Raw genomic sequence first — 144,179 nt, 5'->3', positions numbered from 1 at the left:
TTTTTCCTGGCTTGTCCAATCAGAATCCAGCTCTCAGTCATGTGACCAAGTTTATAAACCGTTAAACCAGCATTGCACTCTCTCTCTCTCTTTCTTCCTAGATCGTGGACTGAGAACAACTCCAGTGGAATGGACCTGTCACTCTTGGGACTCAATTGAACTCATCCAGCCTGGTGTTTGACTAAGCCATCTCTCTACACACAAACTCATCCTACAGTACTGTCTCTAATCTATCGTGACGCACACTTCTCCTGTTATATAGCTGGTTCATTGAGAGAGTCTTATTATAAGTGATTTTTATCTTAGTGAGAGAGATGCTGTTGTAAGAGAGATTGTTCGTTTTATGAAGATTCATATATATTAAAAATGTTCTTTACTTCTTGGCCTTCGGGACAAGATCAAAGTGTAGTATTTGTTCCAACAGATACTGCAAGCAAAGACCATATGTGGGGGTAACCCCACATATCAGACCTTGGTCAATGTAGGGGCAACCCTTCATACCAATTGTCACTATCCAGCTCCCCTACTCCCCGGGGAACTGGTCCCCATTTCCCCTTCACTCCTCACATTAAAAATCGGCCTTGTGCCTAATTTGCTCGGTGGGGGAGCAAATAAATACCATCTGTTCTTCAGATGCTGCACTTCTATTTCTTGTTCTCTTTCGGTGGAGGAGAAATCCTTCACGACTGAGACAATTTTTATTTTTGTACCTTTTCTCCACGTTAAAAAACGACCCTGGTGTCTAACTCTGTCCCGTGGGGAGGCATAGTAAATAGGTACTTAGACGTGTAGCAGAAGAAACTCTTAGGTCAATAGATGTGTTGCTATGTGAAGCTCTTAGAGTGAGGAGATAGTGTTCAGACAGTCTTAGTGTAGATATGAGATGTAGATTCACATTGTGGATATGAGATGTGTATGTCACGACATGTTATAACACAGACATATAATAACAATTCACTTTACCTTTTTGTAAGAATCACAAACACAAGGACAAGCTTTATCAAAACACATAATGGGTTTATTTCTTCACGACCGGCCGTGGTTTTCATCATCAAGAATTCAAAGCTTCACATTTTAGTTTCAAAGTGATCGTCTCGCTTCCTAGACGTTCGAATTCCCAGACCCTTTCTAAGTTTCTCACTGACTGTCTCTCTAACTAACTCTCACTTCCTATATTGAGAAATCCATGCATGTCCGGCCACGTGAGCAAAATTCACGTGTTTCAACATGCGTGACTTTGCACGTTTGCGACATTATGATTTCCCAATAACCTATTTTTTCTTTGATGTTTTTTACAAAGGAATTCAACCTACATATCTAATTTATTTAACCTATATTTTATTATCCACATTCTTTCTAACAATTGAATAGTTTATTTATTATTTATTTCATCCGAATTAACAATTTACTGGACATTCCATTTAAACCTATTGTTCTTTAAAACTTATATCTAAGATTCGATTTCTGCTTTCTCTCATTTTATTTTCATTTTAACTAAATCTCTCTATTTTTATACTTACATGAAAAGGGGACAGCCCTTATCATGTAACACTCCTACAAACTTCTAGAAGACAAATGGCTATGCACCATATCAGCAGACGTACACGAGTGAGACCCCTCTAGCGAAATAGGCATTGGCTCCAATGTTGTATGCAGTGTGTTTCAGGGAGCGTAGATTATTTTGTTATATGTTTGTTTTGTTTTTGTTTTTTGTTATTTTGCTGGATATTTGGGGGGGGTGCAGAGATTATAGTTATAGGTAATTATTATCAGGAAAATTGGTGAAAGTCCAGATTAGCACTTGTGGCGATAGGCGCAAAAATATCGGTAGGAGAAATGGTGTTCAACAAAGACAGAATACAAACACGCCAACATGGCCGTCTCTACTCTATCATGACACTTTTAATATTAACTTCTAGGAGACAATACATCATTGTTATGAACACATGAATGTTCTCTCTTTCAACAGGCCTGTATCATCATCAATATCTCTATACATGACTAACCCTTTCTCTCTATACACACTATTAACGAAAATAACCAATAAAGTTGTTTTTTAATGTTAGAATGAGACTTATTTTCTTGTTTTCATTTAACTTTTCATGAATAACATATTTTTGTGAATAATTTATTGCCTTTAATTTTAATAGAAAATTTTATAAATATGGAAATTTATAAATATGGAAATTTATAAATATGGAAATTCATAAATATGGAAATTCATAAATAGAAAAATTTATAAATAGAAAAATTTATAAATAGAAAAATTTATAAATAGAAAAATTTATAAATAGAAAAATTTATAAATAGAAAAAGTTATAAATAGAAAAATTTATAAATATGAAAATTCATAAATATGGAAATTTATAAATATGAAAATTCATAAATATGGAAATTCATAAATAGAAAAATTTATAAATAGAAAAATTTATAAATAGAAAAATTTATAAATATGGAAATTTATAAATATGAAAATTCATAAATATGGAAATTCATAAATAGAAAAATTTATAAATAGAAAAATTTATAAATAGAAAAATTTATAAATAGAAAAATTTATAAATATGAAAATTTATAAATATGGAAATTTATAAATATGGAAATTTATAAATATGAAAATTTATAAATATGGAAATTTATAAATATGAAAATTTATAAATATGGAAATTTATAAATATGGAAATTTATAAATATGAAAATTTATAAATATGAAAATTTATAAATATGGAAATTTATAAATATGAAAATTTATAAATATGGAAATTTATAAATATGAAAATTCATAAATATGGAAATTTATAAATATGGAAATTCATAAATATGAAAATTCATAAATATGGAAATTTATAAATATGAAAATTTATAAATATGGAAATTTATAAATATGGAAATTTATAAATATGGAAATTTATAAATATGAAAATTTATAAATATGAAAATTCATAAATATGGAAATTTATAAATATGGAAATTCATAAATATGGAAATTCATAAATATGGAAATTTATAAATATGAAAATTTATAAATATGGAAATTCATAAATATGGAAATTTATAAATATGGAAATTCATAAATATGGCTGTACAGAATCAAATATGGCAATGTATAAATTATAGTCTGGCCGGAAATTTTTTTCCTCCAACTTTTAGCCTTTTTAATCCAATAAAAAAAGACGATTGTAATTTTTTCCGGGAACATAAATCTGTCTTTGATGAGTTGTTTAGTAAATTTGCACCATTCACGGAAACACATGTAAGATGCACTAGACTAACAATAAAACAATATGAATGTGAAATGAATGCATTTTTGGTTTTGAATGTTTATGTGTTTGATAGTAGTCTGATAAAATGATCCAATATTACTCAAAATAGTTTGGATCATTTTAATCATGCCAACACAAATTATATAATGCATTTTTGCATTTAATGCAATTTTTGGTTTTGAATGTAAACATTTTTGGTTTTGAAGTAAATATTCAAAACCAAAAATGCATTATATAATTTGTGTTGGCATGATTAAAATGATCCAAACTATTTTGAGTAATATTGGATCATTTTACAACACTGCTATCAAAGACATTCACTTCGGATTTTACCATGTGAATTTTTATATCCTTTTCATTAAGTTCCCTTACTTTATATTTAAATACATAAACAACTTTTAATTGTGATTTTCCATGTCTCACTGACTTTAGCAAATAAGGTGTAAACCATTATAATTATTTGCTAATATTTTCTCCTTTGAAGAGATGGAAGATATCGAAATCCTATGGGATAAGGAGTTATAATATTACAAATGTATTCTTTGTCTTACATAGAATAATAAAAATCTTTTGATATGAAATTTAAATATTTCACGTCAGAAATTTTTAAATTTTAAAATTTATTGAATATTGAATGACTAAAATTTAATATATATATATATATATATATATATATATATATATATATATATATATATAGTACTAAACTAGGTGCGGAACTCCAAAGCATAACTGAGATCCTTTTGGCTAATGGTTATCCTTTACACGTAATTCAAAACTGCAAGCACTTGTGCCCCCACGACGTGAACACCCTCGACAGACCCGACAAGCTGCAAAATCCCACCCCCACACTGTAGAGATCCCTAGATGTAAACGATCTTTTTACTCCGGTAGTTCTTCCACAGAACTGCTAGACTTTGGAATTCCATTCCAGGTCACTGCTTCCCCAACTGCACTGACATGCATAAGTTCAAGTGCAACGTGAACCAACATCTTGCTGCCCAAATCCCTACATAGTACCCCAGTAGATGTTTCCCCTGATAGTAGCCCCTTACACCAAAGTGGCAATGTGCCTTGTTTGGGGTGAAAATGTAATAAAAAAATAAAAATAAATAAAAATTCAAAAAAATAATAATCTTGACGTTTAAAAGTGGAATGGTTGTGGGCCCTCAAAAATGTCTCATATATGTGAAACTCCCATGGATTGGTATCAAAAGACAGGAGTGTTTGCATAAAATTGCTATAGCCATTTCGCATTGCTATTTTGCAATGAAGGTTCGAATGGTGTTTGGGACGAGAAATGCTTTCCCCTCCTTTCGAAAGGATGGTATCCCTACTACTCAATATAATATAGTTGTTTATTGATTTAATGGTCAATGTAAAGCTGACTACATGGGCTATACCATTCCACGTTTGGAGGTTAGAATTTCACATGTCCCCCCTTCGATATGTAGGCACCAAAAAATGGCCAACATCCGGGCGTTTACCAACTTATAGGTCGGTCATTGGTGAACATTTATTATAGTGCCAAATTTGTACTGATGGATACACGGATGAAACTTTCTCGGTTTTATACAGAGCGCGCTCGAGAATTCACTTAAAAATTCTCAAGGCTGTATCCATTAATTTGCGCCAACCATCTCTGTGTAAGCAATTAATAAGTAAATAATTTAGAACTTATGGGTATTCGCTGAGATTGTTTCTTTTTTATTTCTCCTATTCCCTATACAATTTCTTCTTTTTTTTTTACCCTCGCTATTAATTTATGGTCTTTTGACCACGTTTTTAAACAATGCTTTCTCCCCCGTTGCCAACGTTAATCTTGAAAAGGGTTGGCTGAAAGACATCTTGATAGTTTTTTTTTCTGCCCCACTCCTTATTTATCCCTTTTATCTAATTTATGCTTAGGAGAAATATACTTTAGAAGTGTATTTTGATCTTTTCAAAAGTTTCTTTTTAATGGTTTATATTTAAACTATATATAAAAAACTATATATAAAAAACACTATATATATATAAAAACTATATATAAAAAAAAACTATATATAAAAAACTATATATAAAAAACACTATATATATAAAAACTATATATAAAAAACTATATATAAAAAACTATAAAAAAAAACTATATATAAAAAAATACTATTAAAAAAACTATATATAAAAAAACTATATATAAAAAAACTATATATAAAAAACTATATATAAAAAAAACTATATATAAAAAACTATATATAAAAAACTATATATAAAAAACCATTAAAAAAAACTATATATAAAAACTATATATAAAAAAAACTATATATAAAAACTATATATAAAAAAAACTATATATAAAAAAACTATATATTAAAAAAAACTATATATAAAAAGCTATATATAAAAAACTATATATAAAAAAACTATATATAAAAAACTATATATAAAAAAACTATATATAAAAAAAACTATATATAAAAAAACCCCTAAACCCTCAGCAATTAATTATGACACTACGTTCGGTGTTCTTCAAAAGTGTTATAAAATTATGTACTCATAAAAATCTTTATATATATATAAAATAAATGACAAAAAACTATATTCCAAAATTCATGATGTTGACCATCTTATAATTTATTCCTTTAATTCAGTTGACTTTTACAATTCTTGACAGTATCTGAATTTCAAAATGGCGTAATGGAGACATATTATAAATTATTTACAGCTCCTCTTCAAATTTTCAGATTTTAATCATGTCAAAACTTTATTTCCTTTTGACGGATTGATTGTTGCTATTTCTTTTGATGAGTTAAGGGCAAAATAGATTCACTAATTGATGTAATAATTAAGTGATTGATTTTGCGCTACGAAACAGATACTATCAAGAATTGTATAAGTCAACTGAATTAAAGGAATAAATTATAAGATGGTCAACATCATGAATTTTGGAATATAGTTCCTATTTACTAGTTTTAAACTGATGAGTGTCTGCACCCATCCGATAACCCGAAGCAGGGTTTCACTGTCCGTTTGCCATGACTGTTTTTCAGAAGTGTCCTTTGTTTTTCCTTCTTCTTCCTCCCCTCTCTCTCTCTCTCTCTCTCTCCGTTTCCATCCATATTTCGCTTGTCTCTCCTTTTCCCTTCTTTGTACACTTTTTGGCACTAAGAACCTGGAACCAAAAGGGGTCAGAAAGTGTGTTGACCAGATGATCTGTCAACTCATCCTCAAGGTGGAGATGTTGGACATCTTCCTCACCTCTCTCCTCCTCTCTCTTTCTCCTACACTCTCTCTTTCTCCTACACTCTCTCTTTCTCTCATTGTAGGTTTGACCTCTCTTTCTTTCTTTTCATTTTTGCCTCAGCAACAATAATAAAAAAAAAAAAATAGAAACAATACATTCTTCGTCGGCCTAAAATTAAAATTATTCTTTCAAACACATAATCCATTTTAAGGATCATGTGACAATATATATATATAGATAGATAAGATCATCCAGTTCAGATAGTAAAGAAGCACTATACTATAAACGTCACACACAATCATACTACTATGATATAAACGCCACCCCACTACGTAACATGTCTGTTGGTGACGATTATATAAAAGAATATAAGTCTCTTTGATAAGATTATGTAACGTTTTGATTTAGTGATGACGTAACATGTGCCGATTTAGTGACTATGTAACATGTGTTGATTTAGTGATGACGTAAAATGTTGATTTAGTGACATGTGTTGATTTTGTGACAATGTAACGGGTCAATTTAGTTACAATGTAACGTGTCAATTTAGTGACAACGTAACGTGTTGATTTAGTGACAATGTAATATGTGTTGATTTAGTGACAACGTAATGTATTGATTTAGTGACAACGTAATGTATTGATTTAGTGACAACGTAATGTATTGATTTAGTGACAACGTAACATACGTCAGTTTAGTGACAACATGTGTCGATTTAGTGACAATGTAACGTGTGTCGATTTTGTGACAACGTAAAATATGTCAGTTTAGTGAAAACATAACATACATCAGTTTAGTGACAATGTAGCATGTGTCGATTTAGTGACAATGTAGCATGTGTCGATTTAGTGACAATGTAGCATGTGTCGATTTAGTGACGACGTAACATACATCAGTTTAGTAACAACGTAACATAAATAGTGACAATGTAACATATGTCGATTTAGTGACAATGTAGCATGTGTCAATTTAGTGACAATGTAACATGTGTCGATTTAGTGACAATGTAGCATGTGTCGATTTAGTGACGACATAACATACGTCAGTTTAGTGACGATGTAACATACGTCAATTTAGTGACAACGTAACATACGTCAGTTTAGTGACGACGTAACATACGTCAGTTTAGTGACGACATAACATACATCAATTTAGTGACGACGTAACATATGTCAACTTAGTGACGACGTAACATATGTCAACTTAGTGACGATGTAACATACGTCAATTTAGTGACGACGTAACATATGTCAGTTTAGTGACAACGTAACATATGTCAGTTTAGTGACAACGTAACATACGTCAGTTTAGTGACGACGTAACATACGTCAGTTTAGTGATGACGTAACATACGTCAATTTAGTGACGACGTAACATATGTTAATTTAGTGACGATGTAACATATGTCAATTTAGTGACGATGTAACATACGTCAATTTAGTGACGACGTAACATATGTCAGTTTAGTGACAACGTAACATACATCAGTTTAGTGACAACGTAACATACGTCAGTTTAGTGACGACGTAACATACGTCAGTTTAGTGATGACGTAACATACGTCAATTTAGTGACGACGTAACATATGTCAATTTAGTGACGATGTAACATATGTCAATTTAGTGACGATGTAACATACGTCAGTTTAGTGACGACGTAACATACGTCAGTTTAGTGACGACATAACATACATCAATTTAGTGACGACGTAACATATGTCAACTTAGTGACGACGTAACATATGTCAACTTAGTGACGATGTAACATACGTCAATTTAGTGACAACGTAACATATGTCAGTTTAGTGACAACGTAACATACATCAGTTTAGTGACAACGTAACATACGTCAGTTTAGTGACGACGTAACATACGTCAGTTTAGTGATGACGTAACATACGTCAATTTAGTGACAACGTAACATATGTCAATTTAGTGACGATGTAACATACGTCAATTTAGTGACGACGTAACATATGTCAGTTTAGTGACAACGTAACATACATCAGTTTAGTGACAACGTAACATACGTCAGTTTAGTGACGACGTAACATACGTCAGTTTAGTGATGACGTAACATACGTCAATTTAGTGACGACGTAACATATGTCAGTTTAGTGACGACGTAACATACGTTAGTTTAGTGACGACGTAACATACGTCAGTTTAGTTATGACGTAACATACGTCAGTTTAGTTATGACGTAACATACGTCAATTTAGTGACGACGTAACATATGTTAATTTAGTGACGATGTAACATATGTCAATTTAGTGACGATGTAACATACGTCAATTTAGTGACGACGTAACATATGTCAGTTTTGTGACAACGTAACATACATCAGTTTAGTGACAACGTAACATACGTCAGTTTAGTGACGACGTAACATACGTCAGTTTAGTGATGACGTAACATACGTCAATTTAGTGACAACGTAACATATGTCAATTTAGTGACGATGTAACATATGTCAATTTAGTGACGATGTAACATACGTCAATTTAGTGACGACGTAACATACGTCAGTTTAGTGACAACGTAACATACGTCAGTTTAGTGACAACGTAACATACATCAATTTAGTGACGACATAACATACGTCAATTTAGTGACAACGTAACATATGTCAATTTAGTGACAACGTAACATACGTCAGTTTAGTGACAACGTAACATATGTCAATTTAGTGATGACGTAACATACGTCAGTTTAGTGACGACGTAACATACGTCAGTTTAGTGACGACGTAACATACGTCAGTTTAGTGACGACGTAACATACGTCAATTTAGTGACGACGTAACATATGTCAATTTAGTGACGACGTAACATACGTCAATTTAGTGACGACGTAACATACGTCAATTTAGTGACGACGTAACATACGTCAGTTTAGTGACGACGTAACATACGTCAGTTTAGTTACGACGTAACATACGTCAGTTTAGTGACAACGTAACATACGTCAATTTAGTGACGACGTAACATACGTCAGTTTAGTGACGACGTAACATACGTCAATTTAGTGACGACGTAACATATGTCAATTTAGTGACAACATAACATACGTTAGTTTAGTGACGACGTAACATATGTCAATTTAGTGACGACGTAACATACGTTAGTTTAGTGACGACGTAACATACGTTAGTTTAGTGACGACGTAACATATGTCAATTTAGTGACGACGTAACATACGTTAGTTTAGTGACGACGTAACATACGTTAGTTTAGTGACGACGTAACATACGTCAGTTTAGTGACGACGTAACATACGTCAGTTTAGTGACAACGTAACATACGTCAGTTTAGTGACAACGTAACATACGTCAATTTAGTGACAACGTAACATACGTCAGTTTAGTGACGACGTAACATATGTCAACTTAGTGACGACGTAACATATGTTAATTTAGTGACGATGTAACATACGTCAATTTAGTGACAACGTAACATATGTCAATTTAGTGACGACGTAACATATGTCAACTTAGTGACGACGTAACATACGTTAGTTTAGTGACGACGTGACATACGTCAGTTTAGTGACGACGTAACATATGTCAACTTAGTGACGACGTAACATATGTTAATTTAGTGACGATGTAACATACGTCAATTTAGTGACAACGTAACATATGTCAATTTAGTGACGACGTAACATATGTCAACTTAGTGACGACGTAACATACGTCAGTTTAGTGACAACGTAACATACGTCAGTTTAGTGACAACGTAACATACGTCAATTTAGTGACAACGTAACATACGTCAGTTTAGTGACGACGTAACATATGTCAACTTAGTGACGACGTAACATATGTTAATTTAGTGACGATGTAACATACGTCAATTTAGTGACAACGTAACATATGTCAATTTAGTGACGACGTAACATACGTTAGTTTAGTGACGACGTGACATACGTCAGTTTAGTGACGACGTAACATACGTCAGTTTAGTGACAACGTAACATACGTCAGTTTAGTGACAACGTAACATACGTCAATTTAGTGACAACGTAACATACGTCAATTTAGTGACAACGTAACATACGTCAGTTTAGTGACGACGTAACATATGTCAACTTAGTGACGACGTAACATATGTTAATTTAGTGACGATGTAACATACGTCAATTTAGTGACAACGTAACATATGTCAATTTAGTGACGACGTAACATACGTTAGTTTAGTGACGACGTGACATACGTCAGTTTAGTGACGACGTAACATACGTTAGTTTAGTGACGACGTAACATACGTCAGTTTAGTGACAACGTAACATACGTCAATTTAGTGACGACGTAACATACGTCGATTTAGTGACGACGTAACATACGTCAATTTACTGACGACGTAACATACGTCAGTTCAGGCAACTCTCTTTTGAACCTTAAATCTTGTTAGCATTATTACGCTTGTAATATTATTACGAAAAACACGCTTGAAATGTGTACAGAGGCCGAAATAATCGCTAGAAAAAGAAACAAAAAGAGTCTTCGTACAAACGGAAGTTAATGAAGTAAAAAAAAAAAAGAGTCTTCATACAAACGGAAGTTAATGAAGTAAAAAAAAAAAAACGAACCGTAATTAACGAATAAAGAAAAGAAGGGCGCATCTGTACGAGATTGCCCCCCCCCCATATGTTTTTCACTCTTTTTTTCTCGACGATTATTACAGACTTAAGTATCATAGTAGCAGAAACAAAATTTGAAAAAAATTATTTTTGATGACTAAGTGCGTTCACTTTCTCATTATAACAGTCTAATCACGTGACACGTCGGTAAAGCATGGACAGTAAGTCAGGTAGCAAGGAAGTAGACGTTATAACGAGAAAGTGAACCCCCTTCTTAAAATTCATTCATTTTTTTTTTTTCAAAATTTTTTCTGCTTATTAATCGGTAAAAAAAAAAAAAAAAAAACTTTTTAAAAAAGGTGCAAAACACATTTTTAGGGCGTGGCACTCTCGCACAGGTTCGCCAGAAATAGTTTTAATTATCATCGCTTTTTGCCAATTTTTAATACTCCCATAATATTCTTCATTATTCGATCTCATTCGAGATCGGAAGGAAATGTTGCTGGTCCCACGTGATCGGAAAGAATCCGATCTGGTGTCGCTTCTAAGCAAGTTTACTTCTTTGATGTTTTTTTTTTTTTTTTTTTTCCTTTAATTGTTATTTTATCGAAATGGAAATTAAAGTAATTTTAATTTTATTAAATGACCTGAAAACATTTTTTTCTCTAAACTCATAGGAAACCGTCAATAATGGCGACCGGAAAATTAGCTTCCACGGTAAATTAGCATCCTTTCTCCGTTGAACAAGAAGAAAAGACGACTGGAAATCCGCAGCAGACCGTGTCAGAAAAAAAAGGGGGCGGACATACACGAGTGCTACCCCTCTAGCGAAATACGCATCGGTTCCGATGTTGTACGCAGTTCGACTTAGGGAGCGCCTAGGACACTTTTTTAGTTTACCGACACCTCGGCATTGGCAATCACCTCTAATTTGTCAACTTGTTCAGGTTTTCGGATACGTTGAGGACGAATATCGCATTTATTTTTTGCGCAAACCCACAGTTATTCATATTGGAAGACCTTCAGTATCCAACGTAATTACTATTGTTTTTGCTGGTGGTCATCTTTTTTTTATCTTTTTTTTTTTCTTTTTTTTTTTACACAGTGATCACCACTTATCAAGGCCCGGAAGCCACTCAGGGATAAGGGTTATTGCAAGTACATTACGTTAGTGTGGAGATTTGATGAAGTGTTTACTTAAGGGGGCGGTTTATTAGGAATTTGTTAACAGTGGACTTGAAGACATCCAAGTTATAGTCCGGTGGGAAGCAGGCAAACGGAACAGAGTTCCACAGGCGTGCAGTTCTAAGAAAGAAGCTTTGTTCATGGAATCTGCGTTTTGATTTAGGCACAGATATAGAGTGGGGGAAATTTTTCACAGTGGATTCAGCTAGACGGGTGTTTTTCGTGAAAGATTGGCGAGGGGGGACCAGAGATTGGAGTTTAGACGAGTACCTGCTATGGAAATAACGATAAAACAAGGATAGGCTCGCAACGTCTCTTCTGTGGGAGAGAGGTTGCAGGGTAGAGAAAAGGGCATCCCCCACTAAGCCACGAAGTCTATTTTGTACTCTGTCAAGGCAGGATAGGCTGTTTTTAGCAGCTCCTGCCCAGATATGGCAACAGTATTCCATCCTTGGACGTACTTGGCTTTTATACAGATAGAGAATTGTATCAGTAGTGAGATATCTTCTGGAGCGGTAGAAGGATCCCACCATCTTTCCAGCGACCTTGGCAACAGACTTGATGTACGTGTTCCATTTCAGATCAGGAGTAAAGGACAAACCCAGAAGCTTGTCAAAACACGGGGCCTCACCCAGACGAGAGCCATCCATCACAATTGATGCCAGATGGGGATCAGAGCGTTGATGATATAAGGATAGGAGTTTGGTTTTGGATGCATTAAAGGTAACCAGCCACATCTTCCCCCACTGAACCACGCGCTCGAGATCAGAGGAAAGAGAATCAGAGAGAACTTTGTCATTTACAGCCTTTGATGTGTTGCCGTAGATGGTCGTGTCATCAGCATAGATGTCAATGAATGATTTAAGTATGTGTTTAGGGAGGTCATTGATGTAGATCAGGAAGGGAGTTGGGCCCAGGATTGACCCCTGAGGGACTCCAGCATTTATATTGCAGGCTTCCGATTTTTGTCCATCGACCACTACTCTTATGAGCCTATTGGAGAGAAATGATTTAATGATTGAGAAAACATTTCCAGTTATACCGTAGCTGGAAATCTTGTGAAGTAGACCCTTATGCCATACCTTGTCGAAGGCCTTTGATATGTCAAGAGCAATTGCTCTAGAAAGGAAGCCTTTGTCAAGAGATTCACTAATCCTGTGGGATATAACCGTCAACACATCTGCGGTAGATCTTGCAGAGCGGAAACCATGTGTGTCACTAAGAAGGTTATTCCTGCTGAGGTGGTTGACTATTTCTGTATTTAATATGGATTCCAGCAACTTACTCATAACACACAGGAGACTTATTGGTCTGTACTGAGAGGGAGATGACTTATCACCTGAATTCTTAAATACAGGGCAAACTGATGAGGTCTTCCAGGGAGTCGGAAAGCACTTCTCCTTAAGGCAGCGCTTAAATAGTTTCGTAAGTATGGGAGCAAGTTCTGGTTGAAGCTTTTCTAACACTATAATTGGGATGCCATCAGGGCCAGTTGCTTTACTGGAATCAAGGTTCTTGATTAGCTTGGCAACCTCATGCACAGATATTTGTATGTTACCTAGCTTGTTCTGTGTTATAGGAGGAAATATGGGGAGTTGATGGCCTTCGTCGCATAGGGTAGAATTAGCTGCAAAGTTCTTTGCAAATAGTTTGGCCTTGTCTGACGCTGACGAGATGACCTCTGGCCCATTGATAATGGTTGGGATCTTGTTTCCCATTTTGGAAAAAACGCCAAAAACAGCCAAACGGAGCCAAAAGAGCCAAAACATGGCCCCCAAAACATTTTTCGGTTTCAATACAGAAATGAGACCCCCACCTACATTAACACCACCCACCCGGATATTTTTCCACTTCCCGATATAAAAACGGACAATCTTTTTTTTCACTTTCTTGATTACATTAATTTTTTTCACTGTCTCAATTATATTCAGTTTTTTCACTTTCTTACTAAAATGCGCGCAGTCGCGTAGTCACTTGACGGTCCACAAGGTGCATGAATCCATGGCGGACATTTTAAATGACAAGAATTATTTTTCATAAAATAAAGTTTTCACTTCACTTGAGAGTAAAAATATTGCTGTCAGTAAGTTTTCACGAGAGGTTTACAAAAGCATCTTTTATGTTTTTCGTTCTTTTTTTTGGGGGGGGGGATATTCAATTATAGAACTTGTGTACAGATGCTTCTGCAGTTTAACTAACCGTTTTTCCATGGAGGGGCGGGGGCAGGTGTGTTGTGGCGGCCGGCTGCCTTCAAATATGGATAACTGCGTGGTTATGCAAAAAAATAAATGCGATATTCATTCTCAGCGTATCCGAAAACCTCTAGAAGTTGACAAATTAGAAGTGAATGCGGAGGGATCGGTAAACTAAAAATTTACCGCGCCTAGTTTTTCTTACGGATGTTTTTTTTTTTTTTTTTTTTAGGTGGATATTTTTTTTATTTTGGCTTGAACTTTGTAAATTACTTTTTTATTATATGATTTTTTGAAATACACATCGGGATCAGTAGGAGAAATGGGTACTTATACAGTTTAATCAACACATTAAAAAATGAAAATATCGAAAAAAGGTTAAATTCTATGTATCCGTTTTGGAACGAAGGTCTCCCCCCCCCCCCCAAAAAAAAATGTCACTTAATTTCACTAAGTAGTTTTTTTTTATACAGCGAAAAAACAATTTGTTATGATACCGAGCAAAAGGTTCGATTTTTAGGAAATAAAAGATGGGGAGGGAGTGTCGGGGCTTCAACTGGAGTTATCTCCCCATGGCGTTCCTAACATCCAAACAAAAATATCATAAAACTTTAATTCCATGAGAGATATGTACACGATAAAGCTTTTTGTTTAATTTTGTTTTAAGTGCTAATTTTGACTTTCACCAATTTTCCTGTTAATAATTACCTTTTACAATAAACTCCGGCCAAAAAAAAAATATCCATCTAAAAAAAATATATATATAAAATAATTCGCAAAGCGCAAAGTTTAACCTAAAATAAATAAATAAAAATTAGGCTACACATGCAAAAATTCTTTCCTTGTAAAAATAATAATTGCTCCCTAAGTCAAACTGCACACAACTTCGGAGCCGATGCGTATTTCGCTGTAGGGGTAGCACTCGTATACGTTAGCCAAAAACGGTTTGTTTTACTATAACCATAGATTCGAAAATTTGTCAACAAATAAATCTAAAATAAATAAATGTTACCAAAGGCAAGATAAGTTACTTTTCTACCAAACTGTATAATTTTTTTGTGTTTTTATTTAATGAAAAATGTCTTTTCAGTTCGAAAAACAAGTAATGTTGAGCGTTGCCGACGAACAAGGAAAGATGGCCGTGATTTCTTAGATTTGATAATCACTTCAAAATAAATGTCACTGTGACATTTACTCGATGGGTTTCTAACACTATTTTGTGTTATTTCTTATTTTGGAGTGATTATCAAGTCTTCAAAGACATTGCGGCCATCTTTTCTTGTTCGCCGGCAGATTACTTGTTTCTTTTTGTTTTTTTTTTAGCTGAATAAACATGTTACATCAAATAAAAACACTAAAAACCTATTCAGTTAGGTAGAAAAGTAACTTATCTTGCCTTTGGTAACATTTATTTGTTATATATTTATTTTTTGACAACTTTTTCAAATCTATTTGTGCAGTAATAGAAACAAAGGCCAACGCTCATTTTGCACGTCTTTTGTCCCCCCCACCCCCACCCCCACATGTAAATGTTTATCAGTATTCTACTCGGTAAATGTCGGCATCACCACTTATCAAGGCCAAGAGGCCACTCGAGGATAAGGGTTAAAGAGTGTACAGTAAAAATTGGACAATATAGTAATCGTTAGTAAATGGAAATTCGGTAAATTTGTTAACAAGTGGAACGGCTAATCAAGAACTTGTTTACGTTAGACTTGAACACAACCATATTGTAATCAGCTGGAAAGCAGGAAAACAGAAGAAAATTCCACAGGCGTGCAGTTCTAAGAAAGAAGCTGTGTTCATGGAATCTATGTTTAGGTTTAGGCACAGATAAAGAGTGGGGGGAATTATTAATAGTGTTTTCAGCTAAACGAGTGTTTCTTGCGAAAGTTTGGCGAGGGGGGACCATAGATTTAAGCTCAGCCGAGCACTTGCCATGAAAATAACGATAAAGCAGAGACAAACTCGCAACATCTCTTCTGTGAGATAGAGGTTGCAGGGAAGAGAAAAGAACATCTCCTATGAGGCTACAAAGTCTATTTTGAACTCTATCAAGGCAGGACAAGTCCTTTCTAGCAGCTCCTGCCCAGATGTGGCAGCAGTACTCCATCGTTGGACGTACCTGGCTCTTATATAGATAGAGAATTGCATCAGCAGTGAGATATCTACTAGATCGATAGTAGGATCCCAGCATTTTTCCAGCAGCCTTGGCAACAGATTTGATGTACGTGTTCCATTTAAGATCAGGAGTAAAAGTCAAGCCCAGAAGCTTGTCAAAACATGAGGCCTCCTCAAGACGAGAGCCATTCATTTCAATTGATGCCAGATGTGGATCAGAACGTTTATGATGTAAAGAGAGAAGCTTGGTTTTAGATGCATTAAAAGTAACCAGCCACTCCTTTCCCCATTGTACTACGTGCTCAAGATCAGACGAGAGAGAATCGGAGAGAACTTGGTCGTTTACTGTCTTAGATGTGCTACTATAGATGGTAGTGTCATCAGCATAAATGTCTACAAATGATGTAAGGATGTGATTTGGAAGATCATTAATGTAGATCAGGAAAAGAGTTGGGTCCAGGATGGACCCCTGAGGGACTCCAGCATTAATACTGTGAGCTTCTGATTTTTGCCCATCAAGTACTGTTAAGCCACACAAGTCCTATGATTGAATCCTCCCACCAAAAAAGAATGAGAAACATAAAAATGTTTGGTGCTTATGTTTTTGTAAACCGCGCATGAAAACTTTGTTTTAGATCAATTAAAACGCATTAAAAACTACGTAAGACAAAAAAAAAAAATCCCTGCCCCCAAAAGTGCTATGATGTATTTCTTAAAAATTTTGTTTTAGACAACTTTTTCTTCGAATTTTAAATTTTCTGCCAATGAAAAAAAAAAAAAATTGAAAATTCTAGGGTCTGAAAAACCCCCCAAAAAACGTCTTTCCAACATTATCTCCCGCTCCACTTGAAGTGCTTTTCTTTTTTTTCATATAATTTTAAATTATCCGCGGAAGATTCATATGTCATGTGAGAAGGCAGTTTGCTATGCGAAGATATATTTAACAGCCGTCATTTATGCTACCGCGCACACGGTAGCTGTAAAATGGCAGAAAATATTCCCTGGGTTCAGGGGTTAATACCATGCAAACAGTAAATTTGCGGCAGGTTTAATTATCAGATTCGTTGTCAGTGACCTCGAATACCCCTAAAAAAACAAATTAGAGTGGTCGGTGTTCTGTTGTAGCGTAGCACTATATTTGCCAAATTATTTTAATAAAGTTTTATCATTTTTTCTTATTTCCGTCATAGTTTTAAATACCGATTTCTCCCTCTGATTTTAACGACAGGTGCTCGAAAAAAAATGGCGTCTCCATTTTTGACGATAAACTGTGGAAGTACCAAATTGTTCCAGAGTCGTTGCTATTTGCTGATTTTCTTTTTTGTATTTTTGTTAGGGAAAGAAGTTTCGACCCACGCTCTTGTCTTCGTCATGAATTCAGAGACTGGTTGATACCCCTTCTCTCTACAGATTGTAAAACAAACCCCAAAAAACTACTTGATGATTTTTTGTGATTTTTGGAATACGCCATCTTCATTCTGTGATAAGTTTGTACATGATAAACGCTTTTCTTTATTTTTGTTTATCGCTATAAGTGCAAATCTGAATAAGCACCCATTTTTAAAAATAAGTTTTTTTTTACTTTTGAAATCACTACAATTTATTTGGTACAATGTAATAATCAATGGAGAATTAACTCCATGATAAAAAAGACGTAATCTGCATGAATTAAGATATTGGCCTTCGTTAAGATTGGCACTTTTTTGTTTACAAAGTCATTCGGCGAAAGTGACGTCAGACAAATTTTTAAGGTACGGATAACCAACACTGTATATAATGTAGTTTTTTTTTTTTTTTTTTTTTTTAATCAAAAATAAAAATGGAAATTTTATTCAAACAGTTTTTATTTGAATTTTATTACAAAATTATAATTTTTATAATGAAAATATGTTTATACACTGTTTTTTAATCAAACATCAGGTGTTTTTTTTGGGGGGGGGCACTTCTGCAGTACAGTGACATATTGGCAACATAGACGAGTTATCGACCCCTGTTCTTCAAAAGAGAAATGTCGTCTATCTTTAAATTCATGCCCATGGAGAGATAGTGCACATTCAAGAAGGTTGTTAATTGGTTGTTTTTGTTTTACGGCATATCAACCCTTTTCAGGTTATTTAATGCCGAATCCAATGATTTTGAAGAACAATTATTTTAATAGAATTTTTTTTTTTTAAGTTGGTTTCTATTTAACACATAGTTGAGACCCTAACAGATACTACCATTCCAGATCAGAGTGGACCTGGGAGCAATGGCAATTAAAGGGCGGCTCCACACTCCCCAAAACTTGCAAGCTAGGGCCTCACTATCGGATATAGTTTAAGGTCATATCCAGGACCCATTCAAGAATGACTTTCATATACAACACGCAAAAAAAGTGATCCTTTCAAATGTTTGTAATTGTTTCCAAGTCGTTGCTGATGTGTTTTTTTTTCTTTCTCTTGTTAGGAAAAGGAGTCTTCGTCTTTATTTTTGTTTATCACCACAAGTGCTGATCTAAGAACCACATACTGTACTTACAATAATCCTTATCCCTGAGTGGCTTCCGGGCCTTGATAAGTGGTGACCACCTTGTGTTGTGGTGGCAACCACTTATTTGCATATGCGAATAACATAACACTATAAATGGCAAGCCTAGGTTGGCCTTGGTGTGTCTTACTCAAATGCCACCGGAAGTGACGCCGAAGAGCGTACATGTCCTCCCACCAAGACTCTCTGACTCGACACCGTCATTTGTACATATTGTAAATATACCTTTTCTTTAATACACTTATTATTGCGTTATCTTGTTGTTTGCGTCTTCATTGTATTTCCTTACTAATTATTGTTCAACCTTGCAACCACAACACCTTGTAAAAAAAAAACAACAAAAAAAACATATATATATATATATATATATATATATATATATATATATATATATATTTTTTTTTTTTTTTTCACACAGTGATCACCACTTATCAAGGCCCGGAAGCCACTCAGGGATAAGGGTTATTGCAAGTACATTACATAAGTGAGGAGATTTGCTGAAGTGTTTACTAAAGGGGGCGGTTCATTAGGAATTTGTTAACATTGGACTTGAAGACATCCAAGTTGTAGTCCGGAGGGAAGCAGGCAGACGGAACATTTAACATTTGATGTTTTGGTTTTGTATTACTGTACACATAGATTCGAAAAAGTTGTCAAAAAACAAATATATAACAAATAAATGTTATCAAAGGCAGAGATAAGTTACTTTTCTACCAAACTGGATATATTTTTTGTGTTTTTATTTAATGTAACATATTTATTCGTCTCGAAAAACGAGTAATGTTGAGTCCTGCCAAAGAACAAGAAAATGTCACATTCATTGAATGGGTTTTGACCATCATTTCTCGTCATCTTTTCTCTTCCTGCGGCCTCTCTCCCACAGAAGAGACGTTGCGAGCCTGTCATTGTTTTATCGTTATTTCCATGGCAAGTGTTCATCATAGTGTCAATCTCTCATCCCTCCTCGCCAATCTTTCACGAGAAACACCCGTCTGGCTGAAACTACTGTCAATAATTTTCCCCACTCTTTATCTGCGCCTAAATCCAAACGTAGATTCCATGAGCAGAACTTCTTTCTCAGAAGTGCACAACTGTGGAACTCTGTTCCGTTTGCCTGTTTCCCACCTGACTACAACTTGGATGTCTTCAAGTCCAACATAAACAAATTCCTGACAAACCGCCCTCTTAAATAAGACACTCTATCAAATCTCCAATACTAATGATTACTACAATACTATCTCATTGATTACTGTACACGCAATAACCCTTATCCCTGAGTGGCCTTCGGGCCTTGATAAGTGGTGAACCCCATGTAAAAAAAAAAAAAAAAAAAAAAAAAATCATTTTATTTCTTATTTTAAGTGATTATTGAATCTTCAAAGACATCGTGGCCAGGGTTTGTATTACTGTACACATAGATTCGAAAAAGTTGTCGAAAAACAAATATATAACAAATAAATGTTATCAAAGGCAAGATAGATTACTTTTCTACCAAACTGGATAAGTTTTTACTGTTTATATTTAATGTAAAATGTTTATTCAGTTTGAAAAACATGCAGTGTTTATCGGTACATTTGAAAAAGACAAATGGCGGTAGGTTTTTTTTTTCTTTTTTTTTTTTACACAGTGATCACCACTTATCAAGGCCCGGAAGCCACTCAGGGATAAGGGTTATTGCAAGTACATTACGTTAGTGTGGAGATTTGATGAAGTGTTTACTTAAGGGGGCGGTTCATTAGGAATTTGTTAACGTTGGACTTGAAGACATCCAAGTTGTAGTCCGGTGGGAAGCAGGCAGACGGAACAGCTCGCTGTTGAATGTGTTAAGTTTGGGAAAATTAGTCCAAACTAAAAAATTATACAATATACTGTTGGGAACCCACTTAATATATGTCGGCTTATGTCACAGTAGCATATATTAAGTGAGTTTCTAACAGTATTTTATATAGTTTTTAGTTTGAACTTATTTTCCAAAACGTAATGAATTCAATAACGAGCTAACGGCCATGTTACATTAAATAAAAACACTAAAAACATATCCAGTTAGGTAGAAAAGTAACTTATCTTGCCTTTGATAACATTTATTTGTTATATATTTGTTTTTTGACAACTTTTTTCGAATATATGTGTAAAACAATCCGATTTTATTTTTACTTTTGAAATCACTACAATATATTTGGTACAATATAATAATCAATAAAGAATTAACTCCATGATAATAAATACGTAATCTGCACAAATTAAATTATTGGCTTTCGTTAAGATTCACTTTTTTGTTTACAAAGGCATCCGGCGGAAATAATGTTCAGACATCTTTCAAGGTACGGATGACCAATACTGTATTTAGTTTTTTTTTTTTTTTTTTTTTTTTTTTTTTTAATCATGTAAGAAATTCTACAGAAAGAAGCAGGCTCTTTATTGGACAGTTTGTCCGCCAACGGATTTGTTTGAACCAATCAGATTGCATGTTATAACTAACTGTCGTGAATGTTCTTGGTGCCAAAATCATTGTTTCAGCTCACCAGAATTCAAAAAGATTCAGGCTTGAATGGATTGACAGAGGACAAAATAGACTTCGTGGCTTAGTGGGGGATGCCCTTTTCTCTACCCTGCAACCTCTCTCCCACAGAAGAGACGTTGCGAGCCTATCCTTGTCTTATCGTTATTTCCATGGCAGGTGCTCGTCTGAACTCCAATCTCTGGTCCCTCCTCGCCAATCTTTCACGAAAAACACTCGTCTAGCCGAATCCACTGTGAAAAATTTCCCCCACTTTTTATCTGTGCCTAAATCAAAACGCGGATTCCATGAACAAAGCTTCTTTCTTAGAACTGCACGCCTGTGGAACTCTGTTCCGTCTGCCTGCTTCCCTCCGGACTACAACTTGGATGTCTTCAAGTCCAACGTTAACAAATTCCTAATGAACCGCCCCCTTAAGTAAACACTTCAGCAAATCTCCACACTAACGTAATGTACTTGCAATAACCCTTATCCCTGAGTGGCTTCCGGGCCTTGATAAGTGGTGATCACTGTGTAAAAAAAAAAATTACTTTATTACTTTGAGATGTTTTAATGCTCTTGCGTTGGGCAAATTATTATATGCTTGCACGCTTCCTGCTCTGTGAATCTATTGACTTTCTTTACAAATTAATGTCTGTCAAAGATGAAATTAAGGTCTACTGTTTGACCTGCCTTGTCCGCCATTGGACTGAATTAAAGAGGGCACCTTGAGGCTACCCGACTTGCAGTATCTATCTTGGAAAATATCTCAACAATTCAACCTGCGCCGTTCTTCATTGGCGGAATTTTCTAACCAGCTGTTATCGAAGACCAACTATTATCCCTTCGGGGACATTACCAGCCCATCGTGGCAGATAGATGAAGATGACACCTTTTTTGCAACTTGGATCTTTTTTACTTTAATAAAATTTACGTTGAAGTTTAAAACATGAGCTTGTTGTAATTCTGTTTGGTTTTCTTCCGTTCTGCCGAAGGCCAAAGTCTGTGAGAATTTTCTCACAATCAAAAATAAAAATAGAAATTTTATTCAAACCGTTTTTATTTAAACTTCTATAACAAATTTATATTTTCATAATAAAAACATGTTTATGCACTTTTTTTTTTAAAATCAAACATCAGATGTTTGTATTTTTTTTACATCAAACATAAAAATAGAATTTATAAAAAAATATTTATGAATTATTTTTTCCAATTATATGTTTTTATGAACAGTTCATAAATTGGGGAGGCTTCATGTTTTGACAAGCTTGTGGGATTGACCTTTACTCCTGATCTGAAATGGAACACATACATCAAATCTGTTGCCAAGGTAGCTGGAAAAATGGTGGGATTCTTCTACCGCTTCAGTAGATATCTCACTCCTGATGCAGTTGTCTAGCCAAGCCAAGCACGTCTAACGATGGAGTACTGCTGCCATATCTGGGCAGGAGCTGCAAGAAGCAGCTCATCCTACCTTGACAGAGTACAAAATAGACTTCGTGGCTTAGTGGGGTATGCCCTTTTCTCTTCCCTGCAACTTCCTTCTCACAGAAAAGACATTACAAGCTTGTCTTTGCTTTATTGTTATTTCCATGGTAAGTGCTCGTCTGAGTTCCAATCTTTGGTCCCCCCCCCTCGCCAATCTTTCACGAAAAACACCTATCTAGCTGAAACCACTGTCAATAATTTCTCCCACTTATTTGTGCCTAAATCAAAACGTAGATTCCATGAACAAAGCTTCTTTCTTAGATCTGCACGCATGTGGAACTCTGTTCCATTTGCCTGCTTCCCAGCTGACTACAACTTGATTGTCTTCAAGTCCAACATAAACAAATTCTTGATGAACCGCCCCCTTAGGTAATCCAATTTACCAAATTTCTATAACTAATGATTACTACAATATTATCTCATTGACTACTGTACACTCTATAACCCTTATCCTCGAGTGGCCTCCGGGCCTTGATAAGTGGTGACTCCTATGTAAAACAACAAAAAAAAAAAAAAGTTATATATTAAAAAAAAAAAAAACGTTCATAATTATTTTTGGTAAATGTTACCTTACGTTACAACAGAACACCGACCACTTTAAATTTTTTTTTAGGGGTATTCGAGGTCGCTGACAACGAATCTGATAATCAAACCCGGCTCAAATTTACAGTTTGCATGGTATGAACCCCTAGACCTTGGGACTATTTCACCACCTTCGGTAGTGTTTTCTTACATGATACGTTTGCATGCGAACCGGCGTAGTGAAATGTCTTATCACATCGGCGTAGGAATCTTTCAAATAAGAAAGTTTAAAAAAAAAAATAAATGTGGTTCATTTTCTTTCTTTCTTTTTTTTTTTTTTTTTGTCTTAAGTACTTTTTAATGCTTTTTAAGCATTGATCAAAAAATAAAGTTTTTACGAGCGGTTTGCAAAAACATAAGCACCAAACACAGTTTTCTGTTTTTCGTTCTTTTTTGGGGGCGGAGGTATTCCATTAACAGGTACTTCTGCAGTTTAATTGACCGTTTTTCAATAAGTAACGCGCCGACATGTACCATTTCACAAAAAAATTAACTATTTTGCTTGAACAAATAATAAAGAGCGAGGGGTGGTGATGCTGGAGCGCCTCAGCACCGCCCCCCCCCCAATGTAAACAGAATTTTTGTGAAATGGTAAATGTCGGCGCGTTACTTACGGAAAAACGCTTAATTAAACTGCAGAGGCACCTGTTAAACTATACAAGTCCTATAATTGAATACCACCACCCGCAAAAAAAGAACTAAAAACATAAAATTATGTTTGGTGGCCTATGTTTTTGGTAACCGCTCGTGAAAACTTTTTAAAATTTTTTTTTTTTAGATAAATTAAAAAGCATTAAAACGACGTAAGAAAAAAAAAAAAAAAATAGAACCACATTTTTTTTATATAACTTTATTTGAACTGACCGCTTAAAGATTCCTACGCGATGTGATAGGACAAGGGGATAGCAGTATCAGAATTTTTGTAGGAATTTTTGACACCCCTAACACGAAACTGCGAATACAATATAAAAATCTCGTAATTTCTCTGTTAAAAGTGGGTTATTTATTTTCTTTATGGATTATACTTCCAAAATAAACTATTAAAGTTGTTTTAAAAGTAATAAAAATATTTTTATTTTTTTTTTAAAACAGTAATGAATTTTCCGAACTCAATATTTTTCAATTTTTAAACTCAATATTTTTAAATTTTAAAAATCTATCAAAATTTTTCTATTGATTCTATTTTTACGATATTTTCAGGGTCAATGTGATAGTTTATGTTCTTTCCAATAAACCGAATATAATATTTTAGACAAACGTTTTTTTTAAATTCACGCCCCCCCATTTTCACGCCCCCCCCCATTTTGAAATGTCTATTAAAAAGTAAATAATTAATTTATGTTTAATAGGTTTATATATCACAAATTGAAGAGAAAAGGTCAATAAATAATATATTCAAATTTAAAACAAAAAAAAAAATCAGTTTTTTAGAAATTTACCTGTAAAGTCCGAAGTTTAAAACCTTATTTTATAAGAACACATTTTTTCTTTTTGTCTTTTTTTTTTTTTTTTTAATGAAACCTTGGTCCTTGCTCCTTTAATTGAAAAAAAAATTAGGGCTTGAATTACATTTTTCGAGGAGTTATAAGCTTAGAAAGATAGGGGGTCGAATAATTTACGCCTCTCATTTTGAAATGTCTATTAAAAAGTAAATAATTAATTTATGTTTAATAGGTTTATATATCACAAATTGAAAAGAAAAGGTCAATAAATAATATATTCAAATTTTAAAAAAAAAAAAATCAGTTTTTTAGAAATTTACCTGTAAAGTCCGAAGTTTAAAACCTTTTAAAAAAAAAAAAACACATTGTTTTTTGGGTTTTTTTTTTTAAATGAAACCTTGGTCCTTGCTCCTTTAATTGAAAAAAAAATTAGGGCTTGAATTACATTTTTCGAGGAGTTATAAGCTTGGAAAGACGGGGTGGAATTATTCATTATTTTCACAAAATTTTTGATACTATCGGCGTAGGAATCTTTCAAATAAGAAAGTTTTAAAAAAAAAATAAATGTGGTTCATTTTCTTTCTTTTTTTTTTTTTTTTTTTTTTTGTCTTAAGTACTTTTTAATGCTTTTTGAGCATTGATCAAAAAATAAAGTTTTTACGAGCGGTTTGCAAAAACATAAGCACCAAACACAGTTTTCTGTTTTTCGTTCTTTTTTGGGGGCGGAGGTATTCCATTAACAGGTACTTCTGCAGTTTAATTGACCGTTTTTCCATAAGTAACGCGCCGACATGTACCATTTCACAAAAAAATTAACTATTTTGCTTGAACAAATAATAAAGAGCGAGGGGTGGTGATGCTGGAGCGCCTCAGCACCGCCCCCCCCCCAATGTAAACAGAATTTTTGTGAAATGGTAAATGTCGGCGCGTTACTTACGGAAAAACGCTTAATTAAACTGCAGAGGCACCTGTTAAACTATACAAGTCCTATAATTGAATACCACCACCCGCAAAAAAAGAACTAAAAACATAAAATTATGTTTGGTGGCCTATGTTTTTGGTAACCGCTCGTGAAAACTTTTTAAAATTTTTTTTTTTTAGATAAATTAAAAAGCATTAAAACGACGTAAGAAAAAAAAAAAAAAAAATAGAACCACATTTTTTTTATATAACTTTATTTGAACTGACCGCTTAAAGATTCCTACGCGATGTGATAGGACAAGGGGATAGCAGTATCAGAATTTTTGTAGGAATTTTTGACACCCCTAACACGAAACTGCGAATACAATATAAAAATCTCGTAATTTCTCTGTTAAAAGTGGGTTATTTATTTTCTTTATGGATTATACTTCCAAAATAAACTATTACAGTTGTTTTAAAAGTAATAAAAATATTTTTATTTTTTTTTTAAAACAGTAATGAATTTTCCGAACTCAATATTTTTCAATTTTTAAACTCAATCTTTTTAAATTTTTAAATTTTAAAAATCTATCAAAATTTTTCTATTGATTCTATTTTTACGATATTTTCAGGGTCAATGTGAAATTTTATGTTCTTTCCAATAAACCGAATATAATATTTTAGACAAACGTTTTTTTTAAATTCACGCCCCCCCCCATTTTCACGCCCCCCCATTTTCACGCCCCCCCCCCATTTTGAAATGTCTATTAAAAAGTAAATAATTAATTTATGTTTAATAGGTTTATATATCACAAATTGAAGAGAAAAGGTCAATAAATAATATATTCAAATTTAAAACAAAAAAAAAAAATCAGTTTTTTAGAAATTTACCTGTAAAGTCCGAAGTTTAAAACCTTATTTTATAAGAACACATTTTTTCTTTTTGTCTTTTTTTTTTTTTTTTTAATGAAACCTTGGTCCTTGCTCCTTTAATTGAAAAAAAAATTAGGGCTTGAATTACATTTTTCGAGGAGTTATAAGCTTAGAAAGATAGGGGGTCGAATAATTTACGCCTCTCATTTTGAAATGTCTATTAAAAAGTAAATAATTAATTTATGTTTAATAGGTTTATATATCACAAATTGAAGAGAAAAGGTCAATAAATAATATATTCAAATTTAAAAAAAAAAAAAATCAGTTTTTTAGAAATTTACCTGTAAAGTCCGAAGTTTAAAACCTTTTTTAAAAAAAAAAAACACATTGTTTTGTTTTGTTTTTTTTTTAAATAAAACCTTGGTCCTTACTCCTTTAATTGAAAAAAAAAAATTAGGGCTTGAATTACATTTTTCGAGGAGTTATAAGCTTGGAAAGATGGGGTGGAATTATTCACTATTTTCACGAAATTTCTGACACTGCTTGCACTCACTACGCCCGTTCGCACGCGAACGTATCCTGTAAGAAAAACACTACCGAAGGCGGTGAAATGGCACAAAATAGGGTGAAAGTGCACTGGGGGACCACCCGAAGACGATCAATGCACGGTTGCCGCACTGGCGCACTGGTTGTCCAATTTGCAAAGGGTGTTTATTCCGAAAGCCGTTCTTAACATGGGGAGGTTTGGGGTGTTTATTCCGAAAGGCATTTTCTCATTTTCAACCTCCTCGTAATCAACTTCAGGTGGTCCCTGGTCCCCCAGTGCACTTTCACCCAAAATAGTCCCAAGGTCTAGGGGTTCATACCATGCAAGCGGTAAATTTTCGACGGGTTTGATTATCAGATTCGTTGTCAGCGACCTCGAATACACATAAAAAAGCAAATAAGAGTGGTTGGTCGGTGTTCTGTTAAGGTAACATTTACCAAAAATGTTTTTATAACTGTTCTGTTTTTATGTTTGATGTAAAAAAAAAACAACACCTGACGTTTAATTAAAAAAAATGGTACTGGTCGCGGTAAGAGTTCCCTGCCGAACACCCTCCAAAAACAATGATGTCTCCCGTTTCTCGCGCAGCCGCAAAGGACATGTTTTAGTTGCCATAGTAACAACACTTTTTATCGACATTGTTTTACTGTTTAAAGACATTACTACACATTTATTAATAATATCTCACTTTTAATCACTTTTATCGACTTTTTAAAACTTTTCTTTTTACTCTTTTTAAATGACAACGTTAATGTTTATGAAAGTAAATTTCAAGAACCGCCGATAAGTTTCATAAAAAAAAAGTCGATAAAAGTGACACAAACAGTAAAACAGTAAAAAAAAAAAAAAGAAGATATTATTAATAAATGTGTAGTAATGTCTTCTATTTCAATATTCAATATAAAAAAAGAAAAAGTCGATAAAATTGACACATAAACAGTAAAGAAAAAAAAATATTAATAAATGTGTAGTAATGTTTTATTTCAATATTCATAAACATTAACGTTGTCATTTAAAAAGAGTAAAAAGAAAAGTTTTAAAAAGTCGATAAAAGTGATTAAAAGTGAGATATTATTAATAAATGTGTAGTAATGTCTTTAAACAGTAAAACAATGTCGATAAAAAGTGTTGTTACTATGGCAACTAAAACATGTCCTTTGCGGCTGCGCGGGAGAAACGGGAGACATCATTGTTTTTGGAGGGTGTTCGGCAGGGAACTCTTACCGCGACCAGTACCAAAAAAATACAGTGCATAAATATATTTTTCATTATAACAAGCATAATTTTCGGGTTTGTATTACTGTACACATAGATCGAAAAAGTTGTCAAAAAACAAATATATAACAAATAAATGTTATCAAAGGCAAAATAAGTTACTTTTCTACCAAACTGGATATATTTTTCGTGTTTTTATTCAATGTAACATGTTTATTCAGCTCGAATAGCATACAGTGTTTACCGATGTATTGGAAAATTCGAGATGGCGTCTGACTCTCTCTTTAACACGGTAAGTTGTGGAAAAGGTGTTATAAATAAAAAAAAACTAGACAAAATACTATTAAAAACCCGCCGAATATATGCCAACTTATGTCACAGTAGGGGTTGACCAGGGGGAGATAAACGCAAAAAAGATAGGGAGGGGGTAGTGGTAGGGTAGCCTCGGAAGGTTCTCTAGTGCCAAAAAACAAACAATCGGGGGACAGGATGATCTTCACCAGTCAAGAGTCTCTTTACTTTTTATTTGTCCAACCTAGCGGGATGGGCTCCGTAGGAGTAGGACCCAGTACCGCATGTGCCATGCCTAGGGTGGTAACACGAATTGAAACTTGGCGCCTCGTCGGATGCACAAGCTATCGTCATGCACCCACCTCTTGTCAAAGGCCACCCGAGGCAACCTCTTCGAATCGCATCTGATCTTTACTTTAAGCAGATGTTTAAAGTAGACGATCAGATCCCGATCCGGAACAGATATCCCTTCCTTCGCGGACTCGCTTGAGGCGTGTGATCCATATGACCATCCTCGCTACAGCTAGTATCGCTAGAAAAACCATTCTTTTCTCCCTAGGCAGCGGCGGATGGATCAATGTTCTCCACAAAATCTTGGTCAAAAGGCCAAGTAGTAGTATTTACTATGCCTCCCCACGGGACAGAGTTAGACACCAGGGTCGTTCTTTAACGTGGAGAAAAGGTACAAAAATAAAAATTGTCTCAGTCGTGAAGGATCTCTCCTCCACCGAAAGAGAACAAGAAATAGAAGTGCACTGCAGCACTGCAGCATCTGAAGAACAGATACTACACTTTGATCTTGTCCCGAAGAGTACCTATTTACTATGCCTCCCCACGGGACAGAGTTAGACACCAGGGTCGTTTTTTAACGTGGAGAAAAGGTACAAAAATAAAAATTGTCTCAGTCGTGAAGGATCTCTCCTCCACCGAAAGAGAACAAGAAATAGAAGTGCAGCATCTGAAGAACAGATACTACACTTTGATCTTGTCCCGAAGAGTACCTATTTACTATGCCTCCCCACGGGACAGAGTTAGACACCAGGGTCGTTTTTTAACGTGGAGAAAAGGTACAAAAATAAAAATTGTCTCAGTCGTGAAGGATCTCTCCTCCACCGAAAGAGAACAAGAAATAGAAGTGCACTGCAGCACTGCAGCATCTGAAGAACAGATACTACACTTTGATCTTGTCCCGAAGAGTACCTATTTACTATGCCTCCCCACGGGACAGAGTTAGACACCAGGGTCGTTCTTTAACGTGGAGAAAAGGTACAAAAATAAAAATTGTCTCAGTCGTGAAGGATCTCTCCTCCACCGAAAGAGAACAAGAAATAGAAGTGCACTGCAGCACTGCAGCATCTGAAGAACAGATACTACACTTTGATCTTGTCCCGAAGAGTACCTATTTACTATGCCTCCCCACGGGACAGAGGTAGACACCAGGGTCGTTTTTTAACGTGGAGAAAAGGTACAAAAATAAAAATTGTCTCAGTCGTGAAGGATTTCTCCTCCACCGAAAGAGAACAAGAAATAGAAGTGCAGCATCTGAAGAACAGATACTACACTTTGATCTTGTCCCGAAGAGTACCTATTTACTATGCCTCCCCACGGGACAGAGTTAGACACCAGGGTCGTTTTTTAACGTGGAGAAAAGGAACAAAAATAAAAATTGTCTCAGTCGTGAAGGATTTCTCCTCCACCGAAAGAGAACAAGAAATAGAAGTGCAGCATCTGAAGAACAGATACTACACTTTGATCTTGTCCCGAAAGTAGTAGTAACACCACCACCACCAACAACAACAACAGCAACAACAACAACAACAAATGAAAGCAAACAGCAATAAAGGGAGATAATTCGAAATCCACTTCCGCTTAAAAAAAAAAAATTTGGATCAAAACGTCTTATATATTAGAAGAAATTCGTTTTAAAATTTGCAAATCATATTTCATCGTTTTCTTTTAAAGTAGACAAATTTTGCGTCGCAAGATTTTGATGAAAAGTAAGTAATTAATTCGTTCGGTTTCTTTTTTTTTTTTTTTAATCTGTTTTCTAAGTCGATTGTGAAGAAAACGTGGGTTTGTTTTACTGTACACATAGATTCGAAAAAGTTGTCAAAAAACACATATATAACAAATAAATGTTATCAAAGGCAAGATAAGTTACTTTTCTACCAAACTGGATATATTTTTTGTGTTTTTATTCAATGTAACATATTTATTCAGCTCGAAAAACATGCATTGTTTACCGATGTATTGGAAAATTCAAGATGGCGTCTCACACCCTCTTTAACACCGTAAGTATGGAAAAAGGTGTTATAAATAAAAAACTATACAAAATACTATTAAAAACCCGTCGAATATATGTCAACCTATGTCACGGTAACATATATTGACCGAGTTTTTAACAGTATTTTATCCGGTTTTTTATTTATAACATCTTTTCCCAAACTTACCGTGTTAAAGAGAGAATAAAACGCCATCTTGAATGTTCCAATACATCGGTACTGTATGTTTTTCGAGCTGAATAAACATGTTACATTGAATAAAAACACGAAAAATATATCCAGTTACGTAGAAAAGTAACTTATCTTGCTTTTGATAACATTTATTTGTTATATATTTGTTTTTTTGACAACTATGTGGGTAAATTTACCTTTAATTTGTCGACTTAGAAAGGTTTTCGGGTACGCTGAGAACGAATATCGCATTTATTTTTTGCGCAAACACGCAGTTATCCATATTGGAAGACATTCAGTATCCAACGTTTTTCCATGGAGGGGCGGGAGCGGGTGTGTTGTGACGGCCGCCACAACACACCCGCCCACGCTCCTCCATGGAAAAACGGTTAATTAAACTGCAGAACCACCTCTTAAACGACACAAGTTCTATAATTAAATACCCCCTCCCCCCAAAAAAGAACGAAAAACATAAGATATGCTTTTGTAAACCGCTCGTGAAAACTTAATTTTTTTTTTTTTTTTTTAATAGATCAATTAACCGTAAATTTGCGACGGATTTGATCATCAGATTTGTGGCCAGCAACATCGAATATCCCTAAAAAAAAAAAAAAAAAATTAGTGGTCGGTGTTCTGTTGTAGCGAAAGGTAATATTTACCTTTTAAATTTATTTTAATGAATATTACTTTTTTTTTTTTTTTTACATCACCACATTATCAAGGCCAAGAGGCCACTCAAGGATAAGGGTTAAAGAGTGTACAGTAGAAATTGGACAATATAGTAATCATTAGTAATGAAAATTTGGTAAATTTGATAACTTATATGGAACGGCTCATCAAGAACTTATTTACGTTAGACTTGAACACAACATTATTGTAGTCAGCCAGAAAGCAGGAAAACGGAAGACAATTCCACAGGCATGCAGTTCTAAGAAAGAAGCTTTGTTCATGGAATCTACGTTTAGGTTTAGGCACAGATAAAGAGTGGGGGAATTATTGATAGAGCTAGACGAGTGTTTCTTGTGAAAGTTTGGCGAGGGGGGGACCATAGATTGAAGCTCAGTCGAACACTTTCCATGAAAATAACGATACATCAGAGACAAACTCGCAACATCTCTTCTGTGAGATAGAGGTTGCAGGGAAGAGAAAAGGACATCTCCTACGAGGCCACGAAGTCTATTTTGAACTCTATCAAGGCAGGACAAGTCCTTTCTAGCAGCTCCTGCCCAGATGTGGCAGCAGTATTCCATCCTTGGACGTACCTAGCTCTTATATAGATAGAGAATAGCATCAGCAGTGAGATATTTACCGGATCGATAGAAAGATCCCACCATTTTTCCAGCGGCGTTGGCAACAGATTTGATGTACGTGTTCCATTTAAGATCAGGAGTAAAGGTCAAGCCCAGAAGCTTGTCAAAACTTGAGGCCTCCTGAAGACAAGAGCCATTCATTTCAATCGATGCCAGATGTGGATTAGAATGTTGATGATGTAAAGAGAGAAGCTTGGTTTTAGATGCATTAAAAGTAACCAGCCACTCCTTTCCCCATTGTACTACGTGCTCAAGATCAGAGGAGAGAGAATTGGAGAGAACTTGGTCGTTTACTGTCTTAGATATGCTACCATTCTTGTCTTTACGTTCTTTCCTTTCACTCAAGATTTCTTGGAATTTACCCCTTCCCCCTCCAATAAATCTTACTTTTTTTTGCGCCAACGTCGGTGGTGGAGGGGGGGATTCCAGTTGCATGTGGCATATTTAGCTTCTTTTGCCGTTTTTTCGTTATTGAAAAACAAGATGGCCGCCATTAAAAATGATAAGGATTACGTTGGATACTGAATGTCTTCAAATATGGATAGCTACATGTTTGCGCAAAAAATAAATGCGATATTCGTTCTCAGCATACCCGAAAACTTTTAAAAGTCGACAAATTAAAGGTAAATGCTGAGGGGTCGGTAAACTAAAAAGAATACCTCTATGTGTGCAGTAATACAAACCCGCATTTAATTGTTTTTAATTTATTTATTTAGCATTCGAAGTAATGGCACACATAGCTGTACCCTCTCCCCTATTTTCGTCCTTTTTTTTTTTTTTTTTTTGTTTTTTCAGCGGATTATTAACGACTGGTCACTAATCCAATAGATTATCAAAAGCAAAAAACAAATCAATAATATTTTTAAGGGGTGTTTCGTTTCTAATACAACGTTCTAGTAAATCGATCCCCCATTTTGGAAACATCGCGTTTTTTGGGCTTACTTTTGCAAATTTAGCCTTTATGAAGGCTAAACTGTTTTAAAAAAAAAAAAAAAAAAAAAAAAGGCTAAATTTGCGAAATTTATCCGAAAAAATATGCTTCCAAAATGGAGGATCTATTTACTAGAACGTTGTATTGGAAATGGAGCAGTGGGGCAGTCAATAGTTAATATTTTTTAAGGGGTGCTCCACTGGAGCACCCCTTAAAAAATATTTTTTAAGGGGTGCTCCACTGGAGCACCCCTTAAAAAATATTAACTATTGAATTTATTTTTATTGTTATTTTTTTTTATTTTTGATAATCTGGTAGATTAGTGACCATTTTACAATAATTCCTTTAAAAATGAAAAAATTATGGGGGAAGGGGTACCGTTTCTATACGTGCACCGAAGTAATAAGATTAATTTCAACATAAGGTGGGGGGGGGATATTGGCACCATAGATTAGCAGACATACTCTGGATACAGAGCTACCAAAAACACTGTGTGCATTGCTTATCATTACTGAAAGATCATGTTTGATTTTCTCTTTGCAAGCATTTGTATTAAATTCTATTTGTAAAGTTACCCAACACGTTGTAGTCTCAGTCGCAAAGTAGACAAAAAATAGAAAAGAATTTGTGGGTTTGTATTACTGTACACATAGGTTCGAAAAAAGTTGTCAAAGTTGATAAGTGGTGACCACCCTGTAAAAAAAAAACAAAAACAAATATATAACAAATGTTATCAAAGGCAAGATAAGTTACTTTTCTACCTAACTGGATATTTTTAAATTAAAGGGTTTGTTTTACTGTACACATAGATTCGAAAAAGTTGTCAAAAAACAAATATATAACAAATAAATATTACCAAAGGCAAGATAAGTTACTTTTCTATCTAACTGGATAATATGTTAGTGTTTTTATTTAATGTAACATGCTTATTCAGCTCGAAACATACAGTGTTTACCGATGTATTCGAAAATTAAAAATGGCGCCCGACTCTCTCTTTGACACAGTAAGTTTGGGAAAAGGAGTTAAAAATAAAAAACTAGACAAAATACTGTTAGAAACTCGCTCAATATATGTTGCCGCAACATAGGCTGACATATATTCGGTGTTTTTTTAACAGTATTTTGTCTAGTTTTTTTATTTTTAACTAATTTTCCCAAACTTACCGTGTCAAAAAGAGAGTCGGGCGCCATTTTTAGTTTTCCAATACATCAGTAAACACTGTATGTTTTTCGAACTGAATAAACATATTACATTAAATAAAAACACTAAAAAAAACATATCCAGTTAGGTAGAAAAGTAACTTATCTTGCCTTTGATAACATTTGTTATATGTTTGTTTTTTGATAACTTTTTCGAACCTGTGTACAGTAAGACAAACCTGAATTTGTATATATTTCTTTTTGTTGACCTCGATCGGAATCAATTTTTTTTCCTGCTGTTGCGATCATAAACTCGCATGCACAGTACATTTTACTTACATAATTTACTTACCTTAATTTAGTTTTACTTACATGTTTTAACTACCTTGATATGTTTTACTAATGTTTTATGATAGTTCTATGAAGATGAGGATAACCGTCCACAAAAAAAAAAATGAATAAAGAAATTATGAAGCCTCATCTCGAAGAATTGCAAAAAATAAGAATAAATATTATATAACATTGTATTTTATTTAAAAACAAAAGTTTATTCTATTTTATAAAACAAAACATTAACAGCATTTTATTTATTATTTCATGCAAAATTTAAGTATTACATATTTGTAAAAAAAAAAAAAAAAATTTGTTTACAAAAGTTTCACATTTTCTTTCATGATAATCTGTTTATTTGTTTTACATTAAAATCATGTGGGATTGGCTAGTAACTTTTCTATTTTGGCTAGTTAACGAAAATATTTAGTTGTCAAAGGTCAACAAAAGAGAAATTTGTCCATAGAGCCCTGATATGCTTAACATAATCAGCCGAAACTGAACAAAATATAAAATATAAAAACACTCCATCTTTGGGACTATTTTACTATATTTGTCCAAAATTTTCTGTGTATGTCTATTTAGCAGTTTTGCATGGTGCTGATCTCAAATTTAAATATGTTTAGGCCTTGGGGACTTTGAGGCTAAATGGGGTGGGGGCAAATGATGGACTAAGTCATTTCTTTTTTGCAGAACTTAAATTACATACGTTAAAGCCTAAAACCGCACCGTTTGTTCATTTTCACCAGGATTTGACATCTCCTCGGAACTTTTGAGGTTAAATGGAGTGGGGGGGGGACAAATGCTGAACTTAGTTATTTTTTCTATGCTTAGTTCACTGTGCATGTTTCACTTGTTTTTCTTTTAAATTCAGCCAATAATAATAGTTAGAAATTACATTTACAAACTATTAAATCAACTTTAACACTGATTCACATATATAAAAATTTGGTTCTTATTCAGATTTCAACCAGATGCAGGTCTGGCCGGGTGATAAGGAGAGCTAGGTTTGCCCAGTTATCAGGGTTCCCTTCTTGGTGTTGCAGACAAAGTCCGACAATAAGGCAAACCAATACGGTCAGAGTTAGCACAGCTGCAGAAGTTTATGGAAAGGTGTTGCAGTGCTTGACCATTTCGTAGATTTTTTTTTATTTGAAATTGGTAGAAAAACTAGAATTATCATTCAAATGTTGATTATATCTGAAAACTAGTATTTCTCTAAGGAGCAACTATTGTACAAAAGAAACATAAACTGCATTAACTTTAGTTTAAAGCAAAAAAATATAAAAATGAGAAGAAGGTGAATTCTTAGAGCATATGAAACTTAATTTACATCAGAAGATGGTTTATGGCATATCAACCCTTTTATATCTTCAAATATTTATTCATTGAGTTTGGTTTGGTTGTTTTGTAGAAAGCTTTTATTCTTCCAGCTCTTTGTATCTTTAATCACGAGTTTGTAGTGTTTGGTTTGGTTGTCTTATAGTGGATTTTGTTGTTTTTGTTCCCTGCCTTACAGAACATGAATGAGTTTTGCAATGGGAGAGGGAAAAGCGTTATATTATTAATGTTTGGTAGATTTTAAGTAAGGAAACCAGTTGGAAAGTGGCGGAGGGAAAAAGGAAAAGAAAGTTTGTTTTTAATTTTTGTTTTGCAGAACATAATTAAGTTTTGTAAAAGGAATAGAAAAACAAAAACATCAATATTAGACGTGTTTCATCTAAGGAAGCCAATATTTTCAGACATTATTGTTTAAAAAAAATACATATTTTTTTTTCTTTTTTTTTTACATAGGCATCATCACTTATCAAGGCCAAGAGGCCACTCAAGGATAAGGGTTAAAGAGTGTACAGTAGAAATTGGACAACATAGTAATCATTAGTAATGAAAATTTGGTAAATTTGATAACATATAGAACGGCTCATCAAGAACTTATTTACGTTAGACTTGAACACAACCATATTGTAGTCAGCCGGAAAGCAGAAAAACGGAAGACAATTCCACAGGCATGCAGTTCTAAGAAAGAAGCTTTGTTCATGGAATCTACGTTTAGGTTTAGGCACAGATAAAGAGTGGGGGGAATTATTGATAGTGTGTACAGCTAGACGAGTGTTTCTTGTGAAAGTTTGGCGAGGGGGAACCATAGATTGAAGCTCAGTCGAACACTTTCCATGAAAATAACGATACATCAGAGACAAACTCGCAACATCTCTTCTGTGAGATAGAGGTTGCAAGGAAGAGAAAAGGACATCTCCTACAAGGCTACGAAGTCTATTTTGAACTCTATCAAGGCAGGACAAGTCCTTTCTAGCAGCTCCTGCCTAGATGTGGCAACAGTATTCCATCCTTGGACGTACCTAGCTCTTATATAGATAAAGAATAGCATCAGCAGTGAGATATTTACCGGATCGATAGAAAGATCCCACCATTTTTCCAGCGGCCTTGGCAACAGATTTGATGAACGTGTTCCATTTAAGATCAGGAGTAATGGTCAAGCCCAGAAGCTTGTCAAAACTTGAGGCCTCCTGAATACGAGAGCCATATATTTCAATTGATGCCAGATGTGGATCAGAATGTTGATGATGTAAAGAGAGAAGCTTGGTTTTAGATGCATTAAAAGTAACCAGCCACTCCTTTCCCCATTGTACTACGTGCTCAAGATCAGAGGAGAGAGAATTGGAGAGAACTTGGTCGTTTACTGTCTTAGATGTGCTACCATAAATGGTAGTGTTGTCAGCATAAATGTCTACAAATGATGTAAGGATGTGATTTGGGAGATCATTAATGTAGATCAGAAAAAGAGTTGGGCCCAGGATGGACCCCTGAGGCACACCGGCATTAATACTGTGAGCTTCTGATTTTTGCCCCTCAACTACTACTCTTATGAACCTATCAGAAAGAAATGATTTAATAATTGAGAAGACATTTCCAACTATACCATAGCTGGAGATCTTGTGAAGTAAACCTTTATGCCATACCCTATCAAAGGCCTTATATATGTCAAGAGCAATTGCCCTAGAAAGGTTGCCTCCATCGAGAGATTTGCTAATCCTATGCGATATAACTGTAAGCACATCTGCTGTAGATCTAGCAGAACGGAAACCATATTGAGTGTCACTAAGAAGGTTATTTTTGTTGAGATGGTTGATTACTTCTGTATTTAACACAGATTCCAGCAACTTACTCATGATGCACAGGAGACTTATTGGCCTGTACTGAGAGGGGGATGAGCGATCACCTGAATTCTTAAATACAGAGCATACTGATGAAATTTTCCAGGGAGATGGGAAACTATTCTCCTTAAGGCAACGTTTAAACAGTTTTGTAAGTATGGGCGCTAGTTCTGGTTGAAGTTTTTTGAGTACTATAATTGGAATACCGTCAGGGCCAGTTGCTTTACTGGAATCAAGGTTTTTGATTAGCTTGGCAACATCACGTACAGATATATGTATATCACATAGCGTGTTTTCTGATACAGGAGGAAATATTGGGGGTTGGCGGCCTTGGTCACAAAGGGTAGAATTAGTTGCAAAGTTCTTGACAAAGAGTTTGGCTTTATCTGATGCTGACGAGATTACCTCAGGTCCATTGATAATAGTTGGGATGGAGCACATGCTTCTGTTCAGGATTCTGTTTGCTATTTGCCAAAACTGGTGGGAACCAAGCCGCTGCTCAGCTACATTGGACTTAACAGATTGAGCATACAACTCTCTTGCGTTCTTTATTACTTTCTTACAATGGTTGCTGGCAGTCCTGAAAGCGGCTTTAGTTTCCATACATCTATTACATTGGAAGCAGTGGAAAAAGTGATTTCTGTGCGCAATGGCAGCAGCACATTCTGGAGAGAACCCTGGCTGGCTGTTAGGTTTTTGCTGAAACTTTTTCGAGGGTATGAAACGGTCAATACCTACAATTAACCATTCCATCAGGTCTCATACTATAGAGGACACATCCTTTTTAAACATGGAATGCAAAGGTAGATCAGATATAAATGTACGGAAGCTATCCCAGTCAACCTGAGTGTATCGATATACTGTACAATGGAGAGGTACGTCTGGGGACATATTACATTTCATTTTTATCTTAATTGATACAACATGGGTTGATAATTTTATGGAAACATTTCTAAACTGTTTTTATAATATTAATTTATTTTCTATTTATTTTTACAAATGTTTAAAAAATCCACATTTAAACATGGATTAATAATAATTTTGTAGAAACATTTCTAAACTGTTTTTATAATATTAATTTATTTTCTATTTATTTTTACAAATGTTTAAAAAATCCACATTTAAACATGGATTAATAATAATTTTGTAGAAACATTTCTAAACTGTTTTTTATAATGTTTATTTTTTATATATTTTTACAGATGTTTAAAAAAAAGGACACGTTTAAACCTGGATTATCAGTTGCAAACTGAAACAACAGTAAAATTGAAACCATCGAAGATGGAAAGAGTCAGAAACTTGTAAAAAGGATAAAAATTCACCTTTTTTTAATGATATTTGTGAAATATGTTTAAAAAAAGTTTGGTTACTAATGCACTATATCGACACAAAGTTTAAACAAGTCTTATTTTTGTACCGCTTGTCAATCATTTTCAAAAAGCATGTTATTTCAAACATTTAGATTCTATTTCTTATTTGAAATTGGTAGAAAGACTGGAATCATAATCCAAAAGTTGAAAACCAGTACTTTTTAGTTTTAAGGAAAAGAAACTATAAAAATGAGAGGGAGCTAAATTCTTGGATCTTGTGGAAAATAATTTTAGGTTTTTACTTTTTAGGGTTTTTTTTTTTAGTTTTCTTTAGTTTTTTTTTTTAGTTTTTTTAGTTTTAAGGAAAAGAAACTACAAAAATGAGAGGGAGCTAAATTCTTGTGGAAAATAATTTACAAAGAAGTCAGACTTGCAAATCTAATAAACTTAGCTTGCTATGACATGTCAGCACTAGGTGTATATGAGCCATATATCTTTGTGCAGTTTGTAGTCGATCATTTTTAAATTGATCTCATTTAGACCAACGCATGCAGGTGCACATACAAGCAAAACTATTATCAGAATCAGAACTTTTTTGGGTATTGGAATTGGAAAAATATATCCACATTTAACATGTGTTTTTATGATAATCGGGATAAAATAAACATTTTATTGCCTGTTTTACAAGTAATTTAATGGTGGATGCGCCAATGAACTACAAAGTTTTGTACTCCCTGGACGTAAATACCCCCATCAAACTTGACAAGCAGCAAAGTCCCACCCCTCCACAGATGCCAGAAAGTTTTCTACTCTAATAGCTTCTTTTCCAGAACTGCTAGACTCTGGAATTCGCTTTTGGGTTCCTTTTTCCCCAACTGTACTGACATGCAGAAGTTCAAGTATAATGTGAGCAGACATCTTGCTACACAACTCCCTACATAGTATCCCTGCAACTTATGTCCCTGATAGTATCCCCCTACATCAAAGTGGCACTGTGCCTTGTTTGGGGTGAAAATGTAATAATAAAAAAAATAAATAAATAAAAATGTTTAGAGATTTATAAAGATTCGGAATCTATAATTGTATTGGAATCGGGGAAAAATATTGGAATTCTGTCATCGCTAGTTGCTATATTGAACCACAAACGGCATGAACTTTAGATTTAAGCAAAAGAAAATATAAAAATGAGAAGAATATAAATTCTTGGATCGTGTGAAAATTAATTGACAGAAAAGTCAGACTTGGAGTTCTCAGGAAAATCCATGTTTTGCATTTTAATTTTCTAAAAACTTAGCTTGCTACACCATGGCAACAATGAGTGCAGTTTGCTGTCAATCATTTTTAAACGCATCTCATTTAGATCGACACATGCAGGAACACCTACAAACGAAACCATAATTGGGAATCAGAAATATTTGATCTTTTTGGAATATCAAAATCGGAAAAAAAATATCTCCACGTTTAACATGTTTTTATTGTTATCAGGATAAAATAACCATTTTATTGTTCAATATTTAGAGATTTATTAAGAATCGGAATTGGAATCGGTAATATACACTTATGAAGAATTGGAATCGGTAATTTTATTGGAGAAAAATATTGGAATTGTCCCATCACTAATTGCTACACTATGTCGGCACCGAGTGTACATGAGCTATATGAAGACCAGTATTTCTCAATGAGCCATTATTTTATAAAAGAACCACAAACTACATGAACTTCCGTTTTAAGCAAAAGAAAATATAAAATTGAAGCTAAATTCTGTGAAAATTAATTTACAGAGAAATTGGACTTGCAGATCAGACTTATAAATCAAACTTGCAAGTCAGACTTGTAATTCAAAGTTGCGAGTCAGACTTGTAATTCAAAGTTGCGAGTCAGACTTGTAATTCAAAGTTGCGAGCCAGACTTGTAATTCAAAGTTGCGAGCCAGACTTGTAATTCAAAGTTGCGAGCCAGACTTGTAATTCAAAGTTGCGAGCCAGACTTGTAATTCAAAGTTGCGAGCCAGACTTGTAATTCAAAGTTGCGAGCCAGACTTGTAATTCAAAGTTGCGAGCCAGACTTGTAATTCAAAGTTGCGAGCCAGACTTGTAATTCAAAGTTGCGAGCCAGACTTGTAATTCAAAGTTGCGAGCCAGACTTGTAATTCAAAGTTGCGAGCCAGACTTGTAATTCAAAGTTGCGAGCCAGACTTGTAATTCAAAGTTGCGAGCCAGACTTGTAATTCAAAGTTGCGAGCCAGACTTGTAATTCAAAGTTGCGAGCCAGACTTGTAATTCAAAGTTGCGAGCCAGACTTGTAATTCAAAGTTGCGAGCCAGACTTGTAATTCAAAGTTGCGAGCCAGACTTGTAATTCAAAGTTGCGAGCCAGACTTGTAATTCAAAGTTGCGAGCCAGACTTGTAATTCAAAGTTGCGAGCCAGACTTGTAATTCAAAGTTGCGAGCCAGACTTGTAATTCAAAGTTGCGAGCCAGACTTGTAATTCAAAGTTGCGAGCCAGACTTGTAATTCAAAGTTGCGAGCCAGACTTGTAATTCAAAGTTGCGAGTCAGACTTGTAATTCAAAGTTGCGAGCCAGACTTGTAATTCAAAGTTGCGAGCCAGACTTGTAATTCAAAGTTGCGAGCCAGACTTGTAATTCAAAGTTGCGAGCCAGACTTGTAATTCAAAGTTGCGAGCCAGACTTGTAATTCAAAGTTGCGAGCCAGACTTGTAATTCAAAGTTGCGAGCCAGACTTGTAATTCAAAGTTGCGAGCCAGACTTGTAATTCAAAGTTGCGAGCCAGACTTGTAATTCAAAGTTGCGAGCCAGACTTGTAATTCAAAGTTGCGAGCCAGACTTGTAATTCAAAGTTGCGAGCCAGACTTGTAATTCAAAGTTGCGAGCCAGACTTGTAATTCAAAGTTGCGAGCCAGACTTGTAATTCAAAGTTGCGAGCCAGACTTGTAATTCAAAGTTGCGAGCCAGACTTGTAATTCAAAGTTGCGAGCCAGACTTGTAATTCAAAGTTGCGAGCCAGACTTGTAATTCAAAGTTGCGAGCCAGACTTGTAATTCAAAGTTGCGAGCCAGACTTGTAATTCAAAGTTGCGAGCCAGACTTGTAATTCAAAGTTGCGAGCCAGACTTGTAATTCAAAGTTGCGAGCCAGACTTGTAATTCAAAGTTGCGAGCCAGACTTGTAATTCAAAGTTGCGAGCCAGACTTGTAATTCAAAGTTGCGAGCCAGACTTGTAATTCAAAGTTGCGAGCCAGACTTGTAATTCAAAGTTGCGAGCCAGACTTGTAATTCAAAGTTGCGAGCCAGACTTGTAATTCAAAGTTGCGAGCCAGACTTGTAATTCAAAGTTGCGAGCCAGACTTGTAATTCAAAGTTGCGAGCCAGACTTGTAACTCAAAGTTGCGAGCCAGACTTGTAACTCAAAGTTGCGAGCCAGACTTGTAACTCAAAGTTGCGAGCCAGACTTGTAACTCAAAGTTGCGAGCCAGACTTGTAACTCAAAGTTGCGAGCCAGACTTGTAACTCAAAGTTGCGAGCCAGACTTGTAACTCAAAGTTGCGAGCCAGACTTGTAACTCAAAGTTGCGAGCCAGACTTGTAACTCAAAGTTGCGAGCCAGACTTGTAACTCAAAGTTGCGAGCCAGACTTGTAACTCAAAGTTGCGAGCCAGACTTGTAACTCAAAGTTGCGAGTCAGACTTGCAAATCAAATTCAGTTTATTTATTATTTATAATTCATAGATCACTCCACCATAAGTGTGTTTTTACGTTTCAGAAAATATCTGCACATTTAACACGTTTTTTAGATAATCAGGATAAAATAACCATTTATTGTTAAATATTTAGAAATTTGTAAAGAATCGGAATCAGTAATTGTATCGGAATCAGAAAAAAAAATATTGGAATTGTCCCATCACTAGTTGCTACACCATGTCTGCACCGGATGAAGATGAACCATATGTTTGTGCAGTTTGTAGTCAATCATTTTCAAGTGAATCGCGTTTAGGTAAACACATGCAAGCGCACATACAAGCGAAACCACATTCTTGCGAAATCTGTCCAAAGTCGTTCTCGAAAAAAGCCAAGCTAATCATCCACATGCGGACGCACTCTGGAGAGAAGCCGTTTAGTTGTGACGTGTGTCGGACGTACTTTTCGCAGAAGTCGCAGCTAACGAGACATGCGAGAATACACACGGGTGAGAAACCTTATTCTTGTCACGTCTGCGAGAAGACATTCGCCGAGAAAGGAAATCTTGATCGGCACTATCAGACGCACACAAAAGAAAAACTGTATCCGTGCGGGATTTGTGTTGCTGCATTCTCGCATAAGGGTAACCTGAACCGACATGTACGATCGCATATGGGATTGAAACCATATAAATGTGACGTCTGTGAACGATCATTTGCCGAGAAAGCTCATCTCGATCGGCATAAAGACACGCACACCGGAGCAAAAACGTATTTCTGCAAAGATTGCGGCAAATCATATTCCGAACGTTGGAATTTAGATCAGCACAAACGGACACATACTGGAGAGAAACCATATTCGTGCGGGATTTGCCTGGCTGCGTTTACACAAAACTCGTACTTGAAGAAACATATGCGTATGCACTCTGGCGAAAAACCGTATTCGTGTGAAGTTTGCTCAAGTGCGTTTACACGCAATTCGCATTTGAAACGACATGTTCGAATTCATACGGGTGAGAAGCCATTTGCTTGTGAAATTTGTGGGAAATCCTTTTCAGGTAAATGTAATTTGAACCAACACATTTTGACGCATACGCGGGATAAAACGTTTACGTGTGGAATATGTGATATTTCGTTTTCCACCAAAAGTAAGTTAAGTAAACATGTCAGAACACACACTGATTAAAAAAAAAAATGGCTGGCCTACAAAGAAATGGCCAGTGTAGGTTTTGCCACTCAGCGATTGAAAGTGCAAGCCATCTAATGTCTGCATGCCCAATCTTATTGGCAGGTGGCCATTACACTCTTTGTCACAACAAAGTATGCAAGTATCTCCATTGGAAGATCTGTGGAGAGAAGCAACTTGACAGCTCGCTGAACATGAACCACCACCAATAACATCAAACAGAAATGTGACCGTGTTCTATGAAAAAGACATACAGGCAGGCAGATACATAAAAGACAAGGCCATCAAACCAGATATTGTAATATGGAACAAGCCCGAAAGAACTGCACTCATTGTCGATCTCACAGTTCCAAATTATTTCAGCCTTAACAGCTGAACAGAAAAAGATAACAAAATATCAGGACCTAAAAAATGATCTAAAAACATGGTCTCTGAAAGAAATAAACATTATACCGGTTGTGATAGGAGCAACTGGTTTAATAAAAAAGGATCTTTAGAAATACTTAGAAGCAATCCCTGAATGACCAAGCTGTAACGAAATAAAAATAGCAGCCATAAAGGGAACAGCATCAAGTCTTAAAAGAGGCCTCGGATATAAATTTAAATCGTAACAGAATCAAGTGTTAGCTTCAGGAGGGAGCCCCTTGATATCTTAAAACTTACTGAAGTTAAATAAATAAAAAAAGTGAGAAAAGACATCGTTTCTAAAAGAAAAGATGACAAGATCCCTTAAAGCTAGAACCAAATGGGAAAACATACTCGTTAGAAAAGAAAACATTGTGTCTGAAAACCCCTTTGATCGCTAGTAGTTAGAAAAGACATGCAGGTGGATGGATAAATGAAAGACAAAGCCATCAAGCTAAACCCGAATAGGAAAGCATAACAAAATATCAGAATCTCAGGAGTGATTTTAAGATGGTATGTAATTTAAGCCAACATTTTAACTCATCTACGAGATAAAGCGTTTTTCTGTGATATTTGTGACATTTTGTTTTTAACTAAAAATAAGTTAAGCCAACAGGTCAGAAGAGGGGTATGAGGATGAAGACACAGTTGAGGAGTATGAGGATGAAGGAGAGACCACGTTTGTCCAAGATCCTACCTGCTTGTAAAGCTAAGTTAGTCGTAGCCAATGTGAACATCGCTCTCAAAAGGCTTTAAGGTTAAAGTCTTCAAAAGCCCCTTGATCCCTTACAGCTAGAACCAAATGGGAAAACATACTGGTTAGAAAAGACAACATTATGTCTTCAAACTCCTTTGATCCCTAGAATGGGAAACAAAAATATCAGAACCTCAAAAATGATTTGAAAACGACATGTTATTCAACTAACCTAATGAAAAAAGAGTTTAAAAATGGTTGGTTGTTTTTGTTTTACGGCATATCAACCCTTTTCAGGTTATTTAATGCCGATTCCAAAGATTCGGAAGAAAAATTCTTTAATAGAATATATTTGTTTTCAAGTCGGTTTCTATTCAACCCATAGTTGGGACCCTAACAGGTACTACCACTCCAGGTCAGAGTGGACCTGGGAGCAATGGTAATTAAAGGGTGGCTCCACACTCCCCAAAGCCCGCAAGCTGGGGCCTCACCACTGGATATAGTTTAAGGTTATATCCAGGACCAAAAATACAGACAGCGATGATAAAGGGAAGAACGTCTATTCTTAAAATTATTTTTGAGCAAATGTAATTTGAACAAACACGTTTTGCCGCATACAACTTTAAAAAGTACATAGCAAGCATACTCGGTGAACCAAGTGCAAGTGAAAGGAATGGCTAGAATCATGAAAAGATCTCTTGGTTGGACTCACTAAAATAGGGGTAAGTGTTAGACATCTGGTTAGATGTCCCCCCCTCCCTAGAAGAAAAAGATGAAGAAAAATGAAAAAAAAAAGAGAAAAGACAAAGGAGAGAACTTGAATGCCTACTAACCGCTGTCCTCGAGTGTCTAAGGTCTCTCTGTAAAGAGGTTTGTCAGAACAACCTGGCATGAGGATACTTTTTCCATAGAAGTAAACCCTGACCAAATATTCAAAATCACATAGTATTTGCTGCCCAAATAAGATCTCATTATGGCTAACCCACAGTTTTTCCGAGGAATGGTGCACCTTCTACAAGTGATATTACCTCAAGTAATAGCACGAAGCTGGATACTCCACCAGACTTGAATTCTTGTCCTGGAATCCAGTAAGACCAAGAGACCAGCATGAAAGATATACTACAACGTATAAAAATGGTTAATTGGGGAGAGGAAAATTATGTTCTCAATTTCTTTACAGTGTTTGAGAGATAAAGAACTTAAATGGAACATTCAAATATCTATGTATCTCATATAGAGTTCAAGTGTTAGCCGCAGGTAGGGGGCCCTTGATCTCTGAGAACTTCGACTGAAGGAAAAATTTTTCGACCAAAAGTAAGTTAAGCCATGTCAGAATACATTGCAATCAATCAGCTTGCCAATAATAACATCTAGCTTTGGTATCACTGATTGGCCACAAAAATGCATCAACCGGCTAGATGTAAAGACATAGCAGCTACTAATACTTCATAAAATAATATATAGAAATCAGTGTCCACGAAGGCTGTATTTGCCTAGGGAAGAAGGAGGACTAGGGCTCTCAGAGATTAACCACCAACATAGGGAAACAATAGTGAGCATAGGCCAGTATCCGAGAAGCTCCCAGAACCACACCCTCTCAATGGTATATGAACATCAAGAGACAAAAGCCAGCAAAATAACATCAATCACCCAGCTGGCCAAACATTTTGGCCAGGGCTGTCTCACAGATGAGGCTGAAACACTAAACAAGCCTGCGACAAAAATAGCAAGAAAGAGCTGGCAGAAATATACCAGGACCTTCCAAACAAGGAACCTTGAAGAATGGGGCCAACATCAGTGAGCAAAGTATTTTCTGGCGGGACTCTCCTAGGAATACATGGACAAAGAAGGTTCCTTGGACTGGCTCAAGAGGGGAGCCCTTCACCATGATCAGGAAAGGGTTATAATGGCTGATCAAGACCAGGGATTGATGTCCAATGCATTCAAGAAGATGGCAGGTCTGAGTAATGACAACAAATGCAGATTCTGTCATACAGAATTGGAAAGTGTGAGTCATCTGGTATCAAGTTGCAAAGTTCTTCGAGGAGGAGGGAGCTACTACATAGCGAGACATGATGGAGTATGTAAGTACCTCCACTGGACCATCTGTAAAAAATTAAACATCCAATGTAACAGCAAGTCCTGGGAACATCAACCTGAAAAAACAGTTGGAAATGACTTATATACCATACATTACGACCATGTAATCTCTACAGCCACCTACCTTGAAAATGCTGCTGTGAAACCTGACATAGTTATATGGAAAAAGTCAGAGAGTTGCAACCTTGGTTGAAGTGAGTGTTTCTAACGATGGAAGTCTGAACAGAGCTGAAAGGGAGAAACAGACCGAATAGCAAGGTCTCATGTATGATATGAAAAGAAACTGGAATCTTAGGGAGATACTTATTATTAAAGGTGCCACATGGCTTATGAAGAAGAACCTGAAGTCCTACCTAACTAATATTCCTGGTGAACCAAGTGCAAAAGAGATCCAGACAATTGCACTTAAGGGAACAGCAAGAATACTAAAAAGAGCTCTCGGTTGGTTTCAATAAAAAGCAGAGCAATGTTGGCAGCTGGTTTGGTTGCCTCATACCCAGCATTACAATCTTCAAAGGAAGAAAATTAAAAATAAAAGTATTAAATGAATTAAAATGTTTTTATATATATGGCATAAACTTAATACCTAGCTCTACCTACATATTGAGAACTATTAAAGTAAATACTTAAAGAACTTATTTAAGCAAAACACCAAGTATATGTAAACATTTTTGCAGTTAGTGCAGCATAGTTTTAGATATTTCTGAAGAGAGTGTGGCAAATCATATTCCAAATGTAATTGAGATGAGCACAAACACGCTGGCTTAATAAAAACGCTCTTAGCTATATATATATATTTATATATATATATATATATATATATTTAGTAATTTAAAATTTAAAAATCAAATTATAATTAAATTAAAAATCCGTCTCATAAGAAGGAACAACAACAAAACCAATTATTTGTACGATCGTTTCGGAAAACAGTGTTTTTTATTGTGGTAGACATCAAGTTACGGGCAATAATTATTACATATAGTTTTTTAATAAACAAGGTTTCCTCATCAGCAAATTGTGAAGGGTTTTTATTAAATTTAAAAGACACCATGAATAAACCTAGCATTAAAAGTAAGGCAGATGTATCTGGAAAAAATTAAAATAAAGGTCTGGATTTAAAATTGATAAGAAAATTAAATATATATATATATATATATAATATAAAGCTGAATGTCTATGTGTGTGTGTCTGGTCACGAATAGGCTCCTATATGGTTGACTATTTTAAAAAAACTGATTACATATAATGATAGATGTATCGAGACACAGGAATGGGTATGTTTGATCTGGCAGAACGGTGGTTCATTAAAATTGTGGGGTCTGCATTCACACCTGGTGCACAAAGTATGGAAATAAAAAATTAAAAAAAAAACGTTTACAAGTGTTTTTGATATAGATGTACATAATAATACTTTAATAATTATGTTTTAACTTAAATAGGGATGGTATAATAAAATTGTGGGGTCTGCGTTCGACCCTTGCCTCCATAGAATGGAAATAGGCACAAACTTTAATAACGACTTTTCATATCTATCTGCGTAAGTATACTTTGATAATTATATTTCAGTTTGAAGAAATATGGTATAATAAAATTATGGGGTGTTCGTTCGCACCTGACCTCCATAGAATGGAAATATGTCACAAAGTTTAACAAGGTTTTTTAATATAGATCCACAGAATATTGTGATCAGTGTTTCAGTGTGAACAGATATGGTATAATAAATTATGGGGTTTATCTATATTATTTTTACTTTCATCATATTTTGCTTTGGTTTTGATACTCCCAAATTCAAAGCTATCTCTTTACAACCCTTCCTTTTCATAACCTATCATACTTTAATAAATCAGAGTCCATTTTGTGTAGGCTGTTTTTGAACCCAGTCAATGACGGGTACTTTTGCCAGTATATATATATATATATATATATATATATATATATATAAAAATTACAATTAAATTTACCAAAAAGATCCCAGATGGTAAAACAAAAGTATATTATAAATATTAAAGAATTAATATTTATAAAGTAATCTCAATCAGATGTAAAAGCTCGATAAAACCAAGTAGGAGATAGAGCTTATAATAATTCACATGAAATCACCTTTTTCTTCACCATATTCCTTCTGCTTCACTTTTTGTTATCAAATAAGATTTTTGACTTACTTGCAGTTTCATCAAATACTTTTGTATGCAAAATCCGATCCAGCATTATGCTAATTCTCTGATGAGAAGGAAACTAACTCCTACTCTCTGATGAGAAGGAAAGTATTTCTTCGAAATCCGCAGATTAAGAACTATCCACTTATTATTAAGTGTTTCCTTTTCAGATTAAACATGTTTTTAACTCTTTTTCAAAGGCAACATGTTTTATTAACTATTTTCTCTTTGTTTATATATATATATATATATATATGAACAAATGATTAATAAAATATGTTAAAAGACATCTTGAAAAAGAGTTAAAAACATATTTAATTTTAAAAAAGGAAGCACAAGATAAGTGGATAGTCCTTAATCCACGGAGTTTCGAAGAAATACTCTCCTTCTCATCAGAGGGCAGGAATAGCAAAATGCAGGATCGGATTTTGCATATAAAAGTATTTAATGAAACTACAAGTAAGTCAAAGATCTTACTTGGTTAAAAAAAGGGTGAGGTAAGGGGAACAGGAGGCAAAACAAAAATAATAAAAAGATTTCACATGAATGGATAGTCCGGTGAAGGGTAAAAATCCAAAAATGGTAAAATCCAAAACGGTCGAATTTAAAATTTCAATCCAATGGGTAAATTTCAAATGGTCCAAAATCATCCAAAAGGCAGAGTTCCTTGGAAAAAAGCGCAAATGGAATGAATTCCAAATCATTAAAAGAAAAGCACTAGAGATAATATTTAAAACACGTCTGTCAAGGCTTATAAGCTCTATTTCCTTTTCGGTTTTATTGAGCTTTTTACATCTGGCTGAGTTTATTTTACTTGTAAATATTAATTCTTTAATATTTATAATATATTTTAAGTTTACCATTACTTATTGTAACTTTTATTTTTTTTTAATTTTTTATATATATATATATATATACAAAGATGGAGAGAGAGGGAGATACATTTCCCTACACAATAACTTTGTAAATATTAAGTCTACAGACTCGAAATTTGATATATAGGGTACTGAGTTTTGGGAAAATTTATGTGATCGGTTTTTGGCCAGAAAAGTGTAAAAATTAAAAAAATGAAATTTGCCAGGTGAAGGTCAAATGCCGGCATTACGAATACATAATGTAGTAGCTATTGGTTCATGTTTTAATTTTAAATGACATTACACTCTATAATAAACACGAGGGAAAACAAATATATCGAATGCAATGGTAGAAACCCTAGAAAACGATCTGGAATATAAGAGCCAAATAAGAAAACATAACAGAATATTTAAAATCATTTTCCAGCAAATGTAATTTGAACCAACACGTTTGGATTCATTTGTGGGATAAAGTGATTTCATGTGGAATATGTGATATACCATTTTATAAAAATGAGTTAAGCCAACGTCAGAACACAGCAATGTGTTTTGACAAGCTTCTGGGTTTGACCTTTACTCCTGATCTGAAATGGAACACGTACATCAAGTCTGTTGCCAAGGTCGCTGAAAAGATGGTGGGATCCTTCTACCGCTCCAGAAAATATCTCACTACTGATGCAATTCTCTATCTATATAAAAGCCAAGTACGTCCAAGGATGGAATACTGCTGCCATATCTGGGCAGGAGCTGCTAAAAACAGCCTATCCTGCCTTGACAGAGTACAAAATAGAGTCTGTGGCTTAGTGAGGGATGCCCTTTTCTCTACCCTGCAACCTCTCTCCCACAGAAGAGACGTTGCAAGTCTGTCTTTGTTTTATCGTTATTTCCATGGCAGGTGCTCGTCTGAACTCCAATCTCTGGTCCCCCTCTCGCCAATCTTTCACGAAAAACACCCGTCTAGCTGAATCCACTGTGAAATATTTCCCCCACTCTTTATCTGTGCCTAATTCAAAACGCGGATTCCATGAATAAAGCTTCTTTCTTAGAACTGCACGCCTGTGGAACTCTGTTCCGTCTGCCTGCTTCCCTCCGGACTACAACTTGGATGTCTTCAAGTCCAACGTTAACAAATTCCTAATGAACCGCCTCCTTAAGTAAACACTTCATCAAATCTCCACACTAACGTAATGTACTTGCAATAACCCTTATCCCTGAGTGGCTTCCGGGCCTTGATAAGTGGTGATCACTGTATAAAAAAAAAACAAAAAAAAAACAGACACAAATAATGCATCTAAAACCAAGCTTCTATCTTTACATCATTAACGTTCTGATCCCCATTTGGCATCAATTGAAATGAATGGCTCTCGTCTTGGGGAGGCCTTAAGTTTTGACAGGCTTCTGGGCTTGACCTTTACTCCTGATCTTAAATGGAACACCTACATCAAATCTGTTGCCAAGGCCACTGGAAAAATGGTCGGATCCTTCTATTGATCCAGTAGATATCTCACTGCTGATGCAATTGTCTATCTATATAAGAGCCAGGTACGTTCAAGGATGGAATACTGTTGCCACATATTGGCAGGAGCTGCTAGAAAGGACTTGTCCTGCCTGGATAGAGTTCAAAATAGACTTTGTAGCCTCATAGGAGATGTCCTTTTCTCTTCCCTTCAACCTGTTTTTAGTAGCTCCTGCCCAGATATGGCAGCAGTATTCCATCCTTGGACGTACTTGGCTTTGATATAGATAGAGAATTGCATCAGCTGCTAGAAAGGACTTGTCTTGCCTTGATAAGGTTCAAAATAGACTTCGTGGCCTGGTGGGAGATGTCCTTTTCTCTTCGCTGCAACCTCTATCTCACAGAAGAGATGTTGCAAGTTTGTCTCTGCTTTATCGTTATTTTCATGGAAAGTGTTCGACTGAGATTCAATCTATGGTCCCCCCTCACCAAACTTTCACAAGAAACACTTATCTAGCTGAAAACATTATCAATAATTTTCCCCACTCTTTATCTGTGCCTAAACCTAAACATAGATTTCATGATCAAAGCTTTTTTCTTAGAACTGCACGCCTGTGGAATTGTCTTCCGTTTTCCTGCTTTCCAGCTGTCTATAATATGGTTGTCTTTAAGTCCAACGTGAACAAGTTTCTGATGAGCCGTTCCACTTAAGTTAACAAATTTACCGAACTTCCATTACTATCGATTACTATATTGTCCTTTTGACTACTGTACACTCTTTAACCCTTATCCTGGAGTGGCCTATCGGCCTTGATAAGTGGTGACGCCTATGTAAAAAAAAAAAAAAAAGACAGATAGGAAGTGTCTTACCATACACAAAGAGATGGGAAATAAATATGAGATCATAAAATAAAAGATATATAGGCTTACAAATTCAAAACCGCTAGTAAAATTTACGTATTATTTCATTTTTTTTATTTATTTATTATTTTTTACAAAAAAAAAAAGAGTTGGTGTTATCAGATAGAATTTAAATCAAAACATCTAATTCATCTCGTGAAAGTTTTTCTGAGAAACCTGAAAAATTCAAGATATTCTGCTAATGACATGGATTTTTATTCTTCGTGAAAGGAGGATTATTGCAGAAGATTCACTCGATTGTTGTCTGCTCAAATGAACTGGAAATGTGTTCTTTTTCGAGAATTTATTTCTCAAACACGAGATACATTTAAAAAGAAAAATGAACACGGAAACGAGTTTACAGGAAAAGCGAATTACCGTTGGGGGAGAATACGGGAAAGAAACATTCTAGGAATATATTGTCAAAAGGACTGAGAACTATTCAAACAATGGCTCTGTATATATGAAAAAAGAAATTTACATTTTTTTTATACATATATACGAACCTATGGATATTATTGTTTATGGTGCATCTGATTATAATGTTGGAGCTGTCATTTCACATGGGTTTCTCGATAGCACTCAAAAAGCAATAGATATGCATTCAGATCACTTACACCTTGCGAGAAAAACTATAGTAAAGTAAAAAAAATTAAACATTGGCGATAATTGTAGCAAAAAATATCTGCTCGATTTTAATGTACATTTTACATGTAAATTTGCCGATGTCTGTACACGTTATTCATGCATGTAAACAAAAATATTATTCGCTATAAAACATCATTGGTTAATGAATATTATTTCCTGAAAATTCCAGTGTTATGTGACCAGTAGGTTAAGAGTTTACCTGTTAGATATTTACACACGCACATACATGTACTGTTTTATTCATATAGATGAACATGGGTGCCCGGCGTTGCTCAGGTATTTTGGAGGTGTGTGTTGAGCTAAACAACAAAAAGAAAAGTGGTAGTAATGTGATACTATAAAATGGATCTGAGGTGGACCTAATTCACTAATTAATTCCCTCTTGGTCAGAAACCTTGCTCATAGAATGTGAGAACTAAAGGACAAAATCAGAGATGCTGATCTGATCCTGTGTTCTCGCTTCTACAGAGTGCGCCGCTGGAACCGCGAATGGCTGAACTTAATATTGACTGCAGCTTCAAACCGACATGCCTGGGCGGCGTCTATACGAGATGCAAAGAATTCAATTCGAAAAGTTGGTTCAACCGACCAATGGTGAACACTGACACAACGACAACAACAAACAAACCCTGATGAAACGAACTGCCTTCCCTTTTATGGTAACATCGAGAATGCACTTCTTCTTGAATCCATGTAGCACGGGTCACACAAAACATTTAATGATATTTAATTAGCCTAAAAAGTGCATCTTGAACGGAGACAGTGCACTCCTGAATTGACATGAGTTTTTTGTATACTAGCCTGGGTGCCCGGCATTGCCTGAGTATTTTGGAGGTGTGTTGAGCTAAACAAAAAAAAAGTGGTAGTTCTGTGATACTATGAAGTGGACCTGAGTCACTAAGTGCTGAGAGGGGTGCTGGCAATAGACAAAGGAATAGGAAGTGCCTTACAATAAAACAAAGAGATGGGAAGTAGCAAACAATGAAACTGTAGGTATTTTTAGATCGAGCCTTTTTGATTTGACAATGACAATAGAAGCCTACAGATTTGACAATGACAATAGAAACCTACAGATTTGATAATGACAATAGAAGCCTACAGATTTGACAATGACAATAGAAGCCTACAGATTTGACAATGACAATAGAAACCTACAGATTTGACAATGACAATAGAAGCCTACAGATTTGACAATGACAATAGAAGCCTACAGATTTGACAATGACAATAGAAGCCTACAGATTTGACAATGACAATAGAAGCCTACAGATTTGACAATGACAATAGAAACCTACAGATTTGACAATGACAATAGAAGCCTACTGAACAGATAACACAGGGGACCAACGACACTTGGGGGTATCAATGAGATGATTAGAAGGGGAAGGGCAGCTTCTAAGTAGCACAGGCTGGGACTTCAAAATAGACTTCGTAGCCTCGTAGGAGATGTCCTTTTTCTCTTCCTTGCAGCCTCTTTCTCACTGAAGAGATATTGCGAGTTTGTCTCTGCTTAATCATTATTTTCATGGCAAGTGCTTGACTGAGCTCCAATCTATGGTCCCCCCTCACCAAACTTTCACAAGAAACACTTATCTAGCTGAAAACACGATCAATAATTCCCCCTCCACTCTTTATCTGTGCCTAAACCTAAACGTACATTCCATGAAAAAAAGCTTCTTTCTTAGAACTGTACGCCTGTGGAATTGTCTTCCGTTTTCCTGCTTTCCAACTGACTACAATATGGTTGTCTTCAAGTTCAACGTAAACAAGTTTTAGATGAGCCATTCCACTTAAGTTAACAAATTTACCGAATTTCCATTACTAACGATTACTATATTGTCCAATTGACTACTGTACACTCTTAACCCTTATCCTCGAGTGGCCTCTGAGCCTTGACAAGTGGTGATTCCTATGTAAAAGAAAAAAAAAAGATAGTGATGCCGAGAACAGTAGTTAACATTGTGCTGCCGTTAGCGAAGAAGAATAGCTGACTGAAAAATCCACAACAACCGACATTGGGGGTCGGCAGTCTGTCGGTGAGTCACGCATGCTGTCACAAAGAGGAAGGAAATAAAAAGGAGAAAAAATGCAACATGTGCTCAGAGGAGCAAAGTGGGCGTCAAAGAAAATGGATGCGTAAAGCGAAGGCAAGAAATGGCCGACATACAGCCGGCGTATGGTTGGAGACGAAAAGTATACACCGGACGAGAATGTGTCGGCTGTGTCCGACAGGTGGTCAGAAGAAAACAAAATGCGGGCCTCTTTAAAATGGACATACGGTAGCAAGAGACTATTTTTTTTTCAAAAGAGAGTCACCAACCTGATAGGTTCCACACTGTCATTAAAGCTTCAACCTCTGTCCCATCGATGAAATGTTGCATCCCTCTGCCTGTTCTACAAGTACTTTAATGGTGAATGCTCCGACGAACTACAAGCACTTGTACCCCTTCGACGTATATACCTCCGACAAACCTGACAATCAGCAAAATCCCACCCCTTCACAGTAGAGATCCCTAGATGTAAGAAAGCCAATAGTTTCTTCTCCAGAACTGCTAGACTTTGGAACTCCCTTCTGGGATTCTGCTTTCCCAACTGTACTGACATGCAGAAGTTCAAGTGTAATGTGAACGGACATCTTGCTGCTCAACTCCCTACATAGTATACCTGCAACTTATCCTCCCGATAGCAGCCTCCTACATTAAAGTGGCAATGTGCCTTGTTTAGGGTGAAAATTGAATTTTAAAAAATACTGAAACAATTTTTTAAGCGGTACCAAAGTTAACGTTAATAAATGTTTTTGCTAAAAAGAGAAAAACATTGACCGGATATTTGTTGTATTTGTTTGTTTCTGTGACAAGGGAGTGCTAGGGGTGTCCGAGCATCTGCCCCTTTTACTCCTGTTTTAAAAGTGCCCTTTTCAGAGGAATATATTATAGGTCTGTGCCCGACTGAGGCCCAATTTTGTTTTTTTGTTTTTTTTACTTGAGTACCTGGCTTGAAAAAAGTTCTAACCACATTAGTCTTTATTTTGATGGGGGGATTCTAAAGTTTGATATAGCATTTTCTCTGGTTTTCTGCGCCTCAATTTTGAAATAGCATTTTGTTTAGTTTGCTACGCTCAAGTTTGAAATAGCATTTTGTTTGGTTTGCTACGCTCAAGTTTGAAATAGCATTTTGTTTGGTTTGCTATGCTCAAGTTTGAAATAGCATTTTGTTTGGTTTGCTACGCTCAAGTTTGAAATAGCATTTTGTTTGGTTTGTTACGCTCAAGTTTGAAATAGCATTTTGTTTGGTTTGCTACACTCAAGTTTGAAATAGCATTTTGTTTGGTTTGCTACGCTCAAGTTTGAAATAGCATTTTGTTTGGTTTGCTACGCTCAAGTTTGAAATAGCATTTTGTTTGGTTTGCTACGCTCAAGTTTGAAATAGCATTTTGTTTGGTTTGCTACGCTCAAGTTTGAAATAGCATTTTGTTTGGTTTGCTACGCTCAAGTTTGAAATAGCATTTTGTTTGGTTTGCTACGCTCAAGTTTGAAATAGCATTTTGATTGGTCTGTAATGCATTTGTTTGTCTGTCAGATTGAATCGAAGCATGTATCAAATAGCTGTTCTATTTTTGGTTCTCCGACAAAAAGAGAGTGGACCTGTAAATTCACCCTTGTTTGTTTGTCCGTCCGCACTTTTCTCAATAACACACAGTAAACGACCAAGTTCTCTCCAATTCTCTCTCCTCTGATCTTGAGCACGTAGTACAATGTGTTAATGTAGACATTGGTTACCTCCCTTGCTTCAGTTACATGGTTACCTCCCTTGCTTGTGGTGATATAAATAGGAGTCGGCCATCTTGGTTTAGTTAGTTCGTTCGTACAGTTTAGACAGACTACAAGTGTCTCAACAAATGGTAGCAGAGATATCCCTCTGTGTGCGACAAAACGAAAAAAAAAAAAAAAAAAAAAAAATTTTTTTTTTTTGTACAGCTTGTCTGTAGCACTAGACAGATCGGATATCGGATATGGCAACTTCGAACAAACAACCTCCATTGTTGGAGGGGGAGGATGTTTACGAGAACTGGAAACAAGACGTTGAAATGTGGTCCTTGTTCACGGATCTTTCTGAGGAAAAAAAAGGGCCAGCAGTGTTTTTGACGCTACCACCGAATATTAGAGAATGTGTCCGTGAATTGCCAACAAGTGACATCGGCGGACGAGATGGCTTGAAGATCTTAATAAAGAAACTGGATGACATATATTTAAAGGATGAACACACGCGCGCTTACATGACTTTTAAGGAATTTTACACTTATAAAAGATCGTCAGGTACCAGTATAAATGACTTTCTTGTTCGTTATGAGTTTTTGTACCAAAGATTAAAAAAATTCTACATTATTCTACCGGAAGGAGTGCAAGCTTTTCTTGTTTTGAACGCGGTTAACATATCGGAAGAGAACGAAAAATTAGCGCGGACAACGTGTTCTGTTTTGACGTATCAAAACATGAAGGAATCGATAAAGAAAGTATTTGGTGACATTTATCGTGATGAAAATGTACCGGCAGTGAAATCAGAGCCCGAAATCGTCAACTATAATTATTCTAAACCGGGTAACAACAAAAGGCGTTTTCGTCGAGGACAATCTAATCCATGTGACCGAAGTGGAAACGTCTTGTTGTGTTACAAATGTCAGTCTCCGAACCATCTAATTAGAGAGTGTCCTAGAAATACGCCCAGGTTTACGGAAGCGACAGAACAAATACACATTACGTTGTTCATTCAAGAAAATATTTATTTGAACAGTACAAATGAAAAAATCTCAAATCTTGTAAAGGAAACATTTGGAATGGCAGTCTTGGATTCTGCTTGTACTCGCACACTGGCTGGCGAAGTGTGGCTTGATGTTTATTTAGATACTTTAAATGAAAGTGACCTGCAACTAGTGAAGTATACGAACTCAGACCGGAGTTTTTGTTTTGGTGATGGAGTGGCTGTCACAGCAATTAAAGTTGCTAAATTTCCGGTTACACTCGGAGGTATAAGAGTTTATATCGAAGCAGATATTGTGAAAAACGACTTGCCTCTTCTATTAAGACACATATTGAAGACAGCAGGAATAGTGCTAGATTTCCGGAAAGATATGTGCTGGATTTTTGATAAATGTATTGAACTAAAGACCACAACTTCAGGGCACTATTGTCTCCCCTTAACAAATAAGTTGTTGGATCATAGTGGTACTAAGAACATTGTATTACATGTTCAGAATTTTGGTCAGTGTTCTTTCACAGAAAAAAAAAAAAGCAGAAAAACTTCATCGACAGTTTGCTCATGCCTCGCAGGAAAAACTTGTTTCCTTGGTTAAAAAAAGTGGCAAATTCAATGACAAGGAATTTATAAAGGCGATTAAGGAGGTTTGTGAAAACTGTCAAATTTGCCTTAGATTTAAAAAAGCTCCACTGCGACCGGTTGTGGGATTGCCTCTTGGCAATAGATTTAATCACACAGTTTGCATGGATTTGAAAGAGTTCATCCACAATGAGGTGTGGATACAACATCTCATTGATGCCGCTACCAGGTATTCAGCGGCAACATTGATCAAAACAAAGAAGAAGGAGGAGATCATCAAAAACATCTTTATGATGTGGATTACCTATTTCGGATCTCCTGTTCGTTTTCTGAGTGATAATGGGGGTGAATTCAACAACGAACACTATAGACAGATGAATGAAAAACTCAACATAGAGACCTGTACTACTGCCGCAGAAAGTCCATTCAGCAACGGTACTGTAGAACGTCATAATTTGATGGTTGCTGAGGCAATGAAAAAAACAATTGACGATGAGAAGTGTGAACCTGAAATTGCCTTGACATGGGCTATTTGTGCAAAAAATGCCCTCCTCAATTACTCTGGACACAGTCCAAATGAACTTGTATTCGGTTTCAATGTAAATACACCCTCAATTCTGACAGACCAGTTACCTGCTATGGAGTCCTCTACTACAAGTGACATGGTGAGAAAAAATTTAAATGCTCTCCATAGTGCAAGGAGAAACTTTTTGGAAGCTGAGTCCAGTGAGAGAATTAGGAGAGCTCTCAGGTCTAATGTCAGAACTTATGCTGATGAAGATTATGCTACCGGAGACCAAATCTATTATCGGAGGCAGGGTTTTAAAGGATGGCGTGGTCCAGCAAAAGTGTTAGGCAGAGAAGGCCAGTTTGTCTTAATCAGACATGGCGGAGCATTTTATAGGATGCATCCGTGCCAATTGATGAAAGTGAATAAAAACAACGAAAAAAGAACAAAAAAAGCTGAAATGCTGGGAAACACTACAGAAGGGAAGAATGAATACCTTTCAGTTGAGGAGGAGGAGTTGCAGAATCAAGTGGTAGAAAGTGAAGATATAGACAGAGAAGAAGTTGTTGATAGTTCTACCAGTTTAAGAGATAAGACTGAAAAACCTGGCCGAAATAAGACCATAACTTATAAAATAAATGGAAGTGGAGAGTGGAAGAAAGGAAAGGTTATGTCAGTACAGCCTAAATCAACTGGCAAATATAGTCATTGGATCAATATAGAACCTGAGGATGAAAACGAGGATCAAGTTTGTATCAACTGGAATCATATTGATCATTGGAGAGAAGTGCCCCAATATACTGAACAGGAAAATGTAGTCCTGCTCACCGCTGAACAAGAGCAGTCGAAAGCTGTAATGGATGCCAAGCATAAAGAAATAAAAAACATGAACACCTATGAAGTATTTGAATGTGTGCCATACACAGGTCAAAAAACAATATCCACAAGATGGGTGATTACTGAAAAATTCAAGGATAATCAGAAAACAATGAAAGCTCGCCTTGTAGCACGAGGCTATGAAGAAAATAGTAATCTGAAAACGGACTCCCCAACATGTAGCCATGAAGCTATGCGAATGGTCATGCTAACCGCATCAATAAAGAATTGGATGCTGCAGACCATAGATTTTACCTCAGCCTTTTTGCAAGGTGGTATTTTAGAGAGAGATGTGTACCTGAGGCCACCATCTGATGTTTGTCCTAAATCTCAAGTGTGGAAATTAAAAAGATGCATCTATGGATTGAATGATGCTCCACGGGCATGGTACAAGAGAGTTACTCAGGCTTTGATTGAATTAAAAGGAGTAGCAAGTGCTTATGATAATGCATTGTTTTTGTGGCATGATATTAAAGGAAATTTGACTGGAATTCTTGCTATGCACGTGGATGATTTTGTTTTCTGTGGAAACACAGAGTTTGAAAGGGATGTGATTGCAACATTGAAAGAAAAATTTAAGGTGGGATCTCATGAAAGTGGAACATTCAAATATGTTGGACTGAATGTTAATCAACAGGAAAATGGGATCACTGTAGAACAAGATCTATATGTATCTTCCATATCTCCAATAGAAATAAGCAAAGGGAGGATACTGAGGAAAAATGATGAACTGAATGAAGAAGAAAAGCATGAGTTGAAGAGACTTGCAGGTCAGATGATGTGGGTTTCAACTCAAACACGCCCTGATATAGCTTTTGATGTGTGTAAAATGAGCAACACTGGAAAGCATCCCAAAGTAAAAGCCTTATTTGAGGCGAATAAAGCCTTATCAAAATTGAAATCCAAGAAGGGTTCTATAACATTTCCAAAATTGGGAAAGCCCTCAGATTTACACATTTTGTGTTATACTGATGCCTCTTATGCCAGTCTGGAAGATGGATCTTCACAGGGTGGTTTTATTGTCTTTATTGGAGGAAGTACTGACAAAATGGCCCCCATGTGTTGGGCGTCAAAGAAATTGGACAGAGTGACAAAAAGCCCATTGGCCTCAGAGACTCTTGCTCTGAATGAGGGAGCTGATGCTGGTGTTTTGACTGCGGTTATGATACAAGAGGTATTTCAGTTATCTAAATTGCCAGACGTTCTCTGCAAGACAGATAATGCATCACTTGTGGAGACATTGAATTCCAACAATCTGGTAAGCGATCGACGATTGAGAATAGATGTAGCAAGGCTGAAGGAAATGAAGAGTAGAGAAGAGATACAGATAGAATGGATCAAGGGTTGTGATCAGGTCTCTGATTGTTTGACCAAGGCAGGAGCTTCGTCTGAGCTTCTAAGGGACTTGTTAAATCAGAAATAAATTATTCACTTGAGGACAGCAGCAATGTTAATGTAGACATTGGTTACCTCCCTTGCTTCAGTTACATGGTTACCTCCCTTGCTTGTGGTGATATAAATAGGAGTCGGCCATCTTGGTTTAGTTAGTTCGTTCGTACAGTTTAGACAGACTACAAGTGTCTCAACACAATGGGGAAAGGAGTGGCTGGTTACTTTTAATGCGTCTAAAACCAAGCTTCTCTCTTTACATCATCAACATTCTGATCCACATCTGGCATCAATTGAAATGAATGGCTCTCATCTTCAGGAGGCCTCAAGTTTTGACAAGCTTCTGGGCCTGACCATTACTCCTGATCTTAAATGGAACACGTACATCAAATCTGTTGCCAAGGCCGCTGGAAAAATGGTGGGATCTTTCTATCGATCCGGTAGATATCTCACTGCTGATGCTATTCTCTATCTATATAAGAGCCAGGTACGTCCAAGGATGGAATACTGTTGCCACATCTGGGCAGGAGCTGCTAGAAAGGACTTGTCCTGCCTTGATAGAGTTCAAAATAGACTTCGTAGCCTCGTAGGAGATGTCCTTTTCTCTTCCTTGCAACCTCTATCTCACAGAAGAGATGTTGCGAGTTTGTCTCTGATGTATCGTTATTTTCATGGAAAGTGTTCGACTGAGCTTCAATCTATGGTCCCCCCTCGCCAAACTTTCACAAGAAACACTCGTCTAGCTGTAAACACTATCAATAATTCCCCCCACTCTGTATCTCTGCCTAAACCTAAACGTAGATTCCATGAACAAAGCTTCTTTCTTAGAACTGCACACCTGTGGAATTGTCTTCCGTTTTCCTGCTTTCCGGCTGACTACAATATGGTTGTCTTCAAGTCTAACGTAAATAAGTTCTTGATGAGCCGTTCCATATAAGTTATCAAATTTGCAAAATTTTCATTACTAATGATTACTATATTGTCCAATTTCTACTGTACACTCTTTAACCCTTATCCTTGAGTGGCCTCTTGGCCTTGATAATGTGGTGACGCCTATGTAAAAAAACAAAAAACAAAAAAAAACTATGCCTTGGAATTTGTTTTTAAATTTTGCACAAACATTAAATATGATATGAGTAAAAAAGTGACAGAACTGATTTCCCAGGAAAACTCCGGTTGGTCTTTCAGGTTAAAATGGCTAAAACTGACACTTTTGTGCTTATTAAAATTATTATTATTGTTTGTCTATACTTCCCAATAATTCTTGGGTGTGCCCTGGGGGCTCTTTTAGGGCTAATAAAAATACTTCAATTTGCGACAAAATTTTCTGTGTATGGGCTTTGATAAGTGGTGATCACTGTGTAAAAAAAAAATTAAAAAATGTCTATTTAGCAGTTTTGCATGGTGCTGAACTCAAATTTAAATATGTTAAAGCCTTGGGGACTTTTGGGGCTACATGGGGTTGAGGTGCAAATGATAGACTTAGTCATTTCTTTTTTTGCATGGTGTAGAACTCAATTTTAGATATGTTAAGGCCTAAAACTGTTTAGGGAATTTCCCTGATAAAATAAAATAACACAATTCTATGAACAACAACAAACAACTTCTTCAACTTAACAAGGGAAAGGTTTATTCGCAAAGCGTACTTTAGAAAGAAAGGAAGGAAGAAAGTATAGTCGGGACACTGCCTTACGAGGTAGTTACAGCCAGTGGCTGTCGTCAATACCTTTAGTAGGGGCAGCGACACGAACAGACGTCTAGCACTGACGAAGGCTGTTAGCGTAAGAGAGAGTTTTCTTTTTGGGACCGGAAGCTGTCTGGTCCCTAGGGGTTAATTTGTATTCGTGTGCAAGTCCTCAGATTGGACAGTTTAACGCCGCATCACTCACTCAGAGGAAGCGAATGTGCGAGAAGAAAAGGGGTCTATTTGTGTCTGCTACAACTGCACCTTTTGTTCATTTTCACAAGGATTTGACGTCCCCTGGAAACTTTTGGGGCTAAAAGAGGGAGACGAACAGATGAGGGTGAATTTACAGGTCCACTCTCCTTTTTATCGGCGGACCAATAATAAAAAAATGTTATTGTAAACATTTAGTTTTGAAACAATGTTGCATTGTAACTATGGTGGATGAGAGGGGGATTGAACATATATTCATGTCATGTGTACATTTTGAAAATAAGGGGGAAAGGAGTGTTGTATATTGTACTGGGCAACGCCGGAATTATTGCTGGTTTCGCACACATATGCATGGATTATTAAAAAAACCAAAACAAGAAACAGTCTGTCAAAAATCAGAACATATGAAAAGGGAATGCGACATTCTTAAACTGACCAAGATTTTAGGCATAAACAGCCATTTTGAAATGTTGCCATGGGCGAATTTTTGATGAGGGGTTTTGTCAATGTGAACAATTGAAATCAGGTTAAAAAAAAGACAGAGAGAGAGAGAGAAAACAGTGGGGAGGAGTTGACAGAGTTGTGATTTTGTCGTCCACGAGCACCCCCACATATTTCTCTCTCTATCGCTCTCTCTCTTTCTCTCTATCTCTCTCTTTCTCTCTCTCTCTCTCTCTCTGCTATAGCAAGCACGGTTGATGCAAAATAAACGACAGGATTTGATAAACAATTTCGTCAGAAAAATCTTCTAAAGTGTGTGTGTGTGTGTGTGTGTTTGTTTGTACGTTTGTTTGTGTTTGTGTGTGTGTGTTTGCGTGTACGTTTGTGTTTGTATGTGTATGTTTGTATGTTTGTGTTTGTGTGTGTTTGTGTGTGTGTGTTTGTACGTTTGTTTTTGTGTGTGTTTGCGTGTATGTTTGTACGTGTGTGTGTGTGTGTGTGCGTGTGCGTGTGCATGCGAGACTGTAGGCATGACAACAGCAAAGACGTCACGTTTTTTTTTTCACATTCTTTTCCTCCTTCACAGTATGGGTTCGAGCCCGCCTACCTACTACCACTTTTTTTTTTTTTTTTTGGCTCAACATACACCTCCAAACACCCGGGCCGGGCAACGCAAGGCACCCAGGCTAGATCATATTATAAAAACTCACCGCGATTTTCGGCCCTTGCACTAACAGTTATACAGCTTACTGAAGAAATTACAGCATAAGGTAACAGGTGATTGAGGCTGAAGGCGGCTACATTGAATAGATATCAAATCTACTACATGATCAAGTTATCTATATTGATTTTTTTTTTCAATAAAAGTTTTTAAAATAAAAATGCATTTTTTTTAGGGCGATAATTTTAGCATTTCGCCGTGTGAAATAGTTTTTGGCTAAATATAAAGAATTACTCCACCCTCGAAAATTCCTTTAAAATTACCACTCTTATAGCTTTTCGAGGTCGCTGAAAACGAAAGTAACGTTTAAAATTACAGCAAACGATTAGTTTCCAAGATATGAAGAAATGTTAGCTTTAAAAAAGTGGGGGATCACTTTTCTACAAAAATTAAATGTAAAATGAGCACCCGTCACAACACCCCTGCCACTCCACCGCCTTCCACCAAATGTAAACAGAATTTTTGTAAAATATTAAAAAGTTCTTCTGCTCGGTTAATGTCGGCACGTTACTTACGTTAAAACGGTTAATTAAACTGCATATGCACCAGTTAAAAACTATACAAGTTCTATAATTGAATATCCCTCTTCAAAAAGGGACCGAAAAACAAACCAGCAGTTTCCCCCTCCTAAAAAAAAATAAAAAAAATTTAAAAAAAGGCAACTATAAAGTGAGTGCATTTCTTCATATCTTGGAAACTACTTGTTTCTTGGAATTTTAAACGTTAGTGGTAATTTTGGAAAGAAAGCACCTCCCACCCCACCGAAAAAAATCGTGACCACAAAGAGGGTGCTCATTTTACGTTAAATTATTATAGAAAAGTGGTCCCCCACTTTTTTAAAACTAACATTTCTTCATATCTTGGAAACTACCAGTTTGGTGTAATTTAAACTATATTTTCGTTTTCAGCGACCCCGAAAACTATTAAAAGTGGTCATTTTAAAGGAATTTTCGAGGGTGGAGTAGTAATTATTCATATTTACCTAATTTTTTTAATAAGAATATATCAGTATGTTTTTCAAAGTTTGGTTTATTAAGTTATTTTGGCTCATTCGTTTTTTTTTTTTTTTTTTTTTTCTCAAGGGAGTCGTCACTACTTATCAAGCTCGAAGGCCACTCGAGGATAAGAGTTAATGAAGCCATTCATAATTAAAATAAATTCTTGAAATAAAATATATTCATGTGGTCGTTTCTCAAAGTGTGGCTTATTGTTTCGTTTTCCGTTTCGGGTCACGGCGTTTCGTTTCGCTTTTTAGATCAACTGAAATAAAACAAACATTTCTGAACAATTCGTAATTCTTCAACTAATGTTTATCGATTTATAGTCCAGTCAAATTGTGGCTGAACCTCAAACAAATTGCTAACAAAGGTTTTTAAATTGCATTGTAGGCAAGAATATCTCCTCTTTCAGATAAAAAAAAGTTTACCAAAATTGACCTTGCGGAAAGGGGTCAACGACCGCCATTTTTTAAAGGGTCCCCCCCGATTCTAGTTTCCCTCTCTCAACTCAATTATTGTAAATATATCTTCAAAAATTACAAATGTATCAATGTGAAATTTTATAAATCAACAGTTTTCATGAAGTTGAATATAATTATAAACTCATTGGTTTGGTTTTATTTGATATTGGCTTACGGCATATCAACCCTTTTTTTTTTTTTTTTTTTTTTTATTACATTTTCACCCCAAACAAGGCAAATTGCCACTTTGGTGTAGGGGGTTACTATCAGGGGCAACAACTACTGGGGTACTATGTAGGGATTTGGGCAGCAAGGTGTCGGTTCACGTTACACTTGAACTTCTGCACGTCAGTACTGTTGGGGAAGCAGGGACCTGGAATGGAATTCCAGAGTCTTGCGGTTCTGGGGAAGAAACTATTGGAGTAAAAAGATCTTTTACATCTAGGGACCTCTACAGTGTGGGGGTGGGATCTAGTAGCCTGTCGGGTTTGTCGAGGGTGCTCGCGTCGTGGGGGCACAAGTGATTGCAGTTCATCAGAGCATTCACCACTAAAATACTTGTAGAACAGGCAGAGGGATGCAACATTTCGTCGATGGGACAGAGGCTGAAGCTTAGATGCCAGTTCAGGGCCTATCAGATTTGCGACTCTCTTTTGAACCTTGTCAAGGAGCGAGAGACTAGTAGCAGATGCACCAGCCCAGATGTGGCAGCAATACTCCATACATGGGCGAATGGTGGCCTTATAGAGGTACAGAATACTTTCGGGTGTTAGTAGTTTTCTAGCACAGTAGAGAGAGCCTACCTTTCTTGCAGCGGCCCTGGCAATGCCTTCAATGTAATTGTTCCAACTCATGTTTCCTGTGAACGTTAGGCCAAGGAGTTTGAAAGATGGACTCTCAGATAAAGAGTCGTTGGCCATTGCTATTGGTGGTAGAGAGGGTTTCTTGTAATTATTGAATGAAACTAGTTTAGTCTTGGCAGCATTGAACGCGACCAACCACTTTTGTCCCCATTCCACTACAGATTGGAGGTCTTCCTCTAGTGTTTCTGCCATTTCTTTAGAAATGTGTTCATTCGTCTTCCTGTCGTGTCTGCCATAGAGTGTAGTGTCATCAGCATATATACCCATCTCAGAGGCAATGTTGTCGGGGAGGTCATTTATGAATATCAGGAACAATAGAGGTCCAAGGATAGAACCCTGGGGCACTCCCGCATTTATATCATATTGTTTAGATGTGCGACCGTCGAGGACTACCTGGATTTTTCTCTTATCTAAGAAGGATTTAATTATGTTAAGTATTCTACCAGTGATACCGTATGATCTGATTTTACTGAGGAGACCCTCATGCCATACCCTGTCAAAAGCCTTAGATATATCTAGAGCTACCGCTCTGCCTTCCCCCGCTTTGTCCAGTGATTGGTATATACGTTCAGAGATCACGGTGAGGATGTCTGCTGTGGAACGGGCTTGTCTAAATCCATATTGTTTGTCAGTCAGTAGTTTAGCATCTGTAAGATGATGGACTAGAGCATGGTTAATTATGGTCTCAAATATTTTGGCAAAAAGTGGGAGGAGGCTAATGGGGCGATAATTTGATGGGTCTGTCCTTTCGCCAGAATTCTTGAATACTGGTACAACAGAAGCAGTTTTCCAACAGCCCGGAAAGCAAGCTTCATTAAGACATTTGTTGTAGAGTTTGGAGAGAACTGGAGCTACTTCGGCTGAGCACTTTTTTAATAGCACAGCTGGGATAAGATCGGGTCCACATGCTTTTGAGGTGTCAAGGTTTTTTATGATAGCATGCACCTGAGCAGGGGTGGTTTTCAGATCGTCTAGTGTGGCGTCTGTCCGCATAGGAAAGTCAGGTAGGGGGTGGTTGGAAGGGTCCAGTGTGGAGTTTGAGGCAAACCGACTGGCAAGCATGTTAGCCTTGTCGGTTGCTGAGGAGACAACCTCGTGATTGTTGGTTAGTGGGGGAATTGTTGATTGCCCATTATTTACTACACTGTTGTAGATTTTCCAGAAGTCTCGAGTTCCTAGTTTTTGTGCTTCGATGCGCTTTTTAGTGGTTTCCGTAAATTCTCTCTTAGCTGTCGCTATTTCTTTCTTAACGTTATTTCTAGCTTCTATATACTTCAGTCTGTTTGAACTGGACTTATGTCGGTTAAACCTACGGTATGCATGCTGCTTTTGAGTAATGGCAGTTGCACAAGTCGACGTAAACCATTGGGGAGAGTGGGGCTTACTGTAAAATTTCCGCATGGGAACATGCGCTTCGATTGCAGTTTTGAACCAGTCAGTGGTCTCGTTTGCACACTGTTCAGCAGGGAGAGAGAAAATATTTTTCCATGGAGCATCTCTAATTAGTTCCCTGATGGCTTCCCAGTCAGCCCTATTATAATATCTCGTTGCTTTGAGCACTGGCCCTTCAGTTTTGGGTCTAGAGTTTAGGGCGATTTCAACCATTATCACTGCATGATAAGCGTTCCCGAGTGGGCTGTGGGCCTTCGCTATGCAGTCATCGGGAACTGTGGTCAAAAACAGATCTAGAAGTGATGCGTGTTGTTCTTCCTGGTCAGGGAAACGGGTTGGAAACTTAACAATTTGTGATAGGGAGTGAGATATAGCGAAGCTATGGGTTGTGCTGCCCGCTGCAGATTATTTGATACTAGTCCAGTCAATCTAGCTGTTTTTTTTTTGTTTTTTTTGTCTCCACCTCATATAAATTGCTAAGAGAGGTTTTTAAATTGCAGTGTGGGCAGGAATAACTCCTCTTTCAGATAAAAAAAGTTTATTAAAATTAACCTTGGAGAAAGGGGTCAACGGACGCCATCTTTAAAGGGTCCCTCCGATTCTAGTCTCAATTACTGTAAGTATTCTTTTTTTATTAGCCGCACCTGCTTGCCGTCCCTGGCCGAAAACAAGCAATAAATTATTTTAATATTCTGGTGGTCATAAACCTGGCGCCTGTAGGCTGTGGTACTGGTCAAGTCTGAGCAAACTCTCTCTCCCATCTCCGTTCTCCCATCTAAAAATGATCTTGAACAGGATGTGATTCTTGAATATGTTCCTTAATCATTGTTGATTTTTCTCAGGAATATGTTTGCAGGCAAAGACAATGATTTGAAACTTGCATCGATAGGTCAAGCGATAATGCAGGCTGTTAGACCTAGAGTTCTCCTTGCACGTTTACAGTTTGGTTTAGCCGTAGAAATGCATAACCAATTTGGATCGAGGTTCCTGAATGACACTCTGAATAAGCATGGTTTCTCTTCATCCTACTCGGAAGTCCAGAAATTCGAAAGAAGTGCTGCTCTTGTTCATGGGACTGAAATTCTGTTCCCCGTTGAAACTGAATTTGTGCAGTTCGTAGCTGATAATGTGGACCATAATGTAAGGAGTATTGATGGATTCAACACATTCCATGGTATGGGCATCATAGCATCTGTTACCCCCGGGAAAGTTAAAGCAAAACCAATTCCAAGGATTCAGGTATTTTCAGAAGAGATAATAAAGGTTGGAAGGATCAAAATAAAGTTCCTAGATTCACGGCACACCAACAAACCCCCAGTTACATTTAAAAAGCTCCTGGCCAAGAAAGTTGTCGATTCCACTGCCAATGTTGACATCCTTTGGGAGGTTTCACTAATTTTACATCCGTCCAGACCCGCATGGTCAGGCCTTATGCAGTCAGTGTACAAAGGAACATATCCTGGAAAATCAGCAACAGTTTTTTTTGCCAATGATTGACATGGACGCTGGTAACCCAACCTGTGTGTACTCAACTTTATGTTACATTAGTGATTTAGCCAGAAAAAACAACATAACACCAATTCTAACATTTGATCAGCCACTTTGGTACAAAGTAATGATGATAGTCGAGTCACAGCCTAGTTCCAGTCCCCTGAAATCATTTGTCTTGCGACTTTGTGGGCTCCATACACAGATGAGCTTTCTGGGGTCAATTGGTCATTTGATGAAAGGTTCTGGTTTGCAAGAACTTTTTGAACTTGTGTATGCTGAAAACACAGTCAACCACATGCTAAGTGGCAAAGCAATTGCAAGAGCCATTCGTGCTCACTTTTTAGTTGCTGCTGCTCTGAATGCTATTTTATTAGCAAAAGCCTATGATTTGCCAGTTTCACATGTCATTGAGCATGATCAACCTAACACTGATGCAGAAGAGTCATTTCATCAAAATGAGGACCTTAAAGAAGCTCAGGGGCTATTGATAGGTCTCCTTGGTGGGACTGAGAGATTGGATAATGTTCTGTCTTCAGAGTCTGTAACCAGGATTACCCAGAAAATCAACCATGTGAAGGATGCGATGGTTGAGCAGCGAACAGCAAAATTGTGGATTCAATACCTTGATATGGTGAAGAGCCTGCAACTGTTTATCAAAGCAGAGCGCACCGGGAACTGGGAATTGCACCTTCACGCTGTTAGGAAAATGCTGCCAATATTCGCTGCAGCAGGACACATCCTATCTGCAAAGTTGGCGTATCTGTATTTGCAGCAAATGGAGCGTCTGCCAAAAACCCACCCTGAAGTATACCAGAAATTTTCGGAAGGATTCCATGTGATTAGACGGAGTGATCGCTACTGGGCTGGCTTGTCAACGGATCTGGTTATTGAACAGGTGCTAATGAGAAGCCTGAAGACGTCTGGAGGCCTTACTCATGACCGAGGAATGGATGAAATTCAACGATTGGTTTGGACGCTATCACTGCCAGCATGCGCGGAAATCAAGTTTACAATGCAAGAACTAGCAGGCATTCATTATGGCACTAGTGACCAGCATCAGGAGGCTACTTCAGCAAGAAAAGAGCGTGATGTGAGGGATACATGGAAGGTCCTTGCGTTTCTCCAGACATATGACCCTTTCACGGAAGATCCGTCCATTCACAGCATTTCAAGTGGAGTAACTGAAGACAAAAAGGTGAATGTGGACAGAGTAAACTCCATAGGAGAGGCAATCATAGCTTCAATGGCTGGAGAAAATGTACAAGAGTACACTTTTAAAAAAAAGGATCAAGCAATTACACTTGGATCAAAAGTTTCACGCAGCAAAGATGAAACTGTTGAGACTGATCCACAACTCCTATTCCAGAGACTGTGGGTGCTATCTAATAATGAACCCTCAACCCAGGAGCAGCAAGAACATTTTCAATATGAGCTGTGTGGTTACCCACCTGCTCTTTTTGATTATTTTGGATTACTGCGACAGGCAAAAAAATCTGCTTTGGCGGACGCTATATGGGAACTGACTTCTCATGTACAATCAGGTCCACAGTCATCAGATCCACAGTATCTCTTAGATGGTGGAGCACTACTTCAGCGTCTCCCTTGGCAAAAAGGTCTCACATTTAATGAGATCTGTGACCAATACTGTAGATATGTCACAAATAGATATGGAAAAGCATGTGTTGTCTTTGATGGATATGAAAGTGGCCCATCCATTAAGGACTCGACTCACCGACGCCGAGCAGGGGGGTTTGTTGGAGTTAATGTGTCACTGACTCCTTTCATGGTATTCAAATCAAAAAAGGATGTTTTCCTTGCTAATCGACAAAACAAACGATTGTTTATCAACTTGCTGGGAAAGAGTTTGAAGGAAGCAGGTTGTAAAGTAATCCATGCATCTGGAGATGTTGACGTATTGATTGTGAAGACTCCTCTAGAACTGGCACAGACAGGAGAAACCATTTTGATAGCAGATGACACTGACCTATTGGTCCTTCTATGTTATCATACCAATAGCGATGATATTTACAACATCTTTATGCCACAACCAAAAGCTAGTGAAAAAAGAGTGAAAGTCTGGAACATCAAAGAGGTGAGGAAATCATTGGGAGATGCGGTCTGTTCCAACATTCTTTTCATTCATGCACTACTGGGTTGTGATTCTACATCCAGTGTTCGCGGAATTGGGAAGGCAGCATCCCTCCGAAAGGTGATGAACAATAGAAACTTCCTCGAACTGGCTAAAGTGTTTGGCAAAGACAGCAGTGCAGAAGAGGTTATTTTAGCTGGGGAGAAGGCTTTAGTGTGCCTATACAATGGTAATGATGGGGAAAACATCAATCATCTTCGACTGAGGCACTTTAAGGAAAAGGTTGCAAATAGCTCAAAGTATGTTGAGGCCAAATCATTGCCACCGACAAGAGCAGCTACGAAATTCCACAGCCTTCGAGTTTACTTCCAAATTCAGGAATGAAAAGGTAGAAACCAGCTAAAACCTGACGAGTGGGGATGGACACTTTCAGATGGTAAATTACAACCAGTTAAGACTGACTTACCACCTGGCCCTGTAAATTTGTTGGCTATAATTAGGTGTAACTGTACTTCAGGGTGTACTACAGGAAGATGCAGTTGCAGGAAACATAGCATTCACTGTTCAAACTTGTGTGGATATTGCAAAGGCCTCCATTGCACCAACTCATCACAGCCAGATCTTGATGATGATGATGATGATGATGATGAAGTGACCTTTGACTTGTTCTTGACAAGAAATGTTCTTTGGTCCGTTCATAAACTTGTTCTGTGTAATTTAATAAAGTTTTTTTTGTCAGCAAAAATGATTAATTTTGTAATTAATTGTTTTAATGGACATACTTGTCAGGAATTTTATGCATCGAAATTTTAATACTGTTAAGTTGAATTTTAACCCTTTAGACTCAGGCCAATATATCAGCCTTGGCGATTTAGCAAAAAAGATGACACAGTCGATATTTTGTCCTTTTACATTATGGTAATTGTTAATTTTGCGTATCATCCTTTTCGCTAGTTATTGCATTTTATGACAGGGCCAAAATGATTTAAAAGTGGCGGCCGTTGACCCCTTTCCCCAAGGCTAATTTTGGTAAACTTTTTTTATATGAAAGAGGAGATATTCCTGGCCATAATGCAAGTTTAAAACCTTTGTTAGAAATTTGTTTGAGGTTCAGTCACAACACCAAAGACTGGACTATACAGTAATTGAGTTAAGAGAGGAAGACTAGAATCGGAGGAACCCTTTAAATATGGCGGCCGTTGACCCCTTTATCCAAGAGTAATTTTAATAAACTTTTTTTTATGGGAGAGAGAGTTTGCTCAGACTTGACCAGTACCACAGCCTACAGCCGCCAGGTTTATGACCACCAGAATATTAAAATAATTTATTGCTTGTTTTCGGCCAGGGACGGCAAGCAGGTGCGGCTAATAAAAAAAAGAATACTTACAGTAATTGAGACTAGAATCGGAGGGACCCTTTAAAGATGGCGTCTGTTGACCCCTTTCTCCGAGGTTAATTTTAATAAACTTTTTTTATCAGAAAGAGGAGTTATTCCTGCCCACACTGCAATTTAAAAACCTCTGTTAGCAATTTATATGAGGTGGAGACAAAAAAAACAGCTAGATTGACTGGACTAGTATCAAATAATCTAAAAGGGTTGATATGCCGTAAACCAAAATCAAATAAAACCAAACCAATGAGTTTATAATTATATTCAACTTCATGAAAACTGTTGATTTATAAAATTTCACATTGATACATTTGTAATTTTTGAAGATATACTTACAATAATTGAGTTGAGAGAGGGAAACTAGAATCAGGGGGACCCTTTAAAGATGGCGGTCGTTGACCCCTTTCCGCAAGGTCAATTTTGGTACACTTGTTTTTATCTGAAAGAGGAGATATTCTTGCCTATAATGCAATTTAAAAACCTTTGTTAGCAATTTGTTTGAGGTTCAGCCAAAAAATGAGCTAGATTGACTGGACTATTAACGTGTTTAGATTTTAATTGATTGATAGATTTTAACTCGAAATGACCTAGAGTAAAACTTGCGGAGAATGCTTTGTTTTACTTGCTTTGCTGTAAAAATGGAACGGAAATTAAAAATTCGTTTTAATCTTTTTTTTTGTGTGTGTGTGTCCCCCAAAAACGAAAATCGAAAGACTAACATTCAACAATTGTATTTTTTATTTAAAACAAATAATAAAAAACGAAAGATTTTTAAGGAAAATAAAATTTTATTAACAAAAACGAAAAAATTTAATTTTGAAACGAAAAAAGGTCAATTTGGTATATTTTTGGGGGTATTTTTTTTTTTTTTTTTTACATAAATCCAACTCACCGTTCACATTGGAAATGTCGACTTCTGTAGGTTTCTGGGTATGCTTACAACGAATAAACATCTCTATAGTAAGAACGGCTTTCAGAATAGACACCCCCCACCTCCCATGTTAAGAACGGCTTTTGAAATAGACACCTTCCAACCTCCCCATGTTAAGAACAGCTTTCGAATTAGACATCACCCAACCTTGTGACCATACCCGACAACCGGGTTTGTTTTACTGTAGACATAGATTCGAAAAAGTTGTCAAAAAACAAATATATAACAAATAAATGTTATCAAAGGCAAGAACAGTTACTTTTCTACCAAACTGGATATATTTTTTGTGTTTTTATTCAATGTAACATGTTTATTCAGCTCGAAAACCATACAGTGTTTACCGATTTATTGGAAAATTCAAGATGGCGTCTGACTCTCTTTCCTTAACACGGTAAGTTGTGGAAAAGGTGTTATAAATAAAATACTAGACAAAATACTATCAAAAACCCGCTCAATATATGTTACTGTGACATAGGTTAACATATATTTGGCAGGTTTTTAATTTAAGGAAAGCAATTTCATGTCTCTGCTGTATCGTTATTTTCATGGAAAGTGTTCGACTGAGCTTCAATCTATGGTCCCCCCTCGCATAACTTTCCCAAGAAACACTCGTCTAGCTGTAAACACTATCAATAATTCCCCCCCACTCTTTATCTGTGCCTAAACCTAAACGTAGATTCCATGAACAAAGCTTCTTTCTTAGAACTGCACGCCTGTTGAATTGTTTTCCGTTTTCCTGCTTTCCTGCTGACTACAATATGGTTGTGTTCAAGTCTAACGTAAACAAGTTCTTGACGAGCCGTTCCATATAAGTTATCAAATTTACCAAATTTTCATTACTAATGATTATTATATTGTCCAATTTCTACTGTACACTCTTTAACCCTTATCCTTGAGTGGCCTCTTGGCCTTGATAATGTGGTGATACTTGTATAAAAAAAAAGAAGTTACCTTTCGACCTAACTGGATAAGTTTTTAGTGTTTTTATTTAATTTAAAGTTTTTATTCCATTCGAAAAACCAGTAATGTTCAGCGCTACTGGAGAATAAGAAAAAAATGCCTGCGACGTCTTTAAAGTTTTTTTTTTTTTTTTTTTTATTACATTTTCACCCCAAACAAGGCAAATTGCCACTTTGGTGTAGGGGGTTACTATCAGGGGCAACAACTACTGGGGTACTATGTAGGGATTTGGGCAGCAAGGTGTCGGTTCACGTTACACTTGAACTTCTGCACGTCAGTACTGTTGGGGAAGCAGGGACCTGGAATGGAATTCCAGAGTCTAGCGGTTCTGGGGAAGAAACTATTGGAGTAAAAAGATCTTTTACATCTAGGGATCTCTACAGTGTGGGGGTGAGATTTAGCAGCCTGTCGGGTTTGTCGAGGGTGTTCACGTCGTGGGGGCACAAGTGATTGCAGTTCGTCAGGGCATTCACCACTAAAATACTTATAGAAAAGGCAGAGGGATACAACATTTCGTCGATGGGACAGAGGCTGAAGCTTAGATGCCAGTTCAGGGCCTATCAGGTTTGCGACTCTCTTTTGAACTTTGTCAAGGAGCGAGAGACTAGTAGCAGATGCACCAGCCCAGATGTGGCAGCAATACTCCATACATGGGCGAATAGTGGCCTTATAGAGGTATAGGATACTTTCGGGTGTTAGTAGTTTTCTAGCACGGTAGAGAGAGCCCACCTTTCTTGCAGCGGCCCTGGCAATGCCTTCAATGAGGGAATTTACGGAAACCACTAAACAACGCATCGAAGCACAAAAACTAGGAACTCGTGACTTCTGGAAAATCTACAACAGTGTAGTAAATAATGGGCAATCAACAATTCCCCCACTAACCAACAATCACGAGGTTCTTTGCTCAGCAACCGAAAAGGCTAACTTGCTTGCCAGTCGGTTTGCCTCAAACTCCACACTGGACCCTCTAAACCACCCCCTACCTCAATTTCCTATGCGGACAGACGCCATGCTAGACGATCTGGAAATCACCCCTGCTCAGGTGCATGCTATCATAAAAAACCTTGACACTTCCAAAGCATGTGGACCCGACCTCATCCCAGCTGTGCTATTAAAAAAGTGCTCAGCTGAAGTAGCTCCAGTTCTCTCCAAACTCTACAACAAATGCCTTAATGAATCTTGCTTTCCGACCTGTTGGAAAACTGCTTCTGTGGTACCAGTATTCAAGAATTCTGGCGAAAGAACTGACCCATTAAATGATCACCCTATTAGCCTCCTCCCACTTTTTGCCAAAATATTTGAGACCTTAATTAACCATGCTCTAGTCCAGCACCTTACAGATGCTAAACTTCTGACCGACCATCAATATGGATTTAGACAAGCCCGTTCCATGGCAGACATCCTCACTGTAATCTCTGAACGCATATACCATTCACTGGACAAAGCGGGAGAGGGCAGAGCGGTAGCTCTAGATATATCTAAGGCTTTTGACAGGGTATGGCATGAGGGTCTCCTCAGGAAGATTAGATCTTACGGTATCACTGGTAGAATACTTAACATAATTAAATCCTTCTTAGATAAGAGAAAAATCCAGGTTGTCCTCGACGGTCGTACATCTAAACAATATGATATAAATGCGGGAGTGCCCCAAGGATCTATCCTTGGTCCTCTGCTGTTCCTGATATTCATAAATGACCTCCCCGACAAAATTGCCTCTGAGATGGGTATATATGCTGATGACACCACACTCTATAGCAGGCACGACAGGAAAACAAATGAACATATATCTAAAGTAATGGCAGAAACACTAGAGGATGACCTCCAATCAGTAGTGGAATGGGGACAAAAATGGATGGTAACGTTCAATGCCACCAAGACAAAACTGGTTTCATTCAATAATTACAAGAAACCTTCTCTACCACCTATAGCAATGGCCAACAACTCTTTATCTGAGAGTACGTCTTTCAAGCTCCTTGGCCTAACGTTCACAGGAAACATGAGTTGGGACAATTACATCGAGGGCATTGCCAGGGCCGCTGCGAGGAAGGTGGGCTCTTTCTACCGTGCTAGAAAACTTCTAACACCCGAAAGTATCCTGTACCTCTATAAGGCCACTATTCGCCCATGTATGGAGTATTGCTGTCATATTTGGGCCGGTGCATCTGCTACTAGTCTCTCGCTCCTTGACAGGGTTCAAAAGAGAGTCGCAAATCTGATAGGCCCTAAACTGGCATCTAAGCTTCAGCCTCTGTCCCATAGTCGAAACGTTGCATCCCTCTGCCTGTTCTACAAGTATTATAATGGTGAATGCTCTGAAGAACTGCAAGCACTTGTGCCCCCACGACGTGAACACCCTCGACAGACCCGACAAGCTACAAAATCCCACCCCCACACTGTAGAGATCCCTAGATGTAAAAGATCTTTCTACTCCAGTAGTTTCTTCCCCAGAACTGCTAGACTTTGGAATTCCATTCCAGGTCACTGCTTCCCCAACTGTACTGACATGCATAAGGTCAAGTGCAACGTGAACCAACATCCCGCTGCCCTAATCCCTACATAGTACCCCAGTAGATGTTTCCCCTGATAGTAGCCCCCTACATTAAAGTGGCAATGTGCCTTGTTTGGGGTGAAAATGTAATAAAAAAAAAAAAAAAAAAAATGTAATTGTTCCAACTCATGTTTCCTGTGAACGTTAGGCCAAGGAGTTTGAAAGATGGACTCTCAGATAAAGAGTCGTTGGCCATTGCTATGGGTGGTAGAGAGGGTTTCTTGTAATTATTGAATGAAACTAGGTTAGTCTTGGCAGCATTGAACGCGACCAACCACTTTTGTCCCCATTCCACTACAGATTGGAGGTCTTCCTCTAGTGTTTCTGCCATTTCTTTAGAAATGTGTTCATTCGTCTTCCTGTCGTGCCTCAAAGACTTAAAAATAAGAAATAAAACAAAATAGTGGTAAAAACCCATCCAGTAAATGTTACCGTGGCTTTTATTGGAGGGGTTTCTAGCACCATTTTATTTCATTTCTTATTTTGAAGTGATTATCGAGACTTCAAATAAAAATGCAGCCATTTTTTCTTGTTCGTTGGTAGCGCTCAACTAGATGTGTCAGAAACTGCCCTTACGAATGCGTGAAATATATTAAATAATTCGACCCCCTGTCTTTCCAAGCTTATAACTACTCGAAAAATGTAATTCAAACCCTAATTTTTTTTCCATTAAAGGAGCAAAGACCAAGATTTCATTTAAAAAGAAGAAAAAAAAAAAATGACAGCGTGGTTTAAAAAAAAAAAAAGGTTTTAAACTTTGGACTTTACAGGTAAATTTCTAAAAAAACACTTCTTTTTTTTTTGTTTTAAATTTGAATATATTATTTATTGATCTTTTATCTTCAATTTGTGATATATAACACTTTGGTGAGTAAATTAATTATTTACTTTTTAATAGACACTTGAAAATGGGGGGGGGCGTGAATTAAAACAAAAACGTTTGTCTAAAATATTATATTCGGTTTATTGGAAAGAGCATAAAATTTCACATTGACTCTGAAAATATCGTAAAAATTGAATCAATAGAAAAATTTTGATAGATTTTTAAAGTTTAAAAATTGAAAAATATTGAGTTCCTAAAATTCATTACTGTTTTAAAAAATAAAAATAAAATATTTCTATTACTTTTTATACAACTTTAATAGTTTATTTTGGAAGTATAATCCATAAAGAAAATAAACAACCCACTTTTTAAAGAGAAATTACGAGTTTTTTTATATTTTATTCGCAGTTTCGTGTTAGGGTGTGTTAAAAATCTCAAAAAATTTTGATACACCTATCGCTCTAAAGAAGTGTTTTTTTAGGAATTTACCTGTAAAGTCCGAAGTTTAAAATCTTTTTTTTAACAAAAAAAAAAACACGTTGTTTTTTGTTTGTTGTTTTTTTGTTGTTTTTTTTTTAATGAAACCTTGATCCTTGCTCCTTTAATTGAAAAAAGAAATTAGGGCTTGAGTTACATTTTTTGAGGAGTGATAAGCTTGGAAAGACGGGGTGGAATTATTCAATATTTTTCACGAAATTTCTGGCACACCTACCGCCATTTTATTTTATTTCTTATTTTGAAGTGATTATCGAGACTTCAAAGAGAAATGCAGCTATTTTTTATTGTTCTTTGGTAGCGCTCAACATTACTTGTTTTTCGAACCAAATAAACGTTTTACATTAAAATAAAAACACTAAAAATTTATCCAGTTAGGTAGAAAAGTAACTTATCTTGCCTTTAAAATATTAAATCTTTTATTCAGGCTAAAATTACAATGTAAGTTCAAAGTGAACAAAAAACTTGGGCACAAGGCCAACTCAAAAGGGGGAAAATGGGGGTTATTGGTCATCCTTGTCACTCCAGAACTAAGCAAAACGTCCTACTTAGAGCCCAATTGTTTAAAACATTTTTTATTTACGTGTAAAAACAACAAAAAAAAAATAACAGTATCTTGCCTTTGATATTTATTTTTTATATATTTGTTTTTTGAAAACTTTTTCGTATATCTGTAATAAAAATACGAAAACGGAAAGCGGATTTCGAAAAAGTTTCGTAAGTATAGGGGGGGGGAGAGGAATGTATTGGTCACGTGTGTCTAATCAACCAATCAGAACAACGCTAACAAAAGAGCTACGACATTTACGAGGAGAGTTCTATTTTGGAAGACATATTGGAATCTGGATTCACCCTCCTCGAAAAGGTATGACGAATAACCCCCCCACACGACATCCTTATTCATTTATTTTTTTTTTTTCATTCGAATTCTGACCTCGTGTGAATGTTTTTATTTTAAACACATACGATCTTTTTTTTTTATATACATATATTTTTGTATCGATTTAGAAAAAATGATTTAACACGACATATTCTTTTTTATTTGTGGCGTTTTTTTTTTTTTTAATATGAAATGAAATATTGTTTTCAGTTGAGATGTTTTTCCACGTTGGAAAAAAAAAATGCGCCTCCCACTTATTTTTTATTTATTTAAAAAAAAAAAAAAAAAAACAGTAGGCTGACGTACACGAGTGAGGAGGGTCCCCATTGCGAAATACGCACTGACTACAATGTTGTACGCACGCAGCGCGTTGCAGGGAGCGTTCCTTAAACCAGAAAAATGTTGTCGCAGTTTTTTTTGGGGGGGGGGGGATTTTTAGATTAGGTCCACCTCCACAATTTTCTTTTAAATGACAAAATGTTTACCTTAACTATAACAGAACACCGACCAATAGATTTTGATAGAGGGGCAAGGGGGGGGGCACTACACGTCTCCCTGCCCTCCACCGCCCTAACGCCCAATGTAAACAGAATTTTTGTGAAAAATTAAACAGTTCTTTTCCTCTGCTCGGTGTATGTCGGCGCGTTACTTACGGAAAAACGGTAAATTAAACTACAGAAGCACTGCTTGCTTCTGTAGTTTAATTTACCGTTTTTCCGTGAGAAGGAAGCACTCAGAATTTTTGTAGAAATTTTTGACACCCCTAACACGAAACTGCGAATAAAATATAAAAAAACTCGTAATTTCTTTTTTAAAAGTGGGTTCTTTATTTTCTTTATGGATTATACTTCCAAAATAAACTATTAAAGTTGTTTAAAAAGTAATAGAATTTTTTTATTTTTTATTTTCTAAAAAATAGTAATGAAATTAATTGAATTTTACGAGTTCAGTATTTTTCAATTTTTAAACTTTAAAAATCTATCAAAATTTTTCTATTGATTCTATTTTTACGATATTTTCAGAGTCAATGTGAAATTTTATGCTCTTTCCAATAAACCGAATATGATATTTTAGACAAACGTTTTTTTTTTAATTCACGCCCCCCCCATTTTCAAGTGTCTGTTAAAAAGTAAATAATTAATTTACTCACCAAAGTTTTATATATCACAAATTGAAGAGAAAAGGTCAATAAATAATATATTCTAATTTAAAACAAAAAAAAAAAGTAGTGTTTTTTAGATATTTCCCTGTAAAGTTCGAAGTTTAAAACCTTTTTTTAAAAAAAAAAAAAAAAAACGTTTTTTTTTTTTTTTTAAATGAAACCTTGGTCCTTGCTAATTGAAAAAAAAATTATGGTTTGAATTACATTTTTCGAGGAGTTATAAGCTTGGAAAGACGGGGTGGAATTATTCACTATTTTTCACAAAATTTCTGACACACCTTTTTTTTTTTTAATTTTTTTTATTTATTTATTTATTTTTTTTTATTACATTTTCACCCCAAACAAGGCACATTGACACTTTGGTGTAGGGGCTACTATCAGGGGCAACAACTACTGGGGCACTATGTAGGGATTTGGGCAGCAAGATGTCTGTTCATGTTGCACTTGAACTTCTGCACGTCAGTACTGTTGGGGAAGCAGGGACCTGGAATAGAATTCCAAAGTCTAGCGGTTCTGGGGAAGAAACTACTGGAGTAGAAAGATCTTTTACATCTAGGGATCTCTACAGTGTGGGGGGTGGGATTTTGCAGCCTATCGGGTCTGTCGAGGGTGTTCACGTCGTGGGGGCACAAGTGCTTGCAGTTCGTTAGAGCATTCACCATTAAAGTACTTGTAGAACAGGCAGAGGGATGCAACATTTCGTCGATGGGACAGAGGCTGAAGCTTAGATGCCAGTTCAGGGCCTATCAGATTTGCGATTCTCTTTTGAACCTTGTCAAGGAGCAAGAGACTAGTAGCCAATGCACCAGCCCAAATATGACAGCAATACTCCATACATGGGCGAATGGTTGCCTTATAGAGGTACAGGATACTTTCGGGTGTTAGTAGTTTTCTAGCACGGTAGAGAGAGCCCACCTTCCTTGCAGCGGCCCTGGCAATGCCCTCGATGTAATTGTTCCAACTCATGTTTCCAGTGAACGTTAGACCAAGGAGCTTGAAAGATGTACTCTCAGATAAAGAGTCGTTGGCCATTGCTATAGGTGGTAGAGAAGGTTTCTTGTAATTATTGAATGAAACCAGTTTTGTCTTGGCGGCATTGAACGTGACCATCCATTTTTGTCCCCATTCCACTATAGACTGTCATTCAGTCCTCATTCAATGAGTGATTTTTCTGACAAAGGGTGAAGAAAAAGCTGCTTAAAGGTCGGTAGTACTTGGTGACCAGTAGTCTGAGATGTCGGAAATTTTTCTGTCTCTGTCTGTCCTTGTGGCCATGTCACTAGTAAGGGTGCTGGAGGTAAACGTTTTGTCTGGGCTGACGTTATCCGCCTAATAGTCAGGGACCCGAACCTTGGATTAACCACTAAGGAGGCTGTCCTATCAGCGGATGCAAAGTACTGGGACTGCTGTATTGCCATTTGGCGAGTGGATCTAGACCATGCAGTAGTCTCTGGTGGGGCCTCTCGATGCCATACTAGTGGGCAATTGTTACGGCTTTACCTTTTCGTGTGCTACAAAAAAAAAATTTTCCTGTCTTTTTCTCTCTTACTTTCCCTCTCTGTACTGCTCTAACCAAGTATGCCGACCTATTCCACAAATCCCAAAACCTCAACATGAAATATCTCCAGAATAAAAACTCGATTAAACCTAGAACCCCATCTTCCAACGTAGACCCCTACTACCAGGTCTCCTTCTCCAACATCAGGGGTCTACGTTCCAACCTTCCAGAGGTTCAAACCCAATTACAGGAGACGAAACCGGACAGATTATTTCTAAGTGAAACTGGAATAGGGCCGACCACTTCCCTAGATGAGTTCATAATTAACGGATACTCTAATTTAACAGCTAAATCTGACACCCAAGATCGCCATGGGCATGGAATATGTGCCTACATTAAGGATGGCTTCCCGTGTGGCAGGGATATCTCTAGAGAAGATCCTAATTTACCCTATATGTGCTTCAGGGTTGCACTTGCTAACACCACTGCATTTATATTTGCCCTCTATCGGCCCCACAACAGCGGAGTTACTATCTTTAAGAGCATATCTGAGAAAATAGACCACATACTGTCTTCACATCCCTCGGCTAACATCCACATCTGTGGTGACTTCAATGTCCATAACATGGAATGGCTGACCCATTCAAATAAGACAGACGATGAGGGGAGGTTTTGTCATGATTTTGCCATTGCTTATGACCTCACTCAGATTGTTTCTGAACCCACCCGTGTGCCCGATACACCCGGTCAATATGCAAGCCTCCTAGACCTTTTTCTCTCAACTTCCCCCTGAGCTATGTTCATGTTCCGTTCATTCTCCTCTAGGATCCTCCGACCACTCCGTCGTAGCAGTTAAGATAAAAACGAAATGTAAGAAGCCCCCAGACATACCCCTCCACCATACTGTATACCGATACTCTATGGCTGACTGAGATAGCTTCCATACATTCATATCTGATTTACCTCTGCACTCCATGTTTAAAGAGGAAATGTCCTCTATAGTATCAGAACTGACCGAATGGTTAATTGTAGGCATAGACCAATTCATACCATCTAAAAAAATTCCAACAAAAACCCAACAGCCAGCCATGGTTCTCCCCAGAATGTGCTGCTGCTATCGCGCACAGAAATCACTTTTTCCATAGCTACCAACGTAATAGATGCACTGAGACTAAAGCTGCTTTCAGGTCTGCCAGCAACCACTGTAAAAGAGTAATAAAAAATGTAAGAGAGCTATATGCCCAGTCTGTTAAATCCAAGATAGCTGATGACACGACCATCTACGGCAACACATCAAAAGCTGTAAATGAGAAAGTTCTCTCTGATTCTCTCTCCTCTGATCTCGAGCGCGTGGTTCAGTGGGGGAAGATGTGGATGGTTACCTTTAATGCATCCAAAACCAAACTCCTATCCTTACATCATCAACGCTCTGATCCCCAGCTGGCATCAATTGTGATGGATGGCTCTCGTCTGGGTGAGGCCCTGTTTTTTGACAAGCTTCTGGGTTTGACCTTTACTCCTGATCTGAAATGGAACACGTACATCAAGTCTGTTGCCAAGGTCGCTGGAAAGATGGTGGGATCCTTCTACCGCTCCTGAAGATATCTCACTACTGATACAATTCTCTATCTATATAAAAGCCAAGTACGTCCAAGGATGGAATACTGTTGCCACATCTGAGCAGGAGCTGCTAAAAACAGCCTATCCTGCCTTGACAGAGTACAAAATAGACTTCGTGGCTTAGTGGGGATGCCCTTTTCTCTACCCTGCAACCTCTCTCCCACAGAAGAGACGTTGTGAGCCTATCCTTGTTTTATCGTTATTTCCATGGCAGGTGCTCGTCTGAACTCCAATCTCTGGTCCCCCCTCGCCAATCTTTCACGAAAAACACCCGTCTAGCTGAATCCACTGTGAAAAATTTCCCCCACTCTATATCTGTGCCTAAATCAAAACGCGGATTCCATGAACAAAGCTTCTTTCTTAGAACTGCACGCCTGTGGAACTCTGTTCTGTCTGCCTGCTTCCCTCCGGACTACAACTTGGATGTCTTCAAGTCCAATGTTAACAAATTCCTAATGAACCGCCTCCTTAATTAAACACTTCATCAAATCTCCACACTAACGTAATGTACTTGCAATAACCCTTATCCCTGAGTGGCTTCCGGGCCTTGATAAGTGATGACCACTGTGTAAAAAAAAAAAATTAAAAAAAAAAAAAAAAAGTCATCCTCTAGTGTTTTTGCCATTTCTTTAGATATGTGTTCATTTGTTTTCCTGTCGTGCCTGTTATAGAGTGTAGTGTTATCAGCATATATACCCATCTCAGAGGCAATTTTGTTGGGGAGGTCATTTATGAATATCAGGAACAGTAGAGGTCCAAGGATAGACCCCTGGGGCACTCCCGCATTTATATCATATTGTTTAGATGTACGACCGTTGAGGACAACCTGAATTTTTCTCTTATCTAAGAAGGATTTAATTATGGTAAGTATTCTACCAGTGATACCGTATGATCTAATTTTCCTGAGGAGACCCTCATGCCATACCCTGTCAAAAGCCTTAGATATATCTAGAGCTACTGCTCTGCCCTCTCCCGCTTTGTCCAGTGAATGGTATATACAGAACTACCTGTTAAATATTATACGAGTTTTATAATTGACCCCCCCCCCTCCAAAAAAAAAAAATTAAAAAACGAAAAATAAAAATGCTTTTGTGTACTGCTCGGGAAAACTTAATTTTTTAGATCAATTAAAAAAGCATTAAAAACTACGCAACACAGAAAAATGAACATTTTTTTTTGTTTGTTTCTGAAACTTGTTATTTAAATGTCTGCTAAAAAATTCTTCCGCGATGTGACAAGTCACCTTATTACGCGCGTCCATGCGCAGACGCATCATGTAAGAATAGCATAAACGATGGCGATGAGTTGGCACAAAATAGTGCGAGGGTTCAGGGGTTAATACCATGCAAACGGTAAATTTGCTAAGTGGCAGTGTCAGTCATAGAGGAGCAGATTTGCTTATGGCATAAAAAAGATGGCCACCAAAGAATACAATGCATAATACAACTTTTTTTTATATCTCGATAACTACTTATTTCTGCAAAATTTAAATGCTATTTTCGTATTCAGCATAGTCGAAAACCTTCCAAAGTTGTCATTTTGTAGAAAATTGTTGAGGTGGACCTAATCTAAAAAAATATCTTCTTTTTTTTTCATATCGAAAAACTGAAATTTTATTTTCTTGAATAAAAAAAAAAAAAACTTACTCGAGAACACGACTGTTTTGGAGGTTTGTATTACTATACACAAAAAGTTGTCAAAAAAACAAATATTTAACAAATAAATGTTATGAAAGGCAAGATAAATTACTTTTATACCTACCTGGATACTTTTTTAGTGTTTTTATTTAATGTAAAATGTTTATTCGGTTTGAAAATCATAGTGTTTTCCGATCTATTTGAAAAAGACAAATGGCAGCGAGGTCTTTGTTGAACAAGTTAAGTTTGGGAAAATGAGTTTAAACTAAAAAATTATACTAAATAATGTTAGAAATTCACTCAGTATATGTCAGCCTATGTCACGGTAACATATATTGAGTGAGTTTCTAACAGTATTTTGTATATTTATTTATTTTTATCTCATTTTCCCAAACTTAACTTATTCAACAAAGACCTCGCCGCCATTCGTTTTTCATCAAATATATCGATAAACATTGTATGATTTTTCGAACAAAATAAACATTTTACATACAATAAAAACACTAAAAAATTATCCAGTTAGGTAGAAAAATAACCTATTTTGCCTTTGATAACATTTATTTGTTATAGATTTCTTTTTTGACAACTTTTCGAATTTATGTGTTCAGTAATACAAAGCCAAAATAATTTTAAGCAAAATATATATTTCATAAATTGAAAATCTTTGAAAACCAAGCAATGTTAAGAAAATACTTGACACTTGTACAGTTTAATCAACACATTAAAAAAATAAAATATCGACAAAAGGTTATATTGTTCTCGACGGTCATACATCAAAACAATATGACATAAATGCGGGAGTACCTCAGGGGTCTATCCTTGGACCTTTATTATTTTTGATATTCATAAATGACCTCCCTGATAAACTTGTTTCTGAGATGGGTATATTTGCTGATGACACCACTCTCTATAACAGGCACGAGGGGGAAAACAAATGAACACATATCTAAAGTAATGGCAGAAACACTAGAGGATGACCTCCAATCAGTAGTGGAATGGGGACAAAAATGGATGGTAACGTTCAATGCCACCAAGACAAAACTGGTTTCCTTCAATAATTACAAGAAACCTTCTCTACCACCAATAGCAATGGCCAAGAACACATTACCTGAAAGTACTTCCTTTAAACTCCTCGGCCTAACGTTTACAAGGAACATGAACTGGAATAGATACATTGAGATCATTGCCAAGGTTGCTGCAAAGAAGGTGGGCTCTCTTTACCGTGCTAGAAAACTACTAAACTACTTCCTTTAAACTCTTTGGCCTAACGTTTACAGGGAACATGAGTTGGAACAATTACATTGAGAGTATTGCCAGGACCGCTGCGAAGAAGGTAGGTTCTCTCTACCGTGCTAGAAAGCTACTAATGCCTGAAAGTATCCTGTACCTCTATAAGGCCACTATTCGCCCATGTATGGAGTATTGTTGTCAGATTTGGGCTGGTGCATCTGCTACTAGTCTCTCACTCCTAGACAAGGTTCAAAAGAGAGTCACCAATCTGATAGGTCCTCAACTGTCAGCTAAACTTCAGCATCTGTCCCATCGATAAAATGTAGCATTCCTCTGCCTGTTCTACAAGTACTTTAACAGGGAATGCTCTGACGAACTGCAGGCGCTTGTGCCCCCTTGACGTAAATACCCCCGACAAACCTGACAAGCAGCTAAATCCCACCCCTTCACAGTAGAGATCCCTAGATGTAAGAGAGCCTTCTACTCCAGTAGTTTCTTCTTCAGAACCGCTAGATTTTGGAATTCCCTTCCGGGTCCCTGCTTCCCCAACTGTACTGACATGCAGAAGTTCAAGTGTAACGTGAACCGACATGTTGCTGCCCAACTCCCTACACAGTACCCTTGATGCTTATATCCCTGATAGTAGCCCCTTGTTTGAGGTGAAAATGTAATAAAAAAGAAAAAAAAAAGTTGTCAACTAAGCTCCAGCCCCTGTCCCATCACTGCAATGTTGCATCCTTGTGTCTGTTTTACAAATATTTTAATGGAATGTGCCCCCTCGACATACATATCCCCGATAAACCCACTTAGCAACAAAATCACACCTCTTCACTGTTGTTGTCCCTAAATACCAGAAAGCTTTCTACTCTAATAGTTTCTTCCCTCAAACAGCTAGAATTTGGAATTCCCTTCCTGCCACCTACTTCCCTGACTGTACTGATATGCAGAATTTCAAATGTAATGTAAACCAACATCTTGTTATTCTTTCCTAAGCATGGTCCCAACTAGTAGCTCCTTACGTCCAAGTGGTGATGTGCCTTGTTAGGGTGAACGTGAGTAAAAAACAAAAAAAAAAGTAGAATTATCAAATGGTCACCCATCTGAGCACTAACAAGGCTTGATGCAGTTTAACTTTTTAGATCTAATGGTGTTGATGTAATTCTGCCGTATATATGACTAACGGGGGTGCCCGGCATTGCTCTGGTGTTTAGCTAGTGCAATAAGCCCCTCCTCCCATGGGTGGGGTGTCAAAACAAAAGTAGCGGGGGGTGCCCGGGTGTGTGTAGATGGTGTAATAAGGAACCCTGAAAAAAAAAAAGGTGGTAGTAGGAGGGGGATCAAAACAACAATAGGCAGGCTGGCTCGAACCCGTAACGCGAAGGAGGAAAAAAAAGTGAAAAAAAAAACTTAACGTCTTAGTCGGTGTCTTCATCACGTAAGCTGAAGTGGAGAGCGTTGAAATCAAACGCAGTCAATCGAAATTTCTTTTTTTTTTAATTTAATTTATAACATTAATATAATCAAATCTTAATGCTGCAATATTTTAAATTATAAATTTATTATATTTTTACTAGAATATCTTGTCCTTTTCTTTTCCAGTTTTAACAACTAGTCTTTTACTTTTCCATGTTTAAGCTTAACCATATTACTTTTCATGCTCGCATTTTTCTATTGTAATAACATTATATAATCAATTCTTAATGCTGCAATATTTTAAATTATAAATTTATTATATTTTTACTAGAATATCTTGTCCTTTTCTTTTCCAGTTTTAACAACTAGTCTTTTACTTTTCCATGTTTAAGCTTAACCATATTACTTTTTATGCTCGCATTTTTCTATTGTAATAACATTATATAATCAATTCTTAATGCTGCAATATTTTAAATTATAAATTTATTATATTTTTACTAGAATATCTTGTCCTTTTCTTTTCCAGTTTTAACTAGTCCTTTACTTTTCCATGTTTAAGCTTAACCATATTACTTTTCATGCTCGCATTTTTATGTAATATATATATATATATATATATATATATATATATATAAAATGAACGTATCTTTGTGTGTGTGTCTATATACATTTCCCTACACAATAACTCTGTCAATTTTCAGTCTACAGACTCGAAATTGGATATACAGGGTACTGAGATTTGGGAAAATCTTTGTAATCAGTTTTTGTCCAGAAATTCGGCTGTAAAGGGGGTCAAAGTTCAACGCTTTGACCTTTGAGAACTCTACCAAACTCCTCCTACAATTTTGGGTCTAAACACTTGAAATTTTAGACATAGGTTCCTTGGACATGGATCTAACTTGATAACTTGATTTGAGCCCAAAACAATAAATGTGAAGGGGTCAAAGTTTTAAAAAATTGACAGCTTTTTTTTTTTTATTGCTCAACATACACCTCCAAACACCTGGGCAACACCAGGCTGAAATGCTAGTATATATATATATATATATATATATATATATATATATATATATACTTCAGAATAGTTTTTATTTAACAATCAGTTGTTATGGAAACGTGAGATTGTAGGGTTTACAAAATATTACTGGCCGTAATATTCTATAAGTTATCCCATCTAAACAAGAATTGCTCGATATGCAAGATAGAGCAAATAAATTAAATTGTAATTCAATGAATTTCAAAAAACTCTCATTGAAATGAAATGAAGTGGTTGAGTTTCATATCAAAGAATTTTTATTATTCTAAGCAAGACAAAGAATGCTTTAGAAAATTAATCTCCTTAACCTATAGGATTTCGATGTCATGATGTAAAGAACGCATAACATGGATTTTAGCAAGCAAGCTGGATCTAAAAACACATTCATATCCTTTATCTGCAAATCCTCCTGCTACAGGACTTCTGATAAATTTATTATTTTGACTTTGACTATATATATATAACTACTTCATTTACTCACATAAATTTAATATACGAATGAGAGGTTTTTGAAAATCATTGAATTACAATTTAATATATATATTTTAATATATAATTATTCATTCATCTACCTGAATTTTACCTGTGGGCGGTATTTAATTCCAAAGGCCCTTTCAGGTAATAATCCATCATCAGTGGAGAAAAGAATCCTCTCTCTAGGATGTAAATTGCAAAATGGCTGTTTTATTTAGATTTAAATCCAAACGCTCAAAGATTAATTAATGTCGTTAAATGTTCAGGGGAAATAATTCTATAGATTCTAAAATCAAGCGACGTAATTCAAATGGTTATAACTGACGTTCAGTGTTTCAGTGTTTTTTGTGTATTTTAAATTCAAACGGTTAAAGATTAATTCATTCAGTTATGTTCAAGGGAGGTAATTCATTTTTACTCGTCTACATAAAGATTTAAAGACATTTGACAATTATGTTATGACTATATATATATATATATATATATATATATATATAAAAGTATTTTTAGAAGGATGCGGGAATGTACAGTCATTGTGTGAAGATACATAAATAAATATATGAATAATAAATAATTCAGTATTTTTTTTTCTTTTTTGTTTATTATACATATGTATATATATATATATATATATATATATATATATATTTTAATAAATTTATCATTTTGACTTTGACTTTCCATGTCTCACTGACTTTAGCAAATAGGGTGCATACCTTTATAAGTATTTGATAATATTTTCTCTCCTCTGATGAGATGGTAGACATCGAAACCCTATAGGTTAAGGAGATTAATTTCCTAAAGTATTCTTTGTCTTGCTTAGAATAATAAAAATTCTTTGATATGAAATTCATTTCAATGAGAGTTATATATATATATATATATATATATAAACTACTTCATTTACTCACATAAATTTAATATACGAAAGTATAGATTTATGTGTAAACTTAAAGTATTTACTTCAAAAGTGTCTAAAACAGATCCTTTGTTCGATAAAATGCATGCCCATTGGCTGATAGGAAGGGGCGCGGTGGATACTAGAAAGCTGATTGGCTAACTAAAAATCCTCAACATATATAAAAACAAGAAGCAACCACAGAATTCGCGCACAAGCCTGACGAATCCTATAGTGGATGAAACGCAGAATATTCAGTGTAGCTTAATCGCCATATATATTTTATAAATTACTAACTAGCTCTACCTACGTATTGAGCACTTTTGAAGTAAATACTTAAAGTTTACGCATAAATCTATACTTTCGTATATTAAATTTATGTGAGTAAATGAAGTAGTTATACTTAGCTCCTAAAACAGTCGAGCACTCTCAAAAGAATTTATTTCACCACATTAAAAATAGATATGGAAAGAGTTAATTTCGAAACATCGCTAAAATCATCCCCACACACAGCAAGCATAGCTATATTATTAAATTAATTAAAAAAAACCACTAACCTAGTTCTAAAACAGATCCTTTGTTCGATAAAATGCATGCCCATTGGCTGATAGGAAGGGGCGCGGTGGATACTAGAAAGCTGATTGGCTAACTAAAAATCCTCAACATATATAAAAACAAGAAGCAACCACAGAATTCGCGCATAAGCCTGACGAATCCTATAAGTGGATGAAACGCAGAATATTCAGTGTAGCTTAATTGCCGTATATATTTTATAAATTACTATATATATATATATATATATATATATATGACATGTTGTGTTGCCATGTGTAATATAAAAGTTTTTAATGTTAACTCAAAATTAAAATAAAAAAATCTTTTAATCCTATTAATTTCAGTGTTATGCAATCAATTGTTTAAGGGTTTATCAGTTAAATATTTTTGCATAGACACACATACATACATTTACTTTTTGATTTATATAGATTTGTTTTATTTTCTTTATAGGATTGTCACCAGCCGACATTATTTCCAACAGGAAGTTGCAAGGGTTTGTGCGGCATTGGTGCAAATTTTAGAAACGAAAAAAAAACAATATGGGAAGTCAGGAATTTGTTTCGATTATGTTCACGAAAAAAAATGCCGAAATGTTTAAGTTGATTCAGGAGGAAATGCACCTTGACGACAACGCTTTGATGGAATTCTTTTTTACATTGCATGAAAAGTAAGTATCATTTATAAAAATTAAATTTTGTTATTTTTTATAAATTTAATTTTAATTGGTCTCCAGACAAAAGAGGAATTGGACCTAGTAATTTAACCTTTTTAACGCTATCATTTATAAAAATTAAATTTTGTTATTTTTTATAAATTTAATTTTAATTGGTCTCCAGACAAAAGAGGAATTGGACCTAGTAATTTAACCTTTTTAACGCTATCATTTATAAAAATTAAATTTTGTTATTTTTTTATAAATTTAATTTTAATTGGTCTCCAGACAAAAGAGGAATTGGACCTAGTAATTTAACCTTTTTAACGCTATCATTTATACAAATTAACACTGACTTAAATTTTGTTCTGGTACTTTGTACAATTTAATGAAGGCATTAAAAAAATGAAAATATCGAAAAAAGGTTATATTGTACGTATCCGTTATGGACTGAAGATCTCCAAGGAAAAATTTCATTTAATTTGATCGAGTAGTTTTTTTTTTTTTTTTTTTTTTTACATCGAAAAAACACGTTTTTATGAGAGCACGTTGAAATCAGCCATTATGGAAATTTTTAACCCGCCACGGGGAGATAACTCAATGTAAAGTGCTGACACTCCCTCCCCGTCTTTATTACTAGCTTTTCTTTTTAAAAATCAAACCTTTTGCTTGGTATCATAACAAATTGTTTTTTCGCTGTAAAAAAAATACTACTAAAACTAATTAAGTGAAATTATTTTCTGGAAAACTTTGTTCCATAACGTATATGTACAATATAACCTTTTTTCGATATTTTCAATTTTTAATGTCTTGAAACATTTTAATTTTTTTTAAATTAATAAGAAAATATTGGATCCAAAAGATAAAACAGTTTTTAGAACACATTAAAAAATGAAAAAATGTTTCATTAAAAGGAGAAAAAAATATCCGATTCCTTTTACACCATATCAGGTTCATCTTCAGAAAGCGAAAAAGTTCTATTGCTGTTTTTTTTTTTTTTTTTTTTTTTTTTGCATATAAAAATCTTTGTCTTGTTATGTTTACTGTTTATCTTTTTTACGAAATCATTTACGAACTTTGTTATCAAACATAATTTTTTATAACACTATTGAATACAACAGGAAAAAAAAAAAAAAAAAAAATTACTGTTGTTTAGTGTTAAAATTTGTGTGAAAAAAAAAAAAAAAATTTCTTTTGTTTTCATTTAATTTTACTCTATATGAAAAAAAAAAATCTCGCATTGTTCTTGGCTTTTAATTTTACCTTATAATTTTCTTCAACAATGCTTCAAGCAAACTACAATCTACTTATAATTTTTTTTAATTAGCAGGAATTCACTCCCGTTTGTTCGTACTTTTCTCAATAACCACACCTTGGATTTTTTTTAAATATTGTGCACAAACAGTAGTCATGGTGATAATAAATTTTTGCCAGAACGGATTTTCTGGGATATCTCTGGTCGTCCCATCTAGGGGGCATTATATGAATAAATGTTCGAAGTCCTGTTGAAAGTAAATTTTTCACTCCTGGGGGAGATCTTGCATGCTCGGTTTGTTAATGGGAAAATCTTTGAATAAACAGATAAAACTGTTTTTAGAACACGTTAAATATGCAAAAGTATTTTTATTAAATGAAGAAAATATGATCCTATTCCCTGTTTTTTTTCTTTTTTCTTAAAGTTGAAACATTTAAATCTGAAACAGCTAAATCTGACCCCCAAGATCGCCATGGGCATGGAATATGTGCCTACATTAAAGATGGCTTCCCGTGTGGCAGGGATATCTCTAGAGAAGATCCTAATTTACCCTATATGTGCTTCAGGGTTGCACTTGCTAACACCACTGCATTTATATTTGCCCTCTATCGGCCCCACAACAGCGGAGTTACTATCTTTAAGAGTATATCTGAGAAAATAGACCAGATCCTGTCTGCACATACCTCAGCTAACATCCACATCTGTGGTGACTTCAACGTCCATAACGTGGAATGGCTGACCCATTCAAATAAGACAGACGATGAGGGGAGGTTTTGTCATGATTTTGCCATTGTTTATGACCTCACTCAGATTGTTCGCGAACCCACCCGTGTGCCTGATACTACCGGTCAATATTCAAACCTCCTAGACCTTTTTCTCTCAACTTCCCCTGAGCTATGTTCATGTTCCATTCATTCTCCTTTAGGATCCCCTGACCACTCCGTCGTATCAGTTAAGATAAAAATGAAATGTAATAAGTCCCCAGACGTACCCCTCCACCGTACTGTATACCGATACTCTATGGCTGACTGGGATAGCTTCCGTACATTCATATCTGATTTACCTCTGCATTCCATGTTTAAAAAGGAAGTGCCCTCTATAGTATCAGATCTGACCGAATGGTTAATTGTAGGCATAGACCGATTCATACCATCTAAAAAATTCCAACAAAAACCTAACAGCCAGCCATGGTTCTCCCCAGAATGTGCTGCTGCCATTGCGCACAAAAATCACTTTTTCCATAGCTACCAACGTAATAGATGCACTGAGACTAAAGCTGCTTTCAAGAACGCCAGCAACCACTGTAAAAGAGTAATAAAAAATGCATGAGAGCTATATGCCCAGTCTGTTAAATCCAAAGTAGCTGATCAGCGGCTTGGTTCCCACCAGTTTTGGCAAATAACAAATAGGATCCTGAAAAGAAGTGTGCGTTCTATCCCAACCATTATCAATGGACCAGACGTCATCTCGTCAGCATCAGACAAGGCCAAACTATTTGCAAAGAACTTTGCAGCTAATTCTCCCCTATGCGACGAAGGCCAACAACTTCCTTAACCCTAACCCTATAACACAGAACACTCTAGGTAACATACAAATATCTGTGCATGAGGTCGCCAAGCTAATCAAGAACCTTGATTCCAGTAAAGTAACTGGCCCTGATGGCATCCCAATTATAGTGTTAAAAAAGCTTCAACCAGAACTTGCTCCCATACTTACGAAACGTTGCCTTAAGGAGAAGTGCTTTCCGACTCCCTGGAAAATCTCATCAGTATGCCCTGTATTTAAGAATTCAGGTGATAAGTCATCTCCCTCTCAGTACAGACCAATAAGTCTCCTGTGTGTTATGAGTAAGTTGCTGGAATCCATATTAAATAGAGAAATAGTCAACCACCTCAGCAGAAATAACCTTCTTAGTTACACACAATATGGTTTCCGTTCTGCAAGATCTACCGCAGATGTGCTAACGGTTATATCTCACAGGATTAGTGAATCTCTTGATAAAGGCTTCCTTTCTAGGGCAATTGCTCTTGACATATCAAAGGCCTTCGACAAGGTATGGCATAAGGGCCTACTTCACAAGATTTCCAGCTACGGTATAACTGGAAATGTTTTCTCAATCATTTAAACATTTCTCTCCGATAGGCTCATAAGAGTAGTGGTTGATGGACAAAAATCAGAGGCCTACAGTATTAATGCTGGAGTCCCTCAAGGGTCAATCCTGGGCCCAGCTCTCTTCCTGATCTACATCAATGATCTCCCTAAACACATACTTAAATCATTCGTTGACATCTATGCTGATGACGTGACCATCTACGGCAACACATCAAAGGCTGTAAATGACAAAGCTCTCTCTGATTCTCTCTCCTCTGATCTTTAACGAGTAGTTCAGTGGGAGAAGACGTGGCTGGTTACCTTTAATGCATCTAAAACCAAACTCCTATCTTTACATCATCAATGCTCTGATCCCCATCTGGCATCAATTGAAATGAATGGCTTTCGTCTAGGAGAAGTCCCGTGTTTTGACAAGCTTCTGGGTTTGTCCTTTACTCCTGATCTGAAATGGAACACGTACATCAAGTCTGTTGCCAAGGTCGCTGGAAAGATGGTGGGATCCTTCTACCGCTCCAGAAAATATCTTGCTACTGATGCAATTCTCTATCTATATAAAAGCCAAGTACGTCCAAGGATAGAATACTGCTGCCATATCTGGGCAGGAGCTGCTAAAAACAGCCTATCCTGCCTTGACAGAGTACAAAATAGACTTTGTGGCTTAGTGGGGGATGTCCTTTTCTCTTCCCTGCAACCTCTCTCCCACAGAAGAGACGTTGTGAGCCTATCCTTGTTTTATCGTTATTTCCATGGCAGGTGCTCGTCTGAACTCCAATCTCTGGTCCCCCCTCGCCAATCTTTCACGAAAAACACCCGTCTAGCTGAATCCACTGTGAAAAATTTTCCCCACTCTTTATCTGTGCCTGAATCAAAACGTAGATTCCATGAACAAATCTTCTTTCTTAGAAGTGCACGCCTGTGGAACTCTGTTCTGTCTGCCTGCTTCCCACCTGACTACAACCTGGATGTCTTCAAGTCCAATGTAAACATTCCTAATGAACCGCCTCCTTAAGTAAACACTTCATTAAATCTCCACACTAACATACTGTACTTGCAATAACCCTTATCCCTGAGTGGCTTCCGGGCCTTGATAAGTGATGACCACTGTGTAAAAAAAAAAAAAAATTATTAAATCAAATAAAGCACATATATAAAAAAATGTGGTGTTTGTCTATAAATCGGTCAAAAAAAACTTTTTTACTAGAAAAATCTGTAAAAAATCTTTTTAATCTACGTACTTGTCATTGCATGAAAAGGTTATATTCCAAAAATCACATAAATCGATCAAGTAGGTTTTTTTTATTTAAGAAAATCAAATATTATGAGACATTTTATCGAAGAATGACTTCACACCATCGTGTTTTTAAATGATACACTGCTCGCGACACCTATTGGAATTGTTTGGAATATAAGTTCCGCAAGGGGCAGGCAATCAACTTTTTACGCTTTAGAAGAAAAAAAAAAAAACTTGGAAAATTAAGACATTTATAAGTTTTTAAGGATGTTGAAAACGAAAATAACGTTTAAAATTCCAGCAAATGAGTAGTTTCCAAGATATGAAGAATTTTACGTAAACTGAGCACCCACACGTTGACGATCCTCCAACAAAAATTCGGCAAATGCGTATTTCAGCTGCGTAAATATTTGACCACTAAAACTGGTGGCCATAAAGTGGGTGATCATTATACGTTAAATTATTTTCGAAAAGTAATCCCCTCCACTTTCTTTAAACTAACATTTCTTCATATCTTGGAAATTATTCGTTTGCTGGAATTTTAAACGTTATTTTCGTTTTCAACTCCCCCAAAAACCTATAAATGTCTTAATTTTCCAAGTTTTTTTTTTTTTCTAGAACGTGGAAAGTCGATTGTCTGACCCTTGCTGATCTTATATTCCAAACATTCCCAATAGGTGTCGCTAGCAGTGTATTATTCATAAACAAGATGGCATGAAGTCATTCTTTGATAAAATATCTCATAATATTTGATTTTCTTAAATAAATAAAAAAAAACTACTTGATCGATTTACGTGATTTTTGGAATATAACCTTTTCATGCAGTGATAAGTATGTACATTATAAAGATTTTTTTTACAGACTTTTCTTGTAAAAAAAAAAAAGTTTTTTTTGGCCCGTTTTTGGTTCAACACAAAAAAAATAAACAATTTGAAAGTAATGTTTATTGATATATTTTGGCGAAGAAATGCACCTTTGTCAAGATTGTTTTTTTTTTACCTCTCATGTCTCACGAAGGTACTTTTAGGCGTTTAGTTGTTGTTCAATGGTTTTACCTTTTTTTTATATAGTCCAGGAATGCATATGATGTGTGCTTAAGGAATAATAGTTTGGAAATGTTGGTAAATAGGAAATCAAACAGAGCACGTATATATATATATAAAATAAAGAAGGGCAAGTTTCTTATCTCTATATAAATAAAATGAACTCATTTTTTCCCGTCTGATTTTGACCTTAATAGGATTAAAAATCAATGGAAGTGGTAAAATACTTTCTCTCTTATAAATTCCTCCTCCCCCTGCCACCACTTAACACCGTTTGGGGATCGTTCACAAGGAACAGTTGAGAAGAGAACACCGGTTTGGCTTCGTAGTTCTTTCATGTGAAGTTATTTAAAGTTTCTTATCTGAAATATATTGATAATTTTTATTGGATGGATTATCATCATTATTATTATCATCATTATTATTATTAGAGAATGGGTTTTCTTGAAATAGGAGACTTCTGCTAGGTCCGTATATATTGGAACGGTTATTTGAATTACGTTTCAATGTATTATCCTCCTTCTCTCCTGCCTCATTATTTTGCTCCTAATGTAGTCATTGCTAGATGTCACATCCATAGTAAGCCGTTTAGACCTGCCAAACTTGCTTTGTCTGAATCCAACACACAGACACAGAACAAGCATGGAGCGGAGCACGTGCACGCATCACACAGCTTTGAGGCACATGTATTTCCGGTGACCTTTGACATTAAGCTTCCGTCCTCTTCTCTTCTTTCTCTTTTTTGCTTGACACCAAGCCGTGCACACGTATAAACCACGCGCTTTATAAGCATGCACTCGGAGAGCGACAACAGAAACATAAGGTAGGCTTGCATATTTTTTGTATAAACATAGTTATCTGTAAGATGCTTACATATAGAGCTAATACAATATGAACAATCCAAGACTGTTATATTTAAGCTATATATCGCTTGTGTAAAGTATGAACTATAACCTCTATTTGCGCACACTTACACAGATGTCAACATGTACAAGCCACAATCACACGTCCTTACGTGACTACCAAATTATTGCACCACTGTATAAACTTCGTTTTGTTTTAAATAAATAATGTAGTTATATATATATATATATATTTTTTTTACATTTTCACCCCAAACAAGGCAAATTGCCACTTTGGTGTAGGGGGCTACTATCGGGAGCAGCAACTACTGGGGTACTATGTAGGGATTAGGGCAGCAAGATGTCGGTTCACGTTACACTTGAACTTCTGCACGTCAGTACTGTTGGGGAAGCAGAGACCTGGAATGGAATTCCAGAGTCTAGCGGTTCTGGGGAAGAAACTATTCGAGTAAAAAGATCTTTTACATCTAGGGATCTCTACAGTGTGGGGGTGGGATTTAGCAGCCTGTCGGGTTTGTCGAGGGTGCTCACGTCATGGGGGCACAAGTGATTGCAGTTCGTCAGAGCATTCACCACTAAAATACTTGTAGAACAGGCAGAGGGATGCAACATTTCGTCGATGGGACAGAGGCTGAAGCTTAGATGCCAGTTCAGGGCCTATCAGGTTTGCGACTCTCTTTTGAACCTTGTCAAGGAGCGAGAGACTAGTAGCAGATGCACCAGCCCAAATGTGACAGCAATACTCCATACATGGGCGAATGGTTGCCTTATAGAGGTACAGGATACTTTCGGGTGTTAGTAGTTTTCTAGCACGGTAGAGAGAGCTCACCTTTCTTGCAGCGGCCCTGGCAATGTATACTGGTATAATGTAGTTTTACATATATACTGATATAATGTAGTTTTACATATATACTGGTATAATGTAGTTTTATATATCTATACTGGTATAATGTAGTTTTATATATATATATATATACGGATATAATGGTTTTCTTTATTTCTAATTGATGTAACATCCATATTGATTAAATGATTAAATATATTTTTATATTGTTGTTCTGTTATTTGTTATCTTCTATATGAGCTCCACCTCTATTTGTAGAGCTTTGCATTATTTTATCATTATCATTATTATTATTATTGTTATCGTTATTATTGTTATTTTTATTATAATTACTATTATTGTTATTATAATTATTATTATTATTATTAATATTATTGTTATTATTATCTTTATAATTGTTATTATTATTATTATTATTATTATTATCGTTATTATTGTTATTATTATTGGCTCACATGGAGCTTTCACACAAGTCAACAATTGATTGGTTTGGAGACCTGTGGTGTTCTCTGGAAGCTGAGTGACAACAAGTCTCCCCAGACGTCCAGCTCTCTCCACCTCCTTCGATAGCATTTGCAGATAAATCTGCCTCATCGCAATAGTCTCATACCATTGATTTCTTGCTGGTAGTGGCCATTGGTTTATACTGGAATTTGAGTGGCACTAAGCCTCCCCATGATCCCAGTTCTCTTCGCGCTTGTCCAGCGGAGGTCTGGCCAGCGCTCTCTCCTCGGTCTTTCCATCATACTTAACCCTTCTTGGCTCTTTGGTATCACTTTTCTATTAGAGGAGGGGAACGGTGATGACACATTCTAGGGTTTTCCTTAATATTTCAGCCGTTTTCTTTATCGTTAGGCGTTGTATTTTTGCAGTTATTCCTCTGATTCCAATTTTTGCCATTCTTTTTTCAAAGTTTTTCCTAGTGCTCCTACTATTATCAGTACTATTTTGATTTTCTTCATCATCCAAATCCCTTTTAACTCTCTGGCTAGCTCTGTGTATTTCCTTTGTTTCTCCTTTTCTTTCATACTCGCCCTGTGGTCAGCTGGGACAGCAAAGTCTACAATTTGACAGGATTTTTCTTTCTTGTTAATTATTACGACATCTGGTCTTCTTGCTTGGATGGGTTTGTCCGTCTGTATGTCCATGTCCCTTAGGATTTTGTGGTTCTTGTTTTCGAGTGCTGTTGCGGGTTTATGCTTGTACCATTTGTCTGTACGCTCAAAATGCAGTCGTTTGCACAATTCCCAGTGCACCGCCCTCCCCACTTGGTCATGCCTGTTTTTGTATTCCTTTTGGGCCAGTTTGCTGCATTCACTTACTATATGGTTTAGCATTTCGTCTCTCTGTCCACATAGTCTGCATTTGCTGTTTTCTTGTGTTTTATCGATCCTTGCTTTGATATGGTTGGTTCTTATCAAGTTATCTTGTGCTGCAGTTATTAGAGATTCAGTTTCACGGTTTATATGTCCTTTTCACATCCATGTCCAGGTGTTTTCGTTATTCTCATCTTTTCTCGCTTTGTCATTTGTCTCTCTGTTTTTTGCTTTGTTGTTTTTTTTTCGGTGTCTCTCGCTGCCATAATTATCCTTTCAGTGTTTTGCATTATGTATTTTTCTAGTTCTTTTTTCGTGTCCTTCACACAGTCCTCTATACAGATCAGTCCTCTCTCGCCGTCTTTCCTTTTCACGTAGAGTCTGTCAGTATCGTCCTTTGGGTGTAGTGCATTATGCATGGTCATGAGTTTCCTGGTTTTCTGGTCGAGTTGTCCCAGTTCTTCTTTTGTCCACCCTAACCCGACGGTCCAGACTATCTTACTAGCGATAATCCCCATGTACTTATACCTTTTTATTAGGTTTCTGCTATACAATTTCGTTTCCAGGAGTTTTCTTGTTCTCCTGAGGTATTCCTTTCCAATTTTCTCTTTCATTTCTATTGTTCTGATGGTGTCCGCTTCCAGAATTCCCAAGTATTTATAGTCGTCTTGTTCCCCTAGTGCCTTAATTTCTGTTTAGTTGGGTAGTTCCATGCCTTCTGTCGTTTCCAGTTTTCCCTTTCTTATAACTAGTTGTGCGCACTTTTCCATTCCAAATTCCATTTGGATATCTTGACTGAAGATTCTGGTAGTGTTGATTAGTGTCTCTAGGTCCTTTTCGGTCCTTGCAAATAGTTTAAGATCGTCCATGTACATCAGGTGGTTCATTTTTTTCTCTGTATTGGAGAACTTGTATCCGGCTTGGCACTTTCTCAGAATACTATTCAAGGGCATCATGGCTATGATGAACAGTAATAGTGATAGTGAGTCTCCTTGGAAGATGCCTCTTTGTATGTTAATTTCTGTTATGTGTTGTCCATCAGCTGTCAGTTCCAGTCTCCATGTTTTCATTGCATTTTCTATTACATCAGTGATCCCGCTTGGTATTTTATACATTTTTAAGCATTCTGTTATCCATGCGTGGGGGATCCTGTCTTACGCTTTTTTGTAGTTGATCCATGCCATGGCTAAATTCTATAATTATTATTATAATAATTATTATTAGTGAATGGGGTTTCTCGAAATAGGAGACTTCTGCTAGGTCCGTATATATTGGAAGGGGTATTCAAATTATGGCCTATTATTTTGCTGCTAATGTAGTCATCGCTAGACATCACATCTCTAACATTTTACCTACCATTTTCTTTTGATGAGAAGCATTAGGCTTCGAAATAACTAGGTATGCATTCGTATATATTTTTATATTGTTGTTTTTATTCTTGTTGACTCTTTGCATTATCCTGATAAGTCTCCTCTTAAAGAATTTCTTTAATTTTTTGAAATCTCCATGTGTGTTTATATATATATATATATATATATATATATATATATATATATATATATATATATATATATTTTTTTTTTTAACCTTTGTATATCTAATTTTAAATAAATAAGAATGTAAAAATACTAATCATAGTAGGGGTGATAAGTAGTTAAATGGATTAATCCTAATCTTATAAATACAAGACTGATAAATTAAAAAATATATCCATTTTAAATGTGGAAATTTATAGCATGAAAAGGTTAGTAACTGCAATTAAGAATAGGAAATTAGATTAAATATTTGTAACATGTCTTCTTCCTGAGGTTAAGGGTGGTGGTGTTTGATCAACACTGCTGGGGAGCCATGATGTAATATACTGTTTTGTTTTTAAATCCCTGAAACAGTGTTTCATGGTAAACAACTGATGATCCCTTTAAAAATAAATTATTAGTACTATAGTAAATTCGAGAGCGAGTTGATGCAGTGATTGCAGGTGAATAAATGACTTACTGACTGGATGGTTTTCTAACGAATGATAAAAAATATTTTTTTGTATAGTTTTAAAGGTTAAAAATTTCAAAGACTATATATATGTATATATATATATATATATAATATATATATATATATATAAACAAATTTACATGGTTGCGACACTGGACATTCTAATGTTTCTAACAAATGGTCAGTTAAAACCAGAAGTCTTCATCAGGCGACTTAATAAATGGTTGCTTCTCACAGAATAAGCCAGTCCTTAACTGGCCTATGGCCTAACTAAAAAAAACACACAATCGTAACTACTCTTCTGAGTTTTTGGATTTTGTAATTTTGCCCGTATTCCTTTCGTTTTCTTTTAAAGTTGATGAGTATCTTTTCTTCTGATGAGTCAGGACAGAAAAGATAAAAAAATGAAATTAATTTTGGCTGCAAGCCAGTTTCTGCGTTTCCCTCCAAGATGTTTGGGAAAACCAGCTCCCATAAATAGCGTGTAAAAGTCGTGCAAATTAAAGATAGACATGACCCCCATTCGTAACTCGTAGATATTATGATTTAGACAGTATATAAAAAGTTTTAAGGAGGAGTGACCCGACCGAGCACCCCCCCCCAAAGCCTTTGCCGGACATACACAAAAAGTGCACACACACACACACATTTTCGCTTTTATATATATACTAGCGGGGGGGGTACCTGGCGATGCCCCGGGTGTCTTGAGGTAAATTAAAACTCCGGGGGGGGGGGTTAAATGATAAAAAAAAATGTTTTGGTAGGTGAGTGTATGAGGATCGAACCCGTACCCTTGAGTTGGAAATTAATGTGTGAAAAAAAAATGTGCTAAGTTAACCATTGAACCACGGCGACGGACAACGTTAAGCAGGTTATTTAACTATAAAAACAGGCATGTGCAATAAAAGTTAACTCTGCTGCTTCCATTTGACCTAATTAAGAAGGTCAAATAGAAGTCACGCAGCATTTGGGTTTGTTTACCCAAATTTAACTGTTTCTTCCCCCAACAGATGTTGGGGAGGGGGAAAGCCGCTCCCAATTGTCCAGATTGAATAGCAACTGATCAAAGCTGATTGTTTCTGGACGTTTTTCCCGGCGCAATGCCGAAGACATCGTTTGAGTTTAGTTTCACTTTATATATACTAAAAAGCCCAATCAACGCGCAAGAAGCCAAAATAGCAATAATTTTGTAAAAATCGACGTAAATAAATCTATACGCTACGCAGTTTCCTAATTCCTAGATATTATTATATAGGACCTATATACACAGTTGTAAGCGATAGTAACGAACCTGGGACCGTGTGCGAGAAAAGCCTTTGCCAGACATACACAAAATGGTCACACACATTTTGCCTTTTATATATATATAGATATATATATAAAAAATATTATAGCCAATAATATTTTGTAAGACCGATAATCACTGGATTTCCAAACCAGTAGATTTATTGCATTACTTATTGTGAAGTAATATATCTCTATATAAATAAAATGAACTCATTTTTTCTCGTCTGATTTTGACATTAATAGGATTAAAAATCAAGATATTTCATGCAAATATAATATGCACAAACGGCAGAACAATATCTGAGGTGTGTTATAGGCTTATTATTTCTCAAATTCCTCGATAATCTTAGATTTCTATACTTTTTCTGCTGAGAAGTCACGGCCAAAATCGGTTAAGATCAATGGAAGTGGTAAAATATTTTCTCTCTAATAAATTCCTCCTCCCCCTGCCACCACTTAACACCGTTTGGGGATTGTTCACAAGGAACAGTTGAGAAGAGAACACCGGTTTGGCTTCGTAGTTCTTTCATGTGAAGTTATTTAAAATCACTAAACTAAGCTGCAGTGCTCTGTGGCGTAGTGGTTAGCGTGCTGGACAATTCACATTATATTTTCACGTTCGCGCCGACCTACCGTAGTCGTTTTTTTTTTTTTTTTTTTTTTTTTCCTAAACAACTGGAATGGACTTTTCTTGGTGGCCGAACTGTTAACGTTGCAGATGTTTTTTTTTTTTTCACACTTTATTTTCCTACTTTTACTCATGACTCCGGGTTTGATCCTTCCTACTTACCTACCATAACATTTTTTAAAACTCCCCCCCCCCCCGTCCCGGAAACAATCACTCGGGCAACGCCGGGTACCCCCGCTAGTATATATATAATATAATATAAAGCTGAATGTGTGTGTGTGTGTGTGTCTGGTCACGAATAGGCTCCTATATGGTTGACTATTTTAAAAAAACTGATTACATATAATGATAGAAGATGTATCGAGACACAGGAATGGGTATGTTTGATCTGGCAGAATGGTGGTTCATTAAAATTGTGGAGTCTGTGTTCGCGCCTGGTCCACAAAGTATGGAAATAAAAAATATAAAAAAAAAACGTTTACAAGTGTTTTTGATATAGATGTACATAAGAATACTTTGATGAGTATGTTTTAACTTAAATAGGGATGGTATAATAAAATTATGGGGTGTTCGTTCGCGCCTGACCTCCATAGAATGGAAATATGTCACAAAGTTTAACAAGGTTTTTTTATATAGATACACAGAATATTGTGATAAGTGTTTCAGTGTGAACAGGTATGGTATAATAAATTATGGGGTTTATCTATTTTATTTTTACTTTCATCATATTTTGCTTTGGTTTTGATACCCCAAATTCGAAGCTATCTCTTTACAACCCTTCCTTTTCATAACCTATCATACTTTCATAAATCAGAGTCCATTTTCTGTAGGCTGTTTTTGAACCCAGTCAACGACGGGTACTTTTGCTAGTATATATATATATATATATATATATATATATATATATATATATATATATATATATGGGTCTGGCCATACCCACATGGAGAGACAAATAAATAGAAACATTAAAAAATCCTCTATACATATTTTTAAATACACCCCTCCATCTAAACAAACATAATATAAAGAATACCTGAACAGTCTAAGACTGAAATGAAAAATCACAATACTAAAATCTAAGAATCCAAAAAATAAATATCAAAATTGAATGAAAACACCCCTACCCTTATTTCAGAGGAGCTGCCCCCCTCCCTCCTCACACATACACATTAGTAACAACCTTGGATCACAATTACCTTTCTAGGGACGCAAATAACTTCATAATACTATATATATATATATATATATATATATAAGGGGGCGGTCACCAACAATGTGTATTTTTTAACATTATTTTATTATTCCGTGTCTTGGTTTTTCATTGAAAATTATGTTTAGATCATTGTAATAATGCTTTTAAATAATTGAAATCGTTTTTAACGCGTTTCAGACGTTCTGTGAAGCGTCCTCTTCAGAAATTATTTAAAATGCTTAGAATATATTCAATATGTGTTGGAGATGTAAAAATAGCATTTTCGTAATTCATTTGAAATGTTTCCGAGACATGGAAACGTGTAAGTGAATCTACTTTTCATTGGAATGTTCAATTTTTATTACTATTTTATTGGGCTGTGGTCACCCCTGTCCTGTGTTTCTCTCTCTCACTCTTTCTTTCTGCTTGTGTTTTTATTTATCTTTTTCCCCTTTAGGGTAGGATGTGTGTGTTTTTTTTTATTATTTTGAAGAATGTGTGTACTGTTTTATAGTATTATGAAGTTATTTGCATCCCTAGAAAGGTGACTGTGATCCAAGGTCATTGCTAATGTGTATGTGTGAGGAGGGAGGGAGGAGGGGGGGAGGAACCAGCTCCTCTAAAATAAGGGTAGGGGTGTTTTCATTCAATTTTGATATTTATTTTTTGGATTCTTAGATATTATGTTTGTTTAGATAGAGGGGTGTATTTAAAAATATGTATTGGGGATTTTTTAATGTTTCTATTTATTTGTCTCCCCATGTGGGTATGGCCAGACCCGTGTATATATATATATATATATATATATATATATATATAGTAATTACTAACTAGCTCTACCTACGTATTGAGCACTTTTGAAGTAAATACTTTAAGTTTACGCATAAATCTATACTTTCATATATTAAATTTATGTGAATAAATGAAGTAGTTATATATATATATATATATATATATATGTGAACAAATGATTAATAAAATATGTTAAAAGACATCTTGAAAAAGAGTTAAAAACATATTTAATTTTAAAAAAGGAAGCACAAGATAAGTGGATAGTCCTTAATCTGCGGAGTTTCGAAGAAATACTCTCCTTCTCATCAGAGGGCAGGAATTAGCAAAATGCAGGATCGGATTTTGCATATAAAAGTATTTAACGAAACTACAAGTAAGTCAAAGATCTTACTTGGTTAAAAAAAGGGTGAGGTAAGGGGAACAGGAGGCAAAAGAATGTTTTTAACTCTTTTTCAAGATGTCTTTTAACATATTTTATTAATCATTTGTTCATATTATAAGCTCTATTTCCTTTTCGGTTTTATTGAGCTTTTTATATCTGGCTGAGTTTATTTTATTTGTAAATATTAACTCTTTAATATTTATAAGTTTACCATTTTGATTACCTTAGTAAACTTATTGTAACTTTTATTATATATATATATATATATATATATATATATATAAGTCCTAAGTTCTACTGATTCATTGGCTAATTTGATTTTCTCTTTTTCAGAAATAAACAGCAATCCAATATTGAATACTTAGAGTGTGTCGAAGTAGCCGAGAAAGCGGACATTGAAATACCAGAAATAGAAAGCACGACAACAACGACGACGATGCATTCCTTTGTGTCCAGTGAATGTGATGGTTACCCGATAGAGACTGCTGAACAATATGCCACAGTTACGCTGCCAAAAATTGAACCGACAAGTAACGTGGGTACTGAAACCGAGACGAGACTCGTTGACCAAGACAGTGGCGAAACGGCCAAAGTCCTTATTAGTTTGCAAGACTATCAGGCAGATGACCATGCGATGGTGAGCGCAGGAGAAACTGACCCTCAGGACTGCGTGGGCGTACAAGTGACGGATGTTTGCATCAATACAAGCGATATGGAGTCGATCAAAGAAAATAACATCAGTGTTGAAAATCAATTAATCGATGAAAGTCACGATGGACGAGAAGCCAGGATAGAAATGAATTGTCGTTCGGATCCGAATCCTGGTCTCGGCTCACATCCTCCAAGCCTTTCGGCTACGGATGCTGAGAAGATTTCAGATATTGGAGAAAAGATTGTTGAATCTGTAGCTGAAGAAGTTAACAAAGGTGATGGGGAAAAGACAGATGCTAAGAGTGAGAAAAAGAAACTCGATGAGACGTCGAATCCAGGCGGAACCAAACCGAAACGGAAAAGGAGAAATGATGTTTGGTTGACTCGGGTCCAGGATGCAGATTTCGGTAAGAAAGAATGATGGCTTATTATCGATAGACATTAAGAGTGCTTTTTGTTTTACTCATATATATATATATATATATATATATATATATATATATATATATATATATATATATATATATATATATATATATATATAATTGTTTTGACGATTAATCGGAATACATATATAAATATATATTTACATATGTATTTATTTATATAAGTATTTATATATATATATATATTTATTTATATATATTTATTTATTTTACTGCTATTTTATCCGTATTCCCACCTGTCCTTCCCTTTTTCTCTATCAGTCTGTTCTTGCGAGATATTTTTATTTTTCTATGATCATCGATTAACTCCTGATAAATCTGTTGATTGAAGGTGTCCCTCAGGTTATGCCAGCTATTTTTTTTAAAAGTACTAATATATATATAGTGGGAGAACTGCCGACTTTCAACACGACCGTTCTAGGTTCAATCCTTGGCTTGCAAGAGATGCTAGTCTAGCGGCACTGATGAGTTGTGATAAAACGAAACATGACTGTATGTTGGAAAAGGAGAAATGATGTTTGGTTGACTCGGGTCCAGGATGCAGATTTTGGTAAGAATGATGGCTTATTATTAGCGATAGACATTAAGAGTGCTTTTTGTTTTACCCATATATATATATATATATATATTATTGTTTTGACGATTAATCGGAATATGGAATCAAAAAAGTCGACAAATTTGGGGGAATCCGTATCAAAATCTGAAAAATTTGTGCCTATTTTCCGATGCCAAAACAATTCTTTTGATTGGCCTTTTTTATTTGATTTTGTTTAAAGCAAAATCTTCCATTGCTGATAATAACGATAAAATAATAAATATTTATTGATTTTAAAATAACAGTAAAGCTAAAATCGATAACATGGGGAAGTGGGTGGGGGGGGGGTGTCATACCGAAAGCCGTTCTTAACATGGGGAAGTGTATGTTTATTCTGAAAGCCGTTCTTAGCATGGAGAAGTGTATGTTTATTCTGAGAGCCGTTCTTAGCATGTGGAGGTGTATGTTTATTCCGAAAGCCATTCTTAACATGGGGAGATGTATGTTTATTCCGAAAGCCATTCTTAACATGGGGAAGTGGGAGATGTTTATTCCGAAAGCCATTCTTAACATGGAGAAGGGGGGGGCGTTTATTCCAAAAGCCGTTATTAACATCAGGAGGTGTGGGGGATGTTTATTCCGAAAGCCGTTATTAACATGGGGAGGGGGGTTATTCTAAAAGCCGTTCTTAACATTGGGAGGTGGGGGGATGTTTATCCCGAAAGAAATAGCGTTGAATAACCGTTAAACATAACAACACATATCGCATGCTCACTATCCCATTTCATTGAAACAACAAAGATGGCGGCCAATTCAAACTACTAGAAATTACATTGCACGATTCAGATATTTATATCTCGAAAACTATTTGTCTGCGCTAATTTTCCCGGTGATATCTGTGTTCAGCATACTCGAAAACCTTTAAAAGTTGTTGATTTATTGCAAAATGTTGAGACGTCTCCAGTTGGCGTAATGGTGAACTTTGACCCATTTATGTTTTCAATTTTAATATCAATTTGTTTTCAATTTCTTGTAGACGAACGCCATTATAAATGTTCTTTCTGTTCCGCTGCGTTCTTCCACGCGCATCACCTGCAACGCCATGAAAAGCAGTTACACACGTCTGGGAAGGAAGTGAAAACGAATCAGTGCAAAGACTGCTTCAAGACATTCGCTACGCAATTGACGCTCAAGTTTCATCAGGATTTCGCGTGCCGAATGGTGCAACGTCCGCACAGATGTCCTAGCTGCCAGCTTGGTTTTAAGAATGCAGTGGAAATCGAAAGCCACAAGTGCAGCGGGAACCCTGCAAAGCCGTTATGCTGTATGAACTGCGACTTCCGCACTGGTTCACCACGAGACTTAGAACACCATAATCGGATCCACACGGGGGAACGATGCTACAAGTGTGAATTGTGTGATTTTCGGACAGCGTGGAAAAAAAACCTGAAGGTGCACATTTTGAAACATTCCGGATTAAAACCGTTCGCTTGCAATGTTTGTGACTTTGCGACAAACGATCGCAGTAATTTGAGAACTCATTTGAGGAAACATTTGAAAAAGAATAGCGCGAGTCTTTGTCACACGTGCGGCACAAATTTCAGTGACCCGCAGGCTCTGGCGTCACATATGCTGTTGCACAATTATGACACGCCTTACAAGTGCACATATTGCAACTATTCGACCAAGTATAAGTTCACGCTCAAGTCACACATGCGGGCCCACAATGTTGAGATCGAGACGGCGAAAACCTCTCAGATCGTGTCGACTGATGCTGATCTTGGCTCGATTCAAGACGTTAGAGAAATATCAATCCAAACAGCAGACGCCGACTACGAAGAACTTGTTGAGAAACAGTTTTTTATGTGCCAGGAATGCGGTTTTGTTATTGACAATCGGAAACTTTTTGACATACATCAGTGTAAGGTGAACGACCCGACCGCGCCGTCTGTTTTGGATGGCGAAATGATTATTCAAATTATCGAAAGTCCAGCGGAACTCCAGGAAGTTGTTGAACCGTGACAAATTTGACAATATCTTGTAACTTTGTCTTGTTATCAATAATGTTGAAATATTATTTATTTTGTTTCGATTAATCGAACAATCATTCTCACATCTTATCTGCACAACGTTTCGGCCGATGTAACCTTCGACCTTCTTCAGGTATAAAAGTCGCCATGATTTGGTAGCAAAAAGAAGTGAGGGTAGTTCTGTACTCTAAGGTTTCACATTTTTTATCTAGTTTGAAGTAAAAGGTACTTGTACAGTTTAATCAACACATTAAAAAAATGAAAATATCGAAAAATAATTAAATTGTACGTATCCGTTATGGAACGAAATTCTCCGAATAAAAAATTTCACTTAATTTCATCAAATAGGTTTTTTTTTTTTTTACAGCGAAAAAACAATTTGTTATGATACCGAGCAAAATGTTCGATTTTTATGAAGAAAAGCTAGAATTAAAGATGGGGAGGGGATGTCCGCGCTTTACATGGATTTATCTTCCTGTGGCGTTTCTAAAATCCAAACAAAAATTAAGAAAAAATCCAAGATGTCTGCCTTCAAAGTGCTGTCATAAAAACATGTTTTCCGCTGTAAAAAACACAAAAAAACTACTCTATCAAATTAAGTGAAATGTTTTTTTGTTTTTTTTCGGAGATCTTCAGTTCAAAACGGATACGTACAATATAAACTTTTTTTGATATTTTCATTTTTATATGTTGATTAAACTGTACAAGTACCAAAGTTTACGCAAATTATAAAAGTAATTTAATTATCAGCGAACGTTGTCTCCTACGAGACCTTGCAGGGGGTTAAAATAGTGACAGCCACCTTAAACCTTGTGTTGCTTTGCGAAGCACCTCCCCTCTCTCTTATCCGATCAAGAGTCTCCCTTATCCCGAAGTCGCCGGATGCCAGCGAGCCACCCTCCTTCGCCCAATTGCAAGGGATGGCTGCCTGGAGGTCACCACCTGTTTAAATGCAATTCTCAAGAGTGCCCATCGGGAGACACGGGATCTCTGTGACGGTGATGATCGACGTTTCCAAAGCGTTTGACACCGTTAATCACGACTCGATCTGCCGGGCAGCGCGCAGGTTTGGCGCACCAGATCCTCTGGTGCGCTACATCCGGGCCGGCTATGATGCTACGACCAGCGTGCTGGGAGACCGGGTTTTTCACCCTTCCCGTGGTGTTCGCCAGGGCGACCCTTTGTTGCCTCTGCTTTTTAACATGGTCATGGATGAGGTTCTTTCCTTGTCCCTTGCCCGAGATCGCTTATCCAATGGGGTCAACTGAGGTAGGGGCGTTAGCTTACGCCGATGACCTTACTCTCTTCGCTCGGACTCCAGAGGGTATGCGAGTAAAGCTTGAGGCGGTGGAACTAGCTTTGGCGCGATCGGGTATGGTGATTAACCCCGCTAAATCACTGTCTCTTGCCATCTTGTCTAACAAGAAGGCGAAAAACGTACACCTGGCCGCAGCGGAGCTTGTCTGTGGTGCTCAACCCGTTCGAACCCTAGGGGTCTTGGATTCGTTTGTGCTGCTCGGGGTCAGTTTCGACTGGAAGGGGATACTTCCCTTTCCACACCACAAGGTGGTCCATGACTGGCTCGGGGAGTTGCATTCTGCTCCGTTAAAGCCGCAGCAGCGCATTGAGCTCTGGCGGGGATATGCGATGCCCCGGCTATTGCATTCATTTGTCTTGGGCAACGTGCGCCACAATACTCTCAGGGCTATCGATGTTAACGTGCGAAACAGCATCCGCAAGTGGCTCAGGCTCCCAAAGGACTGTCCGGTCGGCTTTTTTCATGGTCAGGAATGCTGAAAACGAATATTCGTATATTAATTTTAGGTGAGTAAATTAAGAAGTTGTGTATATATATATATATATATATATATATATATATATATATATAACTACTTCATTTACTCACATAAAATTAATATACGAAAGTATAGATTTATGCATAAACTTTAAGTATTTACTTCAAAACTGCTCAATACGTTGGTAGAGCTCGTTAGTAATTTATGAAATATATATGGCGATTAAGCTACACTGAATATTCGGCGTTTCATCCACTATAGGATTCGTTAGCCTGACGAATCCTATAGTGGATGAAACGCCGAATATTCAGTGTAGCTTAATTGCCATATATATTTCATAAATTAACGAATCCTATAGTGGATGAAACGCCGAATATTCAGTGTAGCTTAATCGCCATATATATTTCATAAATTACTATATATATATATATATATATTTGTTAGTACATTTTCATGTTTTTTAAAGGTAGATAACTCTTATTTTTATTATCTCCCTTGAGAAAGCACACACACATATATATGTATATATATATATATACATATATTTGTGAGTATATTTTCATATGGTTTCCTAAAGGAAACTCTGACTTGATTTATCTGCCTTGATTAATATCTGAGAAGTTCTTTTTGTTTTAACTTATTTTAAAGCGTTTATTTACTTTGGAACATAACAAGTGTTCAGGCTCAAATTAGAACAAGACCGAGGTGACTGTCATGAGACCGTCGTCTCCCTGCATATTAAAACAAAGCCAACCTCCATACGTAGTTAATTGTCATGTCGAAAATAGTAATATATCCAAAAATTACGAAAACTCTACAAGTGCAGAGTTCTTTATAGTTCAAACCAATATTAAGTAATTTTTTTTTTTTTTTTTTTGGCATACATTATTGCTGATATTCATGCTGCTCCTCTTTGATCAAATTGTCTCTAGGATGGATTAGGGTTGGGGGTCAGGGTTAGCCTTTTTTTTTTTATATTTGATATGTAATTCTATGTCGATTTTTTTAATCTTTTCGAATATGCTGAAAACGAATATCACAATTTAATTCGGGGCACATGATGTATAACAAATAGATAACACAGAAAATAGACTTATAGTTTTTAAAGGTTTATTAGAAGAAAAATATGTAACCCACAGTGGGGACCCTAACAGGTACTACCACTCCGGGTCAGAGTGGACCTGGGAGCAATGGTAATTAAAGGGTGGCTCCACACTCCCCAAGCCCGCTTATGGAGCTTTACCATCGGATACAGTTTAAGGTCATATCCAGGACCCTGAAGTGGCGGCGGCTATCCTGTTCTTGTAGAAATTTTGGATGGGAGTGGTCTTCTTCTGGGAGAAGTTTCGGCTGGTTGCTAAATAAAAAGAAAAAAGAGACAAGTTTTAATCCAACGGAAATGGAATCATGTCGTTACAAGTCCGAGTAATTTTGAAATGGATATATCTATAAAAGTGAAAGTGTACAACTTATAGTATAAACCACTGAAATGTTAGATATAGTTTCCTTGGCCATGGATCTAACGTAATAAATTCATATGACCCTTAATCAATAATGGTTAATGTGTCAAAGTTAAAAATAAAGGAAAACATATATATAAGTGTAATTATTACTTCACGCGACAAATAGCTAGGGGGTTGCTTTAATCCACGATGTATTTGTAAGTCATGCCGTGCTTTCTTTTCTCTAGCTTTAATTTAAACCTACGTCACTGCCAGTGGTCATACACGCAAACACGTAACGGGTTCTAGCCTTCCTCCCTGCTACCACGCGTTTTTTCGTTGTTTGGCTCAACACAAAACCCCCAAACTCCCAGGGATAAAATGCTAGTTTTGTACAAAGTACTGAGATGCCAGACAATTATGCTAGTTTAGAACTTTCAGGTCCAAGTAATCAGCCACATTTTTCAGTTTTGGGGCATAAATATTACTGCAAAGGCGTGTAAAGGGCAAACTCGAATTTGAGCGCAATCGTTATTCTAATAATTGCTCATTTTTAATATGCCATTATTATTATCATTTTCTTATATGGATCAGCAAGATATTTTTACTAGTAATAAGTTTATTTTTAGAACAGCTTATCACTTATTCTCTGGTATATTTTTGGTTTTAAAGTATTATTTTAGTATTAGTGTTTAATCTTTCAGTATTTATACAATTTAACATTTTGATATTTACATTTATGTCGAGGTTTAGTGTTTATTATTTGATCGGTTATAACTTAATTTAGCGCTAATTTATAAGTTATGTTTTAGTATCTAATCATGATTTTTTTGTTTTTAATTATTAGTTTTAGTTTTTATAGTTATTTAATATATTATAATTTATTAGAATATATTAACAGTAGTAAAATTATATTACTGATCCATAATGAAAATGATAATTATAGCTGGAACAATTACATCGAGAGCATTGCCAGGGCTGCTGCGAGGAAGGTGGGCTCTCTCTACCGTGCTAGAAAACTTCTAACACCCCAAAGTATCCTGTACCTCTCTAACAAGGCCACTATTCGCCCATGTATGGAGTATTGCTGTCATATTTGGGCTGGTGCATCGGCTACTAGTCTCTCGCTCCTTGACAGGGTTCAAAAAGAAAGTCGCAAATCTGATAGGCCCTAAACTGGCATCTAAGCTTCAGCCTCTGTCCCATCGTCGAAACGTTGCATCCCTCTGCCTGTTCTACAACTATTATAATGGTGAATGCTCTGATGAACTGCAAGCATTTGTGCCCCCACAACGTAAACACCCTCGACAGACCCGACAAGCTGCAAAATCCCACCCCCCACACTGTAGAGATCCCTACATTTAAAAGATCTTTCTACTCCAGTAGTTTCTTCCCCAGAACTGCTAGAATTTGGAATTCCATTCCAGGTCACTGCTTCCCCAACTGTACTGACATGCATAAGTTCAAGTGCAACGTGAACCAACACCTCCCTGCCCAAATCCCTACATAGTACCCCAGTACCCCAGTAGATGTTTCCCCCTGATAGTGGCAAAGTGCCTTGTTTGAGGTAAAAATGTAATAAAAAAAAAAAACAATAGTAATGTAAATATTTGTATATAATTACAAAGCATATTGTTCATGCATTTACATACTTTACTTTAGGCAAATCCACATGAACAAGGAAACCTATCTCTCTCGGCAAAAATGAGTTCAAACTGAAGAAATGTTATATATAATTGTTTTCGGCTAACTTTACCAAATCTGTGCGTATGCTAAACATAAGTAAAAAAAACAAGTAATGTTCAACGCTGCAAGAGAACTAGAAAGAGAATAAAAGTTAATAGACAGGATAAAGTCTGGAACAAAAAGAGAAAAAATTAATTAGCAAAATTTATCAGGTGCGAAAAAAGTGAGTAATGTTCAACGGTACTGGAGAACAAGAAAAGAAAGGGCCAATTAGAAGCTGGAATCATCAAAAGTCATTAGACAAAAAAGAAATCAAGTAAATAGGATGCCATTTATCAGGTGCTGTAAAGAAATGCTCTTTTAGAATCTTCAAGTCTCAACACTCACTAGTAAAAATAAGTCAAAAACAAGTAATGTTCAACGCTGCAAGAGAACTAGAAAGAGAATAAAAGTTAATAGACAGGATAAAGTCTGGAACAAAAAGAGAAAAAATTAATTAGCAAAATTTATCAGGTGCGAAAAAAAGCGAGTAATGTTCAACGGTACTGGAGAACAAGAAAAGAAAGGGCCAATTAGAAGCTGGAATCATCAAAAGTCATTAGACAAAAAAGAAATCAAGTAAATTAAGAAATTAACTGAAACCCATCTAAAACAAAGCAAATTCAGCAGCTGGTACAAAACAAGTGCTGAAAAGGTGGTTTAGAGTCCTGAAGTCTCAACAATCACTAGAAAATTAGAAATAAATCAAGGTAGTTGTTGCAGCACCACCAAGACACATTGATACAATAAATGAAACCTTTATGAATTCGATGGGAAGTTGGAGTTGCTTATAAAAAAAAAAAAATATTATTACTTACTTTAGGAATTTCTGGAACTGCTTCCAAGATGGGGATGAGAGGGGTCATGGGTGTTGCTGCTGCTGGTGCTGAAAACTTGAATAACTTTTTCTTTTTTTTTTAATTGTTTTTTTCTTTTTTTGGTTTGTTTGTTTTATTTATTTTCCTTTATTTCATAGCATTTTATTTTTATGAAATTATTTTTTTGGAAATTATAATTAGGAAATAACAATACTTACTTTATGACTTTCTGGAACTGCATCCAAGATCGGGATGAGAGCGTAACGGCTACTGCTGAAACCTGTAATAACTAGTTGTATTTCACATTATTAGTTTTACATTTTTTTTTTTTTCAGTATATTTTCCTTTAGATCACAGTATTTTAATTTTTGTGAAATTTTCTTTTTTTAAAAAAATATAATTAGAAGAAGATATCAATACTTACTTTATGAGTTTCTGGAACTGCATCCAATATTGGGATGACAGGGTCATGGCTGTTGCTGTTGAAACCTGTAATAACTAGTTGTATTTTGCATTATTATTTTTACATTTTTTTTTTTTTCGGTTTATTTTCCTTTAGATCACAGTATTTTATTTTTTGTGAAATTTTCTTTTTTTAAAAAATTATAATTAGAAGAAGATATCAATACTTACTTTATGAGTTTCTGGAACTGCATCCAATATTGGGATGACAGGGTCATGGCTGTTGCTGTTGAAACCTGTAATAACTAGTTGTATTTTGCATTATTATTTTTACATTTTGTTTTTGTTTTATTTATGTTACTTTAGTACATTGCATTTTACTGAGTGTATGTTAATTATTTTGTTAATTTTTATTAAAATAAAATACCTGTAACAGAAAAATAATTTTGGTTATGATCATGCATGGGTGAATATTTTCGGTTAGACTTGCTAAAGTTGGTTAAAGGAAATATAAGCAGAAAGGAATTCGTTTTAATCACTAGCAACACAACGAAAGAAATACTTACCTGAGGATTGTGCTGATTCTAACTAGAAGCTGCAGTAATGGAAAAGAGGAAAATTAAACTTGTCAATTACAAAAACTGAAATCGAAAAGAAGAAACGCTTGATGCTTTACTCACCTCTGGCTAGTCGTGGTCGCCATCAAACTGAAAAAGGAGGGAAAGGGTGGAATCCACTCGTTACCAGGTACCGTACAGGAAAGGACAGTCTGGGCAGGTAGGTGATGATCTCCCCAAAGTGGAGCGCTACATAAAACATGCATTGCTACGAACATCCTCCGAAAAAGGCGGTTTCTACTCGGAATAAAAGGCGGAGCAGAAAACGGAAGTGTTCTCTCTACTCAACACGATTCCTAGAGAGATACCACAAGATTGTGCGTGAATGAGGAGGAGGTGATGAAAGCTCACAAAACTGCCATTCCTACTATCGTATCGGATATTATTAATCGGAGGTCCATCATTGCATTACCGCCCCAGCTCGTAGTTGATAGATAGTAGGAATAATATTACCAGCGCCCTTCAGGCAGCTTGTGAGAACACACAAACTAATGGTAGTATTACTCTAGTCGTTCCTGGTCGAATGGAGCCATGCATGCATTATGTAGTAACACGAGCACGTGTCGCCTGATAAGAAAGAGCGTAGGCTCACCCACTTGGGGAGATTCCCTATCCAGACTTGCACCTATTTGTACACCTGGAACCGGACTCAGAACCTCGACAATGAGAAGAGTCAAGGAGAGCAAGGTGTTGAACTACCTAAAGAGGTCACCATATAAAACAAGCGTTGCTGTGAACAACCTTCCAAAACGAGGGAAGGGACTTTTTGTTCTCTCTACCCAACAGGATTCCTAGAGAGATACCACTAGATTGTGCGTGAATGTGGAAGAGCCTATGAAAGCTCACAAAACTGCCATTCCTACTATCGTATCGGATATTATTAATCGGAGGTCCATCATTGCATTACCGCCCCAGCTCGTAGTTGATAGATAGTAGGAATAATATTACCAGCGCCCTTCAAGCAGCTTGTGAGCACACGCAAACTAATAGCAGTATTACTCTAGTCGTCCGTAGTCGAGTGGAGGCACGCGTGAATTACATAGTAGAAACACGAGCACGTGTCGCTCCCTCTTCGGGGGAATTCGGAAAAGCGCACCTTGCGCTACAGGTATTTGTTGAGCTGGGAGTTGACTCAACACCTCGACACTGAGAAAAGAGCTTTAGAAAAGCTCCAGATTAGTTACCTGCAAAGTCGAGGAAAGTTGGAGGACCAGGCCTGCGAAGGAGAACACACACAATTTGGGCCTTGATGGAAGCACACGGGAGAGAGGGAGGCCCATTTTTCTCTTTCGGGGGAGTGTTCTCCTTCCAGCCTGCTCGAGCACGTCTTTTCTGCTCGCCACATGCAAGCGTATAAAAAGACGACCAGATGACGGACGCAACAAACTCATGCCGTCATTCATTAACTGGATTTTGATCGGGTTCCGTACAACAAGGTGTTGAACTCCCTAAAGAGGGCACCATATAAAACAAGCGTTGCTGCGAACAACCTTCCAAAACGAGGGAAGGGACTTTTTGTTCTCTCTACCCAACAGGATTCCTAGAGAGATACCACAAGATTGTGCGTGAATGTGGAAGAGCCTATGAAAGCTCACAAAACTGCCATTCCTACTATCGTATCGGATATTGTAACTCGGAGGTCCATCATTGCATTACCGCCCCAGCTCGTAGTTGATAGATAGTAGGAATAATATTACCAGCGCCCTTCAAGCAGCTTGTGAGCACACGCACACTAATTGTAGTATTACTCTAGTCGTTCCTGGTCGAATGGAGCCATGCATGCATTATGTAGTAATAAAATAAAATACCTGTAAGAGAAAAATAATTCTGGCTATGATCAAGCATGGGTGATTATTTTTGGTTAGACTTGCAAAAGTTGGTTAAAGGAAATATAAGCAGAAAGGAATTCGTTTTAATCACTAGCAACACAACGAAAGAAATACTTACCTGAGGACTTGTGCCGATTCTAACTAGAAGCTGCAGTAATGGAAAAGAGGAAAATTAAACTTGTCAATTACAAAAACTGAAATCGAAAAGAAGAAACGCTTGATGCTTTACTCACCTCTGGCTAGTCGTGGTCACCATCAAACTGAAAAACGAGGAAAAGGGTGGAATCCACTCGTTACCAGGTTTCGTACAGGAAAGGACAGTCTGGCCAGGTAGGTGATGATCTCCCCAAAGTGGAGCGCTACATAAAACATGCATTGCTACGAACATCCTCCGAAAAAGGCGGTTTCTACTCGGAATAAAAGGCGGAGCAGAAAACGGAAGTGTTCTCTCTGCTCAACACGATTCCTAGAGAGATACCACAAGATTGTGCGTGAATGAGGAAGAGGCGATGAAAGCTCACAAAACTGCCATTCCTACTATCGTATCGGATATTGTAACTCGGAGGTCCATCATTGCATTACCGCCCCAGCTCGTAGTTGATAGATAGTAGGAATAATATTACCAGCGCCCTTCAAGCAGCTTGTGAGCACACGCAAACTAATGGTAGTATTACTCTAGTCGTTCCTGGTCGAATGGAGCCATGCATGCATTATGTAGTAATAAAATAAAATACCTGTAACAGAAAAATAATTCTGGTTATGATCAAGCATGGGTGAATATTTTTGGTTAGACTTGCAAAAGTTGGTTAAAGGAAATATAAGCAGAAAGGCATTCGTTTTAATCACTAGCAACACAACGAAAGAAATACTTAACTGAGGACTTATGCTGATTCTAACTAGAAGCTGCAGTAATACAAAAGAGGAAAATTAAACTTGTCAATTACAAAAACTGAAACCGAAAAGAAGAAACGCTTGATGCTTTACTCACCTCTGGCTGGTCGTGGTCGCCATCAAACTGAAAAAGGAGGGAAAGGGTGGAATCCACTAGTTACCAGGTACCGTACAGGAAAGGACAGTCTGGCCAGGTAGGTGATGATCTCCCCAAAGTGGAGCGCTACATAAAACATGCATTGCTACGAACATCCTCCGAAAAAGGCGGTTTCTACTCGGAATAAAAGGCGGAGCAGAAAACGGAAGTGTTCTCTCTACTCAACACGATTCCTAGAGAGATACCACAAGATTGTGCGTGAATGTGGAAGAGCCTATGAAAACTCACAAAACTGCCATTCCTACTATCGTATCGGATATTATTAATCGGAGGTCCATCATTGCATTACCGCCCCAGCTCGTAGTTGATAGATAGTAGGAATAATATTACCAGCGCCCTTCAGGCAGCTTGTGAGAACACACAAACTAATGGTAGTATTACTCTAGTCGTTCCTGGTCGAATGGAGCCATGCATGCATTATGTAGTAACACGAGCACGTGTCGCCTGATAAGAAAGAGCGTAGGCTCACCCACTTGGGGAGATTCCCTATCCAGACTTGCACCTATTTGTACACCTGGAACCGGACTCAGAACCTCGACAATGAGAAGAGTCAAGGAGAGCAAGGTGTTGAACTACCTAAAGAGGTCACCATATAAAACAAGCGTTGCTGTGAACAACCTTCCAAAACGAGGGAAGGGACTTTTTGTTCTCTCTACCCAACAGGATTCCTAGAGAGATACCACAAGATTGTGCGTGAATGTGGAAGAGCCTATGAAAGCTCACAAAACTGCCATTCCTACTATCGTATCGGATATTATTAATCGGAGGTCCATCATTGCATTACCGCCCCAGCTCGTAGTTGATAGATAGTAGGAATAATATTACCAGCGCCCTTCAAGCAGCTTGTGAGCACACGCAAACTAATAGCAGTATTACTCTAGTCGTCCGTAGTCGAGTGGAGGCACGCGTGAATTACATAGTAGAAACACGAGCACGTGTCGCTCCCTCTTCGGGGGAATTCGGAAAAGCGCACCTTGCGCTGCAGGTATTTGTTGAGCTGGGAGTTGACTCAACACCTCGACACTGAGAAAAGAGCTTTAGAAAAGCTCCAGATTAGTTACCTGCAAAGTCGAGGAAAGTTGGAGGACCAGGCCTGCGAAGGAGAACACACACAATTTGGGCCTTGATGGAAGCACACGGGAGAGAGGGAGGCCCATTTTTCTCTTTCGGGGGAGTGTTCTCCTTCCAGCCTGCTCGAGCACGTCTTTTCTGCTCGCCACATGCAAGCGTATAAAAAGACGACCAGATGACGGACGCAACAAACTCATGCCATCATTAACTGGATTTTGATCGGGTTCCGTACAACAAGGTGTTGAACTCCCTAAAGAGGGCACCATATAAAACAAGCGTTGCTGCGAACAACCTTCCAAAACAAGGGAAGGGACTTCTTGTTCTCTCTACCCAACAGGATTCCTAGAGAGATACCACAAGATTGTGCGTGAATGTGGAAGAGCCTATGAAAGCTCACAAAACTGCCATTCCTACTATCGTATCGGATATTATTAATCGGAGGTCCATCATTGCATTACCGCCCCAGCTCGTAGTTGATAGATAGTAGGAATAATATTACCAGCGCCCTTCAAGCAGCTTGTGAGCACACACAAACTATTTTAGTATTACTCTAGTCATCCGTAGTCAAGTGGAGGCACGCATGCATTACACAGTAGAAACACGAGCACGTGTCGCTCCCTCTTCGGGGAAATTCGGAGAAGCGCACCTTGCACTGCAGGTATTTGTTGAGCTGGAAGTGTGGACTCAACACCCCGACACTGATAAAAGAGCTTTAGAAAGCCTCCAAACCAGTTACCTGCAAAGTCGGGGAAACTTGGAGAAGCAGGCCTGCGGAGGAGAACACGCTCAAATGGGGCCTTGGAAGCAAACGGGAGGGGTTAGGGTTAGGATAAGGGAAAGGGATAGGGTAAGGCCCATTTTTCTTTTTTTGTTCGGGGAATGTTCTCCTTTCAGCCTGCTCCTTCCTTAACACGTCTTCTTTGCTCGCCACATGCAAGCGTATAAAAAGACGACCAGATGACGGACGTCATTTCCTGGATTTTGTTTTGCCAGAGCCCATTTAGCCGTGTAGTTGTTGTTCAACTACAACGTTACACCCCCCTACCACGGTGAGGATAGGGTTGGACTTTAGGGGGGAAAATACACATCCACATTTACTAATCTTACTCTTGCAATTTTGTTGTAATAAACAAAAAATTAGGAAATTCTTTAATGATTGCATTTTCGTAATTTTGGGATATGTTACGATTGTCGACTACAACTCAGTAGCTAGGATTCTTTTTTTTTTTTTTTTTTTAAATATCAATTCGAAATGGCGACCGATTCTCTCTTTAACACGGTAAGTTCGGGAAAAGGTGTTATAAATAATAAACTAGACCAAATACTATTAAAAAACCACCGAATATATGTCAAGTTATGTCACGGTAACATATATTGAGCGAATTTCTAAAAGTATTTTGTCTAGTTTATTATTTATTACATCTTTTTCCGAACTTACCGTGTTAAAGATAGAGTCGGTCGCCATTTTGAATTTTCCAATATATCGGTAAACACTGTTTTTTCGAGCTGAATAAACATGTTTAATTTAATAAAAACACGAAAATTATATACAGTTTGGTAAAAAAGTAATTTATCTTGCCTTTGATAACATTTATTTGTTATATATTTGTTTTTTGACAACTGTTTCGAATCTATGTGTCCAGTACTAATACACACCCGGTTATTCTATATTAAATAAATACTGAAATCAAATTATGAATAAAAAAAAATATAAAAAAACTGAACTAATTTGGTGGGCTGAAATAAGGAACCAAGCAGAGAGCCGATGCGAGGTTAAAGAGACAGACAGACAGAGGATGTAGTTGGAGAGATACAGTACAGCTAGATAGATAGATAGACAGACAGACAGACAGAGAAATATTTTTAATTTAAATCTAAATTAACGTCTTCTTATTTAATTTGTTAGGTGAAAGTCTACATATAATATTATTTAAACAAATAAAATGAGTAAACGGTCGGTAATTTCCGTAACGCCGACCACAACACTCGTGAAATTCCGTGGAGACAAGTTCGTCAAGGGAGACAATCAAGATTTCCGATTATCTGCCCTTGATTTCTTAGTCTGGCTTTTGCTTATACGCCATATCAACCCTTTTCCAGGTTATTTAATGGCGATTTCAGTATTTTGGAATGAAAATGCTTTTTATAGAATAATTTTTTTTTTTTTTTTTTTATTTATGATTAAATAAGCGACGTGGTTATTCTATATTAAATAAATGCTGAAATAAAATTATAAATAAATAAAAAAATACAATATAAAACCATCGATAATTTAACACATTCTCAAACAGAAGATTAATACTCGATTTAAAGTTTGCAGCAAACTATTAAAAATACAACAAATTATAAATAAATATACATTTTATTTGACAATGATATCTGTAAAAAAAGGAAACGTGTAGTATCTGTTCTTTTTTTTTTTTCGTTTAATGACATGAAATAATTATAGGGTTTGTATTACTGTACACATAGATTCGAAAAAGTTGTCAATAAACAAATATATAACAAATAAATGTTATCAAAGGCAAGATAAATTACTTTTCTACCAAACTGGATATAATTTTCGTGTTTTTATTCAGTTTAACATGTTTATTCAGCTCGAAAAGAATACAGTGTTTACCGATGTATTGGAAAATTCTAAATGGCGACCGACTGTCTCTTTAACACGGTAAGTTCGGGAAAAGGTGTTATAAATAATAAACTAGACAAAATACTATTAAAAAACCACCGAATATATGTCAAGTTATGTCACGTTAACATATATTGAGCGAATTTCTCAAAGTATTTTGTCTAGTTTATTATTTATTAATAAATCTTGCGCATTTGGGGTAACGTACCCCTCCTGCCTGGCATCGTGGCGGTTGCACTGGCCGCTGACGCAGACCAAAGTGTAGTGGGGGAAAAGAAAACCCAGGGGAATGGAGGGGGAGGAGCGGACTTTGAAGAAATTAGAGTTTTTGACTTCCCCTCACGGGGATGTCGGGTTAGCAGCTCAGATCCCCCCGCGAGGGGGGGGGGGGGAGAGCAGAGAAGAAAGACGCAGTGGGTGCTAGCGGGCCAGAGTGCCGCGTCGCAATTAAGAGAGAGAGGGGATAGGAATCCCTGCCCACAGAGGGGAGCAGAAACGAAGCACCCGCCCTACCCCACGTCACCCTACCCACTAACTTACCCCAACGGAAGCGAGAAAGAGAGCCCTGTCTGCTCGATCCACTGGGAGAGCAGCGAAGATAGATAAAGTTTGGGCCTGGCAGGTCAGTGCTGCTCAGGCAATTAAGTGTGGAGAAATTAGACCATCCCCTGTCTCTAGAGGGAAGAGACCGGAACGAAGAAAAAACGCATGCAAAAAACCAGCAAGAGCAGGTCTCAATTACCAGCTAGTGGTGTTGGTCCCGAGATTCCAGTCTCCCAAAAAAGGGGATCGGTTTCGGGTCCAAGCTCCCAACTACCCACTAACTTACCCCAACGGAAGCGAGAAAGAGAGCCCTGTCTGCTCGATCCACTGGGAGAGCAGCGAAGATAGACAAAGTTTGGGCCTGGCAGGTCAGTGCTGCTCAGGCAATTAAGTGTGGAGAAATTAGACCATCCCCTGTCTCTAGAGGGAAGAGACCGGAACGAAGAAAAAACGCATGCAAAAAAACAACAAAAGCAGGTCTCAACTACCAGCTAGTGGTGTTGGTCCCGAGATTCCAGTCTCCCAAAAAAGGGGATCGGTTTCGGGTCCAAGCTCCCAACTACCCACTAACTTACCCCAACGGAAGCGAGAAAGAGAGCCCTGTCTGCTCGATCCACTGGGAGAGCAGCGAAGATAGACAAAGTTTGGGCCTGGCAGGTCAGTGCTGCTCAGGCAATTAAGTGTGGAGAAATTAGACCATCCCCTGTCTCTAGAGGGAAGAGACCGGAACGAAGAAAAAACGCATGCAAAAAAACAACAAAAGCAGGTCTCAACTACCAGCTAGTGGTGTTGGTCCCGAGATTCCAGTCTCCCAAAAAAGGGGATCGGTTTCCGGGTCCAAGCTCCCACAAATGTGGAGTCGGTCCTTGCTAACGAAGATTAGTATGAAAACACCTTAACCTATCCAGAAAGCCCGGTGGCGGACAGTTTCGTAACTGAGAGAACAGATACTACACTTTGATCTTGTCACGAGGGCCGAGAAAGTCGTGTAAAATTCAATACATAAAATCAACACCTTTAATTTCTATGAATCGTCATTCGCGTATCGGTGCGAAGTCAAGTGTCGGCGTTAGAAAGCCGTTCTTAACATGGAGAGATTGGGATACGGCCATTCCGAAAGTCGTTCTTAAAATGGAGAGAGGAGGAGGGCGTTTTGTAACCATTCCGTACAAGCATCTAACAATTTAATAACAACCATCAAATGTTAAATAAAAATAAGATCAATAAAAAAATAAATAAAAATAAAAAAACATCAAATCAAATAAAAACAACGATCAATGTGTCATATCTGTTAACGAAAATATTTTTTTTAATTATTAGCAAATAATTCAAAGTGTAGTATCTGTTTTATTATTATTAATGACAGTTTAAAGGCTCCAAAATCACTTTCGAATTCAACATCAACTGTCGCATTAACTCGCATTCCTACAATTCTGAAATCTCGTCCCAATAGTGTAGAAGCGCCCATTTCAACCTAATAACATGGATTTCAATATCTAATAAAAAACATGTACTAATTTTTATACAAATACAGAAAAAAGAAACGGTTACTACGTTTAGCCAGAAAGACATAATTAGTAATTATGCATTTATGTTACCGTGTTTTTGTATTTCCTTTTTTGTTTTGTTTTTTTCGTTTTTTCATTTGAAATTCAAGTTTCACGACAACTTGATTACAATGTTAGAATACAAAGAATAGATTTCTAAATAATACCGTTTTTATTTCGGCACGGTAGCATAACTGCATATACTTTTGCAGGTTTTTGTTTTTTTCCTATTATAATCATACGTATATTTTGTGTCTATGACGTAACTGTTCCTTAGTTCGTCTTTATCAATGTTACAGCATATTCCAAATATCACATCCATCTGTAGAGTGGTTTATTTAAGTGATATTCATTAACAAATATAGGGTTTGTATTACTGTACACATAGATATAAATTATACTGAATATTATATATAAAGAACGAAATGTGTAGTGTCTGTTCATTTTTTTTTTCGTTTAATAACACGAGGTAATTATAATAACTTAAATAAAATATCATTTTTTTTTTATTATTCACTTTAAACATTAAAAAAAAAACAAGATTATTATTTTACATAAAAGAAATGCTGAAATAAAATCACAAATTATACCAAAAATTACTTACTTTTCTTCTAGTGAAAACTCCCAGTAAAAATACATGTGTCTCTAACCACGACGTTTCGTGAAATGGCAAATTCCACCCAAACATATTTCTTCCCGCGTTTATTTCATGTGAGCACGAGAGAGAGAGAGAGAGAGAGAGAGAGAGAGAGAGAGAGAGAGGGGGAGAGAGAGAGAGACAGAAAGAGAGAGAGGGGGGGGAGAGAAAGACGGAAAATAATGAAATTATGAAAGTAATAAAACAATAAAACTTCCATCCACACACCCACACACTCCGCACGTGCACTCTTGCCCGGGGTCAAACGGAAGTCAAATGAAATAGATTACATCTCGTCAAAGTTTTGTTTCTGTCATGACGTGGCGAAGGGTGGGGGTATCAAGCGAATTTGAAATTCAACGAATTTTATTTCAACGCGCCAATTCCTCCCCCTCCCACCGCCTCCCTCTTTCGAATCGTAAAAATAACTGGTTTTTTTTTGTTATTAAATTGTATTTTTTTAAGAAATCGTTACCTTAAAAGTTCAGAAAGCCATTCTTAATGTAGAGAGGATCATGTTAACTATTCTGTCCAATAATTTAATAAGCAGAAGATCTGATAAAAATTCAATTTAACTTGTATTAACACTTTCAATCTCTCCATGATAAGAACGGCTTTCTGAAAAAAAAACACCTCACAATCTGGAAAGCCGTTCTTACCATGGAGAGATTGGGCTCCCCCCAATTCCGAAAGTCGTTCTTAAAATGGGGAGAGGAAGGCGTTTTGTAACTATTCCGTACAGTCACCTAACTATTTAATAAAAAAAAACATCGGGTTTGTATTACTGTACACATAGATTCGAAAAAGTTGTCAAAAAACAAATATATAACAAATAAATGTTATCAAAAGGCAAGATAAGTTACTTTTCTACCAAACTGGATATAATTTTTGTGTTTTTATTCAAGGTAACATGTTTATTCAGCTCGAAAAACATAGTGTTTACCGATGTATTGGAACATTCAAAATGGCGTCTGATTCTCTCTTTAACACGGTAAGTTTGGGAAAAGGTGTTATAAATAAAAAACTATACACAATACTACTAAAAACCCGCCGAATATATGTCCACCTATGTTACGGTAACATATATTGATCGAGTTTGTACAGTATTTTATCTGGGTTTTTATTTATAACACCTTTTCCCAAACTTACGGCTGAATAAACATGTTATATTGAATAAAAACACGAAAAATATATCCAGTTGGGTAGAAAAGTAACTTATCTTGCCTTTGATAACATTTATTTGTTATATATTTGTTTTTATTACAACTTTTTCGAATCTATGTGTACAGTAATACAACACCAAAACATTAAATGTTAAATGAAAATAAGATCAATAAAAAATAAATAAATATAAAATACATCAAATCAAATAAAATAAACGATCAATGTGTAGTATCTGTTAACGAAAATATTTTTTTATATACACGTTGACTTGCCTTGGTCTATAGAATCTAACTCTCATTCAGGTATGCTGAAAACGAATATCGCAAGGAAAAGTAGCTAAGACAAATAGTTTTAGAGCAAGTTTTATTAATGCGTGTATTGTGAAATGTAAATCACTGGCGACCATGTTTGAACAGTTTGAACAGGCGGCGTATGAAAGGGGCCAACTCTCAGTTTGTTCAGGTATGCTGAAAACGAATATCGCAGCAGAACTTAAAACACTTGTTCAAGTACGTAGAAGAGTAACTTATCTTGCCTTTGGTAACATTTATATATTATATATTTGTTTTGTATATCAACTTTTACGCTTGGTTGTCTTAACTCCGAAGGATTAACCTTAGAATTTCCACAGGTCTCATTAGTTAAAACGAATTATTTCGCGGTCCAAATTGGCGTGAAATAAACAAATCTGACTGACACAGGGTTTGCCATTTCCGGTTGTCGCCGCCGACAACGCTCTTATATTTACAATCGAAAGCGTCGCCAAGTCCGTTCGTCGCTGTGTCTGTGTGTGTACCTATTTACTATGCCTCCCCACGGGACAGAGTTAGACACCAGGGTCGTTTTTTTAACGTGGAGAAAAGGTACAAAAATAAAAACTGTCTCAGTCGTGAAGGATTTCTCCTCCACCGAAAGAGAACAAGAAATAGAAGTGCAGCATCTGAAGAACAGATGGTATTTATTTGCTCCCCCACCACCGAGCAAATTAGGCACAAGGCCGATTTTTAATGTGAGGACTGAGGGGGAAATGGGGAACAACTCCCCGGGGAGTAGGGGAGCGGGATGGTGACAATTGGTATGAAGGGTTACCCCTACATTGACCAAGGTCTTATATGTGGGGTCAGCCCCATATACGGTCTTTGCTGGCAGTATCTGCCGGAACAGATGGTATTTATTTGCTCCCCCACCAAGCAAATTAGGCACAAGGCCGATTTTTAATGTGAGGAGTGAAGGGAGGGGGAAGGGAAAAAGGGGACCAGCTCCCGAGAGGTGGGAAATGGGAGCTGGTTAATGGTCAGGCATGTGGGGTTGCCCCCACATCTGGTCTTTGCTAGTCATAGCTAGTCATAGCCTGCAGTATCTGCCGGAACATCTTGTCACGAGGGCCGGCAAAGTCGTAAAATTCAATACATAAAATCAACAGCTTTCATTTCTATGTATCGTCATTCGCGTATCGGTGCGAAGTCGAGTGTCGGCGTTCTTGTCTCATTGAAGGGGAAGTAAGTTTTTTAACACAGTTGCGTTGGAAATGCATTTCTGCACGTGCATGGCTGGACGATAAGAATAACATTACAAATAAAAACAATAATTATTATCTTCAAGTCTCTTCTTAAAGGGGCTTTTCGGCTGGCTACGAAGTTACAACTAGCTAATCGACACTCGACACTGTCAATGAGTTATGCGAAACAGACGGACTGTTCCGCTGTATCACAGTTATTAAGTGTGGTTAGACTGAAACTCATTAAAGCCAGTAATCTAAGTTTCAACTAGCTAATAGACATTCGGCACTTTCAATGAGTTATGCGATCACCGCCACTTGTCCAAAAACGGACTGTTCCGCTGTATCACAGTTATTAAGGGTGGTTAGAGTGTAACTCATCAGAGCCAGTAACCTAACTTACAACTAGCTAGTTGACATTCGACACTGTCATTGAGTTATGCGATACACTGCTAATTGTCCAGAGACGGACTGTTCTACTGTATCACAGTTGTAAAGGGTGGTTAGACTAAAACTCATAAGAGCCAGTAATCTAATTTACAACTAGCTTATCGACAGTAGAGATTTTCACTGAGTTTACGTGTGTGTGTGTGTGTGTGTGTGCTTCGTTAACATTCGGACTGTCATTTTAAAATCGTTCGGGTATGCTGAAAACGAATATCGCAAGGAAAATTAGCACAGACACGTAGTTTTCGATTTATTAATGCGTGTATTTTGAAATGTAAATCACTGGCGACCATGTTTGAACAGGCGGCATATGAAAGGGGCCAACCGTCAGTTTGTTCAGGTATGCTGAAAACGAATATCGCAAGGAAAATTAGCAGAGACAAATAGTTTTGGAGCTAGTTTTATTAATGCGTGTATTTTGAAATGTAAATCACGGCGACCATGTTTGAACAGGCAGCATATGAAAGGGGCCAACCCTCAGTTTGTTCAGGTATGCTGAAAACGAATATCGCAAGGAAAATTAGCACAGACAGACGAATAGTTTTCGAGATAGTAATGCGTGTATTTTGAAATGTAAATCACTGGCGACCATGTTTGAACAGGCGGCATATGAAAGCGGCCAACCATCAAGTTGTTCAGGTATGCTGAAAACGAATATCGCAAGGAAAATTAGCAGAGAATGACCGACTACTAGTTTTGGAGCTTGTTTTATTAATGCGTGTATTTTGAAATGTAAATCGCTGGCGACCATGTGTGAACAGTTTTAACAGGCGGCATATGAAAGGGGCCAACCCTCAGTTTGTTCAGGTATGCTGAAAACGAATATCGCAAGGAAAACCAGCACAGACTGACTATAGACTCACCATCAAAGTATTGAAATATTTTTTATTTTATAAAGGAATCATTACTTATCAAGCCCCAGAGGCCACTCGAGGATAAGGGTTAAAGTGTGTACATACAGTAGTCAATGGACAATATCATAGTAATCGTTAGAAGTGTAAATTTGGTAAATTGGATTATTTAAGAGGAACGGCTCATCAAGAACTTGTTTACATTGGACTTGAAGACGACGAAATAAAAATATAAAGTTGAAAGAACTAGCAAAAAATATCATTTTAACGATGCATTTCAAATCGTAAACTGCCTGTTTACATTCTTTTTTACATTTTTCGAAGATAATAAAAAGTGTAAAAAAAAGCAAACCTTTAGAATCCTAAAAAGATCTCCCGGGAGCATTTTTGCAAGATGAAAAATATACAAACCAAAATAAAGAGAGGAGGCAACCCTGCTCAAAAATATGGCTTATTACATCGCCTAAAAAAAGAAGAAGAATCGGTGGCTCCGTGGGGAAGTAAATTGTATTCTTTTTTCTAACTTGGTTTACCAAAAGTTTTTATTGCTAACATTTATTTTCATGAACTCTATCTAACCACACCTCACAACCCTAATCTGGCCGGTCGGGGAAAAACGTTTTTATTTTTTTAAATTTTCGTGAATACGACAACACACATACGCACGCATGTACACACATACACACACACACGCACGCACACATAAGCATATCGCTTGTCACCAAGCTAAAGAAGAGAGAGAGAGAGTGGGGGAAGGAGAGAAAGGGTCGTACGTGCCGGGGTCAAACAGAAGTTAAATGAAATCGATTATAAATCGCTCGACAAAGTTGTGTCAGAACTTTTTATTCTATGAAACTTAAGATTAATAAAACGAAATAATCGTGACCCGTGGAAATTTCATGGCGAATATTTCGCATTCAAGAGAACAAAACGAAAAAGTAGTGAACAAATAAATATATAAGAAAATGAATGTTACCAAAGGCAAGGTAAGTTACTCTTCTACCTAGATCACATTTTTGTTGTTTTAACTTATTTTAAAACGTTTATTTAACACAAACAAAAGTAGCGCACGGTTTTAAGTTAGAACAATAAAGAAGTGTCTGACATTTTACAGACATCTTGTGAGACTCGATAATCGCTCCAAACTCGAAAATTAAGCAAAATACTGGTAGGAACACATCCAATAAATGTCAGCAAACGTTCGAACATGTTTTCTTTTTCACATTAGCGAAACACTTATCAGAGAAAAAGCGAAAATGAGAAGCAAACACAAATGAAGAAGTCGGTTTTTATCGTTGAGCACAAAAACAACAAAAAAAAGAGTATCTAATCTAATAGGCCCCGTGCGTGCTATAGGTCAATCTCCAACGTCTGTCCCATCGCCTCCTCGGTGTTGCATCCCTGTTTACAAGTACTTTAATGGGATGTGCTCTGATGAACCCATAGCACTTATACCAGTGCCCGGAAAACTTGTCCAGAGAAAACTCGTCTCCGGAAAAACCGTACCCGGAAAACTCGAACCGTCAGTTTTTTCAGGTATGCTGAAAACGAATATCGCAAGGAAAATTAGCAGAGAAAAATAGTCTTGGAGCTAGTTTTATTAATGCGTGTATTTTGAAATGTAAATCACTGGCGACCATATATATATATATATATATATATATATATATATTATATTTTTAACTTTTTATAACTTTTTAAATTACCGGGTGCTAACCTCTCTCTCTCTCTCTCTCTCTCTCTCTCTCTCTCAACGACGCACACACCCACATACACACACACTTGCATAAACACACACACACACACGCCCACGTTCACTCTTCAAACTAAACAAATTTAACTCAGCACACACACACACACACACATACACACACTCGCATAAAGACACCAACACACACAAACACAAAGTATTACTCTGTGTGTGCGTGCGTGCGTGCGCGCATATCACGCCACATTCACTCTTCAACTAAACAAGTTTAAATCAACCAATGAAAAGGCAGCTAGGTAACACAAACTCCATAAAAGGTAAAAAGGTTGCGTCATCGACTGCGAACTGTTCGGTTTTTCCCGGAAAAAGTTAACGGTTTTCACGCCGATGGTGAAATATAAAAAGAGCCCTAAAACGGGCTGTAAATTCAGTTTGGACCCTGGCAGCGAGATGAGTTCCGGAAGAATAGATGACCAGCCAGTCGACCCAGCTAAGCCGCCGCCCTGCAGCTCCTCTGTCTACTTCTCTGATGTCAAAAAAAAAAAGGTATTTCTTGTCGTTTCAAAGTAGATGACGCATTTATTTCAGTTGTGTAAACTGCACAAGTGTTCAAATGAACGTTGTTAGTATGAGCACAGTTCATAAACACGTCGAATTTCTTTTCAAATTTCGACACTTGTGTAGTTTACACGATTTTAACGTTTAACGTCTTTTTATATTTTATTATACTGTTAGAAAGCCAGCCAACAAATATTACCGTGACAATTGTGCAGTTTATAGACCATGCTGTTCTTGGTTAAAATATTTAAATTTAAATCTAAATTAACGTCTTTTTTTTTTAATTTGTTAGATGAAAGCATACATATAATATTATTTAAGGGTGGTCAATAAACTATAGAATTACCGTGACAATTGTGCAATTTATAAACCGTGCTGTTCTGGGAAAAAAATATTAAAATTTAAATCTAAATTAACGTCTTTTTTTTTTTAATTTGTTAGGTGAAAGCATACATATAATATTATTTAAGGGTGGTCGATAAACTATAGAATTACCGTGACAATTGTGCAGTTTATAAACCGTTCTGTTCTGGGAAAAAAATATTAAAAATTTAATCTTAATTAACGTCTTTTTTTTTTAATTTGTTAGATGAAAGCATACATATAATATTATTTAAGGGTGGTCGATAAACTATAGAATTACCGTGACAATTGTGCAGTTTATAAACCGTGCTGTTCTGGGAAAAAAATATTAAAATTTAAATCTAAATTAACGTCTTTTTTTTAAATTTGTTAGGTGAAAGCATACATATAATATTATTTAAGGGTGGTCGATAAACTATAGAATTACCGTGACAATTGTGCAGTTTATAATCCGTGCTGTTCTGGGGAAAAAATATTAAAATTTAAATCTAAATTAACGCCTTTTTTTTAAATTTGTTAGATGAAAGCATGTATATAATATTATTTAAGGGCGGTCCATAAACTGTAGAATTACCGTGACAATTGTGCAGTTTATAAACCGTTCTTTTATTGGATAAAATACTGGATGTGTATTTTCCCCCCTAAAGTCCAACCCTATCCTCACCGTGGTAGGGGGTGTAACGTTGTAGTTTAACAGCTACACGGCTAAATGGGCTCTGGCAAAAAAAAAAAAAAAAAAATCCAGAAAATGTCGGCATTAGTTTGTTGCGTCCGTCATCTGGTCGTCTTTTTATACGCTTGCATGTGGCGAGCAAAAAGGCGTGATGGGGGCAGGCTGAAAGGAGAACAATACCCGAAAGATGTAAACCGAACGAAAGAGAAAAATGGGCCTCCCTGCAAGGCCCCGTGTTCTCCCCAGCCTGCTCCCAGTTTCCCCGACTTTGCATGCAACTGGTTTTGAGCTTTTGGAAAGCTCTTTTCTCAGTGTCGGGGTGTTGACTCCACTTCCAAGTTAACAAATAGCTGCAAGTCTGGGTACGGTCCGATTGGTTCCGAAGCTCTTCCGCTGTGAGGTGCGCTTTCGAATCTCCCGAAGGGGGCTACCCTCTAAGCAGGCGACACGTGCTCGTGTTACTATGTAATGCAGGCTTGCCTCAACTCGACTAAGGACGACTAGAGTTCGACTAGATTGTGTGCTCACAAGCCGCTTTAAGGCCGCTTTTATTATTCCTACTGTCTAGGAACTCCGAAACGGTATGGTAGTGCAATTATATATGACCGTCCTCCAATACGAAATGGTAGTGCAATTATATATGACGGTCCTCCGATATGATAGTAGGAATGCCAGTTTTGTGAGCGATCATCGCCGTCTTATGAACACAAACTAGTGGTCTCTTTACGAATCCTGTTGGGTAGAGAGAACACCTCTGTTTTCTGCTCCGCCTGTTATTCTGAGTAGAAACTGCTTTTTAGGAGATGTTTGCAGCAAAGCTTGTTTTTATATAGTGCCCCTCCTTTCGGGAGTTCATCACCTCGCTGCCCAGACGAGAGCTTTCTCCGGTGGAACCTCTTTTTTTTTCTTTTTTTTATTTTACTTTCCAGTTTAATGGCGAACGAACAGTCACGAGCAAGTGGTCTGCACCGACAGGAAGATGAGTATAGTATCACCCTTTCTTCTTTTTATTTCGATTTCAGTCTTTGTGATTTGATAATTTAATTTAACTGTTTCCATTGTTCCAGCTTTCACACAGCAGTAGATTATCAACACTATAAATATCATCTCTTTTTTATAGATTGGAACAAGCAATGAAACCTAGCAGCATCACCGTTCCTGTCTGCCACATGTCTTGTGCACTTTGAATCCAGTATTTCTTTCTTTGGGTTCAAGCACATCTGGGTACAATCAAACTGCGTATGATGTATGTCTATCTGTTTCTTCCAACATTAGCATCTCGAAGTCTTGGCAGCAATCATTGTCATAGAAGTAGAGTAAGTATTCTTTTTCTTTCCTTCTGTGTGTATATCTTTGTAATTTCAGGTACTCCTCTTGATCATGATGGAATTCTACTATCAGCTATTGTGAGAATTATGTGCATTGGAAAAAACAACTGAATCCAGCAGCATCACCTATCCTATCTGCCACATGTTTCCTGTAGTTACAGAAGTCCTCAAGTAAGTGTTTCTTTCTTTGTGTACATGCACATCTGGGTACAATCAAATTCTAAACTATTAGCTTTATTTAAATGAATGCAGTTCTGCTTGTATTTCTTCTCATCAGCTAACTTATGCAACTACAAAAAAAAAAGTAGTACATGGGTGTTTGATCATAACCAGAAAGTTAAATATATCATTAAAAAAGAAAAGTTTTTAAATTATTAAAAGAAAAAAAATCCTCACATTAAAAAATATATATATGTAACAAAGAACACAAACAAACATGAAATTGCCATGAGTTTCAGCAAGAAGCAGAACAGAGAAAAAGTGGAGATAACACCTGGGAAGTAACAGGTAAGAATTTTCCTTATTTCTTATCTCAACTAGCACATAGATTTTTTTCAAATATACATTAAAAAAAATTACCCAAGTAAAACAATTGATGGAAAAACTAAGCATTAAAATTCAATTAAGCATAAAAAAGATAACTTCTAATAATTATGTCATCTATATACAAATTGTCTCCCTTTAATATGTGTATGTATATATATATATACATATATATATATATATATAATCAAGGGAGACAATTTGTATATAGACGACAATTATTAGAAGTTATTTTTTTATTGAAATATATGTATATATATATATATTTATATATATAATATATATATTCAAGGGAGACAATTTTTATATAGATCATATAATTATTTGAAGTTATTTAATTCAAATATATATATATATATATATATATGTATATATATATATATTTATTTCAATTAAAAAAATAACTTCTAATAACTGTCTTCTATATTCAAATTGTCTCCCTTGAATATATATATATATATATATATATATATATATATATATATTCGAGGGAGACAATTTGTATAAAGATCACATAATCATTAGAACTTATTCTTTTTAATTCACATAAATATATATATATATATATATATATATAATATATATATATATATATATATATATATTCAAGGCAGACAATTTGTATAAAGATCAGATAATTATTAGGAGTTATGTTTTAATTGATATAAATATGCATATATATATATATATATATATATATATGAAAATAATGGAAATAGAAGTTATGTTTTAATTGATATATATATGAAAATATATATATATATATATGAAAATATATATATATATATATATATATATATATATATATATATTTTATACTAGCATGAGTTCCTGGCGTAGCCCCGGTGTTTAGCGGTGTATGCTGCCCCCCTCCCCAACCAAAAAAAAAAAACAGAAAAACGGTTAATTTTAAAAAATTTGACCCCTATTATGAACCTTTACAATTTATTGTTTTGGGCTCCAATGGAGATATTAAGTTAGATCCATGTCCAAGGTAACTATATGTAAAATTTCAAGTGTTTAGACCCATAATTGTCGGAGGAAATTAGTAGGGTTCTCAAAGGCCAAATCATTGAACTTTGACCCCTTAATTGCAAAATTTCTGTTCAAATACAAATCACATAGATTTTCTAAAATCTCTGTACCCTTTGTATCAAAATTTGGAATATGTAGACTAAAATTGACAGAGAAATGTACACACAGACAGACATATTCAATTCTATAGATAGATAGATAGATAAATAATGAGAGACAGAAAGATAAATATATACAATGATTAATGAATTAGTAGAGATAGTTGTTAAATTTTTGGAAATATGTATGGCAATTTGATGATAAGACTTAGAGCTAACTGTTAATATTTAAAATATATACACAGAAATTCAAATGACAGGACTTATATGTAGAGTGCTCAATACATCAGTAGAGCAAAGTAATAACTTAAAAAAAAATGTAAACGTCAATTTAGATAACCACAATTTTTTTGGTATTCTTGTGTGAATATGACATAATGTAATATAAATTTTAATAATTTTATTCTAAATGTTATGATTCTCAATGAAAAATCTAAAATGTCAATATATATATATATAAATATTTATATATATTTCAATAAAAAACACTTCTAATAATTATGTGATCTATAAAACAATTGTCTCCCTTGTACATATATATATAGATTATATATATATATAAAATATATATATTATATATATTTATATATATATATATATATATATTTACTTAAAAAAAATAACTTCTAATAATTATGTGATCTATATATAAATTGTCTCCCTTGAATATATATATATATATATTATATATATATATATATATATATATTTCAATTAAAAAAATCACTTCTAACAATTATGTGATCTATATACAAATTGTCTCCCTTTTTTTAGCACTATTTAAAGTGTAATTAATAAGTAGAAATCTAAATAAAATATCTTTATTGCTCTATGTCTAATTGAGCACTCTTATATAACTCTAGTTAAATCTTAATGTTTATTTTTCCTGTAATAAAATAAACGTTTTATAATATCAGCTCTGTCTAGTTTTGAACACTATTTGAAGTGTATTAATTAAGTTCAAATCTAAATAAAATGTCTTTATTGCTCTATGTCTAATTGAGCACTCTTATATAACTAGTTGAATCTTAATGTTTATTTATCCTGTAATAAAATAACATACATATAAAAATTGAATATATATAAATATATATATATATATATATCAATTAAAAAAATAACTCCTAATAATTATGTTATATATATACAAATTGTCTCCCTTGAATATATATATATATATATATATATTATATATATATTTATTTCAATAAAACAAAAACTTTTAATAATTAGGTAATCTATGTATTACTTGTCTCCCTTGAATATATATATTATATATATATATATATATATATATATATATATATATATATATATATATATATAAATATATATTTTATATATATATATGTATTTATATATATATATATTTCAATAAAACAATAACTTCTAATAATTATGTGATCTATATAACAATTGTCTCCCTTGAACATATATATACAGATTATATATATAAAATATACATATATTATATATATATATATATATATTTATATATATATATATATTCATTTAGAAAAAAAATAACTTCTAATAATTATGTGATCTATATATAAATTGTCTCCTTTGAATATATATATATATATATTTATGTATTTATTTCAATAAAAAAGTAAGTTCTAATAATTATGTGATCTATATAAAAATTGGCTCCCTTGAATATACATATATATTTCAATTAAAAAAATAACTTCTAATAATTATATATAAAAATTGAATAAATATATATATATATATATATATATATATAAATATATATATATATATATATATATATATATATATATATAAATATATATATATATATATATATTTCAATTAAAAAAATAACTTCTATAAATTATGTGATATATATACAAATTGTCTCCCTTGAATATATATATATATATATATATATCTATATATATATATCTATATATATATATATATATATATATATATATATATATATATAATATAAATTTATTTCAATAAAAACAAACTTCTAATAATTAGGTTATCTATGTATTAATTGTCTCCCTTTAATATATAAATATATATTTATATATATATATATATTTCAATAAAAAAAATAACTTCTTATAATTAAGTTATCTATATAACAATTGTCTCCCTTAAATATATATATATATATATATATATATATATATATTTATTTCAATAAAAAAATAAGTTCTAATAATTATGTGATCTATATACTAATTGTCTCATTGAATATATATATATATATAGATTTCGATAAAAAATGACTTCTAATAATTATGTGATGTATATACAAATTGTCTCCCTTTTTTAGCACTACTTTAAGTGTAATTATAAAGTACAAATCTAAATAAAATGTCTTCATTTCTCTATGACTATTTGAGCACTCTTATATTACTCTAGTTAAAACTTAATATTTATTTATCCTGGGATAAAATAAACGTTTTATAATATCAGCTCTGTCTAGTTTTTAGCACTATTTAAAGGGTATTTATTAAGTACAAACCTAAATAAAATGTCTTTATTGCTATCTGTCTCATTGAGAACTCTTATATAACCAGTTGAATCTTAATGTTTATTTATCTTGAAATAAAATATAATACATATAAAAATTGAATGACTACATATATATATATTTCAATTACAAAAAAAACTTCTAATAATTATGTGATATATATACAAATTGTCTCCCTTGAATATATATATATATTATATATATATATATATTTTTATTTCAATAAAAAAAAAATTCTAATAATTAGGTTATCTATGTATTAATTGTCTCCCTTGTATATATAAATATATATATTATATATATAAATATATATTTATATATATATATATATATATATATATACATATATATATATTTAAAAAAAAAAACTTATAATTATTTGATCTATATAACAATTGTTCCCCTTGAACATATATATATATATTATATATATAAAATATATATATATGTATTTATGTAAAAAAAAATAACTTCTAATAATTATGTGATCTATCTATAAATTGTCTCCCTTTTTTTAGCACTAAAGTGTAATTATTAAGTACAAATCTAAATAAAATGTCTTTATTGCTCTATGTCTAATTGAGCACTCTTATATAACTCTAGTTAAATCTTAATGTTTACTTATCCTGTAATAACATAAACGGTTTATAATATCATCGCTGTCTAGTTTTGAACACTATTGAAAGTGTATTTATTAAGTACAAATCTAAATAAAATGTCTTTATTGCTCTATGTCTCAGTGAGCACTCTTATATGACTCTATTTATATCTTAATGATTATTTATCCTAGAATGAAATATACGTTTTATAATATCAGCTCTCTCTAGTTTTTAGCAATATTTAAAGGGTATTTATTAAGTACAAACCTAAATAAAATGTCTTTATTGCTCTATGTCTCATTGAGCACACTTATATAACTAGTTGAATCTTAATGTTTATTTATCCTGTAATAAAATAAAATACATATAAATATTGAATGAATATATATATATATTTCAATTAAAAAAATAACTTCTAATAATTATGTGATATATATACAAACGACCCCCTTGAATATATATATATATTTATTTCAATACAAAAGACTTCTAATAATTAGGTGATCTATGTATTAATTGTCTCCCTTGATTATATATATATTATATCTATATATAAATATATATTTTATATATATATTTAGCTATATATATATTTCAATAAAACAATAACTTCTAATAATTATGTGATCTATATAACAATTGTCTCCCTCGAACATATATATATAGACTATATATATATATAAAATATATATAGATTATATATATATATAAAATATATATATATTATATATATATATATAAATATATTTATATATATATATTTATTAAAAAAATTCCTTCTAATAATTATGTGATCTATATATAAATTGTCTCCCTTGAATATATATATATATATATATATATATATATATATATATATTTCAATAAAAAAAAATAAGTTATAATAATTATGTGATCTATATATCAATTGTCTCCCTTGAATATATATATATATATGTATTTCAATAGAAAATTACATCCAATAATTATGTGATCTCTATACAAATTGTCTCCCTTTTTTAGCACTATTTAAAGTGTAATTATAAAGTAGAAATCTAAATAAAATGTCTTCATTGCTCTATGTCTAATTGAGCACTCTTATATAACTCTAGTTAAATCTTAATGTTTACTTATCCTGTAATAAAATAAACGTTGTATAATATCAGCTCTGTCTAGTTTTGATTACTATTTTAAAGTGGATTTATTAAGTACAAATCTAAATAAAATGTCTTTATTGCTCTATGTCTAATCGAGCACTCTTATATAACTCTAGTTAAATCTTAATGTTTATTTTTTCTGTAATAAAATAAACATTTTATAATATCAGCTCTGTCTAGTTTTGAACACTATTTAAAGGGTATTTATTAGTACAAACCTAAATAAAATGTCTTTATTGCTCTATGTCTCATTGAGCACTCTTATATAACTAGTTTAATCTTTATGTTTATTAATCCTGTAATCAAATAAAATACATATAAAAATTGAATGAATATATATATATATATATATATTTCAATTAAAAAAATAACTTCTAATAATTATGTTATATATATACAAATTGTCTCCCTTGAATATATATATATATATATATATATTTATATTTCAATAAAAAAAACTTCTAAGAATTAGGTGATCTATGTATTAATTGTGTCCCTTGAATATATATATATATTGTATATATATATATATATATATATTTTATATATATATATATTTCAATAACTAAAATACCTTCTAATAATTATGTGATCTATATATAAATTGTCTCCCTTGAATATATATATGTATATATATTTCAATTAAAAAAATAACTTCTAATATTTATGTGATCTATATACAAATTGTCTCCTTGAATATATATATATATATATATATATATATATATATTTCAATTAAAAAAATTACTTCTAATAATTATGTCATCTATATAAAAATTGTCTCCCTTTCTTTAGCACTATTTAAAGTGTAATTATTAAGTACAACTATAAATAAAATGTCTTTATTGCTCTATGTCTAATTGAGCACTCTTATATAACTCTAGTTAAATCTTAATGTTTACTTACCCTGTAATAACATAAACGTTTTATAATATCAGCTCTGTCTAGTTTTGCACACTATTTAAAGTGTAATTATAAAGTAGAAATCTAAATAAAATGTCTTTATTGCTCTATGTCCCATTGAGAACTCTTATATAACTAGTTGAATCTTAATGTTTATTTATCCTGTAATAAAATAAAATACGTATAAAAATTGAATGACTTATATATTTCAATAAAAAAAGTCACTTCTAATAATTATGTGATATATATACAAATTGTCTCCATTAAACATATATATATATATATATTATATATTATATATATATATATATATATTTATTTCAATAAAAAAAACTTCTAATAATTAGGTGATCTATCTATTAATTGTCTCCCTTGAATATATAAATACATCCATTATATATATAAATATATATTTATATATATATATATACATATATATATATTTCAATAAAAAAATAACTTATAATTATGTGATCTATATAACAATTTTCTCCCTTGAACATATATATATAGATTATATATATATATATATATATATATATATATATATATATTGATATATATATATATGTATTTATTTAAAAAAAATAACTTCTAATAATTATGTGATCTATCTATAAATTGTCTCCCTTTTTTAGCACTAAAGTGTAATTATTAAGTACAAATCTAAATAAAATGTCTTTATTGCTATATGTCTAATTGAGCACTCTTATATAACTCTAGTTAAATCTTAATGTTTACTTATCCTGTAATAATATAAACGGTTTATAAACTCAGCTCTGTCTAGTTTTGAACACTATTTAAAGTGTATTTATTAAGTACAAATCTAAATAAAATGTCTTTATTGCTCTATGTCTAATCGAGCACTCTTATATCACTCTAGTTAAATCTTAATGTTTATTTATCCTGGAATGAAATGAACGTTTTATAATATCAGCTCTGTCTTGTTTTTAGCACTATTTAAAGGGTATTTATTAAGTACAAACCTAAATAAAATGTCTTTGTTGCTCTATGTCTCATTGAGCACACTTATATAACTAGTTGAATCTTTATGTTTATTTATCCTGTAATAAAATAAAATACATATAAAAATTGAATGAATATATATATATATATATATTTAAATTAAAAAAATAACTTCTAATAATTATGTGATATATATACAAACGACCCCCTTGAATATATATATATATTTAATTCAATGAAAAAAACTTCTAATAATTAGGTGATCTATGCATTAATTGTCTCCCTTGATTATATATATATATTATATCTATATATATAAATATATATTTTATATATATATTTAGTTATATATATATATATATATATATTTCAATAAAACAATAACTTCTAATAATTATGTGATCTATATAACTATTGTCTCCCTTGAACATATATATATAGATTATATATATATATATTATATATATACATATATATATATATATATATTTATATATATATATATATATATATTTATATATATATATTTAAAAAAAAAATAACTTCTAATAATTATGTGATCTATATATAAATTGTCTCCCTTGAATATATATATATTATATTTATTTCAATAAAAAAAATAAGTTATAATAATTATGTGATCTATATATCAATTGTCTCCCTTGAATATATATATATATATATATATATATATATATATATATATATATATATATGTATTTCAATAGAAAATTACATCCAATAATTATGTGATGTCTATACAAATTGTCTCCCATTTTTT

General features: G+C 35.5%; 2 protein-coding genes across 3 annotated transcripts in view; both read left to right on the top strand.

Moving 5' to 3' along the window:
• Nucleotides 1-2,073, top strand: part of LOC145270761 (uncharacterized) — a 16,066-nt gene extending 13,993 nt beyond the window's left edge. Inside the window, exon 2 of the mRNA XM_080126359.1 lies at nt 1-2,073. This exon is cut by the window's left edge and continues 7,798 nt beyond it. The gene's annotated coding sequence lies outside the window, so the exon portion shown is untranslated.
• Nucleotides 2,074-30,803: 28,730 nt separating this feature from the next.
• Nucleotides 30,804-110,974, top strand: LOC145270604 (uncharacterized). Of its 2 annotated transcripts, none has more exons than XM_080126233.1 (4): nt 30,804-30,922; nt 92,127-92,343; nt 107,599-108,323; nt 109,934-110,974. In XM_080126233.1, the coding sequence occupies exons 2-4, from the start codon at nt 92,216-92,218 to the stop codon at nt 110,917-110,919; spliced, it is 1,839 nt and encodes a 612-aa protein (XP_079982359.1). In that variant the 5' UTR covers nt 30,804-30,922; nt 92,127-92,215; the 3' UTR covers nt 110,920-110,974. The 2 variants fall into 2 exon arrangements, with proteins under 2 accessions (XP_079982359.1, XP_079982358.1); XM_080126232.1 differs by lacking the exon at nt 30,804-30,922 and adding an exon at nt 80,020-80,135.
• Nucleotides 110,975-144,179: the final 33,205 nt, after the last annotated feature.

Source organism: Euprymna scolopes, chromosome 46 (genome assembly GCF_053919585.1).
Source record: "Euprymna scolopes isolate OS-2025 chromosome 46, ASM5391958v1, whole genome shotgun sequence".
Lineage (NCBI taxonomy): Eukaryota > Metazoa > Mollusca > Cephalopoda > Sepiida > Sepiolidae > Euprymna > Euprymna scolopes.
The sequence above is the reverse complement of the archived record's forward strand: the minus strand, read 5'-3'. Positions and strand labels throughout refer to the sequence as shown.

What these genes read in the sequence shown, in the direction of transcription:
- LOC145270604 (XM_080126233.1), top strand. Translation starts at nt 92,216, where the DNA reads ATGGGAAGTCAGGAATTTGTTTCGATTATGTTCACGAAAAAAAATGCC. An exon ending in TTTTTTACATTGCATGAAAA is followed by an intron (nt 92,344 to 107,598) that starts GTAAGTATCATT and finishes TCTCTTTTTCAG; the next exon opens with AAATAAACAGCAATCCAATA. An exon ending in GGTCCAGGATGCAGATTTCG is followed by an intron (nt 108,324 to 109,933) that starts GTAAGAAAGAAT and finishes AATTTCTTGTAG; the next exon opens with ACGAACGCCATTATAAATGT.